The following is a 141,785-nucleotide window of genomic DNA, read 5'->3' on the forward strand; positions in this document are numbered from 1 at the left end:
CAAGTACCGTATGCTAGCACATATACATGGAATCTATAAAAAAAAAAAAGAGAATGGACTTGAGGACACAGGGAGGGGGAAAGGTAAGTTGGGACGAGGTGGGAGAGTGGCATTAACATATATACACTACCAAATGTAAAATGGATAGCTAGTGGAAAGCAGCCACCTAGCACAGGGAGATCAGCTTGGTGCTTTGTGACCACCTAGAGGGGTGGGATAGGGAGAGTGGGAGGGAGACGCAAGAGGGAGGGGATGTGGGATGTGTGTATACATGTAGCTGATTCACTTTGTTATGCAGTGGAGACTGACACAGCAGTGTGGAGCAATTATACTCCAATAAAGATGTTAAAAAAAAAAGAATCCACCTGCCAATGCAGGGGACACGGGTTCAAGCCCTGGTCTGGGAAGATCCCACATGCCGCAGAGCAACTAAGCCCGTGGGCCACAACTACTGAGACTGCGCTCAAGAGCCTGCGTGCCACAACTACTGAAGCCCATGTGCCTAGAGCCTGTGCTCCTCAACAAGAGCAGCCACCGCAATGAGAAGCCCTCGCCGGTTAACCAAGAGTAGCCCCCGCTCGCCACAACTAGAGACAGCCTGCGCGCAGCAACGAAGACCCAATGCAGCCAAAAATAAAAATAAATAAAATAAATAAATTTATTTTTTAAAAAAGGCAATCTTTATCCAAATGAGTGAAAGCCCAGTGAAATAAATTAAAACAAGAAAATTTTACTTACAAGAAATTTATTCTTTGACCTCAACATTGTTTTTTTGTTGTTGTTTTTGCTTGTTCGTTTGTTTTGTTTTGTTTTGTTTTGGCTGCACTGCATGTGGGACCTTAGTTCCCCAACCAGAGATCAAACCCATGCCCCCTGCAGTGGAAGCATGGAGTCTTAACCACTGGACCGCCAGGGAAGTCCCCACACTGGTTTTCAATGTTTAAAAAAGAGTCAGAAAGTTGAAATATTTTGGGATTAAACTATCAAAATCTTTGATGTAAAAATAAAAATTAAAAATGCCTTTTTATCTTCATAAAATGCTTCTGGTTGCAAACAACTAGCAAACTGAAAATGGCTTACTTGAATTGCTTTAATCAGTTTACAACACTGCTATGAAATTTGGCTCAGAGAGGAAGACGTGCCCTCTGCCCTTAGGGGTGTGTGTGCTCCAATAGCAATGGCTTTTCAGTGGTCCTGATACTCAAAATGAGACCAACATGCCAGGTAGGTCCCACCATTGTCAGGGTCTTGAATTTAAATACTTGTTACATACCTCCTGCCTAGCCATAGCGACTTTCCAAAATGGAGTGTCCGCATGAGTTCTGAAAAATTACACCAGACTTTATGAGGTAGCCTGCAAGAGACTTGGTCTCCCCAAACATATCTGAAGATGGATATTTTTTAAATGACTTGACTGGAAAGGGGAGGGATGAAGAGGCAAAACACAAAGGATTTTTAGTGCAATTGTAACAAATGTACTTCTCTACTGGGGGAATGTTAAATGGGGGAAGGGTGTGCATGTGTGGGGGCAGGGGGCATATGGGGATCCGGAACCTTCCTCTCAATTTTGCTGTGAACCTACAACCTTTCACTGAAAAAAAAAAAAATGAAGTCTTTTTGAAAAAAATGACCTGATCTTACCAGTCAGCCCCTGGGGCGGGGGCGGGGGCGGGGGCGGGTTAGAAAGAAACGTTTTACATCATTCTTTCTTTTCCCCCAACGGTGGCAAAGGCCAAAATATCTATGAGAAAGTTGCTTTATTATCCTTCAAAAGTGTTAGGGTGCAGATTTAGTGTTGGTGGAGAGGGTTTCTTAAGATTGTTTTGTTACCGACCCAGATCCTTGGATTTGTTAATCAATAGAAATTGATAAGAGGCCAGATGAGAAATTCGGGTAAGGCTTTATAAGCAAAAGCAAGTAACAGGTTCCCTGGTTCCGTCCCCGAGGTGGGGTGGGCTCGTTCCTTAAGTGGGGTGAGGGTAGGGGCGGGTCTGTAGGTCTGACAGAGGGGAGGCTTAGGTGCTCTGCCCACCCCTTGGTGGTGCCATGTGCAGGAATCATGCACAGCTCCCTGCTTTTGCTCCTGGAGCCTCAGAATTGGCAGTTGGTTTGTGGCCTTTTTGTATCTTACTGTTCATAATTGCCCCCGCTGCATGCATGTTAGTGTCTTTGTATCTTTTGCCCCAGGAGGCATTTGTCCAGGTGCAAGCACTCCAGTAGAGGGTCCCAGGTCCCAGCTTCTCAGTTTGAAAAATAAATGGTGGTAGAGCCTGTAGGTATATTACAATCTGGAGTTTACTGTTTCATGATCTAACCTGACATCATCACTCTTATCTCCACATAGTAAGAACAAGAATTTCAGAGTAGTGTAAATGGTAAAAAAGGTGATAGCATTGGGTTTGCCCCCAGCACTGTAGAAGCATCACATGCTGGTTTACTGTGTGGAAATTCACTTGAATCTTTTGCTAACGCCAATCTACTCCCTAGGGAGTTCCGTGGTGGGCTAGTGGTTAGAACCCCTGGTTGAGAAACTGAGATCCCACAAGCCACGGCACGGCCAAGATTAAAAAAAAAAAAAAAAAAGACCATGAGGTTTCAAATTGTAGGTACTGTCTCAAAACTCAGAACTGGAATCCAGTGACAAGAGCATCTTTCTTAAATAAAAAATAATTTGAAAAGTAATTATAACCTAACACATTAGAAATATGATCTAGGGGGGCTTCCCTGGTGGCACAGAGGTTGAGAATCCGCCTGCCAATGTAGAGGACACGGGTTCGAGCCCTGCTCTGGGAAGATCCCACATGCCGTGGAGCAACTAAGCCCATGTGCCAGAAGTACTGAGCCTGCGCTCTATAGCTCGCGAGCCACAACTACTGAGCCCGCATGCCTAGAGCCCCGTGCTCCGCAACAAGAGAAGCCACCACAATGAGAAGCCCGCGCACAGCAACGAAGAGTAGCCCTACTCGCTGCAACTAGAGAAAGCCCGGGCGCAGCAACAAAGATCCAACACAGCCAAAAATAAATAAATAATAAATAAATTTATTAAAACAAAAAAACAGGGCTTCCCTGGTGGCGCAGCGGTTGAGAATCTGCCTGCCAATGCAGGGCACACGGGTTCGAGCCCTGGTCTGGGAAGATCCCACATGCCGCGGAGCAGCTGGGCCCGTGAGCCACAGTTACTGAGCCTGCGCGTCTGGAGCCTGTGCTCCGCGACAAGAGAGGCCGCGACAGTGAGAGGCCCGCGCACTGCGATGAAGAGTGGCCCCCGCTTGCCGCAACTAGAGAAAGCCCTCGCACAGAAACGAAGACCCAACACAGCCATAAATAAAATAAAAAATAAAAATAAAAAAAAAACACAGCTCTCAACTTTTAGGTTGTGAATATTTTTTTAGTGGACACATGGATCGTGGTGTCCGGCATCATCTGACAGATTTCCACTCAAAGCCTGAGTCACTCCATGCTCCCCTCGATCTCTTTGCTCCAGCCACATTGGGCTTAAATCATCACTTTATCCCTGTCAAAGTGCTGGAAATGACGCTTGTAGAACCAGCTTTTTTTTTGCTGGCAACTGAAAATCTCTTTGCCTCTAAGAGCTGGCATGTGTCCTTTTGGACAGAAAAAATGTGTAGTGGCATTTGTGTTCCAGCCTGCTGTTCTGATCAGATTCCAACATCAAGCTTAACTTTCAAAACTGTGAATAAACTACTATCTGCATAGCTGCATACAACCTGTATCTGTAATTTACCTTGATTCTGATTATTATCAGTTCATAATTCTTCAGCTTATTGTGCAGATTCACGAAACCTATTTCCAATGCACACAGAACAAAGTGAGGAACAAAGAAAAAGAAATTTTGGGGGGCCACGCCTCCCGGCTTACAGGATCTTAGTTCCCCGACCGGGGATTGAACCCAGGATCCCGGCGGTGGAAGCTCGGAGTCTTAACCACTGGACCACCAGGGAATACCCAGGGGAACAAATTTTTAAAACACGAATAAAAATTCTTTTAAATAGATTGGGGTGGTACATGCATAACACTGTTATATCTAGGGCTTAGCAGTGGGTCAGGTGTGTGAGGGTAGTTGTCAAAAGATGCTTTCAGGGCTTCCCTGGTGGCGCAGTGGTTGAGAGCCTGCCTGCCAATGCAGGGGACACGGGTTCGAGCCCTGGTCTGGGAAGATCCCACGTGCCGCGGAGCAACTGGGCCCGTGAGCCACAATTACTGAGCCTGCGCGTCTGGGGCCTGTGCTCTGCAACGAGAGGCCGCGATAGTGAGAGGCCCGCGCATCGCGATGAAGAGTGGCCCCCGCTTGCCGCAGCTGGGGAGAGCCCTCGCACAGAAACGAAGACCCAACACAGCCATAAATAAATAAATAAATAAAAAATAAAGCTCCCTTCCCATTCTTTTTAAAAAAAAAAAAAAAGATGCTTTCACTTTACTTGAAATGTTTTAGTTTTGATAGGAAAGGAAAAATCAGAGTGTGTTACCTTTTAATAAAGGTATGGAAAGAAGGAAGGAAGGAAGGGAAGGAGGAAGGAAGAAAGGGAGAAGGAAAATATGCCAAAATGTTAGCAGAGGTTCTTTTTTTTTTTTTAATTAGTTAATTTAATTTATTTATTTATTATTTTTGGCTGTGTTGGGTCTTCGTTTCTGTGCGAGGGCTTTCTCTAGTTGCGGCGAGCGGGGGCCACTCTTCATTGCGGTGCGCGGGCCTCTCACCGTCGCGGCCTCTCTCTTGTTGCGGAGCACAGGCTCCAGACGCGCAGGCTCAGCAATTGTGGCTCACGGGCCTAGTCGCTCTGCGAGCATGTGGGATCTTCCCAGACCAGGGCTCGAACCCGTGTCCCCTGCATTAGCAGGCAGATTCTCAACCACTGCGCCACCAGGGAAGCCCAACAGAGGTTCATTCTGAGCAATGGGAATATAGGTGACATGTTTTGTTTGTTTGGGATGATGATTTGGATTTTTTAAAAAACTCACCTGAAAATTGTTCATGTCCTGTTCTTTTCGAGCCATGACAGTCTTGGGAAGGAAGATCTGAAGGAAAACAGAAAAGAGTCATGACAAAGCAGAATGTCTTTGGAGCTGCCTGGTCATCCAGTACAGAGAGCCCTACTAGGACCCTTCAGAAAAGCCCTCGCCTGCCCCTGGGTGGTCCCTGTCTGAACAGGTGTTGACCCCACTGGGTGGCATATACATATTGAATTCCCTTGACTCCTCACTATTTATGTATCCCTTGGATCCTGCAATTCTACTTGTAATCATTTGCCTTCAAGTAAATAATTATGAAGTGCAAACTAAAAGATTCAAGAAGTACAAGACATCTCACTATTGGCTTATTTTCTCATCAAACGACTGGAAACAACTTACAGGTACAATAATGAAAGGTTTCTTAAGGAAATTATGGTGCAAGCTCACAATGTGTACAAGGAGGATCATAAGGTCAACTACCTACAGATCCCTTCAGGAATCCCCTCAGCAGTGAAAGCACGGAGTCCTAACTACTGGACCACCAGGGGATTCCCTAATGCATGTGTTTTTAAAAATTCTTTCATAGTAGGCAAAAGTCTTGCAAGATATTTTAAAAATTTTTTTGCTAAAAGACTGACTTTTTTGCTAAAGTAGCTGTGAATGTTATTTCAAAATGTATAAAGAACTAAAACTCTACATTCTTATGCATTTTTTTTAAACAGAAGAGAAGACAAATTCATAATTTTAGGATACAGAGAGTACATGTTATCTATTCATATAAAAAAGGATTTCTCAACCTCAGCACTATTGGCATTTGGATCAGATGTTTATAGCAGTTTTATTCATAACTGGAAAACTTGGAAGCAACCAAGGTGTCCTTCAGTAGGTAAGTGGATAAATAAACTGTGATATATCCAGACAGTGGCATATTATTCAACACTAAAAAGAAATGAGCTATCAAGTCATAAAAAGGCATGGAGGAAAATTAAAGGCATATGACTAAGTGAAAGAAGCCAATCTGAAAAGGCTACCTACTGCATGATTCCAACTATATGACACCCTGGAAAAAAAGCAAAATTATGGGGACAATAAAAAGATTAGTTGCCAGGGGGTTGGGGGAGGGAGAGATAAATAGGCAGAGCACAAGGGATCTTTAGGGCAGTGAAAATACTCTATGATACTCTATTGATGGATATATGTCATTATGCATTCGTCCAAACACAAAGAATGTACAACACCAAGAGTGAAACCTTAGGAAAACTATGGACTTTGGTTGATAATGATTGGTTAATGTATGTTGATGGGGGTGGGGGGCTATACATGGGTGGGACAGGGAGCATGTGGGAAATTTCAGTACTTTCCTCTCAGTTTTATTGTAAAACTAAAACTGCTCTAAAAAAATAAAACCTTTGGGAATTCCCTGGTGGTCCAGTGGTTAGGACTCTGTGCTTCCATTGCAGGGAGCCAGAGTTCAATCCCTGGTGAGGGAACTAAGATTCCACAGGCCTCTCTGCCAAAAAAAAAAGAAAAAGAAATTATCTTAAAAAAACAGAAGACCCTCCTACGCCCCAGAAATTTAAAAACAAAATTATCAAAAACAATCTTGGGTCAAAAAGACAATCAATGACTTAAATGACAAATAATTGTAAAGCAAAGTGCACATAGTATTTTTTAAAGCTTTTCACGTACTGTTTATCTGGAAACTACTGGAGGAGCAAACACACAAAATGAGGCAGTAAACCAAGAGAGAGGATACCAGAAACAAGGGCACTCAACAAGGGGAGACGACACCCCAGTGTGAGGCTGTGAGCAAGCCGTGATAGCAAGGGGTCCACCGGGTCATGGAGGCCTCCAGGGGGAATGTCTCCAGGAAGGCACACAAAGTTGATAGAATAAATATTGAAGAGGGTAAGAGGAACCTAATACATGTGTACAGATAAGATGTTGGTATATACCATAGAGATAAACTGAGAAAAAAGGAAGCAGAAGTTCGACTGCACCTTTGAAATGAGTCTGTACCAAGACCATGAGGCAAAGATGGGCTCAGCTAGAGCACAGAGAAGAAAGCTGAGAACGGAAAATGATAAGGTCAGAATGTAACCATGGTCCCATGATGCCGAGGATTCGAGGCCATTGAAAGTATTGGGGGCGTCTTGGGTGCACCACTTCCTTACATGAAAATTCAAAACTCCAACATACAAATATAAAACGTTTGACTTCTAAGGCAGCGAAAAGAACAGCCTACCTCCAGTGGAATCTGGTATAAACTGTCTAGGCTGATTCCCAGTGCCTATGACCTCTTCTTCTCCTTGGGTGTACTGGAAATGAAAAGACCTGAGTACTTTTGATGGTGTAAATGAACCATCATAATAAATTTAATCAGCCCCACCCACCTCATGCCAACATCTTAATCCAGTCAGGAAACAAAGACAGCACTCATATCCCATCAGAAGTAGCAAGCCCCACCTATTCTAATCTTATCAGACGTCTTCAACTACAATTTCCATAAGATCTCATGAACGCCAATAAAAGCTGCGGGGGCTTCCCTGGTGGCGCAGTGGTGGAGAATCTGCTAATGCAGGGGACACGGGTTCGAGCCCTGGTCTGGGAAGATCCCACATGCCGCGGAGCAACTGGGCCCGTGAGCCACAACTACTGAGCCTGCGCGTCTGGGGCCTGTGCTCCGCAACAAGAGAGGCCGCGATAGTGAGAGGCCCGCGCACCGCGATGAAGAGTGGCCCCCGCTTGCCGCAACTAGAGAAAGCCCTCGCACAGAAACGAAGACCCAACACAGCCAAAAATAAATAAATAAATAAAAAAAAAAAAAAAAAAAAAAGACGGGTGCTCAGCACAAAGTGATTGGATATGTTCATTATTATCTTTACCTTGAGAGTTGCCGTCCCACAGGCAGATTCAGGGGTTTCCCAGCAGATGAGGTGGAGGGGACATTTCACATGCATCTTAATCCTGAAGTATCTAAAACTGATGTTATCCTCTAACTCACAGCCCCAACTTCTCTTCCGTGAGCCTCCTCTCTTACTTGCACTACTTATTCTCCAAATGGATGCCCTTTTAAGCTTAAACAGATCATAAACCGTTCAATGGCCCATCTTTTTCCCTTTCTGTTAAATCTCAAATTCCCACAAAGGGCTACCTCTCCTGCCACCCCACCCGCCCCCACCTTACTTAGCTTTAACCTCCTCACCAACGTCATATCAGACAGTCTTTCTTCTGGTCCTTGGATATTTTCTTTCTTTCCTACCTGAGGACTCTTACCAATATTCATGTTTTCTTTTAGGTGCCTTAGTGTAATATTTTAAGTTTCTTCATTTGGGCCATGTATATTCTCTTGAAATTTATCCTTATAGTTTGGTTCTGTTGTCATTAAGATATAGGTGTACATTATACGTTCTAACTTATTAATGCCATCAAATAAATAGGTACCAGTGTTTTGAGGCGCACATTTATTAAATCAGAAAGACTCTGTTCATGTATTCTTTTTTTTTTTTTTTTAATTTACTTATTTTTGGCTGCGTTGGGTCTTCGTTGCTGCGCGCAGGGACTATTCTTTGTTGTGGTGCGTGGGCTTCTCATTGGGGTGGCTTCTCTTGTTGTGGAGCATGGGCTCTAGGCCCGTGTGCTTCAGTAGTTGTGGTGCACGGGCTTAGTCACTCCGCGGCATGTGGGATCTTCCCAGAGCAGGGCTCGAACCCATGTCCCCTGCATTGGCAGGAGGATTCTCAACCACTGCACCACCAGGGAAGCCCTCTGTTCATGTATTCTTGAATGAAATGGTTACTAAAACGCTTTCCAGATCTGCACTGATCAATAGGATAGCCACTAGCCACATGTAGCTATATAAATTTTAATTAAAAATTAATTGAATTAAAAATTCAGTTCCTGTCACATTAGCACATTTCTAGTGCCCAGAAGTCCATTGTGGCTTTTGGCTACTATATTGTTTTTGATTTTTTTTTTTTGTGGCTACTATATTGGGCATCCTATTTGGCTTCTGGACCCAATTCCAATGTGTGGAGGTTGGGGGGGGGGTTTCCCCTGACACTACCAAGCAATGCTGGGGACACCAGCTGGGTATCCTACAATTCAACCCAATTCTGACTCTTATCTACTTGGAGATAGTATCATATTCCACAGGTTAGGGGCTCAGTCCTAAGACTCTGTTACTGAACTCAGATTCTGCTTCTCGTCACTCAAGAATCCAATACAGAGAGACAAGCATTGAGTAAAAACAAAGATAGCTTTATTGAGGAAGCCGACAATCCTGGGGAGAAGCTAGACTCATGTTCCAAAAAAAACAAATCCCCACTGCTGATCAAGGGCAAGAGGTTTTAAAGGGGAATTTCAGGAATGCACAGGTCTGGGGGGGTGGCTGCGTGAAGAATAGCACAGTCATCTCTGACAATCATCTTGAAATTGTTCACATGGTGCTCTGATCAGCATCATCTTGATTGTTTTAAGTACAGTTAATCTTCAATTCCAGGGTCAGTTTGTTCCCACTTCCTTGAGGTGAGTTCTCAGAATTGTGTAAGATGGGAGAAGCTTATGTTGTGGCTACAGTCTGGTCATCATGTAGTTAACTTCTTCCTTCTGGTGGGGTTTCAGTATCTACAAAACAGCTTAAAGGATATGGCTCAGAATATGATCTATAGCCTTGAGAAGGAACTAAAGATCCTTGACTTTGTTTAATAGCTGAAGTATTATTTCATCTTGTTTGACTGTTTTCCTTCATTTCTGCATTTTTCTCATTTCTCTGATTAAATTTATTCTTCAGCTAAAGTTTTTCTACAGATAAAAAGCAGGCAGAGGATATGGGGGTGGGGGGATCTGTCCTGGGAAATCACCATAAGGTCCTGCTCGGTTACAACTCCTCCGACTTCAGACGCCAATCTCAAGTTCAGGTTGTTAGCTGTACTTCTGACCACCAGGCTATAAATCAGAGTTTCCCACGAACCCCTCTCCTTGGGTCTGATTAATTTGCTACAGTGGCTCACAGAACTCAGGAAACTCACTAGATTACAGATTTATTACAAAAGATATTAAAGGATATGAGTCAACAGCCAGATGGATACATAGGGCAAGGTATGTGAGAAGGGGCTCTGAGCTTCCATGCCCTCTTCAAGTGCATCGCTCTCCTCTCCGCCACGTGTTCACTAACCCAGAAGCTCTGAACCCCATCCTTCTGGGTTTTTATGGAGGCTTCAGTACATCAGCACAGTTGATCAAAGTCACAATACCACATATGTTTTCATGATTTTTACTTGAATCGGTCATTTATTTGTATGACCATAAAAATGGTATTAATAAGTTTATTTTCATTGTCCTAGAGATCTGTTGAACTCTGAATCTAGATTCAGTCACTAGGGCTGTGTGGTACTTTGTATCATCTGCCTCTGAGTCCTGAAGTCCTGTTTACCATCTCCAGAAGGTGAAGAAGAAGGTGAAGGTATGTTTGGAAGGGTATGTTGCTAGGAAGAGAACTGATCTTGAGTCCAGGCTGATGACATCAAATACACTGAATTTGTCTCTCTGTTCACCTTGTTTTGGCTCCAGAGAAATAAAACAGTCACTAGGGAGTGCCACTCTGTAAACCTAAAGAGGAAAGGGAAAGAAAAATCAAAGAAGCCAATTTATACATACAAAAAGGGAGGTCAACCCTTTCCCACCTTTCCAGTCAAATATGGAACCTCCTACCTCTTGGGAAAGCCATGCATTAGCCGGCCCCTGGCAGAACACGTCTGAGGATTCATTCCTCCATTCACTGGGTCACACCTGCCACAAAAGTTTATGGATTGTCTATGTGCCGGGCACTGGGAAAACATCAGTGAACAAAGCTCACATACTAATGGGTTGTCTGGGTTCCAGTTCAGAGCTTGAAAAGTGGGCAGTGGAATTCCTTGGGAGGACCACAGACTTGGGAAAAGCCTTCGGGGGCTGCGACCCATCAAGCCCCTGACTCTCTGGAGGCACACGTGTGGAAACGTCGTCCACCTCCTGAGAGGAAGCTGGAGTTGACTACACCATGTGGAAGGACTGAGCACTCAGGAGACTCCGCTTGTGAGCCAAATTGGGAACAACAGGCTGGTACCTTGAATGGTCCCATCTCAGAGATCTTGTCCCTGGTTTTGTCTTTGGGCTGAAGCTTCTTCAGGTTCTCTTTTTTTCTGGATATGGAGTCTAGATCTTCGGTTTTGAAACCAAATCTAAGTGGGTAAAACAAAGAGATTTAATGAAAACAATTGATGTCATGCAAGCCTCACCATTGCTCTTCTCATAAGGCAAAGGGGAGGAAGAGGGGGCTTCTTTTAGGCCTAATTCCCAAATCATTGACATTCCATATGATGTCTGGGAAAGTCTATCATGTCTCAAGATAAAGCTCAAGATTCTGAATCTTGTACCGAGTCCCTTTATGATCTAGTGATGGGTTTCATATCCTGAAAGTCCCCACGATCCCCTCATTACAAGTATTAGTCTTTCCCTAAAGTGCCATGCCTATATTGCAACTCCTTCCTCTGCCTGGAATTCTCTTTCCACTTCTTTTCTTCCTCTCTAAAACACCTATTTTTATTCCATGATGCAGGATAGAGTAATATCTTCTAGGAAGACATTTTTCTTTTTTCTTTCTTTTCTTTTTTTTTTTTTTGTCTGCACCACGTGGCATGCAGGATCTTAGTTCCCCGACCAGGGATTGAACCTGTGCCCCCTGCAGTGGAAGCACAGACACTTAACCACTGAACCGCCAGGGATGTCCCAAGGAAGACATTTTTCTTTCCATATGATGTAATTAATTGCTACCCCTTGCTTGTGCCCACACACACACACACACACACACCCCTCATGTTTCACAGCTACTACTTTTGGTTTTCAGAGGTTCCAAGTAGAATAAACACAGGTCTATTGTAGGAGCCCCAAAACGAGACTTTAGAAAAGTCACCTAATAGCACTGATCTTTGACCTTCTTCCTGAAGGCATATATTGATACCACTCTACAGATGAATGATTGATTGTTTTGGAAGAGCTGCACCTATGTAGCCCTGGATATAGTTCCTATATCCAAACCAGAAATCCCATTTTCCCATCTGTCCTGCTTATGATATCTATGAGAATTAATCCCTGTTGGAGAAGTCATTCCGAGATGTCTCATTATATATGTTCCTACCAATATCAAATTCCTTATCACTTGCCTGGACTCTTGACTCTGGAACCCCAGTATCTTCAGCAAGTTGCTCTCTGGAATCAATCCCAGGATAAGGGTTTTCCATGAACGCATTCATGAGAGTTTGTAATTGGGAAGAAGTGTAGCTGGTACGACATCGTCTGTCTCTCACACCTGGAGGAGGTGAAAGATTGAAGGCAGAGGAACATTTGAGATCAGTTTACATATTCAAACAAGGAACCCAAACACATCCCACCATCTAACTTGGAACATGTTGCCTCTCCTTGGGAAGGCCTTGTCCCAGCCTATTCAAGATGGAAGGTTCTAGAGGAGAGGCAATATTTGGCTGAGTTGCTGGACTCCAGTGCAAATCAGGTAAGCCTCAGAAGGTCTCTGGACCTTGTGGGGAAGGATTTCCAGGGGCCATGTTGAGCCCTTTGCTACCAAAGACCCTGAACAGGAGGCCCTGAAGGAGAAAACATTCTTTTCCCACTCAGAGCAGTAGTTGGCTTCACTATAAAAAGGCACTTGGGTACCCAAGAGGCTCTGCTTGGTAGCAGGACTGGAGCAGGCTATTTACCTTGAATATTCTCTTCAGGGTAAACTCGGTCTTGTCTTAAGTCTAAGTTCTTCTCAGGTCTTTTCAGGAATCTGTGCCTAGCTCTTCGATTCTGAAACCATGTCTACAAGAGGAAAAGAAAATGAGAGAATTAAGCATGTTTATGTCATCTCAGCCCCATTGCTGCCTTTCTCCAAAGGGAGTGATTCTGGGAATTCCCTGGCAGTCCAGTGGTTAGAACTCTGTGCTTCCACTGCAGGGGGCATGGGTTCAATCCCTGGTTGGGGAACTAAGATCCCATATGCCTCGACATGGCCAAAAAAGAAAAGGGGGGGTGTGAGTGATTCTTATGAGTCCTAAGCTCAGGATTATTATTACTGATCCCTGTCACATTTGACTAAGTCTTAGATCAAGGCATGGCATTTAGCATCTTCATGACCTGGTCCCAACATGACTTGCTATAATAATCTTTTTAAGTTAATAAATAGATGCTGCAATTATTATGTACTTAAGAACCCCCTCCAGCCTAAATCTGCAATGGCACACCAGTCTACTACTCTCTGGTCTATTGTATTTCATTGAAAGGGGAAGGTTAACCCTCACATCACCCACAATTCCTCTGGAATCTTACCATGTCGTCAGACACTTGCCTATCTGTGACCACATCGCTTATAATGACTTACTTGGATTTACACCCTGGAATAAGTGTGCCACCACACCACACACCTCCTCTTTTCTGGAGGTGTACCTACATATTTCTTGCCCACTCCTGGGAGCTCCTTCACCCTCAGTATCCACATTCGTGAAGTGAGATTAAGAGCAACATCCTTGGGAGTTCATTCTGAGTGTCAAGTAGGACATGCCACTCAAAGCCCTTTTCACGGGACTTCCCTGGTGGCACAGTGGTTAGGACTCCACACTCCCAATGCAAGGGGCCCAGGTTCAATCCCTGGTCAGGGAACTAGATCCCCACACGCATGCCGCAACTAAGTGTTCGCACGCCACAACTAAGGAGCCCGCGAGCCACAATTAAGGAGCCCGCCTGCTGCAACTAAGGAGCCCATGTGCCACAACTAAGACCCAGTGCAACCAAATTAATAAATAATAAATATTTTTTTTAAAAAAAGCCCTTGTCACACTGGCACATGATATGTGCTCACTGAATGGTTTCCCCCTCCCTTTCTATTTCTCGTCTTGGAGATACAGAACTTGTAACTTACCTGGATCCTAGACTCTTCAGTGTTGACTTCCAAAGCAAGTCTTTGTTTGGCGGCATAACCCGGGTAAGGTTTTTTGTTGAATGCGTCGATGAGGATTTTCAATTGCTCTTCTGTGAATTTGGTGCGGCTGCGTCTACACTTTGTGGCCACGGCCTCTGTGGAAAGATTAGGAGAGAAGCATTAAATAGGCCATTTTACGTATTCAAACTTCAGGTTCGAGCTTGTCTCTCATCTCCTCTTTTCATTTGGAATCCACGAGAACCCAGGAGGAAAGAACTCTCAATTATAAAGCCCTTAAGCACACAAGGGTGATTCTTGAACTTCTTCAGCTGATCTGAATGCCATGACTAGGGAGTCAAGGTCTTCTGTTTCCAAACAACGTGAAAAATTGATGTGTTCTGTTCATATGGATCAAGAACAATATGAGTCAAGAAAATGCAGGCGAGGGGCTTCCCTGGTGGCTCAGTGGTTAGGAACCCACCTGCCAATGCAGGGGACACAGGTTTGAGCCCTGGTCTGGGAAGATCCCACATGCTGTGGAGCAACTAAGCCCGTGTGCCACAACTACTGAGCCTGCGCTCTAGAGCCCGCGAGCCACAACTACTGAAGCCCGCGTGCCACAACTACTGAAGCCTGCGCGCCTAGAGCCTGTGCTCCACAACAAGAGAAGCCACTGCAATGAGAAGCCTGCACACTGCAACGAAGAGTAGCCCCCGCTCGCCACAACTAGAGAAAGCCCGCGCACAGCAACGAAGACCCAACGCAGCCAAAAATAAAATAATAAATGAATGAATTAATTTAAATAAATAAATAAATGAATGAATATCATTTAACAAATAAAACATAGTATGGGGAGTTCCCATATATTGCACACCCAGTTTCCCCTATTATTTTTTTTAACATTTTTTTTTTTTTTCCTTAACTTTGGGTTTATTTTTTATTTATTTATTTATTTATTTATGGCTGTGTTGGGTCTTCGTTTCTGTGCGAGGGCTTTCTCTAGTTGTGGCAAGTGGGGGCCACTCTTCATCGCAGTGCGCGGGCCTCTCATTATCGCGGCCTCTCTTGTTGCGGAGCACAAGCTCCAGACGCGCAGGCTCAGTAATTGTGGCTCACGGGCCTAGTTGCTCCGCGGCATGTGGGATCTTCCCAGACCAGGGCTCGAACCCGTGTCCTCTGCATTGGCAGGCAGATTCTCAACCACTGCGCCACCAGGGAAGCCCCCAGTTTCCCCTATTATTAACATCTTATATCAGTACTGTACATTTGTCACAACTAATGAATCAATATTGATACATTATTAGTAACTAAAGTCCACACTTAGAATTGGGATAGCTATAGCCTCCAAAATCAATGTGAAAGGGTAGTGTTGGATACAGAAAATGACTTACTATATGAAGAAAAATTAAGTTGGATCACACAATATACAGTATATAAAAATAAATGCCAAAAAGTTAAATACATATGAAAGCTAAAAATAGAAAGATAATGTACAAGAAAACCTATGTTACATTGAGATAGAAAAAGTTATATACTAAGTAAGATACCAAAATGCATAATGGGAAAAATTGCTGGAACTAAAGATATCGTAATTGAAACCTTCAGTTCAAAAAGGTAGAAAACCAGATAAAAGTCAGCAGCTTGCAATGATGGGGGTAAGGTGGGGAGATCAGAACCCTTCTTGAGAGCTGGGTGGAATGTAATTTATTTAAGGTAATCTGTAGGGCAATCAGGGTATGATTGTTTAAATTATGTATAGTAAGTAATTGTAACCCTGCAATCCATTTCTTGCCTACATCTCCATTACATTTTTCAGAATGCTGTTTGTAGTAACAGCTGAAGCAATTGAATAACCATTGCTAGGAGAATGGATAAGTAAAATATGGTATATTCCCGTAATAGAATTTTATGCATAAGACCAAAGTAATGAAGAAAAAATGACAGAGAAATAAGATAGATAGGAAGAGCAAGAAGGCTATAAGTCTGGAGAAGAGGAAACAAAGCAGAAACAGATGAGGTCCTAGACCTCCCAGGCAGGGCAGATTATATAGGACCTCTTCCGACCATGTGCCTTTGACTCTTAGTATGGTGGGAAGTCACCGACGGGTTTGGAGTAGATAAAAGACTTGATCTGAGAGTTTGATAAGATCACACAGGCTACAGGGTTGAGAACATATTAAATCAGGGCCAGGATGGAAGCAGAGAGATCAATTCTTGCAATAATCCAGTGATGAGGGCTTCCCTGGTGGCGCAGTGGTTAAGAATCCGCCTGCCAATGCAGGGGACATGGGTTTGAGCCCTGGTCTGGGAAGATCCCACATGCCGCGGAGAAACTAAGCCCCTGCACCACAACTACTGAGCCTGAGCTCTAGAGCCCACAAGCCACAACTACTGAGCCCACGTGCCACGACTACTGAAGCCCACGTGCCTAGAGCCTGTGCTCCGCAACAAGAGAAGCCACCGCAATGAGAAGCCTGTGCACCGCACCTAAGAGTAGCCCCCACTCGCTGCAACTAGAGAAAGCCCGCGTGCAGCAACAAAGACCCAACGCAGCCGAAAATAAAAAAAAAAAGGTAAATAAAATAAAATAAAATAAAATAAATAGATTTATAAAAAAAATAATCCAGTGACGATGGTGGAAACAGTCCAAGAAATGGTCAGACGATCCCTAAAATATTTCGTTAAAGCCAATAGAATTTTCAGCCTGATTAGATATAGGTTATGAGAGAAAGACAAGGTCAAGGATGTCTCCTAGGTTTTTGGCATGAACAATTGACATTTCTTGTGCAAGGAAAACAGTAGGAGGAAGAGTTTGGGTCTGAACATCGGGAGTTCAGTTTGGGACATGTTGAGTTTGAGATGCCTGTTACAGACGAGTAAGCAGTTAGGTAGACAAAGGTTGAAGTTCAGGAGAAAAGTTCAGTCTGGAGAGAGAAATCAGGAAGCTACTTTGATTCCAAAGACATTCTGGTCTCAGGACTTTTTGATGCCTCCCTTAGTTTCTTTTAGTGTGTCTCTCTCCTTTTTCTTCTTCCCATCTATTTTTTCCTCCCATCTCCCTCCCCTAAACAATAATTTGTATTGTTTAGTTCTTACATGCCTGCATCTTTCTGAAATTCCCAATGCTCAGATGCACAGAAAACAGCATATTTTCATATTGCATGAGAGAAACTGATTTTCCCTTACCCTAGCACAGTTATTTAAAAGTTTGAAAAATGGGACTCCCACAACTTCTAACAAGCCGATTATGTTTTCAGCCCAACCCACCCCACCCCACCCCCAAACCAAGGAAACCACAACTGCAGTCTGATGTGTGAGGAACTTACTGTATGGAGAATTGTCTTCGGCCATCTTGGAAGGGAGTGCCGAAGCCTGGTTCCACCAAAAGAGAGATAAGCAGCCCTGGCGAGGCTGGCTTTATATGATCAGCTGGGATGGCCCCTCCCACTTACTTAAGCATACACCCACTTAATCTAGGAAGGACTAGATAGGATTTTCTTTTCTTCCCTTGATAGAGATTTAATCATTTATACCAACCTCTACACCTGAACAATCACACTTTTGAGTACTATTGCATTTACACGTCTTTTTTTCCAATGTTTATTATATACGTACATATTCTTTTTGAAATTGCTTTTTCATGGTCTTCACTTATCTTTTGAAGTGGTAGCCTTTTCTTATTAAATTAATAACTGGTACCAGGATTAGGGTGAGGCAAGTGAGGCTCTCATTTCCACGGAGCAACGTTTAAGGGAGGTGCTAAAAATTCTGTGATCAAGGTAGATAATACTTGTGGCACTAATGAACCTATCTACAAAACAGAAACAGACTCACAGGCATAGAGAACAGACTTGTGGTTGCCAAGGGGGAGGGGGGTGGGGGAGGGATGGACTGAGTTTGGGGTTGGTAGATGCGAACTATTACATTTAGAATGGATAAACAACAAGGTCCTAATGTGTAGCACAGGGAACTATATTGAATAGCCTGTGTTAAACCATTATGGAAAAGAATATAAAGAAAGGAATGTATTTATGTGTAAAACTGAGACACTTTGTTGTTCAGCAGAGATTGGCCTTGTAAGTCAACTCTACTTCAATTAAAAAAACTAAGTACAAACAAATAAAATCAATTGTATGACAAGAAAAAAGAAAAACAGGAAAAGGAAAAAGCAAAAAAAGATAAATAATATTTGAATGCAATACTTAAAAAAAATTAATTGCAAAAAGCCCATGTTTACAAAATATAAAAATTATAAATAAAAACAGGATCCTATCCTGCACTGGCAGGAATTATGCATGTGAGGGCATACGTGCAATTGCTTTCCTCTGCAATCTTCTCAAGGTCATTGATCAGTCCTGAGGGAAGTTGACAAGATTGTTCAATTGTTTATAGCTGTCTTCCACAGCACTGCAGGATAAAAGAGAAATTTTAATTTATTACCCATATAAGTTTGTGTGATTCAGGAGACGTCAAAGTGTCAGGTGACACTACCAAGGAGGCCCAATACTTTAAGCAGCACCTTTGTTCCACAAGGGCGATGATGCACTTAAGAGATGAAAGCATGACCATGGAAACTAATGTAAAGAAGCTGATGAGAATTCCCTGGCGGTCCAGTGGTTAGGACTCTGCGCTTTCACTGCCAGGGCCTGGGTTTGATCCCTGGTCAGGGAACTAAGATCCTCAGCAAGCCTCAGCGGTGTGGCCAAGGAAAAAAAAAACAAAAACTGAGTCCCTTATAGAGCCACCTAAGCCATCGAGTAAGTAGAGAAAACCACTTAGAGAGCTAAAGAAATCTCCTTGAGAGGTGTAAGCTAATAACTGCTTCTAGGCATGAGCCTCTGCCATGAATATTTTCTCATAAATTTCCTCTTAACTAACTGTCGTTTACAAGTGTGCAGCATTGAGAACCCACTCAGGCACAAACCCCTCCTCGAGATGCCTCCATAAGAATGTAAGCCAATCCCTCATAATAAATCTCTTTCTATCTATATATCTTTCCTGTTTGTTCTGTTTCTCTGAAGACCCCTGATTAACACAGATTTGGGAACCAAGAGTGGTTCTACAGGAAGAGAATTTAAGGATGAGTTTTCTGAATTGGTTCTTGGGTTTCTAGAATTGGCTCTCTAATCACATTAGATTTAAAGATGATGATGGCTCTCTTTCTAGTAGTAAAGAGAGCACTGATAGTAAATACATGGTGTCGGTTGTTTATAGAGATACACAAAATATCTCTGAGGGGATTCAGGATAGAGGAGAACAGGATACTGGCCCTAGATAGTTAGGGTGTATATCAAAGGAATAATTTCAATAAGCCCAGACTCCTGTGTCTTCCCATACGTAGAAATGCACTAAGTTCATTAACTTGAGATGTCTGGTATTTTTTTAAATTGTTTACTTATTTATTTATTTGGCTGCATCGGGTGTTAGTTGCAGCGCTCAGGCTCTTCTCTAGTTGTGGTGAGGGCTCCAGAGCGTGCAGGCTTCGTTGCTCTGCGGCATGTGGGATCTTCCCGAACCAGGGCTCGAACCCGTGTCCCCTGCACTGGCAGGCGGATTCTTAACCACTGTGCCACCAGGGAAGCCCCCCGCTGGTATTCTTTAATTAGCAGTAATCTTTTGAGCTTCAACAGCCTGGATTTTTGTTTTGTTTTGTTTTGTTTTTCGCAAAAAATTCTACATATCCTGTCTCCTCTGTTACCTCTCAGAACAGTACCTCAGCGCTGAGAGGCTGTATCCCTGACATAAGTCCTCAGTAAATTCTCAGAATAAAATACAATTCCCAACTATTTTTTTTAATTTTTGAATTTTATTTTATTTATATTTTTATACAGCAGGTTCTTATTAGTCATCCATTTTATACACATCAGTGTATACATGTCAATCCCAATCGCCCAATTCATCCCACCACCACCCCACCCCCCGCTGCTTTCCCCCCTTGGTGTCCATACGTTTGTTCTCTACATCTGCGTCTCAATTTCTGCCCTGCAAACCGGTTCATCTGTACCATTTTTCTAGGTTCCACATACATGCGTTAATATACGATATTTGTTTTTCTCTTTCTGACTTACTTCATTCGGTATGATAGTCTCTAGATCCATCCACGTCTCTACAAATGACCCAATTTCGTTCCTTTTTATGGCTGAGTAATATTCCATTGTATATATGTACCACATCTTCTTTATCCATTCGTCTGTCAATGGGCATTTAGGTTGCTTTCATGACCTGGCTATTGTAAATAGTGCTGCAATGAACATTGGGGTGCATGTGTCTTTTTGCAATTCCCAACTTTTAAGTTGTACTTTTTTTTTTCAGTCGACAGTTTTGACTACCAATGAAGTGACCCAGAGCAGACATCTTTCCTGGTTCTCAGGTCTCCCCTTCTTGACTGATGAAGCTAAGTTTTGTTGGGTTGTGTTAAACTCCTCTCTGGAGGAGTAGATTATCCTTGAAGCTTAGTTTCAAAAAGAGGTACCTGGGTAATCCTAAGTTGAAAGACTGGGAAGATTTTTGCTCAGTGTAGACGTTGAGTGGGTTATCCTAAGTTGAAAGGCTGGGATGATTTTGTTCAGTTTAGACACTGAGTAGGTTATCTTAAGTTGAAAGGCTGGGAAGAATTTGCTGGAAAGTCTCCCTAACCTAAAATCTAATTCATCATCTCTTTAAGGGTTTATCAAGGAAAAATACAAATCTTAAAAGTCTTTTCCACAAATAATAAGTCCTTAGTCATCTGAGCAAGCAAATTTAACTTATTCCAATTGTTATTTATAAACTAGTAAGTTTACATTGTAATACCTGATTCATAGCTAAGTGTTAAAGTGAAGCTATGAGAACTCTAATTTTGCCTGTTTGTATGTCTGTGTACACATCATACATTTGATATGTCTCTACCTCTGGATAATGTTACCAAAATTAAAATTTTTAAAAAGCTCTATTTGGGCTTCCCTGGTGGCGCAGTGGTTGAGAGTCTGCCTGCCAATGCAGGGGACATGGGTTCGAGCCCTGGTCTGGGAAGATCCCACATGCCACGGAGCAACTAGGCCCGTGAGCCACAACTACTGAGCCTGCGCGTCTGGAGCCTGTGCTCTGCAACAAGAGAGGCCATGATAGTGAGAGGCCCGCGTGCCGCGATGAAGAGTGGCCCCCGCTTGCCACGGCTAGAGAAAGCCCTCGCACAGAAACGAAGACCCAACACAGCCAAAAATAAATAAATTAATTAATTAATTAATTTTTTTAAAAAAAGCTCTATTTAATTGACTTAATGGTAAATGCTTACAAATTCAATATTTCTAAATGTAAAAGAAACTGGCCAGAATAAATTTCAGGTTCGTGTGATCTAGGAAATGTTCAATATTAAATTAATACCTGGTATTAAAGCTAACTTAAGCTTGTTGGTTTAATCAATATAGATGTCTTACTTTTATTGTACCTAGGTTAACTAAAGGTCAATAAGTTCATGTTATTTCTGTTGCAGTTTGTCAGCAAGAAAAAGTTAACTTGGTATGGTGATACTTTCACAAGTTATAAAATAAAGGTAAGTGAGATAAGAGTTTTCAGGTGAACTTTTTAGGAATAATTATGCTTTGGGTATGTCTATCTAAAATAGTTTCTCCAGATTTTTGGTAGCTTGAGTTTTGATATGTTAAGTTAAATGATGGGATTTCAATGAATATCCAGGTCATTTCAAATAAGATAAAATACTGGAACATCAATTGCTAAACAGGTGTAAATTTACCTATTTTTGTCTCCTTACATGAGGGAAACTAAAGATGTTTGAATTTATTAGACATGTCTTGTACCACATTGAGGAAAGAAATTATGCTATGAGAAGATATATTTTCCTAGAGGTTATGGAATAGTCCAATCAAGAAATGCCCCTCAATCAATTCCAAGACTTGAGCCAGTTTATAAGCTCAGAACATCTTGGATGAAGGGGAGGGAGGGTCCCCTTGAGGAAGAACCACAGTACACTACAGAAAATTTATATTGTTACTCTTTCTCCTGGTCTTCTCCAAAGCGACCTTTTACTAGGGTAAATGTCCATTATGGAAAAGGATAGAACCAGACCTTTTAGGGACTACTGGACTCTGGCTGTGAACTGACATTAATTCCAGGAGACCCAAAATGTCCCTAATCTACTAGTTGTGGAGTTCAGGTGATCCAGGGAGTATTATCTCAGCTCCATCTTATAGTGGGGTCCTGTGGTTATTCCCACAGTTCCAGAATGCATAATTAGAATAGACGTACTTAGCAGATGGCAGAATTCCTACATTCCTGACCTGTGGAGGAAGGGCTTTTATGGTGGGAAAGGCCAAGTGGAAGCCATTAGGACTACCTCTACCTAGGAAAATGATTAAAAGACGTACTACTTTCCTGGAGAGATTTCAGAGAATGCCACCATCAAGGACTTGAAAGATACGGGGGTGGTGATTCCCACCACATCCCTATTCAGCTATCCTATTTAACCTGTGAAGAAGACAGATGGATCTTGGAAAATGTCAGTGGATTAGCATAAGCTTCACCAGGTGGTGATTCCAACTGCATCTGCTGTACCAGATATGGTTTCATTGCTTGAACAAATGTACGCATCCCCTCTATGTGGAATCTAAAAAACAAAACAAGGGACTTCCCTGGTGGCGCAGTGGTTGGGAATCTGCCTGCCAATGCAGGGGACACGGGTTCGAGCCTTGGTCCGGGAAGATCCCACATGCTGCAGAGCAAGGAAGCCCGTGAGCCACAACTACTGAACCTGTGCTCTAGAGCCCGCGAACCACAACTACTGAAGCCCGCACGCCTACAGCCCGTGCTCCGCAACAAGAGAAGCCACCGCAATGAGAAGCCCGCGCACCACAACGAAGAGTAGTCCTCGCTCTCTGCAACTAGAGAAAGCCCACACGCAGCAACAAAGACCCAACGCAGCCAAAAATAAATAAATAAATTTATTTTTAAAAAAAAACCAACCAAGTGAACAAACATAACTAAACAGAAACAAAGTCATAGATACAGAGAACAAACACTTGGTTGCCAGACATAGAGGGATGGGGTGGGGGAAATGAGTGAAATAGGTGAGGGAGGTTAGGAGGTATAAACTTCCAGTTACAAAATAAATGAGTCATATCATTTTGGTTTTTTTTTTTTTAATTTATTTTTGGCTGCGTTGGGTCTTCATTGCTCTGCGCGGGCTTTCTCTAGTTGCGGCGAGCAGGGGCTACTCTTCATTTTGGTGTGTGTGCGTCTCATTGAGGTGGCTTCTCTTGTTGGGAGCACGGGCTCTAGGCGCGTGGGCTTCAGTAGTTGTGGCACGCGGGCTCAGTAGTTGTGGCTCGCGGGCTCTAGAGTGCAGGCTCAGTAGTTGTGGCGCACAGGCCTAGTTGCTCTGCGGCATGTGGGATCTTCCCAGACCAGGGCTCAAACCCGTGTCCCCTGCATTGGCAGGTGGATTCTCAACCACTGCGCCACCACGGAAGTCCCATCATTTTGGTTTTGTGCCATAAGCACAAAAAATTTTTTTTTCAGTTCAAAAACTCAATTGCAGTGCTTAAAATTATACACATAATTTTTCAAGATTGTGAACCAGGGTTCCACTATACCTTACTGAAACGTCTACAGTGTGTCTGCTTTGTACCAGACATTGTTTTAAATTTTTGGTATACAGCAGTGAACAAAACAAAGAGCCTTGACCTCATGAACATCAAGAGAGGGAGACAGAAAATAAACAATAATTATAATAAACAAGCAAAGTATATATCAGAAGTTAATCAGTGCTATGACAAAGAAAATGATAAGGAAGAGAACAGTAAGGTGGACGTGGGTGCCAGAGTTGGGGGTATCGGTTTGCAATTTTTATTAGGATAATCAGGGAAGAGCTTATGGAGAAGGTGATACATGACCAAAGTCAATAAGAAGGTGAAAGTGTGAGCCCTGTGGAGATGGGAGGGGACAGGGAATGTCCTGACATAGGATTTAAAGCAAGTGTGTGTCCAGCCAGTGCATGGAGCAGGAAACTAATGTGGAGTAAAGCAGAAAGGTGTAAAAGACTGTGAGGACTTTGACTCTGACTCCGGGACGATGAGGCCATTGCAGTTGGATTTTGTATAGGAGAAGACATACTCCAAACTTATGTTGCGTATTACTTTTCTATTGCTATGTAAAAGCTATCATAAATGTATGGCTTAAAACAACACACACCAATTATTTCACATTTTTAGTGGATTAGGAGTTTGGTCATGGCTTAACTGAGTTGCCTGCCTCAAGATCTTACAAAGTTGTGTTCAAGTTGTCAGTCAGGACTGAAGTCTCAACAGAGACTTGACTGAGGAACAAGATGCTTCAAAACTCATTCAGGTTATTGCTAGAATTTATTTTCTTGTGGTTGTAGGACCGAAGGCTTTAGTTTCTTGTTGTCTGTCGATGAAGGTCACCCTCAGCTTCTAAAAACTGCCTGCAGTTCCTTATTATGTGAGCCTGCCAACATGGTTGCTTGCTTCATCAAGACTGCAAGGGATAGAGAGAATCCAGCAAGATGGGCCTTACCCTGTACACATAATCATGCATAACCTATCACCTTTGGTGTATTCTATACGTCTAGAAGCAAGTTACAGGTCTGGCCCACAATCAAGGAGAGAGGTCATACAGAGGCTAGAACACCAATAGGCAGCAATTATGAGGCCCATACTGGTCATCCTAGAGTCTACCTTCCACACATTTTTAAGAGGCTCACTCAGGTTACTGCAAGAACAGACCGTAGTGGAGTGAGAAGGTGGAGAAAACTCCCACCTCATCTCGCTCTGCCATACCCCACCATACTTTTTGTTTGTAAATGATTTCAAAATTACAGGAAAATTTTAAGAATAGCACAAAGAAACTCTGTATGCCCTTAAAATAGATTTATCAACTAACATTTTGTCACATTTGCTTTATCGTTCTCATTCTCTTTCTCCCTCCCATTATCCATCAATTTATATTTTTCTGAACCTTTTGAGAGCTTTACACTTAATGTCTCTTTCTTCCTAAATATTTGTTTGTATTTTCTGAGAAGAAAGACATTATCTTACACAACCAGAAGAAATTTCCAATATCAGAGAATTTAGCATTAAATCAATAGATACATATGATTCACATTACATTCATCATATGTAATCCACCATATGTAATAGGATCCATCATAACAATGGATCAATACTGGATTTGATCTGATCAGGCAGAAGCATGTCTTCATCTGGAGATTAAGTCTGGTTTTAGGTAGTAGGTATGGGTGCCAAGTTGACAAGGAGTGGAATGTGATGGCTTGTTTTATGTGTAAACTGGACTAGGCTATACTATTCAGTTATTGGATCAAACACTAATCTAGGGTGTTGCTGTGAAGGTATTTTGTAGATGTGCTCAACATCTACAATCAGTTGACTTTAAGCAAAGGATTCTATTTTGATTAAGTGGTTGGGCCTTATCCAATCAGTTGAAAGGCCTTAAGAGGAAAAGTAAGGTTTCCCTGAGGAAGAAGTTCAGCCTCAAGACAGCAGCATTAGTTCTGGCTACAGAGTTTCCAGCCTGTCCTCTACCCTATGGAGTTTGGACTTGCCAGGCCCCACAATTGCATAAGTCAATTCCTTGAAATAAATCTCATAATGTATAATGTATTTTATTTATATATTGCATGCATATATATATATATATATATATACACACATAAATGTTTATAAATAAATAAATGTTTACAAATATGTATATTCTACTAGCTCTCTGCAGAACTGACTCATATCATACACTCTTCATTCCTTTGACCTAATTAACATCTTGTCACTATACTTCTCTCTCATCTTAAAAAAAATTAAATCCCTTAAAGGCATTTTCTGCACTCTCTGATTCCATTTCTCAATGTGTATGCACACTCAAATCATGAAAAGTGCATTTTACTCTTTCAGCTCCACAGTTATGAAAAAAAATCATCAATGGTGACTTCTAAGATTCCCTAATATATCTCTGGGTGGACATTAGAAGCTCTAACATGAGTTTGTTGGTTTCCTGTCATCAACCACTTAATGAAGTCAGGCTGGTCCAGTGTTCATGCTCTGATCATTTTCTTCTCCAGTCTACACTCATTCTCTTGACAGTCTCATCTAGTCATGACTTGAAGTAACAGTGTAAACTAACAACTCTCAAATTTATATATCCAGGCTTGAACTCTCTCCTAATGTTCAGTCATAGGTTGAAATGATTAAGTGACACATACTCTGTTTTGTGGTCTCATAAACATTTCAAATTGACCATGCTTAAAACTGGAGTCTTGAGTTTCCCTCCAAGTCTCCTCCACATGTGGCTTCCCCATCCCAGGGGATGGAAAATCCATTCTTCAGGTGATCTAGGCCAACTACATATGAAGGAGGCTCTGGGCCAAAGAAGACTCAGGAGGGTGCAGTAGACAAGTGTGCTGTGTATCAAGATGGGACTTCTGGTTTCCTCCTCAGAAGAATTTTTTTTTTTTTTAAATTACAGATTCTATTTTTTTTTTGGCTGTGTTGGGTCTTTGTTTCTGTGCGAGGGCTTTCTCTAGTTGCGGCGAGCGGGGGCCACTCTTCATCGCGGTGCACGGGCCTCTCACTATCGCGGTCTCTCTTGTTGCGGAGCATGGGCTCCAGACACACAGGCTCAGTAGTTGTGGCTCACGGGCCCAGTTGCTCCGCAGCATGTGGGATCTTCCCAGACCAGGGCTCGAACCCGTGTCCCCTGCATTGGCAGGCAGATTCTCAACCACTGCGCCACCAGGGAAGCCCAGAAGAATTTTTAAGCTACCTTTTTTTTTTTAAGGACTTTAAAAAATATTTATTTATTTATTTATTTATTTATTTAATTTTATTTTGGCTGCGCCAGGTCTTAGTTGCGGCGTGTGGACTCTTAGTTGCAGCATGCATGCAAGATCTAGTTCCCTGACCAGGGACTGAACCCCGGCCCCCTGCATTGGGAGCACGGAGTCTTACCCACTGGGTAAGTGGGTCCAGTCTTACTCACTGGACCACCAGGGAAGTCCCTAAGCTACTTTTTAAAAATCTGTTCCCCTAGAATGCTACCAAATCAAACTCGGGTTCATTCACTCCATGCACAGCAAAGCCAATCTACTGACACTGGGTTGTGGTGAAGGAAAGTACAGCGTTTATTGCAGGGTGCCAAGCAAGGAGAACAGGCAGTTCATGCTCAAAAGACCTGAACACCCTAATGGCTTCAGGAAAGAGTTTTTAAAGACTGTTAGGGGAGAGGGTCCTAGGATGCAAGATCAGCTCATGGACAATTTTCTGATCGGTTGGTGGTGAGGTAGCAGGGTGGTGATTCAGGAATCTCACCATCAGTCTTCTGATTCCAACCAGCCTGGCTTCTGATGTGTTTGAGGTCAGCAGTTTCCACCTGGTGGGAGTCTGGGTTCTGTAAAAACAGCTTAAGAACATGCATCAGACATTGTTAACTGTTTTCCTTAAGGAGAACTATGGTCTTGTGACCCCATCCCACAGGTTGACTTATTGCTTTAGTTATTATACCCTTTCCTCCTTGAATGTCTCTTCTTTGTTCCCATTGCTGCCCCTTAAATGATAGACTGTTTGAGCCCACTCTTTGGAACTGAGGGAGGCCTAGTCCGCTAAAGTTTTTTCCACAGACAAGAAGTGGGGGATGCAGAGAGGCTTGGGGGTGGGTGGGAGGAGTCTCCACAGGGTCCTGCTAGGTTTCAAGAAGAGGCTCTTGGGGATTCCCTGGCAGTCCAGTGGTTAGGACTCCGTGCTTTCACTTCTGTGGATCCCGGTTGGGTCCCTGTTTGGGGACCTAAAAAAAAGAAGAGGATCTGGGAAGGCGTAAGGGGGGGAAGGGGGGAAATCACTCTGCGGGCTGCAAGCCTACGTCACAGCCCTACACCCTTTGCACCGCCCTGGGCGACTGTCCCAGCATTCCAAGCCTCACTTTCCCTGGGGCACAGCATGGACGCTCTCGCCCCCACTGCCTGGTCCTCCCCACTTGAACCCACTGTTAAGAAACAGGTCTGGGCCGGCGCTCAGTTCCTCCTGTGGCTCTTAGGTGGAGGCAGACCCTCCCCCTCCCCCCTCCCTGCGCCCCACTCCCTCCCCTCCCCCTCCCTGCGCCCCACTCCCTCCCCTCCCCCCTCCGCCCCACTCCCTCCCTCCGCCCCACTCCCTCCCCTCCCCCCTCCCCACTTCCCCCCCTCCCCCCTCCCCACTTCCCCCCCTCCCCACTTCCTCCCCTCCCCCTTCCCCCTCTCTCCCCTCCCCCTCCCTCCGCCCCACTCCCTCCCCTCCCCCCTCCCTCCGCCCCACTCCCTCCCCCCAGTTAAGGCGCGCCTCACGTCTGCGTATCTAGGGGAGACTACATTACCCAGAGGTGTGCATTGTGCGGCTGAGGAGGGCGCTGGCCAATGACGGCCAGTCGTAGGGGCGTTTCCTGCGGCGCACGTACGTGGGCGGGACTTCCGGTTTCTCTCAGAGGACGCCATTTGCCTCAGCGTTTCGCTCCTGGCTGGCTTTTAGGTGCCGAGAGCTGGGCTGCGCGGCTACTTAGGCATTTCGTGGGGACTGAGCAGGGAAGGGGGATGGGACTCCCTTTCGTGCCTTGGAACGGGCCGTGACTCCCTAAACGGGCGTGTGCACTGGTCGCCCGCCGGGCCATGGCCTCTCCGGGCTTTCAGCACCCGCCCTTCGTCCCCGCAGTTCCCGAGGGCGGCTCCCGGTCTGGTGCGCCTTTTTCTCGGAGAGCGGCGGTCAGCCGAGGTCGCCCGGCCAAGGCGGGGCGGAGGCGAGGAGCAGCAGGCCGCCCGGTGCTCGCCTCTCCCAGCGTGGCAGGAACGGAGGGCCCCGTCATGGCGGCGGCGCCGACCCACCAGACACAGGTGAGTGGACGCTGGTTGCGGAGCTGCTTCTCTCCGAGGGCGGAGACGGTTCCGGAAGGAAGGCATCCCCTGGGTTTGTCTTCGCGGTCGTGTGCTCTGGCGTGGGGAGCTGCTTTGCTACTTAATTTATCCTCGGTCCTAAAAGCTGTTGGGTCGCTGACATATGCTCAGTAAGTTGTGGAAAAATGATTGATGCATCCTTCAGGGGCTTCCACCGTAGTAAATCCCGAACTCCGCCATGTGCTGCAGGGATGTACCCTGCCCCCCCCCCCACTCCCGCATTTCTCCAACCGGTGGCCTTGGGAAATGGAGGGAGAGAGACGCTCATGGACAAAGCCAGGGTATATTGGTTGTTTCACAAGGCCCATGAGGGCCTGTGAGGTTGCCATGGTGCCTCCTAGATGCTAAGACGTGTCTTGGGAGGGCGAGGTCCTGTAGTCTGTTGCCGAATGTTCCACTCACCTTCAGCCAGGTCAGACGTTGTGGCCAGTCTCATGGCCAAAGCCCGTGTTATCTTTAGCCATTTGTGCTCTCTGGTCCTGAAGTATTCCTGGCGTAGGGCTGAGTGCTGTCAGGGTTCAGGAAGGAAGCGGCTAATGGTTCATTGTGGAACCTCCCCGGAGTCTGGGAGACCCAGGAGGGTGTGGGGAGCTGGTCCAGGTCCTGCCATTACCCAGGTAGTTCCACCCCTTCAGGGGTCTCTCCAGGGAGGTCAGTGATGAAGGCTCTGCTTCTCTGTGCATGTTCACAGGAATATTTTCAGGTGTGATGTAATGGACTTAACAGCAAAAATTGGTGTAAATGCTACACAATCTCGTCATTAGGTATTCACTTTGATGATGGAAGCGTGTCGGGTTACTTTATTAGACCCTGTATTAGGGTAAGCTGTGTTAAAATCTTGCCCCTCGTTTGTAAGACACAAGACTCTTGGTGGATTGGTGGAGCTCCCTTAGTCTCGGGTCATCGGCTGGCACGGAGATGTTTACGTCAGGGGCTGTGGGACAATTAATGAAAATCCCCAAGCACACCGAACATTGAATAATTTCTGTCTAAATCTCACAACTGTTATTGGTGAAGTGGGAACTATTGTTGTATTGATCCAGAAACCAAGGCTCGGAGAGATGAAGTGATGTCTCCAAGGTAACACAGCTGGTAAGTGTCGGGTTTCAAGAGTTTGGATGTAAACAAGAGAGTGACGAAAGAACTGGGGACTGTTAGTCGCTTTCACCAGGATGTGAAGCCCTCAGCATGGGGCAGGCAGCTAGCAGGACCAGGGAGGCTCAGGTACTGTTGTTGTGACCGTTATTGATACTGTTATTGTCATTACTTACTCATGCCTCTGAGGTCCTACAGCTCCTCCTGTCTGCATCTGACGGCCCACACGTTACTTCCATTGTCTCGTGTGACTTTGCAGTGGCTCCCGCATAGGAGACTTCTTCCTTACACTACTGTATTATGTCCAAAACGTTGTCCACTTCAGCCCAGCCTAGAGCTTGGCCCTCAGGAGGTGCTAAGTTGTTAGGGTCTTGATCTCTGTGCACCTTTAACAGCCTTCCAGAAACAAGCTCCGATCCCATCCAACAGCCCCAGGGTCAACACTACTACCTCTATTTGACAGGTGTCTGTGACTTTCGATGATGTGGCTGTGACTTTTACCCGGGAGGAGTGGAGGCAGCTGGACCCGGCTCAGAGGACCCTGTACCAGGAGGTGATGCTGGAAAACTGCAGGCTCTTGGTGTCTCTGGGTAAGGCCTTGCCACTCTGCCATGCAGAGGACCTGCCATCTCCTTGGCAGACATGCTCTGGTTCCATGCCCGGCTGATCGAGCAGCTTACTCTCTCTCTTCCCTACAGTTTAAGTCATTTTTGAGATTCATCTTTTCCTGCCTGCTATCTCTGTGTTTCTTTGAGCAAGAAACAGTTCCCCTTTGGCTCCCAGAAGGTGGTGGAAGGAAATGGGGGTGTTCTGCAGAACCCAAAGGCAGAATTTCCAGTTGGGCCACATGGGACTGAAATAAGGACTGGGAACCACCAGGATTATGCCCTGACTTCTGGATCTCTTGTCTTGACTTCTCTCTCTGGCTTTGTTTACGTCTCTGTCTTTTCAGAATGGCTTTTGTGTCTCAGCAAGTTTGTGGCAGGAGTGGCCACCCCAGTCCCTGCTCTCTGTAGCCCCCAGATGCCTTGTTTTTACTTCTTTGCCTACTTAACATTGTTTCTTTTTCTTTCTCTACTGCTGGGCTCTAGGGGGTTGTCCCTGAGGCAGGAGTGGCCACCTGAGCCTCTACCCCAGTGCCCAGCACAGACTGGCCTCTGTCTGAGGTTCTTATTTCACATTCCAGACCGGGAGCTGACTGGGTGGGGCTGGTTGGCTCAAGTGTCCCCTGCAAGCCAGTCCACAGGGCTGTGAGTGATGGGAGGGTCTCCAGGAAGAGGGTGAGGCAGGTGGGGCCTCGGGAGGTCTTTGCCTTCAGTGCCAGCAGGTATTGTTGTAAACCACAGGATCTCGGTTATGGGGCTTTTCTGTTCTCCTGTGCCTTCATGATCGTCTCTTGTTCCCTGAGTCCTGGCCAAGATCCTCTGCTAGTCCAAGAGAGAGAAGCTGAGAGAGTAGTGCTTCTCAGTACTTGGCGGTTTTGTCCCCAGGAGACACTTGGAAGTCTGCAGCCACGTGTGACTGTCACACCTGGGGTGTGGGTGGTCCCGGCATCTAGCAGGCTAGAGTCCAGAGATGCTGCTTAGTACCTGAGGCTGGACAAGACAGCCCCATTCAACACAGGATGATCCCGCCCACAAGGGCAGGAGAGCCAAGGTGGAGAAACAGCAGCCTGAGGATAATCACCTTAGACCTCTCAGTTTGAGGGAAAGGAGAGCTGTAAATCCAGGGCTTAGGGTAAGACATGCCTGTTTTTAGAGAATTGGGATTGTATTCTGTGTTTATGAGAAGAGGGTACACAAAATTAGGAAACGTTTGACATATTTAGATATTTTATAACAAAATTTTAAAAATAAAAAGGTCCACTATCTGGCCCTGCTGACCCTTCACTCACCTCCGCACACTTTGCCTGAGCTCAGAATGCTGTGGTCATGCCAGGATCTTGCTATTTCCTGTGCACGTACTCAACATACTTGCCTCGGGCCTCTACAGTTGCTGTTCTCTGTGCCTGGTGGGTGTGCTTGGGCATTTTGGCTTTTCTTCTTTTTTCTTTCTTTTTTTCTGAATTTTTAAATTTAATTCTATATATTTATTTATGCAGTAGGTTCTTATTAGTTATCCGTTTTATACACATTAGTGTGTATATGTCAATCCCAATCTCCCAATTCATCACACCACCACCACCGCCCCCCCCACTGCTTTCCCCCCTTGGTGTCCATACGTTTGCTCTCTACATCTGTGTCTCAATTTCTGCCCTGCAAACCGGTTCATCTGTACCATTTTTCTAGGTTCCACATATATGCGTTAATATACGATATTTGTTTTTCTCTTTCTGACTTACTTCATTCGGTATGACAGTCTTCAGATCCATCCATTTCTCTACAAATGACCCAATTTCGTTCCTTTTTATGGCTGAGTACTATTCCATTGTATATATGTACCACATCTTCTTTATCCATTAGTCTGTCGATGGGCATTTAGGTTGCTTCCATGACCTGGCTATTGTAAATAGTGCTGCAGTGAATATTGGGGTGCATGTGTCTTTCTGAATTATGGTTTTCTCTGGGTATATGCCCAGTAGTGGGATTGTTGGGTCATAGGGTAATTCTGTTTTTAGTTTTTTAAGGAACCTCCATACTCTTCTCCATAGTGGCTGTATCAATTTACATTCCCACCAACAGTGCAAGAGGGTTCCCTTTTCTCCACACCCTCTCCAGCACTTGTCGTTTGTAGATTTTCTTATGATGAGCATTCTAACTGGTGTGAGGTGATACCTCCTTGTAGTTTTGATTTGCATTTCTCTAATAATTAGTGAAGTTGAGTAGCTTTTCATGTGCTTCTTGGCCATTTGTATGTCTTCTTTGGAGAAATGTCTGTTTAGGTCTTCTGCCCATTTTTTGATTGCGTTGTTTGTTTTTTAATATTGAGCTGCATGAACCGTTTATATATTTTGGAGATTAATCCTTTGTCCGTTGATTTGTTTGCAAGTATTTTCTCCCATTCTGAGGGTTGTCTTTTTGTCTTGTTTGTAGTTGCGTTTGCTTTGCAAAAGCTTTTAAGTTTCATTAGGTCCCATTTGTTTATTTTTGTTTTTATTTCCATTACTCTAGAAGGTGGATCAAAAAGATCTTGCTGTGATTTATGTCAAAGAGTGTTCTTCGTATGTTTTCCTCTAAGAGTTTTATAGTGTCTGGTCTTACATTTAGGTCTCTAATCCATTTTGAGTTTATTTTTGTGTGTGGTGTTAGGGAGTGTTCTAACTTCATTCTTTTACATGTAGCTGTCCAGTTTTCCCAGCACCATTTATTGAAGACTCTGTCTTTTCTCCATTGTATATCCTTGCCTCCTTTGTCATAGATTAGTTGACCATAGGTGGGTATATATCTGGGCTTTCTATCCTGTTCCATTGATCTATTCTGTTTTTGTGCCAGTACCATATTGTCTTGGTTACTGTAGCTTTGTAGTATAGTCTGAAGTCCAGTATAGTCTGGAGTCTGATTCCTCCAGCTCCGTTTTTTTCCCTCAAGACTGCTTTGGCTATTCAGGGTCTTTTGTGTCTCCATACAAATTTTAAGATTTTTTTTGTTCTAGTTCTGTAAAAAATGCCATTGGTAATTTGATAGGGATTGCAATTTTTTTTAATTAATTTATTTATTTATGACTGTGTCAGGTCTTCTTCGTTGCTGCGCGCGGGCTTTCTCTAGTTGCGATGAGCGGGGGCTGCTCTTCATTGCCGTGCACAGGCTTCTGACTGCTGTGGCTTCTCTTGTTGCAGAGCACAGGCTCTAGGCACGTGGACTTTAGTAGCTGTGGCTCGTGGACTGTAGAGCACAGGCTCAGTAGTTGTGGTGCACAGGCTTAGTTTCTCTGTGGCATGTGGGATCTTCCCAGACCAGGGCTCGAACCTGTGTCCCCTGCATTGGCAGGCGGATTCTTAACCACTGTGCCACCAGGGAAGTCCCAGGGATTGCATTTAATCTGTAGATTGCTTTGGGTAGTATAGTCATTTTTACAATATTGATTTTTCCAATCCAAGAACATGGTATATCTCTGCATCTGTTTGTATAATCTTTAATTACTTTCATCAGTGTCTTACAGTTTTTTGCATATAGGTCTTTTGTCTCCCTAGGTAGGTTTATTCCTAGGTATTTTATTCTTTTTGTTGCAGTGGTAAATGGGAGTGTTCCCTTAATTTCTCTTTCAGATTTTTCATCATTAATGTATAGGAATGCAAGAGTTTTCTGTGCATTAATTTTTTTTTAATTAATTAATTAATTTATGGCTGTGTTGGGTCTTTGTTTCTGTGCGAGGGCTTTCTCTAGTTGTGGCAAGTGGAGGCCACTCTTCATCACGGTGCGCGGGCCTCTCACTATCGCGGCCTCTCTTGTTGCGGAGCACAGGCTCCAGACGCGCAGGCTCAGTAATTGTGGCTCACGGGCCCAGCTGCTCTGCGGCATGTGGGATCTTCCCAGACCAGGGCTCGAACCCGTGTCCCCTGCATTAGCAGGCAGATTCTCAACCACTGCGCCACCAGGGAAGCCCTGTGCATTAATTTTGTATCCTGCAACTTTACCAAATTCATTGATTAGCTCTGGTGGCATCTTTAGGATTCTCTGTGTATAGTATCATGTTATCTGCAGACAGTGACAGTTTTACTTCTTTTTTTCCAATTTGTATTCCTTTTATTTCTTTTTCTTCTCTGATTGCCGTGGGTAGGACTTTCAAAATTATATTGAATAATAGTGGCAAGAGTGGACATCCTTGTCTTGTTTCTGATCTTAGAGGAAATGCTTTCAGTTTTTCACTGTTGAGAATAATGTTTGCTGTGGGTTTGTTGTATATGGATTTTATTGAGGTAGATTCCCTCTATACCCACTTTCTGGAGAGTTTTTATCATAAATGGGTGTTGAATTTTGTCAGAAGCTTTTTTTGCATCTGTTGAGATGATCATACGGTTTTTATTGTTCAATTGTTAACATGGTGTATCACATTGATTGTTTTGCATATGTTGAAGAATCTTTGCATCCCTGGGATAAATCCCACTTGATCATGGTGTATGATCCTTTTACTGTATTGTTGGATTTTGTTTGCTAGTATTTTGTTGAGGATTTTTGCATCTATATTCATCAGTGATACTGGTCTGTAATTTTCTTTTTTTGTGGTATTTTTGTCTGGTTTTGGTATCAGGGTGATGGTGGCCTCATAGAATGAGTTTGGTAGTGGTCCTTCCTCTGCAATTTTTTGGAAGAGTTTGAGAAGGATGGGTGTTAGCTCTTCTCTAAATGTTTGACAGAATTCACCTGTGAAGCCATGCGGTCCTGGACTTTTGTTTGTTGGAAGATTTTTTTTTTTAATTTAATTAATTAATTAATTAATTTATGGCTGTGTTGGGTCTTCGTTTCTGTGCGAGGGCTTTCTCCAGTTGAGGTAAGCGGGGGCCACTCTTCATCGCGGTGCGCGGGCGTCTCACTATCACGGCCTCTCGTTGCGGAGCACAGGCTCCAGACGCGCAGGCTCAGTAGTTGTGGCTCACGGGCCTAGTTGCTCCGCGGCATGTGGGATCTTCCCAGACCAGGGCTCAAACGCGTGTCCCCTGCATTGGCAGGCGGACTCTTAACCACTGCACCACCAGGGAAGCCCGAAAACCATTTTGAGAATGAAAAAGAAGAACATAAGTAGAGATATAGGAAGTCCTTGCAGGCAAGCTCATAACTAAGTTTCCCATTTATGTAGTATTAGCCAAGAAAATCGATATGTAATTTGGGGAGTGTCTAAGAGGATCTTTCAGGAGTTATAAGGTGTGCTAAAAGTATGGCTTTGTACGTATACATGTGTGTGCATGTTAGTGTGGTATTTGTAAAAAAATAAACAAACATGGGACTTCCCTGGTGGCGCAGTGGTTAAGAATCTGCCTGCCAGTGCAGGGGACACCGGTTCGAGCCTGGTCTGGGAAGATCCCACATGCTGAGGAGCAGCTAAGCCCGTGCGCCACAACTACTGAGCCTGTGAGCCACAACTACTGAAACATGCGTGCCTAGCGCCCGTGCTCTGCAACAAGAGAAGCCACCACAATGAGAAGCCCGCGCACCGCAACGGAAAGTAGCCCCCACTCGCTGCAACTAGAGAAAGCCCATGCGCAATGAAGACCCAACGCAGCCAAAAATAAATAAATTAATTAAAAAAACAAACAAACAAAATCCTTTTTCCTCATAACACTTGTGATATCAAACGTCTGGGTTTTCCATACCAGGCAATTCCGACCCTAACTACCTGGAGTTGGCACAGACTCCACAGGTTAATAAGGATCCAGTCCCATAAGACAGCCCCTCCATCCCCCACCCACCCACTTCAGATGTCAGTCGCAAGTCCTCACAACCTGTTCTGACCAACCAGCTATAGATTGGAGATTTCCCTTTTGGCAGATTGAGGCATATACTAGGATCACAGACAGCAGCTCAGGAACATGATAGAGTCCCTAATAGAAGAAAGCAAAAAGGTCCCAGGTCTGATTTCTGTCTTAGGAGAGGAAGTCCATGGGTATCTGCTGGGGTGAAGGTTTTCGTGTCCCCAGGTGAAGTCATCTTCATCAGTGAGGTCTTGGTCTGGGACGTGGGGCAGGGTATCCTTTGCAAGTGGGTACGCACTTGACTTGATGTGGGCCTCAGTATTTGCCGTGTTTGGTGGAAACAGTGGCTTCCTCAGAGGGTTCAGGCCTCTGAGTTATAAACCAATGAAAGTACCCAGACCAATTATAGTAAGAGCAACAGTTACCGGAATGGCATATGGCTGTTCTTGAAGGTTTGGTTTGTTTGTTTTGTTTTGTTTGAAGTTCAGGGTAAATGGATCCCATATCAGGTGACCAGCTGCCTGGCCTGTGGGGCAGTCTGTGGTTAATGGGTGCCGGGAGCATGTGCTCCCTCCTTCTGGTCTCCAGCCTCATGGGATGATGGGAAGCTCTGTGTGTAACTGCAGGGGAGACAGTGTGAATGGCCTCCTGTAGAACGAGTCTTTGTGTACATAGAGGTGAGGCACATTCCCTTCCAGAGTAGGAAAGGGCAGTGGGACATTTTTAAAGGTATGTGATTCAGGGAGCCTTGAATTAAGGCTAAGGGGTGAGATAGAGGCCCATTGAGGGGTTGGTTTGTCAGACTGGAGTTTGAAAAGGAGCTGTTTAAGGAAATCGTTATGTTTTTCAGTTAAACCAGCTATTTGGGGCCTATTGGGGCCGTGAAGCTCTATTGACTACCTCTCTCCAGAGCCCAGCATTGTGTAATTTGAGAAGTGAAATGTGTATCTTGGTTATTGTCAGTAATGTCTGTAATTGCAAAAGGAGTAAGGAGCTTCCTGGCGAGGCCTAGCGTTGTGGCCTTTATAAATGTAAGGACATGTGATTTTGACTTATTTTTGGGGTGTTCGTGAGACAGTTTCTTTATCCTGAAGGAGGCAGTTTTTAAGCAATGGCCTAACAGTTTATAATGAATGTGAAGAGGAGGTCGTTTGTTGATCAGGGCATCTAGTGCTAAGATGACCTCCTGAATAGGCCAAGAAATGTTTCTTTGGTCCCATTTTTTATTTGGACGTTCTGGCTGCGGGATAGAAAGCGGCAGCATTCTGCTGAGCTCCGCCATGTGCTGTGGGTGTAAGAGACACAGACCCCCGCAGCTGTGCACTCACTTAATCCCAAGGTGCCCCCCGGGTAGCCAAGGGCTGTGGGGAGGGGTGCCCTCCTCCGGCACCACGGCATCTGGCAAGGACCCACCTTGTCCTACAAGAGGAATATGTCAGAGGGCCCCGGTTGGGTTCCATCCTGTCCTGGGGCCTCAGAAGCTGTGCTGAACTTGTGATGTGCTGTTGCCATGATCCAAAGCTTGGTGGGCAACTGGGTGTGGCGGTCAGTGGCTCGGGGTCTGCAACAGCCTTCATTATCTGGAGAGCCTTGTGTATCGTTAGTTGTTGTTTTAGTAGCACATAGTACCAGGCTGAGGGGGCAGTCTGTTACATCAGAAGCCCTTGGGCATCTTGTGGCCCCGGTAGGTGATTCAGAAACTCGAGGAAGTGTGAGAAGAGGTTGTCAAAGCCTCTTTGGTGAAGGAGTCTCTGAGGACACTGATGGGACTGGCTATTTAACAGTATTTTGAGCAGATTTTAGAGCTTTTGTTGGAGGGAGTCCCATTTAAGGTGGGCTGATTTGCAAGTATCAGCATCAGGGAGAGTAAATAAAATTTATAAATGAGGAATATGTGGCCACCAGACCCAAAGTAATACTAAATAGTATTTTAATCTAAAACTAGTCCCCAAAGGATTAAAAGGTGTTGGACTCACTGTCACAAGTGTGTCAAATGAATCTCCTTAGATGAGGTTGTCATTGATGTAACATCGCCTGTGCTCCTGGAGAGAGGTGGGTGGGTGCAGCTTAGGTCTTGGCTGCAAAGGGTGTGGGTGTTGGCAGAGCTGCTGAGCCACCCCACGGGGCAGCCTGGGAGAGGAGTCCTATTTGCCTTCAGAGCGAAGGCAAACCGTGGTTGAGAGGCTGTCAGAATACACACCAGCAGAACACGTTAGCCAGATCTGTAATTGAAGAGTAATTACCAGGTTCTAATAATATTGGGTGTTGGGTGTGTGGATCTTGTTAGTCAGCTCAGGCTGCCATTGCTGTGTGGTTAAACAGCAGCTTTATTTTCGCACAGTTCTGGAGGCTGGAAGTCCCAGTTCAGTTGCTGATAAGGATCTCTTGCTGGCCACCTTCTTGCTGTGTCCTTACCTGACTTTTCATCTGGCTTGGAGAGGCCTTCTCTTCCTCTTAAAAGGATACCGGTCCTACCAGATCAGGGCCCCACCCCGTGACCTCATTTAACCTTAACTACCTCCTTAAAGGCCCTAAGTCCATATAGGATCACACTGGTGATTAGGGTTTAACACATGCAGTTTAGGGAGACGCGATTCAGTCAGTAACAGGGACCCTAACAGATGGGACCACGGCATATAAGATTGCAGTAACTCACAGTGAGGTGCCCTGTGTTTTTTTAGGTTTAAGAACACGCACAGCTGGGCTGTCACGTGGAGAAGCAGTGGGGATCATCACCCCTTGATTAATTAGGTCTTATATAAAAGTTTTACTCCCCAAAGACCCCTTTTCAACTTACATTGGGCTGAATAATTATTTTAACTCGGGTCTGTAGGGTCCCATTTTATCAAACCAATTAATTTGTAAGTGCCAAAAATTTATTTTAATTGTGTATTGTGTCAGAGCATCTATGCCCAATATGGGATACTTTATTTAGGACAGTGGGTACTAGGGCTATAGGAAATTCAGGCAAAGCGACAGTCAAAGTGAGATATACCTATTTTTTCTCTTTAATATTTAGGTACTTTTTACAGTGGTGGAGTAGAGTGTTTCAATTTAGTGAGATCCCCAGGTATAACTATGATTCGAGCCCCAGTATTAAATTCATGAAGTTTTGTCAGTTGGTGCATTTTAGCAAATTCTAAAGATAATTTAGAACCTGTGTTGTGGAGTCAGACAAACCAATCAGTGCCCTGTTTTGTTTTGGTGATAAAATTTTTTTTAATATATAAATTTTGTTATGGCATATGTAATTATTATATAATAATTTATTATATAAATTTTAGTGTATCAATTTTGGATTTCCAATTGGGTCAGAGAGACAGAGTTCTAACTTAGTTATACATTGTATGTTATTTAAACTTTTATTCTCCCTGTTATCTAGTGTTTTTTGTTGTTGTTACTGCTTTTAAATCAATAAGTAGTCTAGAACCAGTATTATGTTTGCTAGACCTGGCATTTGCTTGGTATGTAAGGTTAATAGTGTGCACCCCTCCCCTTCTTTCTTCCTTTTGAGCTTTTCAGCCATTTAAAGCCCTGGTTTTTAGTTTTAGTTTGTCTCCTGCTGAGGAGAGGAAAGAGGGGAGGGGCCTGGGGCCTCCAAGATGCAGCCTCTCCCCTGGATGGCCCTGGTCCACAGCATAACGAGCCCCTTCCTCCCCACTCATTTTTTTTCTGCCTCCAAACAAAATCTTTTTTTTTTTTTTTTTTTTTTTGGGTAGGGGGGAGGGGTCACCTTTCTGCTCCCCCCCCCCACCATTTTTCTTTCTTTTACTTGGGTATTTACCTGGTAGGCTCTTAGCAGTCCCAAGTGGCAACCACTGTGAGTGGCAGCCTGCCTTTCTAGGGAGGGGCTGGGGCTCATGCCTCAGGACAGCAGTGGTGGTGGCAGTGTCCTGACAGGGTGACAGTTTGGCGTCGAGGAAGAGCTCTCCACGTGCTGGTCTGCAGCAGCACTCACGAGTGCCGGACACACTGGCCAGGCTTACACAATCTGGAGTAGGTTGAGAAACATCCTCAGGTGTCTCAGAGGGCAGCAAGAACAATATTCCTTATTCCTTTGTTTCTCCCCCCATTATGCGTTGAACTACTAGTCTCCAGAGATGGGATCTCTTATCCGCTACGTGGTTGGGGCAAACTGCAACAACAGTAAGGCAAGCAGCCGTGGCAAGGTTTGCCTGTGAAGCAGTCTAAGCCTCTTTTGTGCCATGGCATGTGTGAGGGGGGTGCCCTATGCCACTCGGATCCCTGTATTGCTCCAGGGACCAGTGCCTGGACTCTGGCCAGGTGTGCCCTCAGAGGGCAGGCAGTGCCGTCAGTCTCTCACAGGGTGGTGGGCAACTCAGTTGAGCGGCCCCCCACGGACTTCAGTGTTGTTGGCTCAGTTGATCACACTTGAATCCCAACCGTCTATGGGGGGGCCTCGGTGTTAGGCAGTAGCCAGTTACCTGGTTGCCCTGGGGTCACCAGCCCAGAAACTTGGTGTGTTGACCATGGCGAGACAGACTAAGTGCTCCGTCTCTTCCCAGATCAGGTGGCAGCTAGGGACTCACAGCCCTTGTGGACCTAGACAGGAGGAGCGCTCTTCAGAATTTTGCTTGGTATCTAAAAAAAGACTTAGATCAATGGAAACATACCTTACTTTGACTGAAAAGAGTCAATATTTTAAATATGTGAGTTCTTTAAATTATTCCATCCATTTTAAACAACATAATGCATTTAAATTACTTGGTACAGTCCCTGGGATATGGTTACACTCTATAAACGTTAACTTTTCAATTATTATTAAGGTTTAAAAGTTCATAGTGACGTGGTGGATTGGTTAAGCACCTGGACTCAGCCACTGTTCAGCAGAGTCTTCTCAGGGAATGACATTTGAGCTGAGACCCAAAGAGAGGTAGCTGGAAGGAGCAAGGTGGGGAGAGAACAGCCTTGCAGGGAGAAGGGCCAGCATGTGCAAAGGCCCTGAGGTCGCAGGGAGCGTAACTCCTGACAGCTGAAGGGAGGTCTCGTCGCTGTCGCTGAGCCCCCTGCTGGGCACGGAGCACACAGGAGAGCACATTGCTTAGTGATGACTGATGAACCCTGGACCTGCCAGAGAAGGTGTCGGTGAGTCCTCGCACCTCTGCCATCGACTTCCTGCCGAGTCCGTGTGTCTTTCCCCTGCATCTGTGTTTGGCTGCATGTGACAGACCGGCTCAGTCTTCACCCTGGAGGAAATTTATTACCTCACCAGTACGAAGCTCAGAGGTGGGGCTGGCTACCGGGTTGGTGGGTGCCAGCCCAGTTGTCTGCTTCTCTCTGGTCGAGGGCCTCGGGCAGGTTCCCTCACAGGCGACCCAGGCTGCTGCAGGACTCCAGCACTGGCCGGTCCCCTCACTCAGCCATCCTGGACTAGAGCTCCCTCCCCCAGAGGGCTGGTGTAGGTCACCTGCAAGTTGGTGGAAACCAGAGCTTTCAGCCCTCCCCTGATGCCAGAATCTGGGGTGGTTTTTTTCAATCTGTAGGTATCCGGGCCTCATCTGCAGAGATTTGGTTTTTTCTTTTTTTTTTTTTAAATAAATAAATTTATTTATTTTTAGCTTCGTTGGGTCGTTGTTGCTCGCAGGCTTTTTTTTAGTTGCAGCGAGTGGGGGCTACTCTTCGTTGTGGTGCGCAGGCTTCTCACTGCGGTGGCTTCTCTTGTTGCGGAGCATGGGCTCTAGGTGTGTGGGCTTCAGTAGTTGTGGCACACGGGCTCAGTAGTTGTGGTGCATGGGCTTAGTTGCTCTGCGGCATGTGGGATCTTCCCAGACCAGGGCTTGAGCCTGTGTCCCCTGCATTGGCAGGCAGATTCTTAACCACTGTGCCACCAGGGAAGTCCCTATTTGGTTTCGGTTGGATGTGAACCAGACATCTCAGGAGGTTTTAATGCACAGGTGGTTGAAATTCACTTGGGTTAATTAGTAAACACCTTCTGGAAGGGGGGGGTCATATTCTCTGTGTCTCTTGGCTGCAACTGAATGGAGTTGGAACTCTGTGCAATGGAGGTCAAAGGGAATAGGTGTTGTCTACACAACCAGTACTACAGTCTAAAGTCTTTGGATCCCAACATTGGTGTTTGGTTTTTTTTTTTAATTTATTTATTTTATTTTTGGCTTCAATGGGTCTTCGTTGTTGCATGCGGGCTTTTCTCTGGTTGCGGCGAGCGGGGGCTACTCTTCGTTGTGGTGTCCAGGCTTCTCATTGTGGGCTTCTCTTGTTGGGAGCATGGGTTCTAGGCGCGTGGGCTTCAGTAGTTGCAGCACATGGGCTCAGTAGTTGTGGTGCAGGGGCTTAGTTGCCCCGCGGCATGTGGGATCTTCCCGGACCAGGGCTTGAACCCGTGTCTCCTGCATTGACAGGTGGATTTTTAACCACTGTGCCACCAGGGAAGCCCGCAACATTGGTGTTTTTGACCTTGGTTTCCAGGTTACAGGTCAGGATTTCTGTGGATGGAATCAGCTTCATTCTGAGGTCTTGTCCCCATCTTGAAGTCCCACACTAGATCGAGAGGTTTTCTTTGTTTTCACAGAAATCCTAGTGTCTTCTTCCTTTCTCCATGAACAGGGTGTCCTGTTCCCAGACTTGAGCTGATCTTCCAGCTGGAACAGGGGCAGAAGCTGTGGACGGTGAAGGAAGACCTCTCCCGCAGCACCTGTCCAGGTAGGAGCCAAGGTGTGGGCAGCTGGGAGACCCTGCAGGGGGAGGCCGCTGGCCCTGGTTCCTTGGGGAAGCGTCTTGTTCGGGCCTCTGTGGTGGTCTGGAGGCCACGGAGCCCTTTGACCCCAGGTCCCTCTGTCCTCCTGGAGGATAGAGGTGCATGAGCTGAGATGTGTCTTGGGCTCCAGCTGCCTGGGCTTCAAGCCTGGGTGCCGACCGATCACCAGCTCTGTGGCCCTAGTGAACTTTGGGATCTCGTTGTGTCTTTGTATATATAAGTTTGACCAAGTTAAATCTTAGCTGCCATGTCAGACAGACTCCAGCATCTTGGTGCTCAGCATATGGAAGCACTTGTTCTTTTTTTGTATTTCTTTCTTTCTTTCTTTCTTTTGCCACGCCTCGCAGCATGCAGGATCTTAGTTCCCCGACCAGGGGTCGAACCTGTGACCCCTGCAGTGGAAGCTCGGAGTCTTAACCACTGGACCGCCAGGGATGTCCCTGGAAGCACTATTTCCGAGTCACACCCGGTCCGTGTGACTGTGCAGCACACAGCTGTTCAGGGACCCGGGTCCGCTCTGCCGTCAGCATGTGGCTTGAAGGTTGTCCTGACCTCCTGCAGCTGGCAGAGGAGAGTGAGAGGGCCAGGAAGATGCCACCCCGACTCCCACAAACACCAGCCCCCCGCTTCCGCCGACAGGCACTAGGCACTTGGCCACACTCGGGGGACGGGGCTGGGAGATGGGGCTGAGCCGTGTGTCCAAGGAGAAGAGCAGATGGTTTGGCGAGTGTGGTCTGCTGCGCTCGGTCTGTTCCTGATAGTTGCTCCGTCCCCGGGTTGTTGGGGACGTGGTCACATAACGCGTTAAAGCATAAAACCGCTTAGCACGGCGTCTGCGCCGCAGTCAGTGGCTCGTGGGAAGTAAGCCGTTGGTGTCGTTCATGTCCCTGTATTGTAGTGAGTAATGCATCTCACGTTTCCCTCTGACCTCTGAGGAAAAGGGCCTTCCTTCCTCTCCCAGCTCCTCTCCAGCTCTCCTCTGCCTCCCCTTTCCCACCCTGTCTGTCCAGACACTCAAGAAGCCTTCCCTTGTTGCATGTCTCCCTACTCCTCCTGTTTGGTAAAACCTGACGGTGACATTTGTCCTGTTGTGCCCCACATCTGGGCTGCTGAGGGCACTGGGGCCGCCGTGTGTGGTGATGGGGCCCCTGCAGAGTCGTGCTCTTTCCCTCCTAGTCCCTCGGGCGGCCCCACCAGCCTGCGAGTGTCTGTGTGCAGCCTGTCGACAGCCCCTCAGAGGGGCAGTTCCGAGCCTCTGCCCTCTGCTCTCTGCCCTTCTCCACCTGAATATCTCAGAGGCACCCAGTCAACATGGCTGGCGAGGAACCCGTCACGATGCTCACTCCTTCCCCTCCCAAGTTAGAGTGCATGGTCCTGCCGTCCAAGCAGGTTGGAGACTGGATACAGCCCCAGAGACTTCCTCACCCCTCCACCTCCATTGGCCCCTACATCCGGCCATCCTCATAGTGACCACCTCCCCAGCACAGATGTCTCAGCTTGTGACCCCTCATGTGTCAGCAAGTTTTCATGTTAAAAATCTACCCCCTTGTCTTGCTTGGTCCTCTACCCTTCCACACTCATTCAGACTCTCAGTCTATAGTTTTCCTTTCACCTAGTGGAAGAGATCTTGGCCCAGGCCATGGCCAGTTGTTGAACCATAGTCTAGAGTACACCTTTTAGGGAAATTATTTCTTCACTTCCTTTTTGCTTGTTTAGCAATTTCATCCTTGCTCTGCTCAAGGTAAAAATGTGCCCAAGTTTCTTACACTTGAAGCAAATAAAAAATGCTCCTGTTTCATATTGTATTCATCCACTCTCTGAGGCATTTAATTTTTTACATTTTTTCACCCTCACAAACAGTGCTGCCAAGAACATTCATATGTATTGGTCATCTTGCACATTATTAGGTTTGTCTTTTGTTATTTCTCGGAGTAAAATTGTTGGATTATAGGTTATGCAAATTTTCAAGTTTAGGTGATAATGTTTTCTAAAAGGGATGTACCTATTTATAATTCTCCAGATTCCACCAGTTATGTCCTGTTCAGTCCTTGATGCTGTAAGGCTCCTCAATTTTTGCTTAACAGACTGACACAAAATTGTATCTTAGGTGAGCTTGCTTTGCATTTCCCTCGTTCACAAGCTTTAGCACCTTATCGTGTGATTATAGGCCCATTTGTACAATTGAACCCTTGTATCTGCAGGTTCTGCCTCTGCAGATTCAACCGAGCACAGATTGAAAACATCGGGGGGAAGAGAAAATACCAGAAAGTTCAAAAAAACAAAACTTGAATTTGGGGCTTCCCTGGTGGCGCAGTGGTTAAGAATCTGCCTGCCAATGTAGGGGACATGGGTTCGAGCCCTGGTCCGGGAAAATCCCACATGCCACCGAGTAACTAAGCCCGTGCGCCACAACTACTGAGCCTGCGCTCTAGAGTCTGTGAGCCACAACTACTGAGCCCGCGTGCCACAACTACTGAAGCCCGTGCGCCTAGAGCCTGTGCTCTGCAACAAGAGAAGCCACCGCAGTGAGAAGCCTGCACACCGTACCTAGAGAAAGCCCATGTGCAGCAACAAAGGCCCAATGCAGCCAAAAAAATAAATTAAAAAAAAAACAAAACTTGAATTTGCCTTGTGCTGGCAACTATTTATTGATATATAGCATTTACATTGTATTAGATATTATAAGCAATCTAGAGATGATTTAAGGTACATAGGAGGATGTGTGTAGGTTATATGCAAATACTCCACCATTTTATATAAAGGACTTGAGCATCTGTAGATTTTAGTATTGAGCAGGGGGTTTCTGGAACCAGTTTATCTGCTGTGGATACTGAGAAACAACTGTATTTTCTTCTTTGAAATGTCATTTCATGGAAAATGCCTGTGTTTCTGTTACCTTGTTTCCCTTTTGTTTGTAGGGATTTTTTTTGTACATTCCTGATACTTTTATCAGTTATAGATGCTGCTCTATCCCCAATATCAAAAAGATATTCTTGTTTTATTCGAAGATGTTCTAAGCTTGGCACTTGACATTTAACTCTTTTTGGTCTGAGGTAGAATTTGAGTATAGTGTGAGATAGGAATACAGTTGTTTTCTTTTTACTTTAAAAAATTTTTTTTATGATCCTTTTAATGTGTTGTTGGATTCTGTTTGCTAGTATTTTGTTGAGGGTTTTTGCATCTATATTCATCAGTGATACTGGTCTGTAATTTTCTTTTTTTGTAGTATCTTTGTCTGGTTTTGGTATCAGGGTGATGGTGGCCTCGTAGAATGAGTTTGGGAGTGTTCCTTCCTCTGCAATTTTTTGGAAGAGTTTGAGAAGGATAGATGTTAGTTATTTTCTAAATGTTTGATAGAATTCACCTGTAAAGCCATGTGGTCCTGGACTTTTGTTTGTTGGAAGATTTTTAATCACAGTTTCAATTTCATTACTTGTGATTGGTCTGTTCATATTTTCTATTTCTTCCTGGTTCAGTCTTGGAAGGTTATAACTTTCTAAGAGTTTGTCCATTTCTTCCAGGTTGTCCATTTTATTGGCATACAGTTGCATGTAGGTAGTCTCTTAGGATGCTTTGTATTTCTGCGGTGTCTGTTTTAACTTCTCCTTTTTCATTTCTAATTTTATTGATTTGAGTCCTCTCCCTCTTTTTGATGAGTCTGGCTAATGGCTTATCAATTTTGTTTATCTTCTCAAAGAACCAGCTTTTAGTTTCATTGATCTTTGCTATTGTTTTCTTTGTTTCTGTTTCATTTATTTTTGATCTTTATGATTTCTTTCCTTCTGCAAACTTTGGGTTTTGTTTGTTCTTTCTCTAGTTCCTTTAGGTGTAAGGTTAGATTGTTTATTTGAGATTTTTCTTGTTTCTTGAGGTAGGCTTGTATTGCTATAAACTTCCCTCTTAGAACTGCTTTTGCTGCATCCCATAGGTTTTGGATTGTTGTGTTTTCATTGTCATTTGTCTCTAGGTATTTTTTGATTTCCTCTTTGATTTTTTCAGTGATCTCTTGGTTATCTAGTAACATACTGTTTAGCCTCCATGTGTTTGTGTTTTTTACATTTTTTTCTCTGTAGTTGATTTCTAATCTCATAGCATTGTGGTCAGAAAAGATGCTTGAAATGATTTCAGTTTTCTTGAATTTACCGAGGCTTGATTTGTGACCCAAGATGTGATCTATCCTGGAGAATGTTCCATGTGCACTTGAGAAGAAAGTGTAATCTGCTATTTTTGGATGGAATGTCCTGTAAATATCAATTAAATCTGTCTGGTCTGTTGTATCATTTAAAGCTTGTGTTTCCTTATTAATTTTCTGTTTGGATGATCTGTCCATTGGTGTAAGTGAGGTGTTAAAGTCCCCCACTATTATTGTGTTACTGTCAATTTCCTCTATTATTTGCCTTATGTATTGAGGTGCTCTTATGTTGGGTGCATATATATTCATGATAGTTATTTCTTCTTCTTGGATTGATCCCTGGATCATTATGTAGTGTCCTTCCTTGTCTCTTGTAACATTCTTTATTTTAAAGTCTATTTTATCTGATATGAGTGTTGCTACTCCAGCTGTCTTTTGATTTCCATTTGCATGGAATATCTTTTTCCATCCCCTCACTTTCAATCTGCATGTGTCCTTAGGTGTGAAGTGGGTCTCTTGTAGACAGCATATATACGGGTCTTGTTTTTGTATCCATCCAGCAAGCCTGTGTCTTTTGGTTGGAGCATTTAATCCATTCATGTTTAAGGTAATTATCAATATGTATGTTCCTATTACCATTTTCTTTTTTTTTTTCAAATTAATTAATTTATTTTATTTATTTATTTTTGGCTGTGTTGGGTCTTCGTTTCTGTGCGAGGGCTTTCTCTCGTTGTGGCAAGCGGGAGCCACTCTTCATCGCAGTGTGTGGGCCTTTCACTGTCGCGGCCTCTCGTTGCGGGGCACAGGCTCCAGATGCACAGGCTCAGTAGTTGTGGCTCACGGGCCTAGTTGCTCCGCGGCATGTGGGATCTTCCCAGACCAGGTCTCAAACGCGTGTCCCCTGCATTGGCAGGCAGATTCTCAACCACTGCGCCACCAGGGAAGCCCTATTACCGTTTTCTTAATTGTTTTGGGTTTGTTTTTGTAGGTCCTTTTCTTCTCTTGTGTTTCCCGCTTAGAGAAGTTCCTTTAGCATTTGTTGTAGAGCTGGTTTGGTGGTGCTGAATTCTCTTACCTTTTGCTTGTCTGTAAAACTTTTGATTTCTCCATCGAATCTGAGTGAGATCCTTGCCGGGTAGAGTAATCTTGGTTGTAGGTTCTTCCCTTTCATCACTTTAAGTATATCATTCCACTCCCTTCTGGCTTGTAGAGTTTCTGCTGAGAAATCAGCTGTTAACCTTATGGGAGTTCCCTTGTATGTTATTTGTCGTTTTTCCCTTGCTGCTTTCAATAATTTTTCTTTGTCTTTAATTTTTGCCAATTTGATTACTATGTCTCTTGGCGTGTTTCTCCTTGGCTTTATCCTGTGTGGGACTCTCTGCACTTCCTGGGCTTGGGTGGCTATTTCCTTTCCCATGTTAGGGAAGTTTTCGACTATAATCTCTTGAGATATTTTCTCGGGTCTATTCTCTCTCTCGTCTCCTTCTGGGACCGCTATAATGCAAATGTTGTTGTGTTTAGTGTTGTCCCAGAGGTCTCTTAGGCTGTCTTCATTTCTTTTCATTCTACACTTGATCTTAGCCAAAAGGCCGAGAAGCGATCATTTCTTTTCATTCTTTTTCCTTTATTCTGTTCTGCAGCAGTGAATTCCACCATTCTGTCTTCCAGGTCACTTACCTGTTCTTCTGCCTCAGTTATTCTGCTGTTGATTCCTTCTAGTGTAGTTTTCATTTCAGTTATTGTATTGTTCATCTCTGTTTGTTTGTTCTTTAATTCTCTAGGTCTTTCTTAAACATTTCTTGCATCTTTTCGATCTTTGCCTCCATTCTTTTTCCAAGGTCCTGGATTATCTTCACTGTCAGTATTCTGAATTCTTTTTCTGGAAGGTTGCCTGTCTCCACTTCATTTTGTTGTTTTTCTGGGGTTTTATCTTGTTCCTTCATCTGGTACATAGCCCTCTGCCTTTTCATCTTGTCTATCTTTCTGTGAATGTGGTTTTTGTTCCACAGGTTGCAGGATTGTAGTTCTTGCTTCTGCTGTCTGCCCTCTGGTGGATGAGGCTATCTAAGAGGCTTGTCTAATTTATTTTTGTTTATTTTATTTTTTTGGCTGTGTTGGGTCTTCGTTGCTGCGTGCGGGTTTTCTCTAGTTGTGGCGAGCAGAGGCTGCTCTTCGTTGTGGTGTGCAGGCTTCTCATTGCAGTGGCTTCTCTTGTTGCGGAGCACAGGCTCTAGATGCACGGGCTTCAGTTGTTGCAGTACGTGGGCTTCAGTAATTGCAGCACGCGGGCTCAGTAGTTGTGGCGCATGGACTTAGTTGCTCCGTGGCATGTGGGATCTTCCTGGACCAGGGCTTGAACCCTTGTCCCCCGCACTGGCAGGCAGATTCTTAACCACTGCACCATGAGGGAAGCCCGGAATACAGTATTTTTATTCCCAGCATGTCTCCCATTTTTCTCGCTCCATTTACTTTATTTACTTATTTTTTTTAATAAGTTTATTTATTTATTTTTGGCTGCACATGGGCTTTCTCTAGTTGTGGCGAGTGGCGGGGCTACTCTTTGTTGCAGTGTGCGGGTTTCTCATTGCGGTGGCTTCTCGTTGCAGAGCGCGGGCTCTAGGCACACGGGCTTCAGTAGTTGCGGCACACGGGCTCAGTAGTTGTGGCGCACGGGCTTAGTTGCTCCACAGCACGTGGGATTTTCCTGGACCAGGGATCGAACCCATGTCCCCTGCATTCACAGGTGGATTCTTAACCACTGTGCCACCAGGAAAGTCCTCTGTATAAGTTTTTTTTTTGTTTTTTTTTAAATGAAAGCATCTCTAATCTTTTTTTTTTTTAATTTATTTATTTTTTTATTTTATGGCTTTGTTAGGTCTTCGTTTCTGTGCGAGGGCTTTCTCTAGCTGTGGCAGGCGGGGGCCACTCTTCGTCGCGGTGCGCGGGCTTCTCACTATCGCGGCCTCTCCTGCTGCAGAGCACAGGCTCCAGACGCGCAGGCTCAGTAATTGTGGCTCACGGGCCCAGTCGCTCCACGGCACGTGGGATCCTCCCAGACCAGGGCCCGAACCCGTGTCCCCCGCATTGGCAGGCAGACTCTCAACCACTGCGCCACCAGGGAAGCCCCTCTGTATAAGTTTTAAGTCATACAGCCTGATGGTTTGATTTACACATATTGTGAAATGATTACCACAGTAGGTTCAGCTGACACCCATATAGATAGAATAAAAAATAAAGAAGAAAAGACAAAAAGAAAAAAATTTTCTCCCTGTGTTGAGGATTCTTAGGATTACTGTCTTAACAGTGCTTCTTTATAGCATACAGCAGTGTTAGCTACAGTTATCGGGTTGTGCACTGCATCCCTAGGACTTGTTTATCTTACAACTGGAATTTTGTACCTTTTGACCATCTTTCTCCAATTTCACCTCCCCCCACATTAAATTCTTCATTGGTATAGCTTCTCTTTAATGTCTTCAAATAAACTATTAATTAACATTTTCTCCATCTAGATCATGTGTATTTTGCTAGTCTTTTCGCCACACTGTTTGGGCATAACAGACCCAATGTGTCCATCTCAGTCCTGCTCACCTCCTGCCTTATGAGCCCTGTCCTGGGAGTCCTCACTGTAACCCAAGTCAAAACCATGGGAATCAGCTTCCCTGGATTCTTGTCAATACCATCCTCATGGTCTGGGGGACCTTTGTACATTCTGTGTCCTAAAGCTATAGTGTCTTTCCCACCTCCTCTCTGTGACAACGCCAGTGGTGCCAGTAGGACTCCCCCTGGTCTCTTCCTGCACACAGTTAGCCAAACTCAAGGTTAGAAATACAGAACTCCAGGACTGCCAAGTCTGCCCAGGTCTTGTGAACCATCTGCATGTCGAGGGGTTTCCCAGTCCACCCTCAGGTTCAGTGATTTGCTAGGAAGACTCACAAAACTCCCTAAAACCTGTTATGCTCACAAATCATGTTTGTTACAGGGAAAAGATACAGATTAGAAGAGGAGCCGGAGGTGTTCCAGACACGAAGCTTCCGTGTCTTCAGCGTCTCGTTACCTCCTGGAATTGATATTTGGCAGTATGTGCACGGAGTGTTACCAACCCAGGAAACTCACCAGAGCCTCGGTATCCAGATTTTTATTGAGTCTTAATTATAGAAGCATGATTGATTGAGTCATTGTACATGGGACTCAGTCTCCACCCTTCTTCCCTTTCCAGAGATCCAGCTGATAACTCGTGGTTCAAAGCCCCAGCTTTGGTCTTTCTGCTGTGGCCAGACCTTACCCAGACCTAATGTCATCTCTTTAGCATAAACTATCTAGGGGCCCATAGTGAGTCATCTGTTGTCATAAAGTATCATGTACATCCCTAGGGACTCACCATGAACAACAAAGACACACCTGTCTCTCTGGAGATACCCAGTTTACAGGTTACTTCCTTAGAGCTGGGGCAAGGACAATACTTCTCTTTGGAGATAGTTGAATTTGCGTTAATACACTTCCTGTCTTTTACCAGGGCTGCATTAGATGCCTTTTCCTAGTGTTCTTTTTTTTTTTTTTGGCCGTGCCACTTGGCTTGCGGGATTGTAGTTCCCCTACCAGGGATTGAACCTGGGCCTGGCAGTGAAAGCACGGAGTCCTAACCACTGTACCATTATGGAATTCCCTTTTCCTAGTGTTCTTACAGCAACATGGGATGTCTTCGATTAAAGGAAACTGAAAGCCCACAGAGGCATTATTACTCTGTCCAGCCAAGCCTGTGAAATTGTGGTGTTATGTCCATTGCAGACTCTCTTACTGGGTCTGGCTTTCAAGGTGTCGGCAGTCTAATGACCAAGAAAGAAAGAAGTTACAATCTTGAGATTCAGAGGTAGCAAAACAGACACAGAGGCACAGTTTTCATCTTTATCTTTATCACTGAAATGCTAATTTTGTTTCTTCCTTGTTGGTATTACTAATGGGCCTTGTTTATTGGCTTTCTTTCAGTTGACAAAGGAAAACCCAAGACCACAGAACCTACCACTTGTGAGCCAACCCTCTTTGAGGGAGCCTCTATCCAGGAACTAATACAAGGAGGCCCAGTGGACTCCCAGTTGGGACAAACCAAGGATCAGGATGGGCCGTTAGAAATGCAGGAAGGACACTTGGGACCAGGGATGGACCCCCAGAGGGAGAAGCTTCCTGAGAAAATGAGTCCTGAACATGGCAGCTTGGGGACAGCTGGTGGTGTGTGTTCAAGAATTGTAGAGGAGCTGGTCCCTCCAGGAGGTGCTGTCCATGACCATGACTCATGTGGATCTGGTAATGATCCCATTATTCAGGAAGAGGAAAGTATCTTTAAATGCAACGAATGTGGGAAAGTTTTTAACAAGAAACACCTTCTTGCTGGACATGAAAAGATTCACTCTGGCGTGAAGCCCTATGAATGCACAGAGTGTGGGAAAACCTTTATTAAGAGCACACACCTCCTCCAGCACCACATGATCCACACCGGGGAGAGGCCCTATGAGTGCACAGAGTGCGGGAAGGCCTTCAACCGCAGGTCATACCTTACACAACACCAGCGGATTCACACTGGGGAGAAGCCTTACAAGTGCAGTGAATGTGGAAAGGCCTTCACCCACCGCTCCAATTTTGTCTTACATAAGAGGAGACACACTGGGGAAAAACCCTTCGTGTGCAAAGAATGTGGGCAAGTCTTCCGACATAGGCCAGGATTCCTTCGACATCACATCATCCACAGTGGTGAGAATCCGTATGAGTGCTTTGAATGTGGCAAGGTCTTTAAACACAAGTCATACCTCGTGTGGCACCAGCAGACTCACACTGGGGAGAAGCCCTATGAGTGCAGTGAATGTGGGAAAGCCTTCTGTGAGAGCGCAGCCCTCATTCACCACTACGTCATCCACACTGGGGAGAAGCCCTTTGAATGCCTCGAGTGCGGGAAGGCCTTCAACCACAGATCATACCTCAAGAGGCACCAGCGGATTCACACTGGGGAGAAGCCTTTTGTGTGCACTGAATGTGGAAGGGCCTTCACCCACTGCTCCACTTTTATCTTGCATAAACGGGCCCACACTGGAGAGAAACCTTTTGAGTGCAAAGAATGTGGGAAAGCCTTTAGCACTAGGAAAGACCTCATTCGGCACTTCAGCATCCACACTGGGGAGAAGCCCTTTGAGTGCACGGAGTGTGGGAAGGCCTTCAACCGCAGGTCAGGCCTCACCAGGCACCAGCGGATTCACAGTGGAGAGAAGCCCTATGAATGCTTGGAGTGTGGGAAGTCCTTTTGCTGGAGCACAAACCTCATTCGACATGCCATCATCCACACCGGAGAGAAGCCTTATAAGTGCAGTGAATGTGGAAAGGCCTTTAGTCGTAGCTCATCCCTCACTCAGCATCAAAGAATTCATACTGGGAGAAACCCTGTCAGTGTGACAGATGTGGGAAGAACCTTCACCAGTGGGCAAACCTCAGTCACCCTCCGAGAACTCCTGTTGGGGAAAGACTTTTTGAATGTAAACACCGAGGAAAATCTTTTGCAGGAGAAAACACCTACCATGACATCTGATCGTACATACCAAAGAGAAACCCCACAAGTATCTTCTCTGTGAGAAAACCTGTCACGGATCATCAGTAGTTGTGTAAAGACGCATTGTAGAAATTGACCCAGCCTAGAGCCTTACTCTACATCTGAGAGTTCATCTGTGAGGGAGAGACCAGTGTTTATTGTGCACTAAGGAAAACTTTAGCTACGTTTTTCCCTTAGTTTACACTGCAGTGTTATCTCAGGAATTTTTATAAAAAGAAGGTGGAAACTTAGATGAAAAAATGAAATGCAAACACAGTTTCTTTGCGACTTCTCTGTCAAGGTTATGGCACTTTGTCATGGATCCCTTAGTTTACTTGGGGTGAGGGGAATGTTATTGCACAGGCAAAGGGCCTTGACCCTTTATGTGTCTTATATATACATTCATTGCTGTCCAGTATTGGGAGAGTTAGACACTTGAGGACAGGTATTTAAGTAGATAAAGATACACATATGACACACGGGCACGTTTTATTGCACCAGTTAAGACTGTTTCAGGCTTTGGTTTTTTAAAAAAACAAATGGTTCTTTTGGTGGTTTTGAACACCAGACATTCAGACTTTTTATTGATTCGATCTGTGTACTTAATTTCTGTAGCTATACGGTAAATCTTAAAATTGGGTAAAGTGAATACTTTCTTTTATTATTTAAATTAACTCAGCTTTCCTAGTTCCTTGGACTTTCCATGTAAATCTTAGGATGCAAAAAAACCTTGCTCATGTATTTATAGAAATTGATTTAAACCTGTAGAGCAGTTTGTTTAAAAGCAACACCATGAACACAGTACATGGTATGGCATTTCATGTATCTAAGTAATTCTTGATATTTCATTACCATTTTATAATATTGAACAATATAGGTTCTGTACATTTTTGTTAGGATTTATGTCTAGGTTGTTGGTTTGTTGTTTTTTTTTTTAGTGATTTGTAAATGGCTTTTTTTTTTTTTTGGCCTCAAGGCTTGTGGGATCTTAGTTCTCCCACCAAGGATCAAACCCAGGCCCCCTACAGTGAGAAAACGAGGAGTCCTAACCACTGGACTGCCAGGGAATTCCCTATTGGCATTGTTTTAAACTTTCATTTCCACATGATCTTTAGTAGTATACAGAAAGATAATTGTTCTGGGGCGTGGTATTTTAGTATCTTGCAGCCTTGGCTGAACTCAGTTATTTCTAGACATTTCTTTGGGTAGAATCCTTTGTATTTTCTGCATAGAACTGTCAACTGCAAATAGTTTTTTGTTTTTTTTTAATTTTTAATTAATTAATTTATTTATTTTTGGCTGTGTTGGGTCTTTGTTTCTGTGCGAGGGCTTTCTCCAGTTGCGGCGAGCGGGGGCCACTCTTCATCGCGGTGCGCGGGCCTCTCGTTGCGGAGCACAGGCTCCAGACGCGCAGGCTCAGTAGTTGTGGCTCACAGGCCCAATTGCTCCGTGGCATGTGGGATCTTCCCGGACCAGGGCTCGAACCCGCGTCCCCTGCATCGGCAGGCAGACTCTGAACCACTGCGCCACCAGGGAAGCCCCTGCAAATAGTTTTCTTTCTTCCTATTTGTATACGTATTATTTCCTTTTCTTATGCACTTAGCTAGGACTCCCAGTATGATGTTGAGTAAGAGTAGTAAGAGAGGACATCCTTGACTGGTTTCTGATATTAGGGGGAAAATGGTCAGTTTTTCATCAAGTACAATGTTAGTTGTAAGTTTTTTTTTTCCATAGAGTTTTCCTGTCAAGTCTAGAAAGTTTCCCTCTGTTAATTTGCTGAGATTTTTGTTGTTACGAATGAGTGTTAGATTTTGTCAGATGCTTTAGCGCCATCAGTTAATGTGATCATCTGGTTTTTCTTCTTTAGCCTATTGGTATAGTGTATTACATTGAGTTTTGAATATTGAACCAGCCTTGCATCTTTTTTTGGAATAAACCCCACTTGGTTGTGGAGTATAAATTTTTTAATATATATTAAAACATTCCATTTGATTATATTTTTTTGAGCAGGTTTTCCTATAATCTCTTGGTTGATGATATGTAGTCGTCATTCTTTGTTTGCTTGTTTTTAACTACTGTCATTGTCTGGTTTTGGTGTTGAGGTGATAGTGGCTTCCCAAGTTCTATTTTTTAGGAAGACAGTGTGTAATTGATTTTTTTTTTTAATGTGTAGAGCTTGACCTTTTATTTTATAGCTTATTTATTTATTTATTTATTTTTGGCTGTGTTGGGTCTTCGTTTCGTGCGAGGGCTTTCTCTAGTTGCGGCAAGCGGGGGCCACTCTTCATCGTGGTGCGCGGGCCTTTCACTATCATGGCCCCTCCCGTTGTGGGGCACAGGCTCCAGACGCGCAGGCTCAGTAGTTGTGGCTCACGGGCCCAGTTGCTCCGCGGCATGTGGGATCTTCCCAGACCAGGGCTTGAACCCATGTCCCCTGCATTGGCAGGCAGATTCTCAACCACTGCGCCACCAGGGAATCCCCTGTGTAATTGTTTTTAATTGTTGTTTTAATGTTTCATGACATCTTCCAGTGAACCATTTGAGCCCGGAGATTTTCTGGATACTTTTTAGTTACATATTATTTTATTTGATAAGTATGGAACTATTCAGAGTATCTGTTTTCATATTGGATAATTTGGATAGTTGGTCCTCTTCAAGGAAATGTTTCATTTCATCTAACTTTTCTTATTTGGAGACTTGTTGGGAGTATTCTCTTATTATCTTTTTAATGGCAACAGGGTCTGTACTTACATCCCATTTTATTCCTGATTTTGGAAATATGTCACCTCTCTTTTTAATCATTGTCAGTCTTAGACATTTACCAGTTTTACTGATCATTTTGAAGAACCAGCACTTTATTGATTTTTCTCTATTGCCTTTCTGGGTGTTTTTTTGTTTGTTTGGTTTTTTTTTTGGTCGCACCATGCAGCATGTAGGATCTTAGTTCCCCGACCAGGGATTGAACCTTTGCCCCCTGCATTGAGAGCACAGAGTCTTAACCACTGGCCTGCCAGGGAACTCCCTTTACCTTTCTGTTCTTAATTTCACTGATTTTGGATCTTTATGATATCGTATCTTCTACTTTGCTTTGGTTGTATTTTGCTCTTTTTATTTTTTGAGGGGTGCTGAGATTATTGATCTGAAACTTTTTTTTTCTTTTCTAACGGATCATTAAGTATTATAAAGTTCCTTCAACACTGTTCCAGCTTTATCCCACAAGTTTTCATTACAATTTATTCAGTTCTAAATATCTCTTGATTCCCTTAGAGACTTCCTCTGTCACCCATGTATTATTTAGAAGTATATTGTTTCATTTCCTACTGTTTGGAGCATTTTCTGGTATCTTTTTGTTACTGATTTCTTATTTGTTTCATGTTGGGTTTGACTTTAAATTTGTTGAAGTTTGTTTTATGACCCAGGGTGTGGTATATCTTGTTCTGTAAGGCTTCTCGAAACGAATGTGTATTCTGCCGTCACTGGGTGAACTTTCTATAAATGTCTGCACAATCCCCTTGGTTGGGGTTATTGCTCAGATATTTTACATCCTTCCTGACTTTCTGTGTAGTATTTCTCAGTTGCAGAGAGAGGGATGATGAAGTCCTGAAGTATAATTGAGAAATTGTCTATTCCTTACAAGTTCTGTAAGTTTCTGCTTCATGTATTTCAAAGTTCTGTTGTTTGGTGCATACACATATAGGATTGCTATGTCATCTTGGTGTATTGACCCTTTAATCATAATAAAAGGGTTCATTTTCTTGCCTTTGAAGCGTACTTTATCTGATATTAGTGTAGTCACTACTGCATTCTTTTATTAATGTTTGTAGTTTATATTTTTCCATAATTTTATTTTTAACATTATCTACATCATTATATTTGAAGTAAGTTTCTTGTGACAGCATGTAGTTTGGGTCATACTTTTTTTTTTTTAATCCATTTTGCCACTTTTAATTCGTAGGTTTCGATCATCTAAATTTAAAATAATTATTGATATGTTAGAGCTTAACTGTACCATTTTATTAATCTTTTTTTTGTGTTCCCTTTGTATCATTCCTCTTGTTTTCCAGTTTTTATTATTTGGGTTCCCCCCACCCCGTTTCCTGTGGGTTATTTTAACATTTTTTAGAATTCTATTTGATACATCTGTAATGTTTTTGAGTATGTATCTTAATTTTCTTTACGTATTATGTATGCATAACTTACCACAGACTGTTACCAGCATCTTAGCACTTTGATGTATAGAAACCTTGATTCCATTAGGTTCACCTACATTCCCTGCTCTTAATATAATTGTTGTATTTTCTCGTTGTATACTGAGAACTATATTGGATATTGTAATTTTTGCCTCAACTAAGTGTTGTTTTTTTTTTCCCCCACAAAATTCATGAGAAGCATAGTCTGTTTACCTCTACTTTTACCATTCCATTGTTGTTTCTCCATTCTTGAAGTCCCACGTCTTCTGTTAACATTTCCATTCTGTTTGGCAAATTTCCTGTGGCCTTTTTTCTAGGGTATGTCTGCTGTTAACAGATGTTTTTTCTTTCTTCATCTAAAAATGTCTTTATGTTCACTTCATTCCTGAAGGATATTTTTGTGGGACATAAGACTTGGGGTCCACAGTTCTTTTAGGACAAAAGAAAACATGTCTGTTTTTTCTTCTGTCCATCTCCTTTTGTCCAGCATGGTTTCAGATGAGAAACCTGCCTTTCAACCTATTGTTCCTCTATTTGAAAGGCATCCTTTCTGTCAAGTGCTTTCAAAGTGTTTTTTATTATAATATTCAGCAGTTTATGATGTGTCCTGGCATAGAATTTTTAGGGTTTATCCTGTTTGGTGTTTTCTCAGCTTTTTGAATCATGTGGTGTATGCCCTTTGCCAAATTTGGGAGATTTTTAGTTATTTTTCAAGTATTTTTTCAACCCCACGCTTTTTCTCCTCTCAGGGACTCCAGTAACGTGAATGATAATTCTCACATTCTTGTTCCATAGGACCCTCAGGCTCCCATCTTTTTGTTTCCACCTGTCTGTTTTTCTCTGTTCCTCACATTGATTAATTTCCATTGATGTCTCTTTGAGCTCACTGGTTTCTTTCTGTCTCGTATATAATCTACTATTGAGCTCACCCAGTGAGTTTTCATTTTGGTTTTTGAATTTTCCAGTTGTTTGATTTCCATTTGGTTCTTTTATACATCTTCTGTATTTTTGCCTAACTTATAATGCCAAAGAAGGACTCTGAGAAAACAGGCCAAACTGTATAGTCCAAAGTCATGGTTCTCTGGTGGTTTATCTTGATGTTGGGATAGAAATCCTAAATTAACTGGAGAAATGAAAAGCCTGGTATCCACAAGAATTTCTGAGAACAGATCTTACAACTGAGACCTGTAGATTGTTCAGAGTTGTGTTTAAGGTGCCTGGATTCTCCGTGAATCCTACTGTCTTCTGCCTTGTTGCCCAAGCCAGACACACTTTGCAGCCATTTTTTCATCATCACCCACATCCAGCCACTGTCCCATTCTGTTCTGTTTTTCCTAGTAGCCACTCAGTATATGTGTGTGCTAGTGAATGGCTACATGCAGCAGGGAATTTATAATGTTTGGCTCCCTCACAGTGTTTACACGAAGCTGTGTATATAGTTGGCACCGTATAGAACATATGTTGACCTTGAAGAAAATCTACACAAGCTTTTATGGCCAGATCGTAGTCATAATGAATGATTGTTTTGGATCATCAAAGACCACCCTCAGTTTCAGTGATTTGCTGACTCACAGTACTCAGCATATTGTTACACTCAACAGCTGTGCTTTATTACACCAAAACGGTGCAAAGCAAACTCAGCCAAGGGAAAAGGCACAAGGACTGAAGTCCAGAGGAAACCAGGGACAATCTGCAATGGTCCTGTCTCAGGGAAGTCACACAGGATGGGCCTAATTTAAGCTCCATCAAGGAGTTAACAGCAATAGATTGAAATGTCTACTGGGGAAGCTACTTACAGACCCAGTGCCCAGGGTTTCTTGGGGACACTCTAGCACATACCAAATTCTAGACCTCTAGAAGGATAGAAAGATCTTCGGCATTAAGCCACACAGTTAAACAAAAAAACTTGGGCACACTGAGCCACTTGTCATTTGTGGGAATAATGGGAAATCTCCCGAAATCTAAGGTCCCAAACCCCAGCCCTTGCAGAGGTGAACCTTGCAAGCTCAAGAGAATAGCAGTCTCAGGCCTGCTGTGTTATGTCTTCATAGTGACTTAAATGGTACTAAGATGCTGATTAATTCAGACTTCTGTAACAAACATTAAGCAAATACAGTTTCCTACAACAAAAAGTGAGTCATAACTCTGAGGTGAAATTGTTAAAAAAAAAAAAAAAAATCAGCCAAAGTAGAACTTAAACTAGCCAGGATTTAATTTAGTGATGACAAAGTACAGAGGCAGTATGGTGACAACGGACCTTATCTCTTCCCAATATTAATACATGTATGTATATGTGTGTGTATGTATGTACACCACTTGAGGCCATATATATGTATATAAATGTGTATAGACCTAATATATATGTATTTCTGTGTGTATATATATACAGATACATGGCTTCAAGTGGTCTGACTTGCAAATACACCCACTGCTTGCTTACCCTTATCTATAAAGATGTAAATGCCAGATCAACGTTGTGTGTCCCTATAGCACGTAAGTCAACAATTTCTTGTCTCTTTGTTCCTGCTATTGATGCTGTTTGCCTCTGTCTTCAACAAAGAAATAAGGAATATGTGCATCATTCAATGCACCTGACAAGATTTAATTAAAGACTTCGTTTCAGGCTTAGTCGCGTTCATGATCTATGTGTGAGTTTCACTTGGAGAGAGTGGGAGCTGGTGGCTCCAGCGGGGAGGGCCCTTGCTGGAGACATGGTGCTGGACCCCTACAGGAATCTGGTCTCTGGGAGTATGTGCCTCTCCCCTTTGTACTCACACTCTGGCCTGCAGATGACCTTTCCTGTCTCAGTTGTGGGATGGGGTGGGGGTGGAGGGATGGGGTGGGGGTGGGGAGCGGCTCTGGAGTGCTCAATGACGTCATCCTTAAGAGTTTAGGGTTAAAGATTTGTAATCTGCTCACAGGTAGGTTACACAGCTCACAGTTAAAGGTCTAAATGGTAAATGGGCAACTTTGCCTCCCTCAGAGCAGTGTCAGTGCCATGGGCCCTGTGGTCTGACTTCCTGTTCGTACTTCCTGACCTGGTTCTTACCTGCTGGAAGACTTTTTAGAAAATTCCTGGCCACTCTCCTCCTTCCCTTTGTTTTGGATATCCATGTGTTAAAGTATGTGTTTTTATTCTGAAGTTCTAACATTTGGGACCTTGCTGATCCTGTAGAGACTGCCTCCTAGAGCTAGCTGATTCCTCCAGATAATTTTCCCCACTGGGTGTGCCTTTCAAATGCAAACCAGCCATTCCAGAGCCCAGACCCCACAACTACTGCCTTTATCAAGTTCTCATGCTTCAAGACCCTTCCCTAGATCCCAGGAAACTAAGGACAGCCCCTGCACTCTGAACTGTGCTGAAATTATCCCAACTAGCTAATCCTAAACCTACTTAGCCTGCTGGCTTCACCTGGCCCACTGCTCCCAGTGAAAATGACAACACAGTCTTTGCCTACACTTCCGCCTCCATCCTTTTGCCTCTGACTCCACTCTAGTGCGTCCCCATGTGACCCTGTGGAGCATGGCGTGACCTCATCTTACAGAACTGTATTTCTTCAACGGCAATCATCTGTTGGCCTCATATCAGGATACTAAATCCTACATTTTAAAACAATGCCTGAAAGCATTAACGAGAGGATAAATACTACGAATATAACAAAGCAAATCAGGCATTTCCAGAAACCAGGGTGTCAGTGCACCCAGCCAGATGCAATCTTTAAATTGGAACGGTGTGGAGTGTCATGGACAGAGGAAAGAACAATGCCAAGGAGAGGCTGTCCAGGTGAGCAAGTAGAAAGCAGGTATTCGACAGGCCAAGGTGTTAGTAAGATGCCACTTACCTCCCCCCCGGTGTTTGTCTTTTAGAAAGATGGTTCCAGATTCCCTTCTCAAAGTCACACACTTCAGACAATGACCAAGCGTGACTAACTGGGGGCCACAAATTCATTAATGACAAATTCAGATAGTCTCCCTGTATGATTTCTCCAACTTTCTGAGACGTGAAGGAAGAAACGCCTTTCTGTGTACTGTCTCCCGAGTCCTGCTACGCCATTTGTTTTCTTGATCACCTTCTGGTTAACAGGCATCCTCATCACTTTCCTCCCTTGTCCCTTATGGCATCTGTAGCCACGTCATCTTTCAACCTCTCTGCTTATTATTGCTCATTCTAGTTCCATTTCATGCTCTTGATTTTAGGTATAAATCTTCGTACACATTTGATGTGCTCTCTTCTCACTTTCTCTCTCCTTGAAACCTGGAATCACACTTAAGCAATCGTCAACATTTTCCCCATCATAGAGTCTGCCCAACGTTTGTCGTGCCTGTGATCTCAGCTGCCTAAAGCCTGTTTCTCATCTGCCTGTTCTTTTGTCCTTCACCCTTTCTGATTTGTCCTCACACATTGCCTTGAGTGTCAGGCACCACTCTCTGTCCCACATCTCACTTCTTTATTCCTCCCTCTCCCTTTAACTGAGGAGTCCCCTTGGACCTATTTTCCTTTCCTTGCGATTATTGCACTTCACCATTACCTCTTCCTCTATTTTCCTCCACTTCCCAAGCCTCCCTACCTTGTGAACCTCCTTGCTACAGTCCCACCCTCTACACCACTCTGGCCAAGGTCGGTGGTGACTCCCATGTTTATAAAATTCAAGCCCTTGTCTTTCTTGAGACTGAACTTGACCCCGTTGACCACTCCATTCTTGAAATACTCTTTTTCTTTGGTTCTGTAACATCACTCTCCTGGGTTTCTCTCTCCCTCTTTTTTTCTAACTTGCTAACTCATCCACTTCTAGTCACCCATTCAGTTTTGAAATTTCTAAATACTTTTCACAGGCCTTTTTCTCACTCTGTGGTCTTTCATCTGCACCCTTGGCTTCAGTTATCTTCTTTACTTTGAACAAATTGAAATTTATTTTCCCAGTCCTGACTTATTGGCGCTCTAGACCTGAACCCCTGATTGTCTTCTTATTGTCCCCACTTGGATGTTTCAAAGATGTCTCATTCTCCACTTGACTTTTTAAAGATTCCTAAAATGGCTCCCACTTCTCCCTGATTCTGATCCACTTTTATTTTAAAGAATGAGATAAGGCCATGTCTTTATTTTTTTAAATTTTTTGTCAAATATTAAGTTTTTAAATTTATTTTTATTTTTGGCTGCGTTGGGTCTTTGTTGCTGCGCGTGGGCTTTCTCTAGTTGCAGCGAGCGGGGGCTACTCTTTGTTGCGGTGCGCGGGCTTCTCATTGCGGTGGCTTCTCTTGCTGTGGAGCACGGGCTCTAGGCATGCGGGCTTCAGTAGTTGTGGCTCGCGGGCTCTAGAGCGCAGGCTCAGTAGTTGTGGCACACGGGCTTAGTTGCTCGGTGGCATGTGGGATCTTCCCGGACCAGGGCTCGAACCCGTGTCCCCTGCATTGGCAGGCGGATTCTTAACCACTGCGTCACCAGGGAAGCCCCTGATCCACTTTTAGTCTTGCCTCTACACTACATAGCACTGTTTGGTTACCGAGGATAGAAATCCCAGGGGACTTCCCTGGCGGGCCAGTGGTTAAGACTCCAGGTTTCCACTGCAGAGGGCACAGGTTTGATCCCTGGTTGAGGAACTAAGATTCCACATGCCATGCAGCACGGCCAAAAAAAAAAAACTCCCTTACTCAGCCTGGTTACCTCTGTTTCCTCATCTCCTACATGCAAAGTTGCCAGTTTTGCCTCTTTAATGCCTCTCAAGTCTATCCTCTTCTCTGTAATCCACCACTTCCTTCCTAGAGCATAATACCATCATCTATCACCTCTAATTCTGTTTAGTAATTAGGTCTTGTTTTACCCATGTTTCCTCTCCAATCCATTCTCCACAGTGAAACCAGAGATGCAACTCAGATTAGATGATGCATCTCACTCCCTGCTACCTTCCCAACACACACACTCTTAAAGTGTTTCATGACTTCCCTTAACTCTTGGGATAAAAACCAAATCCTTAACAGAGCCCGTCCATGGGGCCTTACCTGGTAAGGGATGTGCCTAATTTACTGCCTTTTCTCTTGCACGTGTCTGACTGCTCTTCTCTCTTCACTTCCTGTTTCCGTTTCTTTTCATTTCCCCACCTGCTGTAGGGCTCTTCCTTACCCACTTTGGCTAGTGAGTGAGTGCTTATCCTTCACATCTCACCTCAAATAGCACTTCCCTTAGGGAAGCCTTTACCAGAATACCCATCTAGGTCATAACTTTTCTCTTTCAGGGAAACTTTCATGGTTCTTCGCTGCCCAAGACCACCTTCAGGCTTGGTGGTTTGCTAAGAGAATTCACTAGACTCAGAAGAGCTGTGATACTCATGATGACAGTTTATTACAACAAAAAGACACAGACCGAGATCACCAAAGGGAAAAGGCACGTGTAATAAAGTCCGGGAGAAACCAAGCACCCCTTCCAGGTGATCCCTCCCTGTGCAGTTCACAGGGACTCAACTTTTCAGCAAAGATGTGTGACAACATGTTCAGTTATCGCCAACAAGGGAAGGTCACCCAAGCTTCAGAGTCCACAGATTCCTTTACTGAGGCTCGCAGCGCCTAAGTGACCTACCATGGATACTCAGGATCCGCAGAAGGCAAAGATGCAGTGCTGCCTCAGGCAATACAAAGCCCACCCTTCATCATGAGTCACATTGTTAGCATAAATTATCTGGTCATAATAATACAGTGGGACCTACAGGTGTAAGCATAAAAATCACTCTCACTAGTCAAGATATTCCAAGGACTCAGAAGTGGTCTTCCTGGAGCTGGTCAAGGGCAAGTCCTTATTTTTTTCTTTCTTTTTGCCACACTGCACGGCTTGTGGGATCTTAGTTCCCCAGCCAGGGATTGAACCCAGGCCCTCAGCAATGAAAGCGCAGAGTCCTAACCACTGGACCACCAGGGAAGTCCCCCACAGGTACATTTTAGAACACGTTCAGGTGCATATTAGAACCTCATTACTATGGCTGACAAAGTTCTACACAATTTGCCTCCCTTTATCTCTCCAACTTACCTCGTACCACTCTAACCCCTGAAGATGCAGCTCTAAGCCACACTAGCCTTGCTTTTCCACAAACACCCCAATACACTCCGAACCCAGGAATGTCTTTCTCAAAGACCTAGGAATCCATCTCTTTGAAATGAAGACATCAAAGGAGATAGCATCCCTACATCCCAGCTTCTGTGGGAGGGTAGGAGCCTAACTTTGACAGGCACCTTGCTCCAAGTAGCAAAACTTCCCCTGTCATAAAGAATTGAGAAGTTAGTTTTCCCTTCTAGAAAGCCAATGTAACAGCAGATAGTCACCCCAATTACCAGGTAAATTTAGGATGAACTATGTGTAACAAATGGTGCTGTCAGTACTTGAGAACTAATTATTGTTTGTTTGAAAATGTATGTAATGTGTTGTGTCTGTTTGGCTATATGAAAGGGTGAGTTTTATTCTTTGCAATCTCTTAGCAACTGTGCTGTGCATCACATTCTGGTTTAATGCTTATACAATATTAAACTATTTTATTTCTCTACTATCTTTTTGGAGAGGTTTTTCTGGGTTGGGAGGAGATTTTTTCCTTTTTAAATTTCCCCACCAATTCACCCTATTACCTGTCTAAAAGAATTCAATTGCAAATGTTTTTGAAATTTCTGTGTATGCCAAACAAATAAATATGGGGGATGATTTTACTATTTGAGACCCAAAATGCAAACTGATTACTGGGTCCAACAAATACACTTGACCCTTGAACAACAGGGGTTGAACTGCCTAGGTCCACTTAAGGCAGGGTTTTTTCAATAGTAAATGCTATAACACTGCACCACTTGGGGTTGGTTGAACCCCTCCCTGGATGCAGACCCGCAGATATGGAGGAATCTCAAATACTGATAAGACAGGCTGGGACGTGGGACCCTTTGCTGCAGTGCTTGCACCTGGACAAACATCTCCTCCAGTAACAAAATACAATGAAACTATAAGGGACTAAAAATAACTGCATGCATGTGCAACTGGGGCAAATTATGAGCAACAAGATACAAAAAGACCAAAAACCCAACTGCCACTTCTGAGGAGCTGGGAACAGAAGCAGGGTACCAGGAGCAAAAACAGGGTACTGGGAGCAAAACCAGGGTACTGTGCATGCCCCCTGCACACAGCACCACCAAGGGGGTGGGCAGATTACCTAAGCCACCCCTCCAGCCCCACCCCTGGGCTCACCGCGTTTAAGGGCCCAGCCTGCCCCCCTTCAGGGAGCGAGCCAGGGAACCTGCTACTTGTTTTCTCCCTCCTGCTGCAGGAGTCCCAATAAATCCTTACCTGAATTTCTCCTCAGGCCTCTTATCAATTTCTATTGATTAGGGAGTCCAAAAACCCTGGTGCTAACACTGAGGGCCAACCATAAGTTATATGTTGAAGGTCAGCGCCCTTAAATACCACTCCCCCGCCCAGCCCCCTTGTTCAAGGATCAGCTGTGCTGTAGTAAGTACATGAGACAGGAGGGCTGAATGCAGCTGTGGTCCGTGCCCCCACTCCAAGTGGCCCGGGCAGTCCTGGGCTGGGGGAGGCAGGTGTATTGGGGGACAGAGGCACAAATTTCGGGGATCTCCACAGTGGTGACCCTCACATAAGCGAGTGACTGAGGAGGACCCTGGGGAGCGGCCTGAACAGGGCACGCCCTTCAAGCTGGGGCCAGTTGGGCTGCACGTGGTTCTGGAGTTTAACAACTGCACAACGTACCCCGGCAGCTTCCTGCGGTTGGTTTATATTCAGTCACCCCTGCGTCACGTCACTGAGTTCGTTAAAGCAGTCACTGAGTCACGGATTTATATGTTTGCTCATTCATTCAGGCTTTTTGCATTACAGGCTCTCCTCACCCCTCCACCCTCTCTCCCCTTCCGGTTTCTGGCGCTCCCTCCTCTCGTGTCTTTCTGCCCCGGCTCCCGCCTTCCTGTCTCCGCGCCCTGCCCTCTCATTGGCCCAGCGCCTTCAGTCCCGCCCCCCAACCACGGGCGGAAGCTCTCATTCCTGTCTCTTCTATTGGGCACGCTGCCTAAGCCTCAGACATTTCAACCAGTGGGAGTCAACCAGGAACTACCCGCTCAGCCAATGGGGCCAGAGCACTTAGTATAAAGGGCCTGGCCCGCGTTGTCCAGGATCTTCTCTAATTCAGTAGTGGATCAGGGCGCAAGTGAGCCTCAGCGGAACCCGCAGGCGGTGTCCGCCCAGTGACTGCCCCGAGGCTGCGTGGGAGCAGGTCGGGACTGGAAGAGCCCCAGCCTGAGGGCTACCTCCTTCCTGGACACCCAGCTCCGCAGGGCTCAGGAAGGCGTCCTCCTCACCACCATCTCGTCTAGTGAGCCACCCGAAAGCTGTGATGAAGTCGGGCAGTGTTCAGCCCGCAGGTGAAAGGGATAAGTACCAGGACCAGAGAAAGAGGGTTTAGAAGAAAGGCCTGGTGTCAGTTGTTGGGGGTGGGTGTGCACAGAAGAAAGTATTGACGTCTCTTTTCTTTTTTCAGTAGCTGTAGCAGGTCAAACGATGCCCAGCATCCCAACCATGTGAGCGCCTTTGTTTTGTATCTGAAAAAGGAAGGGGAGTGGGACCGAGGGATGAAGAGCAAGCTCCACGTGTGAAGGTTGCCTCGTGGGACTGACAGTTATTGACCAAACACCCTGACAGGGCCCTTGAGAAGGGAAAGGGGCCCAGGGAGGGTAAAGTGAAAGAGGAAGGCGAGCATGAAGTTTCCCTGACTCTCCACCCACCTCCGAAACGGAGGCTCTTTTCCTTCTCTCCTATCAGGCGGCGCCTCACAATTGATGATTTTGAAATCGGGCGTCCTCTCGGCAAGGGAAAATTTGGGAATGTGTACCTGGCTCGGCTCAAGGAAAGCCATTTCATTGTGGCCCTGAAAGTCCTCTTCAAGTCCCAGATAGAGAAGGAAGGACTGGAACACCAGCTGCGCAGAGAAATTGAAATCCAGGCACATCTACAGTAAGGACAGTCTCTGTATGAGATTCCTGTTACCGGTTCTTTTTTTCTCTTGTTCCTGTTTCCTCTTCCATCTCCGACATCTGAACTCAGCATTTCCCCCAATACTACCCCCAAATAGGCCCTTTGCTTTCACCTCGAAGATTTTTTTTTTTAACCTCCTTATTGGAGTATAATTGCTTTACGAAGATTTTTTTTCTCTGCAGTTCATTCCAGTTACACCATGTAAAGCTCCCTGTGTCAGACATCAGAATCTTGATGCCTGTTTCATTTTCCCCTCACAAACTTCCAGATCATGCTGTTACTATTCTGGTCCCAGCACAATTTGCCCCTTGTGTGACCAGTCACTTGTAATAGCATCATGAATTGGGCCTCAGGGAGGAGTCTTGACACGTCCTCCTTCTGTTGCGCAGACACCCCAATATCCTACGCCTGTACAACTACTTCCATGATGCACGCCGGATGTACCTGATTCTAGAATATGCTCCAAGGGGTGAGCTCTACAAGGAGCTGCAAAAGAGCCACACATTAGACGAACAGCGTACAGCCACGGTGAGGTGGGAGGCTGAGGGCTCGGGTTCATGAGTTTACTATGGGCTGATGGGGGTCACTGCTTGTGGCGGTCATGAATATCCAGATTGCTTTTTTATTTCTGAATTTCAATCTATAAATTTTATATAATGACTCTTATATCCTACAACTTCACATTTGGATACCCTAATTACCCCCAGAATATTAATAAATTGTGTGTGTAAGTTTGGATTCTTTGGTTGTAAGCAACAGAATCTAAGTGCACTACCTTATGGAAAGAAACATGAAAGGCTCTACGGGAGTTCACTGAATAAATGACTGGAACTGACCTAGAAATAGGAAGCAAGAGATTTTGGGGGGGCTCCAGATGGGAAATCACAGCAATAATCATCCCATGGCCAGCTCCATTTCCAGACTACTTTTTCTTTGCTCACACAGGTAATGGAGGAGTTGGCAGATGCTCTGACCTACTGCCATGAAAAGAAGGTGATTCATAGGGATATTAAGCCGGAGAACCTGCTGCTGGGGTTCAGGGGTGAGGTGAAGATTGCAGACTTTGGCTGGTCTGTGCACACCCCCTCTCTAAGGTAGGTCAGGTGGTGGCACCCTGGGTGCCAGTTAAGAATGATCCAGTTTGATTTATTTCACACGTAAGATCCAGATACAAGCCTAGGTTTGTATTTAAATACTACCTTTTTTCAAATGCCTATATTTAATGTGTATTTGTAGACTGAAAGAATGTGGTTCAACCATTTAACAGAGATTAAATCTCTGTTAACATATAACTTTACCAATAACTTTCCATGTAAATAAATTACGAACCATTGCTCCATAATTCCAGGAATTTTACTGTATGAATAAACCATAATTAATTTACTTCGTCCCTCTTGTTGTACCATCAGTTTGTTCCAAATCTTCCTTGTGAAAATTTCCTGGATCGTGAGCTAAATAATTGTATGCAGAATTCTAAAATATGGAGGGACTTCCCTGGTGGTCCAGTGGTTAAGACTCTGTGCTTCGACTGCAGGGGGCACGGGTTTGATCCCTGGTTGGGGAACTAAGATCCGGCATGACGTGCAGCACCTCCAAAAAAAAAAAAAAGTTCTAAAATACGGAGTTGGTGGATCCCAGTACTTGCCTTCTTCAAACCTTGATCTGTATTAAAATTTGGTGTTTCCAAATTCCTGTGCCTGGGAGAGGGCTGCCAGGACTTCCTAGGGTCTCCTGTCTCATTGAAAGCTGGGGAAGGAGTTTCCCTTGTACTGATCCTCTGCTTAGTGCTCCTTTCTCTGCCCTCTAGGAGAAGGACAATGTGTGGGACACTGGACTACTTGCCCCCAGAAATGATTGAGGGGAGAACATACAATGAGAAGGTGGATCTATGGTGCATTGGGGTGCTCTGCTACGAGCTGCTGGTGGGAAATCCGCCCTTTGAGAGCCCCTCCCATAATGAGACCTACAGACGCATCCTCAAGGTGGGAAGGCCACACTCTGGGCATTCATGCGGGAGCTAGTCAGTAGGGGCTGGTGGGCCTGCGGAGCCCAGGGCACACACAAAGCTTGTCTGCTAAGATCCCGAACAGTGCCTTGAATGGACCAAGGAAATTAACCATACTTCCCTTTCTTCTCTGGCCTCATCAGGTAGATGTAAGGTTTCCCCCATCAATGCCTTTGGGGGCTCAGGACTTGATCTCCAAGCTTCTCAGATACCAGCCCTCGGAGCGGTTGCCCTTGGTCCAGATCTTGGAGCACCCATGGGTCCGGGCCCACTCTCGGAGGGTGCTGCCCCCATCTGCTCAAATGGTTTCCTGAGCCCTGTATACCCCTAATCCTTTGTGATTGCTCATGGAGCACCCCTGGCTCTGGTATCTACTGTCTTTTGTTTCTTCTCTTTTAAGATGCATCTTGCTAATTAATAAAAGCTGAATCATTTTGTACCAGGTCTTTATAGTTGCATGAGTTGGTGTGTGATTGAGTAGAATCTTTATTTTATTTATTTATTTATTTATTTATTTATTTATTTATTTATGTTTGGTCACACCACACAGCATGCGGGATCTTAGTTCCCCGACGAGGGATTGAACCCACGCCCCCTGCAGTGGCAGCACAGAGTCTTACCAGGGAAGTCCCTAGAATCTTTATTTCTTGTAGAAACTGTTTCCCATGCGAGCAGCCCAAAATGATGCCCTTCCTGGGCCGCAGGTATTGTGACTTAACGACTCTTCTTGAAAACAAGTTACTACTTTATGCAAATAACCACCCTGGTGGTGCATAACCTACCACCTATCCCAGTGGCTCCTAGACTCAACTCACTTTCCCCATGTTTTCAGGAGTATGTCATTTGTAAAACAGGACACTAATCAGTCCAGAGGTCCATTCTCTTTATACTGACATCCAACATGGTGCCATCTTCAAGATAGAATGTTTCACTGCACATCAATGCCATCCAATTCTCAAATGAATTCACTAGCACTTACGCGGTGTTGTCATATTATTGCGTCAGGATAAATCATCCCTGATAATAAATGTATCTTCAACCTCTTCTGAAATCATGTGCTCTGCTTGCAGCAATTTTGGGAGTTTTCTTCCAACATTCCCCTACATCCTTCTGTTGCAGTTTTATGTGGCAGCTGCTCCCTTCATTTACAATAAGCTTGACTGCACCAGAGTAAACATCCAGACTACTCAGCGAGGAGCTCAAACATGTTTTCTGATCATTTCGGGCATCTTTTTCACCACTGTGTCTCCTGACTAAAAACACTCCATATAGAGTTTACCCTGTTAATGTTACTTCCACCACCATATTCTATACATTCTCCTCAATGTGAAATGTCCAGCAGATGCAGGACCACATTCCTATATGACCAGAACCACTAAGTAAATACAAGCTATTCAGCCACTCTACTCTCAGATGAACAGCCCTACCATTGCAGATCTATCATTTAAATGCTCCAAGGGAATTCCCTGGCGGGCCAGTGGTTGAAACTCCGCGCTTTCACTGTGTGCAGCCAAAAAAAAAAAAAATGCTCCAGGACATTGGCTCATAGTTTTTTCACCTGCACCTTCAGTGCTCCTTGGTTCCCCCAAGTTGTGTCCCCTGTGAAGAGGCGGGTCTGATTCGAGGCTCTGGGTCTCCTAAGTCTTTTTTTATTTGCCGTGCCTTGCAGCTTGTGGGATATTAATTCCCCCACCAGGGATCGAACCCAGGTCCCGGGCAGTGGAAGCGCGGAGTCCTAGTCACTGGACCGCCAGGGAAGTACCCCTGGGCCTCCTAAGTCGTTTACATGGAGGAATACCGGCTCTGGAACGCGCTCCGCGGCCGGTTATTTGTTAAGAAAAAACTACATTACCCAGAAGGCTGTGCACCGCGCGCTGTGGTAGGCGCTGGACCAATGACGGCCCAGGGCGGGGGCATTTCCTGCGCAGGGGCGGGACTTCCGACCCCATTGGCTGCAGATGTCATTTGCGCGCGACTGCTCCGTCCACGCCAGCTGTGGGGAGGGGATAGCTGTTCTGTGGCCGCTTCTAGTGTGGCTCTTCGCAAATGAGCAGAAAGGAGGCTAGGGCTCCCCTCCGCGCATTTGAGCGAGCGGTGGGCCTCCGCGCGATCGGCCACCCAGCCCAGGGCAGGGAACGGGTGGCGGTCGGCTGAGCCCGCGGTACCCGCCTCTGTCGCCGCCTCTCCGGGCCCCGCTCTCTCCTCAGGGTCCCATGATGGCGGCAGCGTGGATGGACCCGACGCGGGTGAGTGGACCATGTTTCTGGCCTTGCTGCTTCTCTGCTGGTTCGGAGAGGGCTCCTGAGCAGGGTGGAAGTCAAGAGAGGCGCTAGATTACTCTTTGCCGTTGTGTTTGTGTACGACCAGTGGAGCTGGCTCGTCACTGACTTTATCTCCAGTCTTAGAACATGCGAGACTGAATATACAAATGGAAAATAGACCGCGTATAAAAATAGAACTTTGACAAACAACCTGCCCCGGAATCCAGTCCCTTATCTACAATCAACAACCCAGGAGTCCAGCCCGGTCTAAGTCAGACTTGCCAGAAGCCAGATTCCTATCTCTAGAGACAGTCCAGGAAGAGAAACAGTGACTTCTGTAACATCGGCCCCAAATGGCCAGGACTTGATTAATAATTGACCCTTTCCCTAATCCTTGTCCCCACTTCCAACTTAAAACCAACCAGAGAAAGCCATCCATATGTGCGCCCTTAAACAATCATAGAGGATGCTGTAGGATTACCTGCCGGAGAGTTTTAATTAATTAAACGTATATCATCTGGTAGTCAATGTTGAAGCCCTAGTTAATTTTTCTATCCTTATCTACCTGCCCAAAATGTGCCCAGTAATATGAATTTTTCCAGTACCAGAAATGAGTAATATTGCAGGGTTCCTATGTATGAACCAGTCAATTTATTAGGAATTTCCAGGTCTTTAATTGAAATATTAACTCAAGAAAGCTAATAGGATGAAGCTAGAAAGCAGAGAGATGTGAGCACTGAACGTGCAGGTGAAAAACCATGAGGCGATGACTTGGAGCATTTAAATGATAGATCTGCATTGGTGGGACTGTTCATCTGAGAGTGGAGTGGCTGGATTTTTTATATTTACTTAGTGGTTCTGGTCACATAGGGATGTGGTCCTGCATCTGCTGGACATTTCGCATTGAGGAGAATGTATAGAATATGGTGGTGGAAGTAACATTAACAAGGAAAACTCTATATGGAGTGTGTTTAGTCAGGAGATACTGGTGAAAACGATGGCTTAAGAGCTAAGGACTTAGTTGCTTTTAGACATAACATAAAGCACTCAGCCTGGGGACCAGCAGGTAGTAGGACCAGTGAAGCTCAGGTACTGCTGTTGTTAATGTTATTGATATTATTATTATCATCACTTACTCAATCCTCTGACATCCTAGCGTCCTTTCTGTCTGCATCGCACAGTTCCAATGTCATTTCCATTGACTTGTGTCATTTTCCAATGGCTCCTGCATAGGAGGCTCCCCTCTCTTACACTATAGGCATACCTCGCTTTATTGTGCTTCATAGATACTGTGTTTTTATGGATTGAAGTTTTGTGGCAACCCTGCGTCCAGCAAGCGTTTCATCATTCACTTACCTCGTGTCTCTGTGTCACATTTTGGTAGTTCTCACAATAGTTCAGACTCTCCACCCGCAAAAAGATTACAGCTCATTGAAGGCTCAAGATGATGGGTAGCATTTTTTAGCAATAAAGTACTTTTTAAAAAAATTTTTTTCCTTCTTGCTTTTCAGTTTATTCCTTTTTTAAAATTTTATTTTTATTGGAGTATAGTTGCTTTACAATATTGTGTTACTTTATACTGTACAGCAAAGTGATTCAGCTATATGTATACATATATCCCCTTTTTTTTGGATTTCCTTCTCATTTAGGTCACCACAGAGCATTGGGTAGAGTTCCCTGTGCTATACAGTAGGTGGCAATAAAGTACTTTTTTTTTTTTTATTTTTAATTTTTTGGCTGCGTTGGGTCTTCGTTGCTGCGCACGGGCTTTCTCTAGTCGCGGCGAGCGGGGGCTACTCTTCGGTGCAGTGCGCGGGCTCCTCATTGCGGTGGCTTCTCTTGTTGCGGAGCACGGGCTCTAGGCGCGCAGGCTTCAGTAGTTGTGGCTCGCAGGCTCTAGAGCGCAGGCTCAGTAGTTGTGGCGCACGGGCTTAGTTGCTCCGCGGCATGTGGGGTCTTCCCAGACCAGGGATCAAACCTGCGTCCCCTGCTTTGGCAGGTGGATTCTTAACCACTGCGCCACCAGGCAAGTCCCTAAAGTAATTTTTAATTAAGGTGTCTACATTATTTTTTTAGACGTAATGCTATGGCCCACTTAATAGACTGCAGTATAGTGTAAACATAACTTTTATATGCTCCTGGAGACCAAAAAAATCATGTGACTGGCTTTATTGGAGTAGTCTGGAACCAAACCCCCAATATCTCCAAAGTATGGCTGTATCGTATTATGTCCAAAGCATTGTCCACCTCCCCTTCAGCCCAGTGCAGAGGAAGTGCCCAGTGATTAGGACCTTGATCTTGCTGCACCTTTACCAGCGATGCAGAGACAGGCTCTGATCCCATCCAACCATCCCAAGGCTAATGCTACTATCTCTGTTTGACATTCCAGGTGTCTGTGACCTTCGATGATGTGGCCGTGACTTTTACCCGGGAGGAGTGGGGGCAGCTGGACCCGGCTCAGAGGACCCTGTACCAGGAGGTGATGCTAGAAAACTGCGGGCTCCTGGTGTCTCTGGGTAAGGCCTTGCCACTCTGCCATGCAGAGGACCTGCCATCTCCTTTATCCCAAACTCTGGCTCCGTCTTGGCTGGTCAAGAAGGCCTCAGGAGCCCTCCCTCCCCCTTCCTCACAGCTTCAGTCATGTTTGAGATTCATCTCTCCCTGCCTGCTATCCCTGTGTCTCTTTGAATAAAGTTCCTTTTTGGCTCCTAGAAAATGATGGAAGGAAACAGGGGTGTTTTGCAGAACCCAAAGGCAGAATTTCTTGTTGGGCCGTATGATGGACTGATGTAGGAACTGGGAACCACCAGGATTATGCCCTGACTTCTGGATCTCCTGTCCTGGTTTTCCCTCTGGCTTTGTTCACGTCCCTGTCTTTTCCAAATGGCTTTTGCGCCTCAGCAAGTTTGTGACAGGAGTGGCCACCCCAGTCCCTGCTCTCTGTGGCCCCCAGATACCTTGTTTCTACTTCTTTGCATACTTAACATTGTTTCTTTTTCTTTCTCTACTGCTGGGCTCTAGGGGGTTGTCCCTGAGGCAGGAGTGGCCACCTGAGCCTCTACCCCAGTGCCCAGCACAGACTGGCCTCTGTCTGAGGTTCTTATTTCACATTCCAGACCGGGAGCTGACTGGGTGGGGCTGGTTGGCTCAAGTGTCCCCTGCAAGCCAGTCCACAGGGCTGTGAGTGATGGGAGGGTCTCCAGGAAGAGGGTGAGGCAGGTGGGGCCTCGGGAGGTCTTTGCCTTCAGTGCCAACAGGTATTGTTGTAAACCACAGGATCTCGGTTATGGGGCTTTTCTGTTCTCCTGTGCCTTCATGATCGTTTCTCGTTCCCTGAGTCCTGGCCAAGATCCTCTGCTAGTCCAAGAAAGAGAAGCTGAGAGAGTAGTGCTTCTCAGTACTTGGCGGTTTTGTCCCCAGGAGACACTTGGAAGTCTGCAGCCACGTGTGACTGTCACACCTGGGGTGTGGGTGGTCCCGGCATCTAGCAGGCTAGAGTCCAGAGATGCTGCTTAGTACCTGAGGCTGGACAAGACAGCCCCATTCAACACAGGATGATCCCGCCCACAAGGGCAAGAGAGCCAAGGTGGAGAAACAGCAGCCTGAGGATAATCACCTTAGACCTCTCAGTTTGAGGGAAAGGAGAGCTGTAAATCCAGGGCTTAGGGTAAGACATGCCTGTTTTTAGAGAATTGGGATTGTATTCTGTGTTACACAAAATTAGGAAACGTTTGACATATTTAGATATTTTATAACAAAATTTTAAAAATAAAAAGGTCCACTATCTGGCCCTGCTGACCCTTCACTCTCCTCCCCACGCTTTCCCCGAGCTCGGTCTGCTCTGATCACGCTGGTGTCTTGCTGTTTCCTGTGCACATACTCAGCATACTTGCCTCGGGCCTCTGCAGTTGCTCTTCTCTGTGCCTGGTGGGTGTGGGTGTGGCTGTGCTTGGGCCTCTCACGTGGCTGCCCCTTCTCAGCACAGTCACCACCTCCTCACCAGCTGTTTCCTGGTCACGAAATCTCTTGGAGGCCCCTCCCCTGTCACAGTCGCTTTTTCCCGTCACCCTGTTTATATCCTTGTAAGCCAGTGGTTCTCATCCAAGGATGATGTTGTCCCCCAGGGGACGCATGACAACGTCTGGAGACATTTGGGTTGTCCCAACTGGGATGTAGATGCTACAAGCATCTGTTGAGTGGAGACCTGGAATGCTTCTACACATCCTTATGCTGCACAGGACATACACACTCCCTCCCCTTCTCCTCAACAAAGAATTTCCTGGATCTGAATGTCAGTTGAACAGAGGCTGAGAGACCCTGTTTCTGAAGGCTCACGGACACTTCACCAGGGGCACTGAGAGACACCCTGAGGAAGCCATTCCTTTATTCTGTGTCTTTCCTGCCTCCTGATTATGTAGTGAAAATCTGGGTTCAGTACTGAACACCTCCCCCCACCCCCACGATTGCTAATTTCCCGTTTTCAGCAGAGGGAGCCCCGTGCCTGAGCAGCAACGTGAGCTCACTGGCCTTAACCTCACCCTTTGGATTTTACTGCTGCCTTTTCAGGTTGACCTGCCATCGACTCAAGTGACTCTGGGTTTCTGTTTCCCATTCACCAGAGCTAAACAGGATTCCCTTTTTGAACGCCTGTAAGAAAAATAAAAAGTGGGTCACTTTTAAGAAAAATGTTAATGTTAATACTAGTCACAGCTCACTCTGGTCATTGGAGGACTGACTGCATATCAGGCCTGTTCCAGGCACTGTTCTATTAGTGCCTGCATATCAGGCCTGTTCCAGGCACCCATTGGATTCTCATGCTCTCCTGGTCCTTAGCGAAGTCAGGAAAACTCAGCTACTGCACTGAGTCTCATACAGCTGAACTTACACAGTCAAGAACATACACCTTCATTGATGAAGCTGTCCTCTGTGGGTTTATTTTAAGCAACAGTCCTTTTATGAAATATTGATGAAAGTAGATGTTATTTGATGTTTCTATAAATGTCCAATGTGACCATACACCACTGTGTAGGAGTCTCAATTTTATTATTTTCTAGTAGTTCATGAAACGCTGAAGTCTAGAGTCCCTGAGTCTGCCCCTGCCCCGGCCCCTGTTCCCAGCAGGTGAGTCTTCGTGCTCACATCCCTGCCTCACAGCTGCCCTGCACTTGGTCTCAGGACGCTGGCCCCACTTAGGGGTGTTTGCTGTCCTCCTTAGTGTAGTGCCGGGGAGCCCAGGGCCCGGAGCCAGACCCTTATGTTCAGTCCCCACTCTGCTCCTTAAAACCTTGTGGTCCTGGGCAAATTACTGAAGCTGTCTGTGCCTGGGGGTGCTCGTGGGTAAAATGGGGTAAGATGGTATCTACTTGCCGGGGCCGTAGCAAGGGTACATGGCTAACTTATGGGAAGGGGTCAGAACTGTGCCTCGTGTGACCAGGTTACGTGCAGGTTAGCAGTTGAGAAGCTCGCTGCCGCCACTACCGTTGTTACTCCTCAGGAGTCTCATCATCCCCGTGCCTGGATCCAGCACCTTCTGGAACAGTGTTGTGTAGCTTTGTGGTAAAACAGCACACAGAGCAGAGATGGCCAGACCTGGGCTCCATATTGGCTCAGCCATTCACCAATTCTGGCCTCTTTGGCAAATCACATTATCTGCCTGAGCGTTGGTTTCTGTATGGTTTTTTTTTTTTTTTTTTAAAGATCTATTTATTTTATTGATTGATTGATTGCTATGTTGGGTCTTTGTTTCTGTGCGAGGGCTTTCTCTAGTTGCGGCAAGCGGGGGCCACTCTTCATCGCGGTGCGCGGGCCTCTCACTATCGCGGCCTCTCTTGTTGCGGAGCACAGGCTCCAGACGCGCAGGCTCAGTAGTTGTGGCTCACGGGCCCAGTTGCTCCGCGGCATGTGGGATCTTCCCAGACCAGGGCTCGAACCCGTGTCCCCTGCATCGGCAGGCAGATTCTCAACCACTGCGCCACCAGGGAAGCCCTCTGTATGGTTTTTATCTATAAAATAGGGCTACTCACAGACATAGAACACAAACTTATGGTAACCAAAGTTGGGGGGTGGGGTGTGAGGGATAAATTAGGAGTTTGGGATCAACAGATACACACTACCATATATAAAATAGATAAACAACAAGGTTCTACCGTATAGCACAAGGAACTATATATATTCAATATGTTATAATAACCTATAATGGAAAAGAATCTGAAAAAGAATATGTATATGTATGTGTGTGTGTGTATATATAAATATATATACACACACATGTATATACATATATATAACTGAATCACTTTGCTGTACACCTGAAACTAATGTGACGTTGTAAATGAACTATAATTCTTTAAAAAATGGTGCTGATCACAATATGTACTTGCTGGGAATGCTGTGAGGAAGTCCTAGGATAGAATCCTCTGTGGCCTATAGGAAGAACAATACAAAACTTTGCTTGGGTTCTAAAAAAAGAACTAGATCAATGAAGACACATAACTTGTTTTGAATGAAGAGTCAATTTTCTTTTTTTTTTTTGGCTGCACCATGCAGCTTGCGGGATCTTAGTTCCCCAGCAGGGATTGAACCCATTGCCCCCTGCAGTGGAAGCACAGAGTCCTAATCACAGGACCGCCAGGGAATTCCCAAGAGTCAATATTTTAAATATGTTGTTTAAATTACTCCATAAATTTATTTCAATTTTGAAATGATGTAATGCATTTAAGTTGCTTGAACACAGTCCTTTTACTACGATTATACACTATATGTTAGTTTTTGACTTAGGAATAAAAACTCCATGGCAGTGTGGCATGTCTTTGGTTTCCAGGTCACAATTCAGCATTTTGTGTATGCATGGGAGCAGCTTCATTCTGAGGGCTTGTCCACATCCTGAAGTCCCACACTAGATCGAGAGGTTTTCTTTGTTTTCACAGAAATCCTAGTGTCTTCTTCCTTTCTCCATGAACAGGGTGTCCTGTTCCCAGACCTGAGCTGATCTACCAGCTGGAGCAGGGGCAGGAGCTGTGGACGGTGAAGGAAGACCTCTCCCGCAGCACCTGTCCAGGTAGGAGCCAAGGTGTGGGCAGCTGGGAGACCCTGCAGGGGGAGGCCGCTGGCCCTGGTTCCTTGGGGAAGCGTCTTGTTCGGGCCTCTGTGGTGGTCTGGAGGCCACGGAACCCTTTGACCCCAGGTCCCTCTGTCCTCCTGGAGGATAGAGGTGCATGAGCTGAGATGTGTCTTGGGCTCCAGCTGCCTGGGCTTCAAGCCTGGGTGCCGACCGATCACCAGCTCTGTGGCCCTAGTGAACTTTGGGATCTCGTTGTGTCTTTGTATATATAAGTTTGACCAAGTTAAATCTTAGCTGCCATGTCAGACAGACTCTAGTATCTTGGTGCTCAGCATATGGAAGCACTTGTTCTTTTTTTGTATTTCTTTCTTTCTTTCTTTCTTTTGCCACGCCTAGCAGCATGCAGGATCTTAGTTCCCCGACCAGGGGTCGAACCTGTGACCCCTGCAGTGGAAGCTCGGAGTCTTAACCACTGGACCGCCAGGGATGTCCCTGGAAGCACTATTTCCGAGTCACACCCGGTCCGTGTGACTGTGCAGCACACAGCTGTTCAGGGACCCGGGTCCGCTCTGCCGTCAGCATGTGGCTTGAAGGTTGTCCTGACCTCCTGCAGCTGGCAGAGGAGAGTGAGAGGGCCAGGAAGATGCCACCCCGACTCCCACAAACACCAGCCCCCCGCTTCCGCCGACAGGCACTAGGCACTTGGCCACACTCGGGGGACGGGGCTGGGAGATGGGGCTGAGCCGTGTGTCCAAGGAGAAGAGCAGATGGTTTGGCGAGTGTGGTCTGCTGCGCTCGGTCTGTTCCTGATAGTTGCTCCGTCCCCGGGTTGTTGGGGACGTGGTCACATAACGCGTTAAAGCATAAAACCGCTTAGCACGGCGTCTGCGCCGCAGTCAGTGGCTCGTGGGAAGTAAGCCGTTGGTGTCGTTCATGTCCCTGTATTGTAGTGAGTAATGCATCTCACGTTTCCCTCTGACCTCTGAGGAAAAGGGCCTTCCTTCCTCTCCCAGCTCCTCTCCAGCTCTCCTCTGCCTCCCCTTTCCCACCCTGTCTGTCCAGACACTCAAGAAGCCTTCCCTTGTTGCATGTCTCCCCACTCCTCCTGTTTGGTAAAACTTGACGGTGACATTTGTCCTGCTGTGCCCCACATCTGGGCTGCTGAGGGCACTGGGGCCGCCGTGTGTGGTGATGGGGCCCCTGCAGAGTCGTGCTCTTTCCCTCCTAGTCCCTCGGGCGGCCCCACCAGCCTGCGAGTGTCTGTGTGCAGCCCGTCGACAGCCCCTCAGAGGGGCAGTTCCGAGCCTCTGCCCTCTGCTCTCTGCCCTTCTCCACCTGAATATCTCAGAGGCACCCAGTCAACATGGCTGGCGAGGAACCTGTCACGATGCTCACTCCTTCTCCTCCCAAGTTAGAGTGCATGGTCCTGCCGTCCAAGCAGGTTGGAGACTGGATACAGCCCCAGAGACTTCCTCACCCTTCCACCTCCATCGGCCCCTACATCTGGCCACCTCCCACATCCCGTCCATTTTACATCGTGTACATCTCCTGAATCTGTCACTTCTACCACCTCCCATCAGATCTGTCCCTGCATTCTGAGTCCAAGCTCTCATCATCTTTTCCTTGCGGGATGCTAGTAGTTCCCCTAACTGGTCTCTACATCTGCCTTATGCCTCTGGTCAGCTCTGTGTCCTGCATGAGCTACCCCAGGTGTAGCCACAGATGTCTCAGCCTGTGACCACTAACGTGTCAGCAAGTTTTCATGTTGAAAGTAAAGTCTGCATCCTCACATTGCTTGATCTTCAGCCCTTCCACACTCATTTGGACTCTCATATCTGTAGCTTCTCTTTTCACCTAGTTGAAGAGGTCTTGCCCCTGGGCGTGGCCAGTTCCGACATCAGAATCTAGAAAATAGCTTTTCATGAAAGTGCCTTCATCACTTATATTCTGCTTGTTTTATAACTTTATCCTTTTCTCTGCTCAAAGTAAAAATATGCTGAAGTTCCTTACAGTGAAGAAAATAAATTAAAAATGTTCCTGTCTCACACTGTATTCATCCATTGTCTGTAGCATTTAATTGTTCACATTTTTCACTCTCACAGTGCTGCCAAGAACATTTGTATATATTGGTCATCATGTTATCTTTTTTTGTGGGTGTGGTAAAATGCAGATAGTGTAAAATTTGTCATCTTAGCCATTTTAAAGTATACATTGAGTGGTATTAAATAGAGTCATAATGTCGTGTAGCCATCACCACCAGCCTTCTCTATAACTCTTCATCATTTGAAGCTCTGTACCCATTATACAATAACCCCCCTATGTCCCTACCATGCCCTGCCCCTGGCAACCACAATCTTTCTGTGTCTGTGATTTTTGACTACTCTAAGTACCTCATATAAATGGAGTCACACACTATTTTGTTTGTGTGACTGGCTTATTTCACTCAACATAACGTCCTCAAGGTTTATCCATGTTGTAGCATGTGTTAAAATGTCATTCCCTTTTAAGGCTCAGTAATATTCTTGTTTGTGTGTGTGTGTGTCACATTTTGCTTATCCATTCATCCCTTGGTAGAAACTTGGGTTGCTTCCATGTTTGAGCTATTGTGAATGACGCTGCTGTGAACATGGGTGTAGAAATGTCTTTGAGACCATGATTTCAATTCTTTTGGGCATATAACAAGAAATGAAATTACTGGATCATGTAGTATCAATATTTCCTTTTTTAATTTTTTGAGGAACTGCCATACTGTTTTCCACAGTCTGTGCCAATTTGCATTCCTACCAACAGTGCACAAGAGTTTCAGTTTCTCCACATCTTCACCAACATTTGTTATTCTCTGTTTTTTCCGCTAGTAGCTGTCCTAATGGTTGTGAGATGGTATCTCATGATAGTTTTGATTTTCATTTCCCTAATGATTAGTGATGTTGAACATCTTTTCTTGTGCTTATTAGCCATTTGTATATCTTTGAAGAAATGTCTATTCAAGTCCTTTGCCCATTTTTGTATCAGGCTATTTTTTAATTTGTTTTGTTAAGTTTGAGTTCTCTGTATATTCTGGTTATTAATCCCTTTTCAGATATATGATTTGCAAATATTTTGTCACATTCTTTGGATTATCTTTTTACTCCATTGATAGTGTCTTGATGCACAAATTTTCCTAATTTTCATGAACTACGATTTTTCTATTTTTTCTTTTGTTGCCTGTGCCTTTGGTGTCATATCTGAGAAATTTTTGCCAAATCCAGTGCCATGCCACATTTGCCCTATGTTTTCTTCTCTCCATTTTTTTTTTAATATAAATTTATTTATTTTATTTTTGGCTGCGTTGGGTCTTTGTTGCTGTGCATAGGCTTTTCTCTAGTTGCGGTGAGCGGGGGCTACCCCTCGTTGCGGAGCACGGGCTCTAGGCATGCGGGCTCAGTAGTTATGTCTCACGGGCTCTAGAGCGCAGGCTCAGCAGTTGTGGCGCATGGGCCCAGCCGCTCCGCAGCATGTGGGATCACCCCGGACCAGGGCTCGAACCTGTGTCCCCTGCACTGGCAGGCGGACTCCCAACCACTGCGCCACCAGGGAAGTCCCTTCTCTCCATTTTGAGTTAATTTTTGTATATGATGTTAGATAAGGGTCCAATTTCATTCTTTTGCATGTAGGTATTCAGTTTTCCCGGCACCATTTGTTGTAAACACTATCCTTTCCCCCGTTGAATGGTTTTGGCACCCTTGTCAAAAATCATTTCATGATATATGTGAGGGTTTATTTTTGGGCTCTCGATTCTATTCCCTTGGTCTGTTTGTCTGATTTTATGCCAGTAGCACACTGTGTTTGATCATTGTAGTTTTGTAGTAAGTTTTGAAATCGGGAATTTTCTGTTCTTCAGCTTTGTTCTTCTTTTTCAAGAGTGTTTTGGCTATTCAGGGTCTCTTCAGGTGCACTATAGATTTTAGAGTGGAATTTTTTATTTCTGCAAAAAAAATTGCTGGAGGACTTCCCTGGCGGTCCAGTGGTTAAGACTCTGGGCTTCCAATGCAGGGGGCGCGGGTTTGATCCCCAGTCGTCGGGGAACTAAGATCCCCCATGCCATGCAGCACAGCCAAAAGATTAAAAAAAAAAATGTTGTTGGGATTTTGATAGGGATTGCATTGAATCTGTAGATCACTTTGGGTAGTATTGATATCTTAACAATATCAGGTTTCCAAATTGGGAACATGGTATGTGTTTCCGTTTATTTACATCATCTTTAACTCTTCTAGCAATGTTTTGTAGTTTTCATTGTGCAGGTGTTTCACTTCGTTGATTAATTCCTAAGTATTTTATTCTTTCTCATGCTATTGTAAATAGAACTGTTTTGTAATTTCATTTTCAGATTGTTCATTATTCATGCATATAAATGCAACTGATTTCTGTGTGTTGACTTTGTATCCTGCTACTTTGCTGAACTCACTTATTCAGCAGTTATTTTGTGACGTTTTTGTGGTTTTTACATGTAATAAACTACCATCTGCAAGCAAAGATAATTTTACCTCTTCCTTTCCAATTTGGATGCTTTTGATTTCTCTTTCTTGCCAATTGCTCTGTCTAGAACTTCCAGTATTATGTTGAATAGAAGTGGTGAAAATGGATGTCCTTAACTTGTTCCGGATCTTAGAGGAAAAGCTTTCAGACTTTCATCATTAAGTATGATGTTTGGGGCTTCCCTGGTGGCGCAGTGGTTGAGAATCTGCCTGCCAATGCAGGGGACACGGGTTCGAGCCCTGGTCTGGGAGGATCCCACATGCCGCGGAGCAACTAGGCCCGTGAGCCACAACTACTGAGCCTGCGCGTCTGGAGCCTGTGCTCCGCAACAAGAGAGGCCGCGATAGTGAGAGGCCCGCGCACCGCGATGAAGAGTGGCCCCCGCTTGCCGCAACTAGAGAAAGCCCTCGCACAGAAACGAAGACCCATCACAGCCATAAATAAATAAATAAATAAATTAAAAAAAAAAAAGTATGATGTTTGTTGTGGTTTATCATATATGGCTTTTATTATGTTCAGGTAGTTTCTTTCTATTCCTAGTTTGTGGGGTTTTTTTTTTATCATGAATTTTGTCAAAGGCTTTTACTGCATCATTTGAGATGATTATGTGGGCTTTTTCCTTCATTCTGTTAATGTGATGTGTTACGCTGATCAATTTTCATATGTTGAACTGTCCTTACGTTACAGGAATAAACTGCATTTGGTCATGGTGTATATTCCTTTCGATGTGTTGCTGACTTCGTTTTGCTAATATTTTGTTCAGGATTTTTGCATCAGTGTTCATAAAGGATATTGCTCTGTAGTTTTCTTGTAGTGTACTTGGCTTTGCTATTAGGGTAATGCTTGTCTCAGAATGAGTTTAAAAGTGTTTTGTCCACTTTAGTTTTCTGGAAGAGTTTGAGGATTGGTCTTAGTTCTTCTTAAAAAATGTTTGGTTAGAATTCACCAGTGAAGCCATCAAGTCCAAGATTTTTCTTTGTTGGGAGATTTTGATTACTAATTCAATTCCTTTCTAGTTATAGGTCTATTCAGATTTTCTATTTCTCCATGATTTAGTCTTCACAGGTTTTGTGTTTCTAGGAATATGTTCATTTCACCTAGGTTTTCCAATTTGTTGGTGTATAGTTCTTCACAGTATTCTCTTATACTTTGTTTTGATTTCTATAGAATCAAAAGTAATATCCCCACTTTCATCTCGGATTTTAGTATTTTGAATCTTTTTTTTTTCTTGGTTCATCTAGCTAAAGGTTTGTCAATTTTGTTGATCTTTTCAAATAACTAGCTTTTTGTTTCATGGATTTTTCTCTATTTTTTTATTTTCTGTACTATTTACCTTTTTAAAAATATTTATTTATTTGTTTGTTTGTTTATTTAACTGTTTGGCCACGGAATGCAGGATCTTAGTTCCCTGACCAGGGATCAAACCCGTGCCCACTGCATTGGGGGCGCAGAGTCTTAACCACTGGACTGCCAGGGAAGTCCCCTGTATTATTTATCTTTAATCTTTCGTATTCCCTACTGCTAGGTATGGGTTTAGTTTGCTTTTCTTTTCCTACTTAATTATGTTGTTAGGTTGTTGATTTGAGGTCTTTTTTTTTTACTGGAAGAATCTATAGCTACAACTCTCCCTCTTAACACTGCTTTCACTGCATCCTGTAAGTTTTGGTATGTTAAGTTTTTGTTTTCATTAGATACAAATCATACTTTGTATGATATCTTTTTAAATCTGTTGAGACTTCATTTGTGGCCTAACCTATGGTCTGCCCTGGAAAATGTCCCGTGTACACTTGAGAAGAATGTGTATGCTATTGTTGTTGGGTAAAATGTTCTGTATGTATCTGTTAGATCTAGTTGGTTTATTATGTTATTTAAGTCCTCTACTTATCTTTTGTCTGGTTGTTCTCTCCATTATTGAGAATGGGACGTTGAAGTCTCCATCTGTTGTTGTAGTGCTCTTTCTCCCTTCCATTCTGTCATTCTTTGCTTCATGTATTTTGATCTTCTGTCATTATGTAAATGTTTACAATTGTAATATCTTCTTGCTGTATTATACCTTTTATTTATATAATGTCCTTCATTGTCACTTGTAATCTTTTTTGATTTAAAGCCTATTTTGTCTGATTTTAATATAGAAACCTCTGCTCTCTTTTCGTTAGTATTTGCATGGAATATCTTTTTCCATCCTCTGACTTTCAATCTGTTTATGTCTTTGGATCTAAAGTGAGTCTCTTGTGGAAAGCATAGAGTTGGATCATGGGGGTTTTTTTTTAAAAAAAAAAAATTTATTTATTTATTTATTTTTGGCTGCGTGGGGTCTTAGTTGTGGCACGTGGGATCTTTTGCTGCAGCACATGGGCTCTTTGTTGCAATGCATGGGCTTCTCTCTAGTTGTGGTACATGGGTTCCAGAGCTCGCGGGCTCAGTAGTTGTAGCACATGGGCTCTGTAGTTGAGCGCGTGGGCTGTGTAGTTGCGGCATGTGGGCTCTCTAGTTCTGGCGTGCAGGCTCAGTAGTTGTGGTGCCAGGGCTTAGTTGCCCCAAGGCATGTGGGATCTTAGTTCCCCGACCAAGGATCGAACCCGTGTCGCCTGCATTGGAAGGCAGATTCTTAACCACTGGATCACCAGGGAAGTCTCTGGATCATGTGTTTTTATCAATTCTGCTAATCTCTGTCTTTTAATTGAAGAGTTTAATCCATTTACATTTAAAGTAATTGCTGATATGGAGAGACTTCTGTCATTTTGATATTTGATTTCTATATGCATTATAGCTTTTTTCTTTCTCATTTTCTGTATTATAGTCTTGTGTTTAGTTGATATTTTGTAGTGAAACATTTAAATTCCTTTTTCATTTCCTTTTGCGTATATTCTATAGCTATTTGTGGTTACCATGAAATGACATCTAACATATTAAAGTTTTAACACTAATTTGATTTTATACCAGCTTAATTTCAGTAACAAACAAACAAAAATCCTTAACAGCTCTGTCATCTCTCCTTTCAATTGTTCATGTCACAAAGTTACATCTTTATATATTGTATGCCTAGAAACTTAAACTACTAATTCTTTTAAATGCATTAGTCTCTTAAATTATGTAGGAAGCTACACATGGAGTTATAAACTAAAGTTACAATAATAGTAGCCTTTAGATTAACAATTTTAAAAAGTCTTCTAAATCATGTAAAAACAAAAAGTGGAGTTACACGGGACTTCCCTGGTGGCACAGTGGTTAAGAATCCGCCTGCCAATGCAGGGGACACGGGTTCGAGCCCTGGTCTGGGAGGATCCCACATGCTGCGGAGCCACTAAGCCCGTGCACCATAACTACTGAGCCCGTGTGCCACAACTACTGAAGCCTGCGTACCTAGAGCTCGTGCTCCACAACAAGAGGAGCCACTAAAATGAGAAGCCCGTGCACCGCAACAAAGAGTAGTCCCCCCTCGCCACAACTAGAGAAAGCCCGTGTGCAGCAACAAAGACCCAACACAGCCATAAATATATATATATATATAAAAAGTGGAGTTACAAAGTAATACTAGCTTTTATAATTGCCCATGTATTTACCTTTATCAAGATCTCTATTTCTTGGTATAGCTTGGAATTACTGTCTAGTGTCCTTACATTTCACCCTGGAAGAATTTTCCCTTAAGAATTTCTTACAGAGCAGATCTAGTGGTAACAAACTCCTTTAGCTTTCATATATGGGAATGTCTTAATTTCTTCCTCACTTTTTTTTTTTGGCCGTGCTGAGCTGCATGTGAGATCTTAGTTCCCTGACAAGGGATCAAACCTGCACCCCCTGCCTTGGAAGCATGGAGTCTTAACCACTTGACCACCAGGGAAGTCCCTCTTCCTCCCTCTTGAAGGACAGTTTTGCCAGATACAGGATTCTTACTTGACACTTTTTGTTTGTTTGTTTTACACTTGAATATATTGAACCACTGCTTTCTGGCCTCCCAAGTTTCTGATGAGAAATCTGCTGATAATCTTATTGAGTGCCCCTTGTATGTAACAAGTTGCTTCATACTTGGTATACTCTCTCTATCTTTGGCTTTCAAAAATTTGATTGTAATTTTCTCAGTGTGAGTCTCTTTATTTTTCTTGGAATTCATTGAGCTTCTTGGATGTTTCATCAAATTTGGGAAGTTTTCCGCTATTTCTTCAAATATTCTCTCTGACCCTTTCTCTCTCCTCTTTCTGGGACTTCCCTAATGAGTATGTTGATTCATTGGGTGTATCACAGGTCCCTTAGGCTCTACTCACTGTTTTTCAATCTTTTCTTTCTTTCTGTTTCTCAGACTCAGTATTTTCCATTGTCCTATCTTCAAGTTTGCAGATTATTTCTTCTTCCTGCTCAAATTTTTCTTTGAATCCCTCTAGTGAGTTCTTCATTTGTTACTGAACTTGTTGCTCCTGAATTTCTTTTTCATTTCTTTTCTTTTTTTTTTGTTTGCCACGCCACATGGCTTGCGGGATCTTAGTTCCCTGACCAGGGATCAAACCTGGGCCCCCTGCAGTGAGAGCATGGAGTCCTAACCACTGGACCACCAGGGAATTCCCTCTTTTTCATTTCTTTTTAGGTTTTCTTTTTTTGTATTGATGGTTCCATTTTGTTTTTACCTAGTTTTCTTGACTTTCTCTGTATCTTCCTTTAGCTCCTTGAGCTTTTTAAAATGGTTGTTGTAAAGTCTTTGTCCAATAGGTTTGCATCAGATGTTTTTTAGGAACAGATTTTGGAGAGGTTCCAAACATAAGCTACTATGTCCTCAGACTCATTAGCCTCCTGGCATTGATGTATGGCAATATATGCATGAAATATTGCCAACCTAAGAATTTCACCGAGTCTCATTACATAAGCACAACTGATTAAATCAGTGCCTGTATGACTCAGTTTCCTGCCCTCCTTCTGTTTCTGGAGGTCTAGTTGTTATCTTATGCCTTAAAACCCCAACCTTCTGATCACATAGTTGGTCTTTCAGGCTTTGCACTGAGTCATCTCTTCACCATGAACTCTCTGTGAGCCCAGATGAGTTACTTATTTGCGTAACTATCCAGTCTGGAATTGACTGTGTCTTTTTCCAGCACCCTGTCCCATCACCCAGCTAGTTCTCTGGGTCTCCCTTTCAAGGTGTCAACAGTCCAAGGATCAGGAAAGAAAGAAATTGTTATCCTGGGATTCAGAGGTCGGGAAACATGGCAGACACAGAGACACTATTTTCATCTTCGTTTTTTTCACTGAAATGTTGATTTTCTTTCTTCCATGTTGGCATTATTAACAGGTCTTTTTGTGTATTGAATTTCTTTCAGGTGACAAAGGAAAGCCTAAGACCACAGAACCTACCACTTGTGAGCCAGCCCTGTCTGAGGGAGTCTCACTCCAGCAACAACTAATACAAAGAGTTTCAGAGGACTCCCATTTGGGCCAAATCAACGATAAGGAACGGTCATTGGAAATGCAAGAAGGACACTTGAGACCAGAGATAGAACCCCAGAAGGGGAAGCTCCCTGGGAAACCAAGCTCTGAATGTGGCAGCTTAGGGACACCTGGTGGTGTGTGTTCAAGGATTGTAGAGGAGCCGGTCCCTCCAGGAGGTGCTGTCCATGACCATGACTCATGTGGATCTGGTAATGATCTCATGATTCAGGAAGAGGAAAGTATCTTTAAATGCAACGAATGTGGGAAAATTTTTAATAAGAAACGCCTCCTTGCTCGACATGAGAGGATTCACTCTGGAGTGAAGCCCTATGAATGCACAGAGTGTGGGAAAACCTTTAGTAAGAGCACTTATCTCCTTCAACACCACATGGTCCACACCGGGGAGAAGCCCTATAAGTGCATGGAGTGTGGCAAGGCCTTCAACCGCAAGTCACACCTTACACAACACCAGCGGATTCACAGTGGAGAAAAGCCTTATAAATGCAATGAATGTGGAAAGGCCTTCACCCACCGCTCCACTTTTGTTTTGCATAACAGGAGCCACACTGGAGAAAAACCCTTTGTGTGCAAAGAATGTGGGAAAGCCTTCCGAGATAGGCCAGGTTTCATTCGACACTACATCATCCACAGTGGTGAGAATCCGTATGAGTGCTTTGAATGTGGCAAGGTCTTTAAACACAGGTCATACCTCATGTGGCACCAGCAGACTCACACTGGGGAGAAGCCCTATGAATGCAGTGAATGTGGGAAAGCCTTCTGTGAGAGCGCAGCCCTCATTCACCACTATGTCATCCACACTGGGGAGAAGCCCTTTGAGTGCCTCGAGTGCGGGAAGGCCTTCAACCACAGGTCATACCTCAAGAGGCACCAGCGGATTCACACTGGGGAGAAGCCCTATGTGTGCACTGAATGTGGAAAGGCCTTCACCCACTGCTCCACTTTTATCTTGCATAAACGGGCCCACACTGGAGAGAAACCTTTTGAGTGCAAAGAATGTGGGAAAGCCTTTAGCAATCGGGCAGACCTCATTCGGCACTTCAGCATCCACACTGGAGAGAAGCCCTACGAGTGCATGGAGTGTGGGAAGGCCTTCAACCGCAGGTCAGGCCTCACCAGGCACCAGCGGATTCACAGTGGAGAGAAGCCCTATGAATGCCTCGAGTGTGGGAAAACCTTCTGCTGGAGCACAAACCTCATTCGACACTCCATCATCCACACTGGAGAGAAGCCCTATGAGTGCAGTGAGTGTGGAAAGGCTTTCAGTCGCAGCTCATCCCTCACTCAGCATCAGAGGGTTCATACTGGGAGAAACCCTGTCAGTGTGACAGATGTGGGAAGAACCTTCACAAGTGGGCAATCCTCAGTCAATCTTCAAGAACTCCTATTGGGGAAAGACTTTTTGCATGTAACGACTGAGGAAAATCTTTTGCCAGAGGAAACATCTTACTCAGAATCTGATCATTCATACCAAAGAGAAACCCCACAATTTTCTTCCCTGTGAGAATACCTATTGCAGGATATCAGTTGTCATCTAAAGAGTCATATTGGAAATTGACCCAACCTAGAGCCTTATTCTACATCTGAGAATTCATCAAGGAGAGAGACCCAGTGGTTATTATGCACTTAGGAAAACCTTCAGCTACATCTTTCTTCTTAGTTTACACTTCAGTGTTATCTCAGGAATTTTTTTAAAGAAGAAGGGAGAGACTTAAAATAGAAAATGAACTATAAAATGTTTCTTTCAGACTTCCTTGCCAAGCTATGGCACTTTGTCATTGATTCCTTAGTTAATTGGCAGGAGGATAGTTTTGTTTCCATGGTAAAGAACCTAGACTCTATGTGTCTTGTATATACATTCATTGCTATCCAGTTTAAAGAGAGTTAGACAGGTCTGAAAACTTTCATTGAACATCTCCTTTGGTCTAAAACATTGTCTCTATTCTTAAGGACCTTAATTTTTTGGTTTGAGCCATCAAATACCTTTATATTTAAGGAGATAAGAATACACATATGAATGGGCACGTTCTGTTGCACCATTTTAGACTATTTAGGCTTTGATTCTTTAAAGACAAACCTTTTCTTCATGTGGTTTTAAAGACCTAATACTCAGACTTCTTCTTGGTCCCGTACTATTATTGGTTTACTAATTGCTCTAGTTATGTGGTAAATCTTTTAACCGGGTAAAGTGAGTCCTCTGTCTTCAGTCTTCTTATTTGAAACTGATTAACACTCCTCGTTACTTTGAATTTCCATGTAAAGTTTTGGATAAGCTTGTCTGTTTTTACCAGAAAAAAACTGTATTGAATTTTGATAGAAATTGAGTTAAATTGGCAGATTTATTTGTTGAGAGTTGGCATCTTTGCTGTTTTGAGTCTTCCAATCCATGAAAACATTATGTCTGTACATTTATTTGATATGGCTTGATTTACTTCATTACTATTTTATAAGTCTCAGTAATAGGTCCTGTACAATTTTTATAAGATTTATATATAGGTGTTTTTTTTTGAGTAATTATAAATGGCATTGATTTTTAAACTTTCAATTTCCATACAGTCTTTGGTAGTATACAGAAATATGTATATTTTTCATGTTATTTTGGTATCCTGCAACCTTGCTGTTTCTTTTGATAGAATGCTTGGGATTTTCTACATAGAAGTATCATCTGCAATTAGAGACAGTTTTACTTCTTCCCATCTGTATACCTGTTATTTCCTTTTCTTGTCCTACTGCACTAGCTAAGATTTCCAATATGACATTAAATACTAGTAGTGAGAAAACATGTTCTTGCCTGGGTCCTGATATTAGGGGAAAAACATTCAGATTTTCATCATTAACTATGGTGTTAGTTGTAAGGTTTTCTTCATAGAGTTTTCTTTATCAAGTTTAGAAAGTTTCCCATATTCCTAATTTACTGAGTTTTTTTGTTATTGTGAATGAGTGTTGAACTTTGTCAAATGCTTTTTTTGTAATCAGTTGATAGAATCCTGTGTTTTTTCTTCTGTAGCCTGTTGATATGATGTATTACATTCATTTGAGATTTGAATGTTGAACCAGCCTTGTATCCTTGCAATAAGCCCCACTTGGTCATGGAGTATAATTATTTTTATATATTATATTACAGTATTAAATATGCTAGTATTTTGTTGAGGAAGTTTCCTCTAATTTCATGAGTGACAATGATAGGTAGTTTTCTTTCTATATATATATTTTTTTCTATTGTCATTGTCTGGTTTTGGTGTCTAGGTGATTCTGGCCTCCTAACATGTGTTAACAGGTGTTCTATTATTCGGAAGACAGTGTGTTGTATAGAATTGGTTTTATTTGTTCTTTTAATGTTTGGTAGCATTCTCCAGTGAACCATTTAGTCCTGGAGATTTTTCTTTTGGATGCTTTTTAATTATGTATTTATTTTATTTAATATGTATAGAACTATTCAGAGTATCTATTTCATATTGGATAAGTTTTTATAGTTTATCTTTTTCTAGGAATTGTCTCATTTCATCTAAATTTTCTTATTTGTTTAAAGTATTCCTTTATTATCCTTTTGACGGCAGCAGAATCTGTACTTATAACCCCTGTTTTATTCCTATTATTGGAAATGTGTTAACTCTCTTTTATCTTTGTCAATCTTCTTAGACATTTATCAATTTTTTTATTTCAAGGAACCAGCGCTTTATATCATTTTTTCCTCTATCTTTTCCTAATTTCACTGAATTATTTTTTTTTTTCTGGTCTTTATTATATCCTTTCTTCTACTTGCTTTGATAGTATTTTCCTTTGCAGTTTCTTGAGGTGGGTGCTTAGGTTATTGATTTGAAGGTTTTTTTTTTTTCTCTTTACTAATGTAAGCATTAAGTTCTATAAATTTCCCTCACAGTACTGTTTTAGCTTCTTGTCTTACGTTCTAATTACATTTCATTCAGTTCTAAATATTCCTTTATTCGAGACTGTCTAACCCATGGGTTATTTAGAAGTATGTTGTTCAATTTTCCAGTGTTTGGAGTATTTTGTGCTTTCTTCTAATTTCTTTTACGTTTGATTTGGCTATTTAAATTTTTTGAGGTTTGTTTTATGACCCAGGATATTTGATGAATGTTCAGTAAGGCTGCTTGAAAAGAGTGTGTATCCTACTGTCATTGGGTGGAGTTTGTATATGTATGTACCAGATACTGTTCGTTGATGGTGTTTTTCAGATTTTCTATATCTGCTGATTTCCTGCCTCGTATTTTTATCAACAGCTGAGAAAGGGGTGTTGAAGTCCTGCAGTTTAATTCTAGAATTGTCTCTTCCTCCTTTAAGTTCTATCAATGTTCACTTCATGTATTTCAAAGCTCTGTTGTTTGGTGCATACACATTTAGGATTGCTATGTCATCTTGGTGTAATAACCCTTTTATCATTATGCTTTCTTTTTGCTCCTCTAAAATTTTTTGCTTTGAAGTATACTTTATGTGATATTAATATAGCCACTATTGAGTTTTTTGGTAAATGTTTGCATGGTTTATATTTTTCCGTAATTTTATTTTCAACCTTATCTATATTGTTACATTTGAAGTAATGTAATATGTGAATATTGTGAATAGCATATACTTGGCTCATTTTCTTATATCCATCTTACTGATTTCTGTTTTAAAATTGGTATATTTAGGCCATTTAAGTTTAAAATAATTATTGATATTTTTAGGGCTTACAACTACCATTTTATGATGTTTTTGTTGCTCTGTTGTTGTTTGGTTTTGAGGGGGTACTTTTTGTTTTTTGTTTTGCCTTCTTGTGGGTAACTTTAATGTTAGGAGCTCCACTTGATATATCTGTGATGTTTTTGAGTATATCTCTTGTATTTTAGTGGTTACTCTAGGTATTGTATTGTACATACATAACTTATCACAGCCTACGGTATCAACACTTTAGCACTTTGACACGTAGAAACCGTACTTCCATTGGGTACCTTTACATTCCCCATTCTTTTAATATAATTGTCTTAAGTATTTCCTTTTCATATACTGAACACCATATTGGATGATGTTCTTTTTGCTTCAACTGTCAAACAATTTTTACAAAACTCAGAAGAAGCACAGTCTGTTTACTTCTACTTTTACTCATTACATTGTTTTTTCTTCCTTCTTGAAATCTCAAGTTTCTTCCATTAACAGTTTCTTTTTAAATTTTTTGCCCCACAAACATCTATAGCCTGTCTTTTGTTGCAGATTTTCTGGTAACAAATGTTTTTGTTTTCCTTCATCTAAAAATGTCTTTATGTTTCCTTCATTCCCAAAGGATATTTTTGTGGGATACAGGATTCAGGGTCAGCAGTTCTTTTCTTTTAGTACTTGAAAGGCAAGTAAGTCATTTCCTTCTGTCTTCCATATGGGAAATCTGATCTGTTTCAGTTGAGAAATCTGCTGCCATTTGACTCATTATTTCCCTATCTGTAGTGTATCCTTTATGTCAAGTGCTTTGAAAGTGTTTTTTCCTTGTATATAGAGTTCAGAAGTTTGATTATGATGTAACCTGCCATAAAATTTGGGGGGCTTATCCTGTTCGGTGTTTGCTCAGCTTTTCAAATTTTGTGGTGTATGCCATTTGGCAAATTTGGGAAATTTTTAGTTATTCTTCCAATAGTTTTTTCAGCCCTTTGTTCTCTTGTTCTTGTTCCATAGGATTCTCAGGCTCCCATCTTTTTGTTTCCCCCAGTCTGTTTTTCTCTGTTGCTCACGTTGATTAATTTCCATTGATTTCTCTTTGAGCTCACTGATTCCTTCTTTCTCATATATAATCTACTATTGAGCTCATCCAGTGAATTTTCGTTTTGGTTTTTGAATTTTTCAATTGTCTGATTTCCGTTTGGTTCTTTTACACATCTTCTATTTCTTTGCCTAGTTTATGATGCCAAAGAAGGACTCTGAGAAAACAAGCAAAACTGTGTAGTCCAAAGTCAGTGGTTCTCTGGTGGTTTATCTTGATACTGGAATAGAAATCCTAAAGTATCTGGAGGAATGGAAGACCTGCCGTCTTCTGTGTTGTTATCCACAAATATTTCTCAAGAAAATAAAACTGGGCAATCTGCAGATTGTTCAGAGTTGTGTTCTCCAGGGAAGATTTGTGTGTAAAATTTCCGAGCTCTCTAAGGCTTGTTATAGCCTCAAAGGAGAATGGGCTACTCCTCTTCCAGGTTCAGTCTTCCTCTTTGTTGTTGAACACATTCTCCCATATTCCCCAACTTGTATAGGGCCTGTGTCTTTCTTTTGTGCCTCTACTTCTTGGTCTTTAACTTCTCCCTCTGAATCCCCTTCTGTCTTCACAATCTATACCTGTGTTCCTCACCCCCAGGCACTTTCTGCCCTACATGCGCATTGAGCTCTGCCCTTCTCTTTTCTCTCACAGATACACCCTGTGTGACTGTTCTGTCCACTGCCTGTCCTCACCCCCTCATGTCCCTTTCGCTCCACTGACAACTAAAGAATGACCTCCACCACGGTTGCCTGACAAGCAGGTCTCACAAAGTTCCCTTTTGTCCTCTCTCCTCCTGCCCTCCCACCACTGTTGGACTGCTGCCCACCTCTCTGACTTGAAGGTCCTTTCCTGGTTTCTGTGAGTTCTTACCCTTCTTCAGAGAGTCTGTGTCTTCAGCCCATGTATTAAACAGTGTGCTTCCCAGGGTCCATCCAAGGCCATTGCTGTCTCACTTGTGATGTGTTCCATGAGTGAGTTAATTCCCACTCAATGCATTTTATACTCAGTGATCTACAGAGTTCCCCCAAATCTGTGTCTCCAGGTTGAATGTTTCTCATGTCTGTTACCCTCTGTTCATACTTCCACACCTTCCGTGTATTCATATACACTGAGTTTATGCATGTGTCATTTGGCCAAGACCATCACCATGAGGATGCACCCATAATAATTCTAAGAGCAAGCAAACATGTGGTATTACTGTATATCAGCCATTGTTTTGAATGTTTAAACACATCAACTCTTAACCTTTGCAACAAGTCTATGTGGTAGGTAATATTATCCTCATTTTACAAATCAGAAAACTGAGGAACAGAAAGATTAAGGAGTTTGCCCAAAATTGTACAGTTGTTACAAAGTATGAGATTAGGGATTGGAGGCCATTTAGGCTGGCTGCAGAGTCCATGCCCTTATCACTTTCCTAGATTCCTTCTTGTAGTATGAATCTTTGTTTTCCTGGTCACTATTCATTTTTACTAAAATGGATCAAATAATACTCATTTGATCTTTCTCATTTTATAGTACATCTTGGCCATCCTTTCAGTTTGAGTGAGAAACCAAACTCAGTCTTCAATGGTTGCATCATCGCTTGTAACTTTGTAGGAAATATAGATAATCTCTGAGTTTAAGGAAGCAGGGAAGTAGAAAAGGGCTAAGGTTGGCATTTGGTTTTAGACATTGTGTTTGAGGTGCCTGAAAAAACAGTCTCAGTGAATTCCACTATCTTCTGTCTTGTTGACCAAGCCAGACACCTCACAGCCATTTTTCTTTCATCATCCTCACATCCAGCCACTGTCTGATTCTGTTCATTTTACGTTTTTATTTTCCTCAGTAGACAGTATATGTGTGTGTTAGTGAATGGCCACACACAGTAGTGTATTTTTATGTTTGCCTCCCTCACAGTGTTTACACAAAACTGTGTGTGTAGTTGGCACAGTATATGACATATGTTGACCACAAAGAGAAACTATATGGGCTTTTATGGACAGATCTATAAGACTTTAAAAGTCATAATGAATGACTGTGTTGAAAGTCCTCAAGACTACCCAGGTTTATGACTTACTAGCAAGCATCAAAGGACTCAGCATATTATACTCAACATCGATGGTTTATGACAGCACAAGAATACAAAGCAATCTCAGCCAAGGGAAAAGATACAAGGACTGGAGTCCAGAGGAAGCCAGGGACAAGCTTTAGGAATTCTGAGTGCTTAATTTAAGTTCTGTCAATGAATTATGACTGCATGTGTGAAATGTCTACTAGGGAAACTTATTAGAACCTCAGCGCCTATGATTTTTATTGGGCACTCTGTCTAGAGCATAACAAAATTCTAGACCTCCAGAAGCATAGCAGGTTAGCAGCATAAGCCACCTTGTTTACACAAACAATAGGTGCACTGAGCCATTCATCATTTCTGGGAATGATAGGAAGCCTCCCGAAATCTAAGGCCCCAAACTTTAGCCAGGGGCAAACTTTGAAGCTCAAAGGATAGCATGCTATATTAACTCTTCTTCACAGTGACTTAAATGATACCTAAATGTTGAGGAAGTTCAAATTTCTTTAACAAATATTAAATACAGTTTGCTACAACAAGAAATAAGTCATAGCTTTGAGGTGAAGGCTTATATACATGTAAATCACTGTAACGAAAACAATCAGTTATGTCAGAGTGGAAATTCTTACATAGTGGTCAAGATTTAATTTAGTGATGACAAAATATAGAGAATGTCTGGTGAGAAAGAATCTTGCCTCTCAATAAATCTGTGTCTATTTAGATATGTCGTCAGTGGTTTGACTTGCAAATATTCCCTTTATTTGTTTGGTTTGTTTTTTTTTTTTTTTTTTGGCTGTGTTGGGTCTTCGTTTCCGTGCAAGGGCTTTCTCTAGTTGCGGCAAGCGGGGGCCACTCTTCATCGCGATGCGTGGGCCTCTCACTATCGTGGCCTCTCTTGTTGCGGAGCACAGGCTCCAGACGCGCAGGCTCAGTAGTTGTGGCTCACGGGCCCAGCTGCTCCACAGCATGTGGGATCTTCCCAGACCAGGGCTCGAACCCGTGTCCCCTGCATTGGCAGGCAGATTCTCAACTGCTGCGCCACCAGGGAAGCCCCCCTTTATTTGTTTTTATTTGTACAAAGATGTAACGACCAGGTCAATGCTGTGTATTTCCATTGCACATATGTCAACAGTTTCTCATTTACTTTTTGTTCCCACTGTTGAAACTTGTAGCCTTTGACTTCAACAAAGAGAAAATTAAAGAACATGGGGTCATAATAATTCCTACATCATTAAATGTGCATAACTGGAGATTAAAGGGTGTGTTGTTGCAGGCTTAGTCAAGTTCATGGACCTGTCTGTGAGTTTTACTGAGATGGTGTGGGAGCATTTGGTCCAGCTGGGAGGGCCCTCTACAGAGACGTGATGCTGGAGATCTGTAGGAATCTGGTCTCTGGGAGTATTTGCCTCTCCCCTTTGTACTCATACTCTGGCCCGCAGACTGCCTTTCCTGTCTTAGTTGTCGGATGCTGAGGTGCCTCTGGAATGCTCAAAGACGTCATCCTTGAGTTTTGAGGGTTAAAGATTTGTAATCTGTTCACAGGTATGTTACACACCTGACAATTGAATGGTCTAAGCTAAATTGTAAATGGGCACTATCTTCCCTTCCTTGGAGCAGTGTCAAGAGCATGGACCCTCTAGTCAGACCACCTGGTTACACTTCCTAGCCTTGTTCTAACCAGCTGGATGACTTGGAGGGAATTTCTGTCTGCTGTGATTTTTAATTTGGAGATCCGTGTATTAAGCATATATTTTTTGTTGTTGTGCCCCACGCCCCTTTTTAGTCTTTTTTTTCTCTTTTTTTTTTTTATAAATTTATTTATTTATTTTTGGCTGCTTTGGGTCCTCATTGCTGCACGTGGGCTTTCTCTCTAGTTGCGGCGAGCGGGGGCTACTCTTCGTTGAGGTGCACGGGCTTCTCATTGCGGTGGCTTCTCTGTTGCAGAGCACGGGCTCTAGGCACACGGGCTTCAGTAGTTGTGGCACTCGGGCTCAGTAGTTGCAGCACGCGGGCTCTACAGTGCAAGCTCAGTAGTTGTGGCGCATGGGCTTAGTTGCTCCGCGGCATGTTGGATCTTCCCGGACCAGGGCTCGAACCCGTGTCCCCTGCATTGGCAGGCGGATTCTTAACCACTGCGCCATCAGGGAAGCCCCAAATGGGCCATTTTTATGCCACTTCCAAAGAACAGGGTGTCAGTGCATCAAGCCAGATGTGATCTTTAAGTTGCAACAAGGTAGAGAGTCATGGACAGAGCAAGGAGCAGTTCCAAGGAGGGGCTGTCCAGGTGAGCAAGTAGAAAGCAGGTATTCAAGGGATGATGGTGTTAGTAAGATCCCAGTTATCTCCCGTGGGATTGGTATTTTAGAGAGATTGTTCCACATGCCCTTCTCATAGACCCACACCTCTGAAAATGGTGAAGGACAACTAATTGAGGTCCCCAAATACACAGCGTGGCTTGTGGGCTCTTAGTTTCCCAACCAGGGATTGAACCTGGGCCCTCGGCAGTGAGATCATGGAGTCCTAACCACTGGACTGCCAGGAAATTCCCGAGACTGCCCCTTTCAGGACTAGCCAATTCTTAGAGGTAACAAACTACTCTTAGGGGCTATTTCTTTCATGTGTAAATTAAATAACCCAAAGCCCCTAATTGGAACCCCTCCTCTTTCTGACTCTTACACTTAGGAGACTATATTTCTCATCATCTAAGGGCCTGTGCCGGGCAAATGTCAGCCCGTATGCTCCAAAGCCTGTTGACAGTATTCAAACCAGCCAATACCAAACTGTTTATCCTACCCTGCCTTGTCTTTCCTGTTGAAAACACAATAAAAGCTCTGGACCATGCTTTCTTCACCTCTCTTACCTCCTGACCCATCCTGGTCTTCCCCTCGTGGCCCTTTGTGATGTGCCCTGTCTCCTGTTTCTAGGAATGTGTGAGCATAAACGTCTTCCTTCATGACAATCATTCCCATTTCTGTGTATATTAACATACGAAATTAAACAATTCCTGGGTATATTCTAGAACACACAGGGAACATATTACGACTTCTTTACAGTGGCCTACAGGGCTCTACACAGTGAGCTTTAAAGTGACACTAGGGATGAACAGGAAGGAGCAGGTGACAGAATTCCAGGGTCAGGACCCATTTTTCACATTCCTTGCCAGAAAATATCTGGGAGTCTGGGAGTCTTTTTCCACCGATAGAGACCATTCATGGTGTTTGAGGAGAGAGTCCAGAAATACTGCTTTCACTGATGCTCTGAGGCAAATTGCTCCACACACCTGGTTGTTTGCAGGGGAAAAATACTACGTTACCCAGAAGGCTGAGCGCCGCGTGTTAGCGCCGATGCTGGGCCAGTGACGGCCCAGGACGGGGGGCGGTTTCCTGCGGCCCGCGCCGGCGGGGGCGGGACCTCCAACCATTTGGAGAGCTGCGTCATCTGTCTGCGCCGGCTGGGTCCTCCGGGGCTGTGGGGCCTGTGGCGATGGGCCGGGTGCGTCTCCCAGCCCCGAGCTGGGCAGGCCAGTGAGGAGGGTGTGTCTTACCTCTGCGTCGGTGTACGAGCCCGACACCCGCCCCGGGTCCTCCGTAACGGGAGTGTCCCGTGAGCGCCCGCCGGGGCCCCGACCCCGTCCCCGCAGCTCTGACGCGACGGCCTGGGCCTCGTGCGCATTTTGCGCCGGGGAAACTGAGGCTCGGAGTGCGACCGTCGGCCGAGGTGAACCCCCCCCCAACCCCCTCACCCCCCCCCCCGCTCTGGGCAGGAGGCGGGCGGCTGAATCCTGGAGCCGCCTCTCCGGCCCCGCTCTCTCCTCAGGGTCCCGTGATGGCGGCGGCGTGGTTGGACCCGGCGCGGGTGAGTGGACCATATTGCTGGCATTGTTGCTTCTCCGCTGGTTCGGAGAGGGCTCCTGGGCAGGCTGGAGGCTAAGTAAGCCATTGGGTTTCTCTCTGTCCTCTTCGTTTACTTACAACAAGTGGCGCTGACTCGTTATTTTATCCGCGGCCGTACCACAGTTTTGGGTCTCCGACAGGTGTTTCATCAGTGCGTGAAGGATGAATGATGCTTCCTTCCTTCCCGTCACACTTAAAATTCTAGAATTCCAGCTTCCCCATCCTCCCGGCCGACCTCCTCTGACCTTCCGTTCTTTCCTGGCTCTCTGTTCTGCAGACACACCAACCTGACCATAAGTTCTCTGTCCCCGCGCCCCGCCCCCAATCTTTATATTTGCACTGGCCTTTGCCTGGAGTACTGTTCCTGTATCTTTTTTTTTTGGCCGTGCTGCAGGGCTTGGGGGATCTTAGTTCCCCAACCAGGGATCGAACCTGCGCCCCCAGCAGTGGAAGCATGGAGCCCTAACCACTGGACCGCCAGGGAAGTCCCACTGTTCCCATATCTTTGCAGGACTTCCCTCTCACATCCTTCTGGCCTCTGCGCAGATGTCTCCTATTTGGAGAGGCCTTTTCTAGCAGTTAGCTTAAAATGGCCCCTTCCTGTTGCCTGTGTTCTGGCATTTTTGTGTAGGGAACCTGGCAAAATTCCTGGTTGAATTTGTCCAGGATGCTGTGGGAGCAAAGAGAAAACAATGAGAAAAGAACCATAATAGCCGGCCGGCCTCCATTGAGTCCTTGCTGTTAGCAGGTAGATAGGCATAATATATCACCTCATGTAATCCTCACTTTTTCAGAGCTAAGTTCTGTTATTGTCACTGTTTTGTACAAGAACAACTTGAGACTCAGAGAAGTTCAGTTTCCTGCCCAAGTTCACTGCAGTTCTTAAGTAGCAGAAACTAACAACCAGTATGTCGCCACCACAGCCTCCTCTTCTCTACGAACAGTGGAGAGGGATGCCTGGAGGTGACACCTAAAGTAAACTTTGCAAGCCATGCAGGCTTCCTTCCAGTAGGCAGTCTTGGCATGAACCAGGGACATGGCATTTCAGCAGGCGGAAGAGTGTGGACCAAAAAAAAGGTATATTGGTTGTTTAAGGAACCCCCAGAGGGTCTTTGCGATTGCCAGAATCCTCCCCACTCCCCCATCTGCTGAGACATGTCCTGGGAGGGCCAGACGGTGTGGCCGTTGGCTGAATGTTCCATCCTGCTCAGCCAGGACAGACATCACGGCCAGTCAAAGGCTGTTGTTCTCCTGGCTACAGCCTCCAGTGCCCTCAGCAATTCCTATTCCTTGGTCCCTGGAGTATTCTTTCCTCCGGGATACATGCTGTCAGGTCTCAGGTAGAAAAAAGAAGTGATGGCTCGTTGTGGATTCTCCCTGGGGGTCTCCAAGGTTCACTTGGCAGCAGGAGCTGGTCCAGGCCCTGCCACTTCCCAAGCAGGTACCACCACCTCAGGTGACTCTCCTGCGAGGTGGGTGATGATGAATCTGCTCCTCTGCCCACGTCTGCAGAATTATTTTCAGCGGTGGCTGAAATGAATATAACTGGGAAATTTATTTAAAATGCTTCACATCTTCATTAACTGTGGTTTTACTTTGCCAGTGGGTCATGGTTATGCTGTTAGACCTCAGACCAGAGGAACCTGCTTTTAAATCCTGCCTCTGATCACAACACATGTAAACTTTGGGTGGACTGGTGGAGCTCCCTGGGCCTCAGGTCTCCTGACTGACATGAAGATGATAACGGCATTGACCTCACCGGCTGTGGCCAGTCACCCAGTGTTTCTTTTTTCTTTAATTCTCATAACTATTATTGCTCAGTGAGAATCATTGTATTGATTCAGAAATCAACGTTCAGAGAAATTAAGCGAGGCCCCCAAGTTCACACAGCAGGCAAGTGCTGACTTTAGGACTTCGGATTCAAACCTCAGGAGTGGGTGGGACTTAAGAGCTGGGGACTCTGAGACACTTTAACAAGACATGTCAATGCCTCAGCACGAGGCAGGCACACAGTGAGGACCAGTGAGTCTGGGGTGCTGTTGCTGTAATTATTATTGGTATTGTTTTTGCTGTCATTGTTATTCTTTCCCATTTGTCTGACATCTCAGCACCCTCACCATTCCGTGCCTCACAGTCTGTGCGGGAGGCTCCTGACCTGGTGTCATCATTCTCCATCGGCTCCTGCCTAGGAGGCTTCTATCGGCTACGCTGCTGCGATCAGTCTAGAGCAGTGTCTGCCTCCTGGAGTCCAGCACAGAGCTCAGCCTTCAGGGGCTGTTTGGTCTCTGCACCTTTGCCATGGAGAGAGATGGGCTCTGATTCCATCAATAGCCGCAAGACCAACACAACTGCCTCTGCTTGACTTTCCAGATGCTTGTTACTTATGAGGATGTGGCCGTGACTTTTACCCAGGAGGAGTGGGGGCAGCTGGACCCCGCCCAGAGGACCCTGTACCAGGAGGTGATGCTGGAGACCTGCGGGCTCCTGGTCTCTCTGGGTAAGGCCTTCCCAACTTCCCCATGTGGGACCTGTCACTTGCTTCATTCCACCCTCTGGCTCCAGGCCTGGTGGTTGAGAAGCCCTCTGTAGCCCATCTACCCTCCTCCCCACAGCTTCAGTTATTTTCTGGACTCACTCTTGCTGCCTGGTCTCCTTGTATCTCACTTAGGGAGGGTTGGACAAGAAACACAGTTTGCCTTTGGTCACAGCCAAAGGAGAAGGATGTGTTGGGAGGAAATGGGGGTGTCTCACAGAACCCAAAGGTAGGAATTCCTGCCGGGCTCCTTGAGGGACTGATACAGCGACTTAGAGAAGCATGATTATGCCCTGGCTTCTGGGTCTCTTGTTCTGCCTTCTCTCGTGGGCCTGCTCATGTCACTTTGTTTTCACAGTGGTTTTTTCTGCTGCAGCTATTTTGCAGAAGGAGGTAGTCACCAAGTCCTTGCTCTCTGAGGCCCACTCCCTCCTCATCTCTGTTTCTTGCTGTATGTTTATTTTGTTTCTCTGTTCATGCTCTACTCATTTAATTCTCCCAGCACGCTGTCCTCAGCAAGTAAGGAAAATAAGGCCGTTGTTGAGTCCCTCCTAAAGCTTAATCCATTCAACTTAAAAGGCACATCTTGGTTGTCAACAGCTCTCCTTTGCATTTTTTGTCCGTCCTTTTGTGAAATGTTGATAAGAATAAATGATATATGATGTTCGTGCAAATGTCTCTATTTGACCAAATCACTGTGTGGGATTCTGAACCCAAGTTTTTATTTTTAGTAGTTCATGAAATGCTGAATTCTGGCGTCTCCACGTCTGCTCCTTTCTCTGGCCCTGTTTCCTGAGAATTGACTCCTCTGCTCATGTCCCCCTCTCACCACCACAGCCCACTTGGTCTGAGGCTGCTGACTCCCACGGGGAAGCGTTTGCTGCTTCCTTCTTCCTGTAGCACTTGGGAGACCAGGGTCTGGTGCTAGACCCCTGGTGTCTAATCCCTGCTCTGCTGCTGATGGGCTGTGTGTTCCTGGGCAGGTTACTGAACGCTTCTGTGTGTCAGTTATCTCATGGGTAGTATCTCATGAAGTAATACAGTACCTACTTCACACGTCTGTCGTGAGGGTGAATGGCTCAGAACAGTGCGTGGTGATGCCTGGCTGTGTGCAGGGTTAGCAGTTGTGACCCCTGCTACTGTCACTACTGTTAATGATATCATCGTCGTCCTTGTTGTCATCGTCATCACCCTGCACTTGGACTCAGCATTTTCTGGAACAGTGTTGTGTAGCTTTGTAGTTAAATACAGATGCCAGATGCCAGAGATGACTAGACTTTGGTTTTCATCTTGGCTCAGCCATTCACCATGTCCGTGGTTTCAGCAAATCATTTTATCTGCCTGAGCCTCTGTTTCTTCATCTGTAAAATGGTGCTTATTGTAGTATGTACTTTATGTGGGTGCTATAAGGAAATCCTAAAATAGAATTTTTCATGCAAGGCCCACAGGAAGGTCAGTATAACGCTTTGCTTACGACCTAAAAAAGACTTAGATCCATGAAGACATTTACCTTGTTCCTGAGTGAAAAGACTCAATATTTTAAATATGTATGTCATTTCATTTCTAAATTAGTTCATAAACTTAATTCAGTTTTTTTTTAATGCATTTAAATTGCTTGGCACAGTCCTTGGAATATGGTTACACCTATAAATAGTTATTGTTTTTTTAAGACTTGTCTTTTTTGAGCAGTTTTAGGTTCACAGCAAAATTGAGAGGTAAGTATAGAGATTTCCCATACACCCCCTCCCCCCACACAAGCATACCCTCCCTCGTTCTCAATATTCTCACCAGAATGGTACATTTGTTATAGTTGATGCATCTACACTGACACATCATAATCACCCAAAGTCCATAGTTGACATTAGGGTTCACTCTTGGTGTTGTACATTCCATGGGTTTGGACAAATGTATAATGACGTGTATCCATCATAGTATCATACAAAATTTTTTTGTTGCCCTAAGAGTCCTCTCTATTCATCCCTGCCCCCTCACCAACCACTGATCTTTTTTACTGTCTCCATTTGTGTTTTCCAGAATGTCAGATAGCTGGAATCATAGAGTATGTAACCTTTTTAGATTGGCTTCTTTCACTTAGTAATATGCATTTGTTTCTCGTTTCATGGTTTGATAACATGTTTCTTTTTAGTGCTGAATAATATTTTACTGTCTAATAATATTTTACTGTCATTTACCATGCTTTATCCATTTACCCACTGAAGAACATCTCGGTTGCTTCCAAGTTTTGGCAATTGTGAATAAAGCTGCTGTAAACATCCATGTGCAGGTTTTTATGTGGACATAAGTTTTCAGCACCTTTGGGTAAATAGCGAGAACTGTGGTTGATGGATCCTATGGTGAAGGTATATTTAGTTTTTTAAGAACCCACCAAACTGTCTTCAAAATGGTGGTATCATTTTGCGTTCCCACCAGCATTGAATGAGAGTTCCTGCTGCTCCGCATCCTTGCTAGCATTTGGTGTTGTCAGTGTTCCACGTTTTCACCTTCCTTCCTTCCTATTTATTTATGGCCGCTTTGAGTCTTCGTTGCTGTGTGTGGGCTGTCTCTAGTTGCAGCGAGCAAGGGCTACTCTTTGTTGCAGTGCGTGGGTTACTCTTCGTTGTGGTGTGGGGGCTTCTTGTTGCGGTGGCCTCTCCTGTTGCGGAGCACGGGCTCTAGGCCCGCAGGCTTCAGTCGCTGTGACACTCAGGCTCAGTGGTTGTGGCATGCGGGCTCTAGAATGCAGGCTCAGTAGTTGTGGCTCACGGGCTTAGTTGCTCTGCGGCATGTGGGATCTTCCCAGACCAGGGCTCGAACCCATGTCCCCTGCATTGGCAGGTGGATTCTTCACCATTGCGCCACCAGGGAAGTCCCTTGACCATTCTAATAGGTGTGTAGTGGTATCTTGTTTTAATTTGCATTTCCCTGATGATAATATATTCTGTGGAGCATCTTTTCATATGCTTATTTGCTGTGTGTATATTGTCTTTGGTGAGATGTGTTTTAAGGTCCTTGTTCTTGTCTTTGGTGAGGTGTCTGTTAAGGTATTTGGCTCATTTTAAAATTGGGTCATTTTTGTTTTCTTACTTTCTAATTTTAAGAGATATTTGTGTATTTTGGATAACTGTCCTTTATCAGATATGTCTTTTGCAAATATTTTCTCCTACTGTGTGGCTTGTCTTCTCATTCTTTTTTTTTTTTTAATTTATTTTATTTTGTTTGTCTGTGTTGGGTCTTCGTTGCCGCGTGCGAGCTTTCTCTAGCTGCGGTGAGCGGGGGCTACTCTTTGTTGTGGTGCGCGGGCTTCCCATTGCGGTGGCTTCTCTTTGTTGTGGAGCACGGGCTGTAGGTGCGCGGGCTTCAGTAGTTGTGGCACTCAGGCTCAGTAATTGTGGCTCGCGGGCTCTAGAGTGCAGGCTCAGTAGTTGTGGCGCACGTGCTTAGTTGCTCCGCGGCATGTGGAATCTTCCCGGACCAGGGCTCAAACCCTCGTCCCCTGCATTGGCAGGCGGATTCTTATCCACTGCGCCACCAGGGAAGTCCTGTCTTCTCATTCTTTTGGCAGAGCAGAAGTTTTTAATTTTTATGAAGTCCAGCTTATCAATCATTTCTTTCATGGATTATGCCTTTGGTGTTGTATCTAGAAAGTTATCACATACCCATAGTCATCTAGGTTTTCTCCTATAATATCTTCTAGGAATTTTATGGTTTTGTGTTTTACATTTAGATCTGTGATCCATTTTGAGTAAATTTTTGTGAAGGATATAAGGTCTGTCTAGGTAATTGTTTTTATATGTGGATGTCCTGTTCCAGCACCATTTGTTAAAAACACTAGCTTTGCTAACTATTGTATTGCTTTTGCATCTTTGTCAAAGATTAGTTGACTGTATTATGTGGGTCTATTTCTGGGCTTTCAATTCTGTTCCATTGATCTTTCACCAACATCACACTGCCTTCATTACTGTAACTTTATTGTAAGTCTTGAGGTTGGGTAGCTTCAGTCCTCCCACTTTGTTCTTCTTCAATATTGTGTTGGCTGTTTTGGGTCTTTTGCCACTCCATATAAACTTAATCAGTTTTGGATATCCACAAAATGATTTGCTGGGATTTTGATTGGTATTGCATTGAATCTATAGATCAAATTGGGAAGAACTGACATCTTGACAGTACTGAGTCTTCTTATTCATGAACATAAAATCTCTCTCCATTTATTTTGTTCTTTGATTTCATTCATCAGAGTTTTGTGGAGTTCCTCATATAAATCTTGTACATATTTTCTTAGATTTATACCTAAGTATTTCATTTTGTAGGAGTGCTAATGTAAATGATAATGTGCCAAAGGGCAACTAATCTAAGTCTGCTTTCAAATAACACTATATCACTTCACTGGTAACATGAGACCTTATAACAAAATAATCTTAATTCTGTCCTCCCATCCTTCATATCATTGCTGCCATTTGTTTCACTATATAAGTGCATATATAATGGGCACATATATTTTATACATATATAAAAATAAGCGTTTATATGTATGTATGTATATATGTAAGTGTGTGTAAGCTATGTACATAATCATAATTGAATACATTATTACTATTACTATTCTGAACAGACTGTTACTTGTTAGATTGGTTAAGACAACTAAAAGTTTTAACTTTACTTTCTTTTATTCCTTTTGCAGTATTTCTCCTTTCTGTATTTAGATCTGAGTTTCTGACCTATATCATTTTCCTTCTCTCTACAGAAGTTATTTTAACATTTCTTGTAAGATAGGTCTACTGGCAACAGATTCCCTCAATTTTTGTTTCTTTGAGAAATTCTTTATTTCTCTTTCAGTTTTGAAGGATAATTTCACAGGGTATGGAATTCAAGATTGGTGAGGTTTTTCTCTGAACACTTTAAATCTTTCCACTCTCTTCTTATGTGATTTCTGAGCAGAAATCATATGTAATTCTTGTCTTTGTTCCTGTATAGGTAAGATGTTTTGTTTTGTTTTGACCTCCGGCTTCTTTCTGGATTTTTTCTTTATCTTCAAGTTTCTGTAGTTTTTAAATGGTATGCCTAGGTGTGGTTGTTTGGTTTTTTTTTGCTGGGGGACAGGGGTGGAGGTAGTGAGCATTTATCATGCTTGGTGTTCTCTTGGCTTCCTGGATCTGTGGTTTGGTGTTAGACATTAATTTTGGGAAATTCCCAGTCATTATTGTTTCATGTATTTCTTCTGTTTCGTTTTCTCATTTTTTCTCCTTTTTAAATTTGCATTACTTGTATATTACACCTTTTATAGTTCTATGGTCCTTGGATATTCTGTTTTTTTCAGTCTTTGTCCTCTTTGCTTTTCAGTTTTGAAGGTTTCTATTGATATATCCTCAAACTCAGAGATTCTTTCTTTAGCCGTGTCCAGTCTACTGATAAGTCCACCAGAAGCATTCTTCAGTGTTATTTGATCTGTAGCATTTTTTTTTTGGTTCTTAATTAGGATTTCCTTCTATCTGCTTACATTACCCATCTGTTTTTGCACGCTGTCTACTTTTGTTCATTAAAGCCCTTCGCATATTAATCAGTGTCATTTAAAATCCCTGATCTGATAATTCCAGCATCCCTGACATGTCAGGTTCTGATGCTTGCTCTGTCTCTTCAAATTGTGTTCTTTGACTTTTAGCGTGACTCATAATTTTTTTTGATAGCTGCATATGATACACTGGGCAGAAGTAACTGCTGTAAATAGGCCTTTAGAAATGTGGTGGGCGGGACTTCCCTGGTGGTGCAGTGGTTAAGAATCCGCCTGCCAATGCAGGGGACACGGGTTCGAGCCCTGGTCTGGGAAGATCCCACATGCCACGGAGCAACTAAGCCCATGCGCCACAACTACTGAGCCTGTGCTCTAGAGCCCACGAGCCACAACTACTGAGCCCGTGTGCCACAACTACTGAGCTTGTGCTCTAGAACCTGCAAGCCACAACTACTGAAGCCTGTGCACCTAGAGCCCATGCTCCACAACAAGAGAAGCCACCGCAATGAGAAGCCTGCGCACCGCAACAAAGAGTAGCCCCCGCTCACCACAACTAGAGAAAGCCCATGCGCAGCAACAAAGACCCAATGTAGCCAAAAATAAAATAAATTAAAAAAAAAAAAAAGAAAGAAATGTAGTGGCAGGGCAGGAGGGAAAGAGTGTTCTATAGTTCTATGATTTGGTCTCAGTCTTTTAGTGGGCCTGTCCCTCTGGACTGTGAATGTCACAAGTGTTTATCTCCTCCACTAAGGTAGGACAGGATGGCCAAAGTTGACTGGAGTTGGGTATTTCCCTTCTTCCAGGCCATTTAGGCTCTGATAAAACCCCAGCAGTTTAGGCTCTGGTTAACTAGTTTCTTCTGAGGACAGGTCTGGTTAAAGACAGAGTGCTCTGGTATGTTTCAGAATTTGTTCTTTTTCCTTCCCCCCTGCCAGAAGCCCAAGGGGATTTTTCTCTTCTATTTTTTGTGGGAACTTGGTTGAGCTTCTGGAGAGAAATCTCATAATACTGTGAGGGCCTGCCTGTGACTGCGTCCCCCGGAGTTTTTTTTTAATTTTTATTTATTTATTTATTTATTTATGGCTGTGTTGGGTCTTCGTTTCTGTGCGAGGGCTTTCTCTAGTTGTGGCAAGTGGGGGCCACTCTTCATCGCGGTGCACGGGCCTCTCAGTATCGCGGCCTCTCGTTGCGGAGCACAGGCTCCAGATGCACAGGCGCAGTAACTGTGGCACACGGGCCTAGTCGCTCCGCGGCATGTGGGATCTTCCCAGACCAGGTCTCAAACCCGTGTCCCCTGCATTGGCAGGCAGATTCTCAACCACTGCACCACCAGGGAAGCCCCCCTGGAGTTTTTTTTACTCTCAGAGTTGTCTGCACTGAACCTCCACCAATCCATTCATTACCGTTCAGGTTTCCTATCCTGGCGCTGGTTCCTGTGGCAGTTTCTGCTCATGAGTCTCTGCTCTTGTAAGCTGTGACTGACTGTATTCCCTGTGTCTCCAATCCTGGGGATAGCAGTTTACCTTGTTTCCTCCCCTCTGTTATTGATCCAAGACGAGTTGTTGATTTTTCAGTCTGTTCAGCTTGCCACTTGTTGTTAGGATGGAGTGGCGACTTGGAAGCTCCTTACAGGCAGAACTGAAAACAGGAAGTCGACTAAGTATTAGTTTTGACTTAACTGTTAGGATTTAAAAATTGCATGGCAACATGGCAGATTGATGAAGCACCTGGGCTCAGGAGCCACAGTTCAGTGAAATCTTCTCAGGAAGTGACATTTGAGCTGAGACCCAAAGAATTAGAGTAATCTAGAACGAGCAAAGTAGGGAAAAAAGCAGCCTTCCCGTTAGAAGGGACAGCACGTGCAAAGGCCCTGCAGTTGCAGGGAGCGTGACTCCTGACAGCTGAAGAAAGACTCCTTCACTTTCCACTGCCCTGTCCCTGAGCCCCGTGCTGAGCATGTAGCAGACAGGAGTGAACATTTGCTTAGTGATGACTAACGAATCCTGAGCTTTGGTCCAGGATCTGCAGATGCGCTTTCTGTGCGGGTCCTGGTACCTCTGCCATTGATTTATCTACATTCTTTACCCCCACAGTGGTTGATATATGTTTGGGTATACATGACAGACCAGCTCAAACAGTCTACACCCTGAAGGAAATTTATTATCTAAGAAGCAGCTCAGAGGTGATGCTGGCTTCCAGGTTGGGGGTGCCAACCCAGATGTCTGTTTCTTTGCTTCATTGGTTCTGATGCTCAGGCTGGTTCCCTCACAGGAGTTGCAAGATGCTTCTGGATGGCAGGAGCTGCGGGGGCGTCACTCAGCCCTTCCTGAAATAAAGCTTTCTTTTTACTCAGAGCGGCTGTCGTAGGTCACCTGCCTACCTCAGATACCGATGATGCCATTTGTGGGATGATGGAGACCAGGGCTTCTTAGCCTGCCAGGTTGGCTACTGTCGCCTGGGGAGCGTTTAAAATCTGATGCCCAGGCCCTTCCCAGAGATTTTGTTTGAACTGCTGTGTGGTGGTTGCTGGGCACCCCAGGTGTTGCTGATGCACAGGAGGTTGAGGTCCCTGACTTGAATGAATTAGAAAACGTCTTCAGGAGGTACGTCTGAACGGTGCTGGGTTCTGTGGGATGGAGATCAAAGGGAGTTGGTGCTGTCTATGCAGCCAGCACTAATGTCTACAGTCTTCGGGGACAAAGGATGGTGTTTTTACAGTTTGTTTCCCAGTTGCAGCATTTTGTTTGCATGGATGGGAGCAGCTGCATTCCGAGGTCTCTTCCAAATCCTGCAGTCCCAGTCTGGGTTGAGAGGTTTCTTTCTTCTCACCAAAATCCCCATGTTCTCTTTTTTTCTCTGTGAACAGGGTGTCCTTTGCCCAAGCCAGAGCTGATCCACCCACTGGAGCACAACCCAGAGTTACAGACGTCGAAGAGAGGCCTCTCCCCAAGCTCCTGCCCAGGTGAGTGCCAACAGCTGGCCAAGCGGGCATCACAGCAGGTTGCAGACAGCAAGAGGACCATTAACTATAAAATTTGTGAGAATATTCTTGTCGTGGCCTCTCTGGAGGCGTGGGGTCTGTGGAACCTTTTAACCTGTGGTCCCTCTGCCCCGTAACACTCTCCACTGCCCCTGGGGAGGCGCGGGGCGTGGGGTCTGTGGAACCTTTTAACCTGTGGTCCCTCTGCCCCGTAACACTCTCCACTGCCCCTGGGGAGGCGCAGGGCGTGGGGTCTGTGGAACCTTTTAACCTGTGGTCCCTCTGCCCCGTAACACTCTCCACTGCCCCTGGGGAGGCGCGGGGCGTGGGGTCTGTGGAACCTTTTAACCTGTGGTCCCTCTGCCCCGTAACACTCTCCACTGCCCCTGGGGAGGCGCGGGGCGTGGGGTCTGTGGACCCTTTTAACCTGTGGTCCCTCTGCCCCGTAACACTCTCCACTGCCCCTGGGGAGGCGCGGGGCGTGGGGTCTGTGGACCCTTTTAACCTGTGGTCCCTCTGCCCCGTAACACTCTCCACTGCCCCTGGGGAGGCGCGGGGCGCATCAGGTAAGCTCAGGCCCTCGGCTCCACGTACTTGGGCTTCAAAACGAGGCGTGACACACCACACAGCCTTGCGGCCCTGGGGACGTTCCATGATCCCGTTGTGCCTTTGTATGTAAGTTTGGCCAAGGTAAATCTAGCTGTTCTAACAGGTGTATTCCAAAATCTCCATGGCTCAGCACACGAAAAGTGTTTTTCTTGAACCAAGGGCGATGTGGATCAGTAGGGAGCTCTGACCACACAGTTATTCAGGGACTCAGCTACCTTCTGTCATCAGTGTGAGACCTTCAGGGTTCCTGGCATCCTCCAGCTGGCAGAGGGAAAACAGAGAAGGGAAAATGTCACACCCACTTCCAACACATTGTTTCCACTCACATTCCACTGACAAGATACTCGACTTTGTCATTTGGTGCCTGGGGCTGGGAAATGAGGCTGAGTGTTTTCAAGGAAAGGAATGAAATGGTTTGATCAGTGAGGTCAGTTACACTCAGTCTGTTCCTGAGAAATTGTAGTCATAATCGTTTCTGTCTCGTTGGGTGGTTGGAGGATGTAATAGATTATGTATGAAACTGCTTCGCACTGGGCCTGACCCATAGTGAGTGGCTCAGCAAAAGTAAGCTATTAGTATTATTCACATCGTGGGATTAGTGCTAGTGAGTAATGATAGTATCTCACATTTCCTTCTGAACTGCAAGTAAACAGGGCCTTTCCAGCTATGCTCTGTATCTCACCCTTTCCCACCTTCCCCATCCACCCACACTCTGAGTGTCAGACACCCAGAAGCACTCCCCTGCCCTAGTTTTCCTATCCCTCCTGTTTGCTTAAACCTCAAGGCACCTCATGCTCAACATGCCTAAGAGGGGGCTTTTGACCTTGCCCGTTTCTCCCACTTCCCGTGCATGTTAGAAGGCTGGGTGCAGCCTCAGACAACTCCTCAACACCCCCATCTCCACCAAGCCCTCCAAATGCTGTCTGTTTTGCATGCACGCTTCCTGAGTCTGTCACCTCCACCACCAGTACAAGATGCCCCCCCCCACACCCTCAGTCCAGGTTTTCAGCTTTTGCCTGGGTGATGCCAGCACACTCCTGGCTGGTCTCCCCACATCTCCTCTGTGCCTCTAGTCAGCCCTGTCTCCCATGGTGGCCCCCGCAGCCACCAAGATCTTGTTTCCAACCTTCAGCACTCCCCCAGCCACTGAGCCCTCAGCACGTTTTCATGTCGAAGGTAGAGCCTGTGGGCCTTCCCTGGCGGTCCAGTGGTTGGGACTTCGTCTACCAATGCAGAGGGTGCAGGTTCGATCCCTGGTCGGGGAGCTAAGATCCTGCATGCCTCGCAGCCAAAAAACCAAAACATAAAGCAGAAGCGATATTGTAACACATTCAGTGAAGACTTTAAAAATGGTCCACATCAAAAAAAATCTTAAAAAAGAAAAAAAGAAAATAGAGCCTATATCCTTGTGTTGCTTGATCCTTAAACCCTTCCACATTCATCTAAATCTCTCATATGTGTAGCTTCCTTCCTCACCTCCCTAGAGGAGATGTCCCCCCTGACCAAGGCCAATTCATGTACCAGAGTCTAGGCCAAACCTTTTCAGGGAACTGCTGCTTCTCACCTTTTCTGCCTCTTTTGTAACATAAAGATATGCTCAGTTGCCTCACACTCGGGGAAAGTAAATAGAAAATGCTTCTGCCTCTCTAATGGCTTCACACTGACATTGACTCTACTTTCCCTGTAAAATCCATCTTTTTGGAGAAGCTGTCTCATTCTTGCAGGAGATGTCTACGCTTGAGTTCCGTCCATCTCATTTACTAAAATTTTCTTGCACTTTTTGAATGAGGTGTAACTCACACCCTGTGTTGTGTAAAAATCTTAAGAGGTTAATAGCTTCATGAATGCTTGTGTATGTTTAACCCACGTAAGCACCACCTCAGTCAATATGTAGAATATTTCCAGCATCTCATTGGGATCTCATGCCCTCGATAGCCCCTTGTGCTCGGTAACCCCTATTTAGACTGTCGGCATCGATTAGTTTGGACTGTTGAACCCCATAGCATGCTCTTTGTCATATATGTCTTCTTTTGATCATCATGTCTGAGATTCTTTTCATGTGGTTGCCTGTGGTTAGAATTTGTTTACTCTTAATATGGTGTAATATCTCATTGCGTGAAAAATTGCCCTTCATTGATCCATCCCCTTCCTGATGGGCACTCCTGTTGTTTTCAGCTTAATGCTGCTGAGAATATTCATGTTATGTTTTTTGGTGCATGTAAGCACTGATTTCCATTAGGAATACATTCTGGTATGTGAGCAGGTCAGGTCATGGAGTAGCTGTATGTTCAGCTTTGATAGAAACTGCCAGACAGTTCTGCAGAGTGTCCGCCCCCTTTAACATCCCCACCATTCATCTGTGAAAGACTCCATCTTTCTCTATCCTTGGCAGCTCTTGGTAATGTTCCCTTTGCTCCTTGAGGTCTGGGGGAGGTTCCTTTGCACCACAGCACTGAAACTCTTCCTTACACGGTCACTGCTTTGCTCCTAATCTTCAAATACAGCACAACCATAAACGATCATGAGCGATGGGCCACAATTTACTGAACACACCTGGCACTGTGCCCAGTGCTTTAGAGACATTTTCTCATTTAGCCTTCACAGCAGCCTATGAGGCAGAAAATGAAAGCCTTTCAGTTTTTCAGACAAGGAAGCTTAGACAGGAAACAGCTAAGAATTTGTCCAACATTAGCTGGCTGGGTACAGGCAGAATTTGAGTCGAGTTGTTCTGCTCCAGAGCCAGCACTCTTGACTGCCACGCCATATGAGCTCAGGACGCAGCACAGACTTTTCAGACTGTGTCGTGTTTGAGCGTTTGACCCTCTTGGATTCTTTGCCCCTCTTCTCACTGGACCTTCATTCTCCCTCTCTGATCATCACTTGAATGTTGGCTCATGGGGCATCTCATGGCTCATTCTCTTTACTCTTAAATGCTCTCCAAGGTTAATCCACACATTCTCATTCTCACACTTCCAATTTACATGCTGCCTAGTTAGGTCCCAGGTGTACATTATTGGACTAACCCATAATAAAAAATTAAAGCTAATTGATTGACTTTTTGCCCTGTGTCTGGCACCCTGCTGAACATGGTATATGCAGTGTTTCACTTCATCCTCATAGCAGTCCTACAAGGTGGGCTCTAGTTTTAGCTTTATTTTTCAGAAGAGGAAAATGAAGGCCTATGGAATTTTGAGTGCCTTACCAGACGCCACAAAGCTAATATTGCGTTCTTTTGGAATTTGGGCCTAGGGTTTTTGTGGTCAGAGACCATGTTCTTAACCATAATACTCATGTGACCTCTAACTTTTGTTTAGTGGACCTCAGGTACAGGTTTCAGTTAATCATAAACCTTGGTTTTATGGGGACATTGTCATCACTGATTCATCAGTGACCTTGATTAATTGATGTATTAATTAAATTATTTGCTCATTTGTTTCTTTTTGAAAATAATATTCTTAACATCACCAAACTCCAGAATGAGAACATTACTCATACCCTCCTGTCTTAGTCTGGCTGCTGTAACAAGAATGCCACGGAGTGGGCAACTTAAGTAACAAACGTTTATTTCTCACAGTTCGGGAGTCTGGGAAATCCAGGATCAAGGTGCTGGCAGATCTGGCGTCTGTTGAGGGCCTGCTCCTTGGTGTGCAGATGGCAGCCTTCTCATTCTGTCCTCACATGGCAGAGAAAAGAAGCAAGCTCCTTAGTATCTTTTCTGGTAAGGACACTAATCCCATCTTGGGAGCTCCACTCTCACCAACCTTATCCTCTCATGCACGGCAGTTCCCTGATTCTGGAAGACTCTGTGCCTTTGTTCGTTCTATTTCCAAAGGCTGAAAGGGCCTTCCCATTTTCTCTATACGTCAGTAGGTCTGGCCGCATCTGGGAAGCCTGCATGACCTCTTCCTGTCTCCCACCTACTGCACTAGGTGCCCCTTTGCTGGCTTCCTGTAGCACCTTGAGATGTTCTGGCTTCGAGCAAACTCACCACATGCAGTGTCATCATTCCTCTGTCTACCTGCCCCTCGTCTCCAGACATTCTGTCCCATGCCCATGCTGTCCCTTTGGGTTTTCCCTCTAAAATTTTCAAGAATCTAAGAACCAAAAAGAAAGAAATTGCACACCTGGGTTTCAGAGATTTGAAAACGCAGCAGGTACAGAGCCACTATTTTCATCTTCTTCTCACTGACATGGTGATTTAGTTTCTTCTATGTTGCCATCACTTATATGCCTTTTTGTGTATTGTATTCCCTTCAGGTGACAACACAAAACCTGACACCACAGAGCCTACCCCTTCTCACCTGGCCTTGTCTGAGGAAGTCTCATCCCAGGAACAACTGACTCAGCGAGCTTCAGGGGACTCCCTGTTGGGACAAACCAAGGATCAGGATGGGCCACTGGAAATGCATGAAGGCCACTTGAGACCAGGGATGGACCCCCAGAGGGAGAAGCTCTCTGGGCAAATGAGCCCTGAACATGGTGGTTTAGGGACACATGATGGTCTTCACTCAAGGATTGTTCAGCAGCGAGTCTTTCCAGGAGATATTCTTTATGAATGTGACTCACATGGACCAGTGAAAGGACCCTTGATACATGAAGGGAAACACCTCTATAAGTGTGAGGAATGCGGGAAAGTTTTTAACAAGAATTGCTTCCTTGTTCGACATGAGCAGATTCACTCTGGCGTGAAGCCCTATGAATGCACAGAGTGTGGGAAAACCTTTATTAAGAGCACACACCTCCTCCAGCACCACATGATCCACACCGGGGAGAGGCCCTATGAGTGCACAGAGTGCGGGAAGGCCTTCAACCGCAGGTCACACCTCACAAGGCACCAGCGGATTCACACTGGAGAGAAGCCTTACAAGTGCAGTGAGTGTGGAAAGGCCTTCACCCACCGCTCCAATTTAGTCTTACATAACAGAAGCCACACTGGTGAAAAACCCTTTGTGTGCAAAGAATGTGGGAAAGCCTTTCGAGATAAGACAGGTTTCCTTCGACACTACATCATCCACACGGGAGAGAAGCCCTTTGAGTGTGTGGAGTGTGGGAAATCCTTCAACCGCAGATCACATCTCACCTGGCACCAGCAGATTCATAGTGGAGTGAGACCCTTTGAATGCAACGAATGTGGGAAAGGCTTTTGTGACAGCACAGACCTCATCCAACACTATGTCATCCACACCGGAGAGAAGCCATACAAGTGCCTTGAGTGCGGGAAGGCCTTCTATCGCAGGTCACACCTCAAGCAGCACCAGCGGAGTCACACCGGGGAGAAGCCCTATGTGTGCGGTGAATGTGGAAAGGCCTTTACCCACTGCTCCACTTTTATCTTACATAAAAGAACCCACACTGGAGAAAAACCCTATGAATGCAAAGAATGTGGGAAAGCCTTTAGCAATCGGTCAGACCTCATTCGACACTTCAGCATCCACACTGAAGAGAAGCCTTATGAGTGCATAGAGTGTGGGAAAGCCTTTAACCGTAGGTCATACCTCACCAGACACCAGCGGATTCACAGTGGAGAGAAGCCCTATGAATGCATGGAATGTGGCAAAGCCTTTTGCCAAAGGGCAAACCTCATTCGACATGCCATCATCCACACTGGAGAGAAGCCCTATGTGTGCACTGAATGCGGAAAGGCCTTTACCTACTGCTATACTTTTATCTTGCATAAAAGGGCCCATATTGGAGAAAAACCTTTTGAGTGCAAAGAATGTGGGAAAGCTTTTAGCACTAGGAAAGACCTCATTCGACACATCAGCATCCATGCTGGAGAGAAGCCCTACGAGTGCATGGAGTGTGGGAAGGCCTTTAACCGCAGGTCAGGCCTCACCAGGCACCAGCGGATTCACAGTGGAGAGAAGCCCTATGAATGCATGGAGTGTGGGAAAACCTTCTGCTGGAGCACAAGCCTCATTCGACATTCTGTCATCCACACTGGAGAGAAGCCCTATGAGTGCAGTGAGTGTGGAAAGGCCTTCAGTCGCAGCTCATCCCTCACTCAGCATCAGAGGGTTCATACTGGGAGAAACCCTGTCAGTGTGACAGATGTGGGAAGAACCTTCACAAGTGGGCAATCCTCAGTCAGTCTTAAAGAACTCCTATTGGGGAAAGACTTTTTGCATGTAACGACTGAGGAAAATCTTTTGCCAGAGGAAACATCTTATTCAGAATCTGATCATTCATACCAAAGAGAAACCTCTCACTTTTCTTCCCCATGAGAAAAGCTATTGCAGGATATCAGTTGTCATCTAAAGAGTCATGTTAGAAATGGCCTAAGCCTAGAAACTTATTCTGTATCTGAAAATTCACACAGGAGAGTGATCCAATCTTTATTGTGCACTTAGCAAAACCCTCAGCCACATCTTTCTCCTTAGTTTACACTACAAAATTATCTCAGGGATATTTAAACAAAAGAGGAGGAGACGAGAAAAGACAGAAATGCAAACACAGCTTTCAGATTTCCGTGATGAGCCTGTGGCAATTTGTCATCCCTTCCTTAGTTTATTTGGGTAAGGGGAGTGTTGTTGCAGAGATCAGAGGGCCTTGTTCCTTTTATTTGTCTTTAATATACATGCACTGCTGTCCAATGTCAGGAGAGTTAAGAGAGTTGAGGGTATGTCTGAAAACATTTACTGAAAGCCAACTTTGTTCTACAACATTGTCTCTATCCTTGAGTAGCATATGTCTTTATGAGAAATATGAAGGCTTGACTTATGAAATACTTTCATATTTAAGAAGATAAAGATGTATGTATGAATGGGCCCATTTTACTGCATATTTAAGACTGATTTTTTGAAAACATACTGTGTCATGTGTCTTTAACCACCTAACACTCATACTTAATCTACTTGTTTATTTTTTCTTTTTTTTTTCTGTGGGGTGACGATGACAGTGTAGCTGTGTGACCTTCCCAGATGAATCCCAGTTCTTCCCTCTGATTCCTCCTCAGAGAGGCTTCTTCAGGTCCACCTCAGTGACTTTCTAGAGGTCGAATTAGAGCCAGAACAAAATAAAACACATAGCTAAATTAAGCTAAAGGATAACGATACATGCAGAGAGGTAATCTCATTTTTAATCTTACAAAAGATTGTGTGAAGAGTCACTGTCAAGTAAAGTGACTAGAATTTTAACAGATGAAATGAGCACGTGTGGGTGCAGGTACATGTGTGTTCCACAGTTGTTGCCATTGGCGTAGTCCCAGTATAATGACTAATGACTAGTATCATTTGTCAGGGTATTTTGAAATTCCTTCTTTGGAGTTTTGGTTTATTTTTTGTTTTTTGGTTTTTTTTTTGAGCAACATGTGATAGTATTCCTTCATGTTAAGAAATATACTGTACAGAAAGACATAAAAATAATCATGTATTCACTCTGAACCCTCCTCAGGGCCTTTCAAATGACCGCATGTCTAGTTTTGTATTCCCATTGTAGGCCAAGTCATTTTTGTTACGTTAATCCATGGCATTATTGTGAAGGCCCCTTCTTACTGCTTTTCATGTCTTGTCTAAGAAGTCTTCAGCAAGCTCTAGGTCCTGAATATTTTCTCCTAAAAGTCTTATAGTTTTACCTTTTATATTTAAATCTCTAGTCCATGTTGAGTTAATTTTTGTATTACCATGTGAAGTTTAGGTTGTGTTTTTTTGCCTCAGGATGTTTAGTTGTTCTGGTACCATTTGTGGAAAAGACTGTCCTGCCTCTATTGAGGTGAACTTAAAAAATCAGTTGGGCATATTCATTTTGGTCTATTTCTGAGTTCTTTATATTATTCTGTTGATCTGGGTATTTAAACCTCTGCTAATACCACATTATCTTGAATACTGTAGCTATCATTAAATCTTAAAATTGGGTAAAGTGATTCCATCTTCTTTATTGTTTTCAAAAATTGATTTAGTTTTCCATGTCAATTTTTCTTTTGGTTTTCTATATAAATTTTATCATGTGCTTGTCTATATTTTAAAAACATCTTGTGGGATTTTTTATAGATGTTACATTAATCTGTGGATCATTTTGGTGAGATTTGGCATCTTTATTATGTTGAGTCTTCCATTCCATGAACGTGGTATGTCTCTCCATTTATTTAGGTTCTCTGATTTATTTCATTAGTGTTTTATAATTTTCACCTTACAGATCCTGAACATATTTTGTTAGATCTTTATCCATGCACCTTTTCTTGGAGTCATTATATGTGGTATTGAGTTTTTAATTTCAGTTTGCTCGTTATCATTACTGTTATAGGGAAATATAATTAATTTTTATATGTTGACCTTGTATCCTGTACCCTTGCTGGACTCAGTTATTAGTTCTAGCAGGTTTTTTTTTTTTTTTTGGTAGATTCATCAGGATTTTCTTCAAAAGCAATGTTATCAGTGAATAGTGAACATCTTACTTCTTCCTTATGTGTATCCGTTTTATTTCCTTATCCTGTCTTTGTTCTACTAGCTAGAATTTCCTGTACAATGTTGAATAGAAATGGTGAAAGAGCACACACTTGTTTTTTTAATAAATTTATATATTTTTGGCTGCATTGGGTCTTCATTGCTGCACGCAGGCGTCTCCCTAGTTCTGGCGAGGGGGGGCTACTCTTCGTTGCAGTACACGGGCTTCTCATTGTAGTGGCTTCTCTTGTTGTGGAGCACTGGCTCTAGGCATGCGGGTTTCAGTAGCTGTGGCACACGGGCTCAGTAGTTGTGGCTCACAGGCTCTAGAGCACAGGCTCAGTAGTTGTGGCACATGGGCTTAGTTGCTCTGTGGCATGTGGGATCTTCCCAGACCAGGGCTCGAACCCATGTCTCCTGCATTAGCAGGTGGATTCTTAACTAGTGTGCCACCAGGGAAGCCCACTTGTTATGTTCTTAATGTTAAGGGGAAAGCGTTCAGTGTTGCTTGACCATTAAATAAGATGATAATGTGGGTTTTTATATAGATGTTTTTTATCTAGTTTGGAAGGTTTCCCTTCTCATTTGCTAAGAGCTTTCATTATGAATAGGTGTTGAATTTTGTCAGATGACTTTTCTACTTCAGTTGATGTGATCATATGACTTTTCTTCTGTAGCCTGTTGATATGATGGATTGTCTGACTGGATTTGAATGTTGAACCAGCCTTGCATTTCTGCAAAGTAATCCCTGCAGTCATGGAATATGGAATATAATGATATATGTGTGTGTGTGTGTGTGTGTGTATATACATACATTTCTTTTGCCAGTGTTTTGTTGAGAAATTTTATGTGTAAAATCATGAGCATATTGGTCTATATTTTATTTATTTATTTTTGTACTGTTATTGGTATCTGAGTAATACTGGCCTCCCAAAATGAACTAAGAAGTGTTCCCCCACCCCCACTCCATCCCCCCCAACTTGGATGAGATTTTGTAGAATTGGTTTTATTTCTTCTCTAAATGTTTGGTAGAATTCTCTGGTGAAAACATTTGGGCCTGGAGATTCCTTTTAATGTAATTTATTAATTGCATCTCATGAGAATATGTAGGGATGTCATTAGTTCTCAAACATTGTAAAGTGAAGTCTCAAGTTGAATATCCTATAATAATTTAAGAAGATTATGCTTTAAATAATAGGGCTTGAACACTTTAAAGGACCATGGAGACCCCTTCAATTTAATGATTAGAAAACTGAGGTGCAGAGAAGTCAGGTGACCAGCCCAAGCCCATATTCTCAAGATAAGGGCAGATCCCATCTATTTCTCCTAACTTACTGGACTGCTGCCCATTATACTGCTTATAAAAGCCCTATCAAATTGGCATTGGGGATGTCATTATTTTCAAAAAACATGTTCTCCAGTTTTGATTATCTTTGCTTCCTTCAGGCATGGGTTATTTCGTATTTTGTAACTTAATTTCCAAGCACATCTTTAAATGTTTTCATTCACATCTTCTGTTACTAATCTCTGTCCTGTTTTATTTCATTCTCTGTTTCGTTTCATTCTATGCAAGTTGAAGGGTTTTTTTTTATGGTCCTATATCTTTAAATGTTTTCAATCACATCTTCTGTTTCTAATCTCTGTCCTGTTTTATTTCAGTCTCTGTTTTATTACAGTCTCTGTTTTATTACATTCTATGCAAATTAGAGATTTTTTTTTTTATGGTCCTATATATATTGTCAGTTTTATATATATTCAGTTTGTGCTAAAAAGCAAACATCCTGCGTTTGGTGTATGCAGTTCTATATGTATCTGTTAGGTCAGATTTATTCATCTTGGTATATGAACCTAATAGAACCTAACCAATGTTATTCCTGCCTTATAAAAATTAATTACTGAGATAATATTAAAATATTCTAATTTGTTTATAGATTTAACTCTTTATTCTTATAGTAAAATTGTTTTATGTAAATTGAATTGATGTTTAAAATTGTATACAAATTTTAAAGTATAATATGTCTTCCTGCTATTTTCTTCCTTATATCTATTTTTCAGATACAAATACACATTTTTGTGTTTTTGCTTAATAATTATAAGGTATATATTTTCCAAATTTTTATTTGCTTTATTCCGGTAACATATCTTCGAACTATGACTTATAAACTGAATATTGCTGGATATTTTTCAACCCACTGAAAACTACTGACTACTAATTCAAACATTTATTCCATATACATTTCCTGTGTGATGCATCTTCCTGTTGTGTGCTTATCTTTACTTCAGTTCTGTGTCTTATATACATTCTTTTAAAAATTTGTGTAGATTATTTATATTCTAAACTTCGCTTTTAGTTGGGAATGTATATGCTCCTATTTTATTAATGTTTAAGCTAAAAATTATAATGTCTTTAACACAAAAAAGTATAGAGTTAATACCATTACCCTCCTTTTGCACAATGTAAGGGATATTATTGAGGATTGCATGGTAGTTTTATTGTTCTCAACAAGGAGATGTTTTTTCATGTTTTACACAGATAATGAATCAATTGTATTGATTCACAGGTGCATCCTTCTCTTGGATCTTCATTCCTTCTGTCACTGCAGACTTTTCACCTGGGATCACCTTCCTCTGGCCTTAAATGTAACCTTAGGATTCATTTTGTGTGGGTTAGTTTTCTATTATGTTTCTCATATATCGTGCTCTGTTTTGAAAAACACTTTTGTTGAGTATAGAAATCTATGTTGGCGGTTATTTCTTCAGCACCTTCACATGTCCTTCCACTATGTCCCTGACCCCACTATATGTTAGGTGTGAGTGGAGACGATTTATTTTGTGTTGATAGTTTCCTGGTGTTAAGGAACAGTACTTGAACCTGATACAAAGAACAACACATCCTAGAAATTGTAATGGTTAGATGGGCTCAGTAATTAGATGGGGTTTTGAGTTGTTGGAATAATAAAAGGATGATAGTGTAGAATGCATTGGAGAAATAATATGTATCTGGTGACCAGGTTGATGGATTGTGACATAAACTGACTAGATGATTAACAACCCCATTTTCTCTTTCTGGATGCCTGGGAGGACAGTGTGTCTCCGCTTTCTTTACAGTTAACTTTGGGACCATGTGAATGAGATGTGGCCAGTTGAATACAGGCAGAATTGATTGTGAATGTGTGTCTTAACTGTTCTTGCATTTGTGCACCATTCTGGGAATCTCCTCAGTGGTTCTAGATTTCACACCTCCCCAGGATTTAGTGCTCCCTTGCGTGCTGTAGGTTCAGGAGATGGGTTGATGGTGTTTTGATGAGGACAGGACCTGATGACCTGAAAAGCCTCTAAGCTTCAGGCTGGGCCATCTCCTGATAACATATTTGTACCTGGGTCTACCTGTCCTGAAGGTCAAGGGGAGGACAGGAGGGGGAGAGGGAGGCCCCAGTTACTGTGAACTAGATGACATGTCATCTTATGTCACAAACATGAAACCATATCAGCTCCACTTTCCACTTAGACCTGAGGGCAGTTAGTCCTGATGTTCTGAAGATCTGAATCATGTGGCCTTATTTGTAATGATGCAACTCTTTGGGCATCATGCCTACCTGTAGTTTAAGAAGCCCTCCTGGACTTCCCTGGTGGTCCAGTGGTTAGGACTCTGCGCTTCCAGTGCAGAGGGCTCGGGTTCAATCCTTGGTCGGGCAACTAAGATCCTGCATGGCACTCGGCATAGCCAAAAAAAACAAAAAACAAAAAACAAACCTTCCTGCGGTGCTCTTTAAGAAATAATTAAATATGCCAAGTAGTACATACAAATGTATGCTTTTATGTAAAGCGTTTAATCAATACCTATGAGGCTACTTGCCAAGTCAAGGAATCATTGCTTTTTCACAAATAACGCCAAGGATCCTGCAAAGAGGTATCCCTGACTTATCCTCCCAAGCCCTGTACGTGAAAGCATTGTGATGTTAATGCTAATAACAGTAATAAAAATCGTTCTTATTTACTGAGCATGAACTATGAGATAGGCACTTTTTATGTAAATAACCACGAGGGACTTAGTATTTCCCATTCTAGTCACAGTAGAGCCATGGTTCTTAAACCTGAATGAGCGGTACCAGGATTCCTTAAAGCAGAGAGTGCTGAGCCCCGTCCCCAGGGTTTCTGATTCTCTAGGTCTGGGTGAGGCCCCAGAGCTTGCATTGCCAACAGGTTCCCAGGTCCTGCGGTGGCACGATTAGGGAGGGCGGGGCATTTCCCCCAGGCCTACGGAAATCTGGGCACTTTTCTTTAAAAGGAAGCGAAGCCCCGCCCCGTATTAGGATTCCTGGAGCTAAATTATTTCCCAGTCTCTTCCCGCGGTGCCGCTGGGCCGTCGCCATGGAGAAGGGAAATGGCGCACGCGCGTGGGCACAGGCTGGGCGTTAACTACGTTACCCAAAAGCGGATGCCACCGGCGCTGTCGCCCCCAGAGCTGCCGCCCCCAGCGCTGGGCCAATCACGACCCAAGAGGGGGGCGTTTCCTGTGGCTTCGGGGCGGGACTTCCGGCCTCGCCGCAGGAGAACATCCGTCCGTGAGCTGGTGCTGGTTGGACGGCGACCACGTGGACTCGAGCGTTGCACTGGGGCCGCATCTCTAGGGCCGGACGGGGAAGGAGAGCGAGGTGTCGGGGACTATCTCCGCACCTTGTCCGAGCCGTGACGCCCCCAGCCCCGGCTCCTTCACCGTGACACTGTGTCGCCGTCCGTGGGACAGACGACTTCGCGCCTCGTGTTTGCCAGGCCCTACGGGACCTCACGTTTTCCCGGGTCTTCTCATGCGCTCCGTTGACAGGGCCCCCGAAGGCGGCGGCCTGGGCCTTTCGAGCGTTTGACATTTCATAGCGAGGTTCGGAGTGCGACACGCAGCCCGAGGTGACCCCGCCCAGGTCTCCCGCCTCTCAGGGCCCCATTCAGCCCACTGGGTCCCTTGGCGGTGGCAGGTGCGGCAGCACTGATGAATCCGGCGCAGGTGAGTGGAGGGTCACCCAGGGCCACACCCTCATTGTCCCCGCCCCTTGCGATAGCTGATGGTGGTGTCCTGGCACTCTGCCTTTCCTTCTCCCCGTTCTTGGTCTTGGAGTCTCTGGAGGGAGTCACTTGTGGCGCAGGGTACTGAATTCAGGCCAAGGATTATATGCATAGGTTCCTGTACTGGCAACCAAGGGAGTAAATATCAGAACGGTGTCCTAGTGCATGTGCAAATACTTGATGAGACTGAGTTGGGAGTGATCAGGGAACAGAGCAGCCGGGCAGAAGTCAGGCCTGGAATGGCAGCCTGAGAAGCTAGACCTCCCTTCTGAAAGTTTGGACAGAAGGTGGAGGTGATTTAACACATAATTCATTGGAAAGCTTTCCTCTGGCTGCACAGTGGAGACTGTGGAAGTGAGGGAGGAGGCAGGGAGACCGAGGAGGAGGGTGAACGGACAGCCTTAAGGCCCAAGTCCTGGGAGCTTGTGGGGGAAGGCTGAGCCTAAGTGTAGTTGTGCCTCGGGGGTAGGCTCTGGATGACACCAGGAGGACTGGCTGCCAGGAGAGTGTTTGAGGCCTGTCATGCCATACTCAGCTGAGAGAGTATTTTGTCTGCCCACGTGCCTGGTTTTGCTCTGGGCTGGACACAGTAATCAGAGGGACATGAGGAGAGAGCAGGCACTAGTGGTGCCAAGTCTGGTATCGCCTCTGATCTGGGAGGCCGGGGAGGAGAGGGACGGGGTGGGGGGATTAGGTGAGTGGGTAGACTGAGGAGTCCTGTTGTCCGTGAGCTCAACTGTCCCCATCGTGGCAGGGCTGTGTGACCTTCGAGGATGTGTTCGTGTACTTCTCCCGGGAGGAGTGGGAGCTCCTTGAGGAAGCTCAGAGACTCCTGTACCGTGATGTGATGCTGGAGAACTTTGCACTTGTGTCATCACTGGGTAAGTCTCTGTTTTAGTTATGTGTTGCTACATGGCAAATTACTCCAAAGCTTAGTGCATTGGAAAGACAAACGTTTATCTCACAGTTGGTTTTGGTCAGGAATCAGGCATATCCTGCTTGGGTACCCCTAGCTCAGGGTCTTTCATGACCTTACTGGCAAGCTGCCCAGGGCTGCCATCTGATCTGAAAGCTCAACTGGTTAGACTAGTCATTTCCTTGTTGGCTGTTGGCCAGGGCCCTCCCACAGTTTCTTGCCATGTTGTCTTCTCCATAAGCAGGTCACAACAAGGCAGCTGATAAACAAGATAATGAGCAAGAAACAGCATCCAAGATAGAAACTGGTATTTTTATCACCTAATCTCGCAAGTGCCATCTCATCGTTTTTGCCATATTCTATTCATTAGAAAGTAATTTTTAGGTCCAGCCAACACTCAGCAGGAGGGAGTTAACAAGGACATGATTCCCAGTTTCCTGGGCTGGCTTTTGTTTTTCTCAAGGGGCAGTTCTCTCTGTCTCACAGTTCTGTCGTGGCACGGCTTCTTTCCTTGGTTCCCTGGGGTAAGTAGTGTGAGTATCAGGGCTGGGCGATGTGCACCACCGCCTCCTCGCCCAGAGCAGCCCCAACCTGTACTGCCCCAAAGCTTTGAGATGAAGAATTGGGGGTGAGAAGTCTTGCAGTCTGCCCCTCTGCCCCAGAGATTCCAGATGGCCTGGCCGGTCCTTGGCTAGGTGTCTGTCCAAATCCCTGGCCCAGGTTCTGCCTCCTTCCTCTAATTTTCCAGGATCTGACATGGAATTGCAGGCACTGATATGGTTACTCCTTGTGGTGAACACTGAGCTCTTCCTGTAAGCCCTCTTCCAAGATTCTTTTTTTAATATTTAATTATCTTCTCTGTGGAGAGTGTCTCCCTGGGTCAGTGCTGGCCACTCACCAGCTCTTCCTTCCCATTAGGACTTGCGGTTTCCAGGTCTCATGGAGCCACCCAGCTGGAGCCGGAGGGGAGCCCAGGGTGCCTGAGAAGGTAGACGCGGCTCCAGTCACAGCAGAGAAGACCTGGAGGAGGCCTAGGCCTGGTGAGCGGAAGGTGCGGGAATCAGGGCTGGCTTCACTTTATTTTATTATTTATTTATTTATTTATATTTTTATAAATTTATTTATTTAATTTATTTATTTTTGGCTGTGTTGGGTCTTCGTTGCTGCGGCGAGCAGGGGCTACTCTTCGTTGCGGTGCACGGGCTTCTCCTTGCAGTGGCTTCTCTTGCTGTGGAGCACGGACTTCAGTAGTTGCAGCACGTGGGCTCAGTAGCTGTGGCTCGCGGGCTCTAGAGCACAGGCTCAGTTGTGGTGCACAGGCTTAGTTGCTCCGCGGCATGTGGGATCTTCCCGGACCAGGGCTCAAACCTGTGTCCCCTGCATTGGCAGGCGGATTCTTAACCACTGCGCCACCAGGGAAGCCCAGGGCTGGCTTCACTTTATACCAGCACTTTGTGCCGCGTCTACTAGTGTTTAGGTGGCAACACCAGTGGCGAACCTTATCCCACTTTTCCTTCCCCAATTTTGATGCCTTGCTCATTTGTCACTTTTACTCTGACCTTGGGTACCTGTTAGTCCCACCCCCCTTTCTAGTCGCACATCTTATCTGCTCTGCTCTTGCTGCTCCATGCGGCACTCTACCGCACTGGGTGTCTTTTAACGTGTCACGAGATGTGTACGTACCCTTAAATTTTCCTTGAACACTAAATGTTCTGTCTGGCCAGATTTTTCTGGTCCTGGCTAGACCCTTTTTCATAGCACTCACCTGTCACAAGGAACCAGGAGCCTTGCTGGGAGACCATTGGCAAGGTGTGATTCAGAGAGCATGCCTCTCCTGCTCACACTGTACCCCATCCTGGTATCCTCTCCTGCAAGGTTTCCTTCATTCTTTAAGCTTTAGAGGACCACAGCACACAGTAGCCCTTCCTCATCCTGATTCTGGGTCCCCTGTGATGCCCATAGTCCCATAGACTAGTTGCCAGTTATATCTGACACACATTTGTTACTGGATGCCACTTGCCACCGGCTGAACATGCACTTCACCGGCTTTCATCGTCCTGCAGGTTGCTGGCATGGAGCGGGGGGTGTGGCTGCCCCTTCCGAGCAGGCAGTTTCCGCGAGAGTGTCACACACGAGAACTCCCAAGGCAGATCCTTCCACCCAGAAGGCTCACCCCTGTGACATGTGTGACCCAGTCTTGAGAGACATTTTTGCACCTGGCTGAGCCACAGGGAACACCATCTGGGCAGCACTCATACTTCCAACATGTGAATCATGGAGGAGAGACTTATGGTGTAGTTTAAACCTTGACTGGATGCAGAAGCGGCGGAGTGGAGTCTTCAGAAGGGAAAATCCAGGCCTCGTTTGTGAAGCGCTGCAGATCCAGTGTGTCAGAGAAGGCCTTCACTTGCAGGGAGGGTCGGAAGAACTTCTTGGCCACCTCTGGACTTGGCCAGCACCTGGCCCCTCACAGTGGGGCGAAGCCACACTGGAGTGCTGGGAGGTTATTCTCTGCTGTCCTCACTAATAGACCCTTTTGGGTATCGGATTCCCGTTAGGCCAGAAAGCACAACCTCAGGCCATAAAGCTTCTTAGCTGCCCTCGTGGAGGGAATGTTGCTCCAGGGTCATTTGACTCTTGGACCCTCTGTTGGGGGCAAACCAGGAAACAATGAGGGCCATTAGAAATGCAGGAAGAACCCAGGGACAGTTTCCCACAAGGAGAATTTCCTCCGGAGGATGAGCTCTGAACACAATGGTGTGAGGACAGATGATAATCTGCACTCAGGAGTTTTACTAGAGCAATCCTCCGGGAGATGCATGTCATGAACAGAACTCACATGGACCAGGTAAAGCTTCCATGATCTACGCAGGGAGGAATCTCTGCAAGTGGAAGAAATGTGGGAAAGGGTTTAACAAACGTTGACGTGCCTTTCTCAAGAGGGCAGACCTCGGTCAACTCATGAGGATTTATGCTTAGCAGAACCACGTGAGTGCTTCCACTGTGGGAAGGCCTTCAACTGCAGGTCAGAGCTCATGCAGTACAGCAGATTCACACTGAGGAGAAGCCTTATGAATGCAAAGAATGTGGGAACGTCTCTTGTGTCAGGTCTGTTTTTGTCCCAAATAATATTTCCCACTCCAGAGAAAGTCACTTCGAGTGCAAAGTATGTGGGTAAACCTTTTTCTACAGCTGTTTTTTTCACTCATCACGTGAGGGTTCTCACAGGAGAGGATCCCTGAGTGCAATGAATGTGGAAAGGCCTTCATTCACCCTTTTCTATCTGGCCTAATAGGATCCACAATGGACAAAAACCCTTTGAGTGTAAGAACATCAGAGAGCCTTTCACGACAGCTCTTCCCTGACTCAACACATGAAGCATCACACTGAGGAGAAACCCCGTGAATATAGTGAATGTGGACAGTCCTTCAGCCTTCGTTCATCCCTCACCAAGCCTCGAAGTATTCATACTGGGGAGAAACCATATGAGCGTAAGAGACGGGGGAAAGCCTTTCACAAGTGGACTTATTGTGATATCAGAGAACTCATACTGGGGAAAGACCTTTCGAATGTAACTCCTAAGGAAAATCATCTGACCAGAGGAAACGTCTTACTCTGAGAAATTATACCAAAGAGAAACCGTGTTAAGTGTCATTGCTGTGAGAAAATCTTCTGAGGCCAATCATCACTTATTGTCATCTAAAGAGTCATACTGGAAATGGACCCATCCTAGGACTTTGCACCTGAGAATTTATAAAGGAGAGAGAACCAGTGACTATTGTGCAATTTCAAAAATCTTCAGCTATAGCTCTACCCTTAGTATACACTGAAAAAGCAACCACAGGAATATTTAAAAGACAAAAACAAGGGAGGAAGAAGAAAAGAAGTAGATGTAACAGGAAAAGAAATGTATTTATGACTTCTTTCCAGTTTTCCTGACAAACTTGTGACAATTTATTGGTTGTTTTTTGTTGTTGTTATTGGGTGGCAGGGGAGGAGCAGTGTTTGAGAGGTAAACACCTGAATTACTACATATGCAGTCTTCTGCCATGCCGAGCTGGAGAGCTGGACACTTGAGAACAGCCCTGCAAATATTTATTTGTTACAAAATATTGTTTTATGTGAAGCCTTGAATTATGAAGCATTTAAAACTTAAAAGAAATTAGGATACTAAGAATGTTGTTTAAAATGAGATCTAAGGAGATAAGGACACACTTATGAATGGGTACATTTTACTGTACCGCTTAAAACCATTTAAAGCTTCATTTTTATTTTTTTATTTATTCATTGATTAATTATTGAGGTATAATTGACATATAACGGTGTGTAAGTTTAAGAATGTACAACATATTTATTCGATACATTTATATTGCAGTATGATTGCCATTTTAGCCTTAGCCTCTGTTGTGCCACAGAAGTATCATTTCTTCTAGTGGTGGGAACAAATAAGATCTTGTCTCTTGGCAAGTTTAATGTTTATAATGCTGTTTTGTTGTCTGTAATCCCTGTACTTTATATTACATCTCCAGGAATTATTAGTTGTAAGTAGGTACCCTTAAACATCATCATCTCTCCCATCCCCTCACCCACCCCCAGCCTTTGGTAACCATCATTCTACTGTTTTCCAGTTCAGTTTTTGGCTTTGTTTTGTTTTTTTAGATTCCACATATAAGGGATATTGTACGGTATTTGTCTTTCTCTGTCTGACATACCTCACTTAGCATAACATCCTCAAGGTCCATCTGTGTTGTTGAAAATGGCAGAATTTCCTTTTTTCTCAAGGCAGAGTAGTAGTATTCCACTGTAGGTATATATACATTTTTATCCATTCATCCATTGATGGACACTTAGGTTGTTTCCATATCCTGGCTATTGTGAACTACAATAAACATGGAAGTGCATATATCTCTTTAAAAACCTGTTTTTATTTCCTTTGGAGTTTGGAGTTGGGATTGATTGGGCTTGCAGCCTGTCTCCACCATGCCTATCCCCAACCACATGACCTTGGTCATGTCACTTATCCTTGGGGTTCAGTGTTCTTGTGTGTAAAATGGGAAGATGGACATTGAACTAAAGCTTAGGAAGCAAACTAGAAAGAAGGAAGAGCTTGATGTGGAGACCCCTGAATGATGCAGGACCCCCAGGCAGGGTCGGAGTTGGAGAAGAACATCTCCAGCAAAGGTAATAGCAGGTGTCAAGACAGACTGACAAGAGCATTGTCTGGTGCAGGAACCAGTTGACAGTCACCGTGGCTGTAGAGGGGAGAGGGGTGGGCAGTGAGAGCAGGTCAGGGTGAGATGAGGAGTTGGGTTTTGTACTCGTGCAGTTTGAGATGTGTATCAGACATCTAAGAGGAAAGGTTGATCTAGTTGGATGTGCAGTCTGGAGTTCGGGGGTCATTCGGGTCTGCAGGTATGTGGTGCTAGTACGTCCAGCACCAGGAACGTGTCGGACACCTGTGGTGGAGCAGTGAGGTTTACTGGTGTGCTGCAGTGTGGGTTACCACACTGTGGGAAATGTGGGGCCCTCAGTACAAAGATGTTAGGACCTTTTCTAGGCTCTGGGCTTGTGTTCAGTGATTTGGAGAAGAGTTTAAGGAAATGGAGCTTTGGTCTGAACTGGATGCTGTCAGGAAACGGGGTTGGTTTTATGATCAGATATCCTGAAATTTGTTATTTACAAGGCAGGGGAAGGCAGCGGCACTAAAGCAGCAGCTAGTGGAAGATGGAGCTGTCACTCATGTTACCCAGGAGAGGGGTCTATCTGGTTGTTTGCACAGGACTCTGGTTGTCTGTGCTCAGATATGATCATAGGGTAGTTTTGTCATTGTTTCATTTCATCATGGTCACTGAGTGGCCCTGACTGAGGTTGGTGTTCTGTGAACTTGTTTATATTGTAAAAAATAGTAAATAAAAACCTAGGTTAAATAGAGTCAGGAGGGAATTCCCTGGCGGTCCAGTGGTTAAGACTCGGCACTTTCACTGCCAGGGCCCGGGTTCCATCCCTGGTCTGGGAACTAAGATTCCACAAGCCATGTGGCACAGCCCAAAAAAATAAAATAATAAAATAAAACATTAAAAAAAAAATAGAGTCAGGAGACCAGCAGGGGAAATTCTCACACCCTGCAACTGACAGCAGAGCTCAACAGGAAGAAGAAAGACTCCTCCTCTTTCTTGGCAAGGACTCAGCCAGTGAAAAGCCCTCGACTCTTTCTTTACTACAGCCCTCCTAATTTACTTTTTCCCTCTATAAAAGTGTTCTCCTACCTTTGCTGTGCAGGTCCTTGCCTGGTGGCTCGCCATGGTTGCAGACTCCGAGTTACAATTCTCAGCTGACCCTGAGTAAGCCCATCTTTGCTGGAGCAATAGATGGCAGTCTTTCTTTTAGGTGAACAATATTCAACAGGAGAAACTCAGAGTTCAGAGGTGAGTGCCAGACCAGCAGCCTGGCCCCCAGGATCCCCCTGAACTCTGCTTTCCCCCTTCCAGTCATAACCCCTTCCATGGCATATAATTTAAACCTGTAATACAGATCAGCACCACACACAGAGTTCTAGGCAGAGGGAACATCCTGTGCAGTGATGGGGGTGTTGAAAGTTCAATGTAGGGAACTCTGAGGCCAGGGCCTGGGGACTGGTCAGAGAGGCCTCTCAGAGCAGGTGAATTCTGAGTTGGGACAAGCTGAGGGCACAGATATCCCAGCAGACACCCTGTTCCAGGAGTGCCCAGCTGCTTGCAGAGCCTGAGTGGCACTAAGAGGTCCCCTTATGGTGACTGGGCTAGGGCAGAGCAAGGGACATGGGGTCAGCATAGGCACCCAGAGGGAGGCACACGCAGGGCACACCCAGACACGCCGTGGGACATGTATAGACCAGGAGTGGACTCTACAGCACCATCACACATAGGACTCCCCAAAAATGAATTGGCAGATGTGCACACTCAGACACGTACGTGGGACACAAAATCCTATGCAGATGCACACACAAATTCCCACCAGGACACAAACAGAATAGAGAGGATATATTTATATTAACTAAAGACACACACATGAAAGCAGACACAGACATAGAAAGGCACCCAGACACGTGTGCACACAAGTCCCGTACATACCAAGAACAGTGCTCACAGGGACATGCATGGGCAAAAGGCAGATGCACCCATTGGCACAAACATGTACGTGCAGACACAGGGGCACAAGCATGCAGAAAGATTATGGAGACACAGAGAAAGAAACTCCTGGACACACAGAAAGACTACACAGGAGAACACAGGGACAGCGGAAACAGGTACATTGAGAGAGGGCCACATGTACAGAGCCAAAGGTAGACACCTTTGCACAGCCACGTTGACAGATGCAGATGTACAAATGGTCATACATGTATAGGTATAGCCATCCAGAGAGAGACACACAAGAGCTCACTCGGTCACATACACACACAATTACACAGGCATTCCCAAATGCAGATAAGCAGATCTGTACACATAGGAATGTGATAATAAATGTTTAACACCTGCTCTTGAGAAGAAAGTGCACACAGATTACATAAGTTCATTCCAAACTTTACTGATATAAAGGATGCGTAGCACACAATTTACAAATGATGATAATATATCCAACAGTCTCTATTGTAAATTCCACATGCCAATTAATTCTCACAGTGCTTTCATTAATTTCAGTTTTAACTCTTATGTGTCAAGATTACCATTAAATTTCAACATATGTATATATTATAACCAAGCAACTCCAATTCCAAGCGTATACCCATTAGAAATTAGGGCATTTTTTTTCTCCAAAATATATATACATGAAGGTTTATAACAACTTTATTGATAACAGCCAAGAGGTTGAAACTCACTCAACCATAAATGGGAACATGCTTAAACAAATTATGATCTGGTCACATGAATGAGGGTGTAAGAGTGTAGAATGTAGAAGATGAATAAAAAATGGGTGTCTGGTGATCAAATCAATGGATTGTGCTAGAAACTGGCTAGTTGTTCACCAATACTGTTTTCTCCTTCTGGGCACCTAAGAGAACAGTCATGTCCCAGCTTCCCTTACTTAATTTGGGACCATGCAAATAAATTTTGGCCAATGGAAATGGGCAGGAGTGATTGTGAATAATGTGTCTTCAGTTTATCTTCTCATTTATGCTCCTTCCTGGGGTTGCCTCTTTGGGCCTCACTGTTTCCAGTTTTCACACCTCCCCACGAATTATTGCTCCTTTGGGAGCTGAAGAGAAGGAGGACCAGACCTGGTGACCTTGAGCCACTAGATATCAGACTGGACCATGTCATGATCATACATTTGTACCTGGGTCTGCCTGCCCTGAGAGTTAGAGGGGAAGGCAGGAGGAGTTTGAGTCTTTGTTCTTGTGAATTAGACATGAACTATGATGTCATCTTGTGAAGTATACCATGATATGAAACTGTGTTAACCCACTGCCCACTTAAGCCTAAGAGCAATTAGTCTTGATAGTTCTACGTTTTGAATCATATGGTCTGTAAAAATGCATCCCTTTGACAACAGACTTACTTGTAGTTTTTGAAAATTTCCTTCATCTAATGTTTAAAAAAAAAAAGAATGAACCTACAGGTATACAGGTGTGCTCTATGCAAAATTTTTACCATTATCTATAACGCTACTTGCTGACTCAGGGAGTGATTGTATTTTCTATTTTAAAAAACGTGATCAGTGATTCTGCAAAGAGGGGCCTCTGACATACTCCTATAGCTGTATATGTGAGAACCTTGTGGAGATGATGAATAATAACAATAATAGCTTGTGTGTATTTAGCACCAGGCCTTGTGCTAAGCATGTTTCATCTCACTTCCCATGAGGTAGGTTGTAGTATTTTCCCATTTTAGTTGTCGTACTTTGGGGGAGGGAGGTGGTCATGACTTTTAATAAGAGCTCCCACCTCTGGGGGGTTTCTGTGTCGGAAGGTGTAGGTTGGATCCGAGAACTTGCATTTTCAGTTAAGTTCACAAGTGCTGCTGACCCAATTTTGGGTGGCAAGGAATAGGAGGGCCATATGTTACTACCCGAAGACCGCAGGAGAGAGGGATATTAATTGTTCAATTTTTTTTTTTGGCCGGCCCGCGCGGCTTGCGGGATCTTAGTTTCCCCGACCAGGGGTCAAACCCGCGCCCCCCTAACTGGAAGCGTGGAGTCCTAACCACTGGACCGCCAGGGAATTCCCTTCATCGTTCAATTTAAATCTCAGTCCCCAAAACTCAAGAGAGGTGAAGCAGTTCTCCCAGCATGAAAGAATGCTCCACCTGCTGGAGACGGCGGAGGACGCGGCGTTGTCACAGGTGACCACGGGAATCTGGGCGCGTCGCCTTTAAGAGGAGCTCTGGCCCTCCGCGACCAAATTTCTCCCCGACCTTCCTCCCTCCACCTGCCTCCGCACCGCTGTCGGGGAGAGCCGGAAAAGGGACCCTTACCTGGTTGGATGGAGGACACAAACTCCTTTACCCAGAAGTCTGTGCCCGGCGCATCCGTGCTGCGCCAATGACAGTCCGGTAGATGGGCGTTTCCTGCCGCCCTTGCCGGCAGGGGCGGGACTTCCGGCGTCGCGGCCGTGACGTCTTCTGCTTGCGCCAGGGCTGTCTAGAGTGGCTGCGGAGGTTGGGAGGCCTGGCTGGGGTCCGCCTTCCGTGCGGCTCTTCGGAAGCGAACAGGGAAGGACAGTAGAAAGGATAGGACCTCCCTCCGCGTCGTTGTTAGGATCCATGGTCCCCGTCGTGGGACGGGCCGCCTTGCGCGGAGGTGTCAGCCGGGGCTGCGCTCTTCCCGAGGCTGCGCTCTTCCCGAGGCCTTCGCACCCGCCCTCCGTCCTCGTCCGCTTCCGGAGGCGGCACCCTGAGCCTGAGCGCCTTTTTACAAGGGGGAGCCTGGGGCTCGGAGTGCGACAGTCGTCCCGAGGCCACTCCTCCCAGTGTGGGGTGGGGGTTCGGCTGCTCCCGCAGAGCCCGCTCCAGTCGCCAGCTTCTCGACCCGATTCTGCTCAGAGGATCCCATGGCGGCCGCGGCGTTTATGGACCGGGCTCAGGTGAGTGGAGGGTCCCTCGAGCCCTCACCGCTTCAGGTGTAGGGGATGGTGTGTTCTAGGGCTTTCAGCACTTCGCCTTCATCGCTCCCTTCTCTTGAGTATAAAGGCGGTGAAGGGCGGTCCTTGACGGTGGATATGTGGCGAGGTTCCCATTCCCAGTGTTGATGGGGTGAGGCGTGAAATGGTTTCCAAGGCCCAGGAGCCAACTGGTACAAACACTTGGAAGTGAGAATGAATGTGGAATGTTCAGGAAACCGCAGATCTCTGTTATGTTTGGTGAGAATAGAGAGCAGGCAGTCAGGGATCAGGCCTGGAATGGCAGCCTGAGGAACTGGGCCTCTTTTCTGATGGTGGCGGGAGCCATGGAAGGTTTGTAACAGAGAAGGGAGGTGATCTGACATCGGTGTTAACAGGCTTTCTCTTGTAGCAGAGCGGAAGGATTGGAGAAGCCTGAGGGTGGGCAGGGAGACCAGGATGGAGTCTACTGCAATAGTCCAGGTGAGTGTTGATGGTGGGTGGACCAGAGTGGTGGCAGTGGGGGTTAGAGAGGTGTATGGATTTTGTATATGTTTTTAAACTAGGGTCGTTGGAGATTTTCTGATTAGACATAGTGAGATTCTGGGACTCTTCACCTGTCCGTCCCCCTGCACTTGAGTCTGGGGCCCGTAAAGGAGGGGTCCTTTCTAGCCCAGTATCCTGAATCTAAGCCAACAGTTATATGAAGAGGTTCCTGCTTCTGGTAGCTAATGGGATGAGGACTGCAAGGGTGTATTAGACCCAGGAACAGCATGTGTAAATGCTTGGAGGTAAGATTGAGTTGGGAGTCCTCAAGGAACCACAGGTTTTCATTATGTCTGTTGGGAAAAGGGCCAGGAGTCAGACAAGAATGGCAGGCTGAGGAGCTGGGCTTCTATTCTGAGGGTGTTGAAAGACATTGAAGATTTGGAGCAGAAGAGACATGCTCTGAATTGGATCTTAACAGGCTCCCTCTGGCTGCTGTCTAATTGAGAATGGAGTGTGGGCATGAGGGAGGAGCTTACTGCAATAGTCCACATAAGTGTTGATTGTGGCAAAGAAAGTGGAAACTGGGCCCTGAGGACTTGGCATCTTGCTCAGGCACCTGGGTGGCAGTGGTGCCTGTCATAAAGACATGAGTACTTCCTGGATACTGTATGCAGAGTGGCTTCAGGAGTGGGGGTTGCCTTGGAGGTGCATATGGTGTGGGTCAGAAGGTTGTCAGTGTTAATGGAGTGTGGTCCCAGATATGAGGAAAGTGTGGTTCAGAGTGATACATGTTGGGAGGAGTGTGACCTGATGGCCTTAAAGTTGTTTCTGGGAGGCATGTTCTTGAGGATGCCAGCAGGAGAGTGTTTGGTGCCCTTCATGCAAGACACATAGCTTATATAATATATTTCTGCCGACCTGCCTGGTTCTGCTCTGGGCTGCACACAGTGATCAGAGGGACAGGAGAGAGCAGGCAATAGTGGTGTCAAGGCCTAGTATCGCCTCTGAATTGGGAGTCTGGGGAGGACCAGGGGGTGGGTAGGTTAATGGGTAGACTGGGGAGTCCTGTTGTCTGTGGGCTCAATTGTCCCCATCGCGGCAGGGCTGTGTGACCTTCGAGGATGTGTTCGTGTACTTCTCCCGGGAGGAGTGGGAGCTCCTTGAGGAAGCTCAGAGACTCCTGTACCGTGATGTGATGCTGGAGAACTTTGCACTTGTGGCCTCGTTGGGTAAGTCCCTGTTTCAGTTATCTATTGGTACATGGCAAATTACTCCAAAAGTTAGTGACTTAAAACAATTAAAATGCGTTATATAAGTTTCAGTGCATCAGGAACCTCGCTCGTCACAGCTTACCTGGGTGCTTTTGGCTCAGGGTCTCTCATGAGGTTTCAGTCAAGCTGTCAGCCAAACCTGTGTTCTCATCTGAAGGCCATTCTCGGGAAGAATCCACTTACAAACTCACTCATGTTTTGTGTTTCCAAGATGTAGTTTCTTGCGGCTTGTTGACCTGTGAGCGTTAGTTCCTCACTGGCTGTTGGTCAGAGGCCTCCCTCGGTTCCTTGTCATGGTGGCCTTTCTGTAGTGCACCTCATAACGTGGAAGGTGCCTTCTCTGAGCAAGGGAGCAAGCGAGAATGTCCAGGATGATAGCTGGTCTTTTTCTAACCTGACCTGGAGAAAATGATCTCATCATGTTTGCCCTATTCTGTTCCTTAGAAATGGGTCAATCAGTCCCGCCTACGGTCAAGGGAAGCGGCCTACACAGGCGGGAATACTGGGAGGTAGGCATTCTTGGGGGCCATCAGAGAAGCTGCCTTCCACAGGCCCCCATGCCCGCTCCAGTGTCCTTGGGGTTTGCTTTTTCCCCACTTCCCTTGGGGCAGCTCTTTCAGTCCAGCCAGATCAGTGACTCTTCTCCTTCCTTTCTTTGGTTCCCAGAGTAGGCGCTGTGGGTGCCGAGGCTGGGCCGTGTGTGGTGTCCCCTCCCTCGCTGAGCAGTCCCAACACCTCTGCCCAAAGCCTTTCAGGATCGGGTTAGGAGTTCAGGGCTCTTTCAGTCTGCTTCACAGATTCTGCCTGGCTTGGGCACTTCCAGATCCATGATGCCTCTGTGTCCATGTTCTGCCCCCATCCTCTGGCTGAGATTTCCTGGGGCATGACTATGCCAGGAATTGTAGGTACTGACATGGTCACTGCTTGTGGCAGACACAGGGATGTCCCGCCAAATCCTCCTTCAGGTTTTTTTCTCTCTCCTTTTTTAAAAACATTTTCTCTTCTTTTCTGTGGAATGGGTCTATCTGGACCACCCATCTGCCCTATGATTTCTTTACAACTTCCATCTTCCTGATCCCATGTAGTTGCCCAGGTGGAGAGGGACAGGAAGCCTCGGGTGCCTGACAGGGAGCCCTGACTCCAGCCACAGTGAGAGAGGCCAGAGAGGGCCTGGCCCTGCCGCTGGGAGCTGAAAGAGAGCCATCTTAGGGCTGGGTTCACATCATACCGTCAACCTGCTTTGTGTTCAGCAGTGTTTTCTTGCCAAGGCACATAGCAGTACCTCACTTCTTCCTTTCCTTCCCCATTCTTGGAACTTGACGTTTCTCTTCTGTCTTCCATCCCTTGGCTGTTTCCCCACCTCTCTGGCCTCCATGTCTCTCACTCATTCTCCTCTTCTCCGTCCGCAGTGCTCTGCAACATTGGCTACTATAATGTGTCATGAGTTGTGCACATATCCGTACGTAGTCCTTAAGAACCAGCTACTTACTTGCAATCAGATTTTCCTGGGCCTGGACACAGCTTTCTGCACAGAGCTCACCTGACACAAGCAGCCGAGGCCCTGCTGAAACGCTTTTGTAGAGGAGTGAATTGGAGACCTCGCCTCTACTTCCAGTACTGTCCAACATCATTGTGTCTTTACCCATCATTAGAGTTCCTTCGTACTGTGACCTTTAGAGGCCCAAGACCGACAGTGGGCCCTTCCTGATCCTGGCTCCCTCATCCTGCCAAAAGCCAGTGGACTCATTCATTGGTGTGTCACACATACATATGTGATGGAGTTGCTGCTTCTCACCAAAGTCAACATGTACTTCACTAGCATTTCTTTGCTTTCAGGTTGTTGGTGTGAAGCAGACAATGAGGAGGCCCCTTCTGAGCAGAGCGTTTTTGTAGAAGGAGTGTCAGAGGTCAGGACTCCTGAGTCATGTCCATTTATCCAGAAAGCCCAGCCGTGTGAGATATGTGACCCACTCTTGAAAGACATTTTGCACCTGGCTGAACACCAGGGATCATGCCTTGCACAGAAACGGTACACATGTGACCCCCGTGGGCGAGGATTCCTGTTCAGTGAAAACTTTTATCAGCACCAGAAGCAATATAGTGGGAAGAATCCTGTCAGAAGAGGTGATGATGGGGCCTCACTTGTGAAGAGCTGTGCTGTCCACATGTTAGGGAGACCTTTTACTTGCAGGGAGGAAGGGATGGACTTGCCGGATAGCTCTGGCCTGTTGCAGTACCAGAGCACTTACAATGGAATGAGTCCATGCAGAAGGGCTGAGTTCATGGAGCCTTTTCCACAAAGCTCCAGACTCGGGCGACACCAGGGAGACCATGATGAACTGATGCTTCTCAACTGCAGTGACAATGGGAAAGCCTTCCTGAACACCTTCACTCTCCTTGACAACCAGATAACTCAGGCTGAATTGCAGGCTTTTAGGTGCCTATCATGTGGAAATCTGTCCAAGGAGAAATCAGTTCTTATTCATCACACAAAAATTCATGGTGTAGAAACATCACATGTGTGTATGGAATGTGGAAAGGCCTTCATTCACCTGTCTCACCTAAAAACCCACCAGAAATTTCACAATGGAAAAAGACAATATACATGCAGTGAATGTGGGAAGGCCTTCAGCCGCAAAGACACGCTTGTACAGCACCAGAGAGTCCACACTGGAGAAAGGTCTTATGACTGCAGCGAATGTGGAAAAGCCTACAGCAGAAGCTCCCACCTTATTCAGCACCAGAGAATTCACACCGGAGAAAGGCCTTATAAGTGCAGTGAATGTGGAAAAGCCTTTAGCCGTAAAGACACACTTGTTCAGCACCAGAGATTTCATACTGGAGAAAGGCCTTATGAGTGCAGTGAATGTGGGAAATTCTTTAGCCAAAGCTCTCACCTTATTGAGCACTGGAGAATTCACACTGGGGCAAGGCCTTACGAGTGCATAGAATGTGGAAAATTCTTTAGCCATAACTCCAGCCTCATTAAACATAGGAGAGTCCACACAGGAGCAAGGTCTTATGTGTGTGGCAAATGTGGGAAGGCTTTTGGCTGCAAAGACACACTTGTTCAGCACCAGATAA

At 44.8% G+C, this 141,785-nt stretch overlaps 5 protein-coding genes across 10 annotated transcripts in view; 4 read left to right on the top strand and 1 right to left on the bottom strand.

The window, feature by feature from the left end:
• Positions 1-11,093: 11,093 nt before the first annotated feature.
• On the bottom strand, positions 11,094-17,275 carry DUXA (double homeobox A). The gene is made up of 5 exons (XM_061172543.1): positions 17,251-17,275; positions 13,925-14,079; positions 12,726-12,828; positions 12,174-12,319; positions 11,094-11,192 (listed from the first exon to the last, which is right to left on the bottom strand). Exons 1-5 carry the CDS (start codon positions 17,273-17,275, stop codon positions 11,094-11,096), a joined length of 528 nt encoding a protein of 175 aa, XP_061028526.1.
• An 11,155-nt stretch (positions 17,276-28,430) lies between these two features.
• On the top strand, positions 28,431-54,269 carry LOC133079054 (zinc finger protein 264-like). Of its 3 annotated transcripts, XM_061174326.1 has the most exons (5): positions 28,431-28,802; positions 30,421-30,547; positions 42,889-42,984; positions 51,151-51,294; positions 52,155-54,269. In XM_061174326.1, the coding sequence occupies exons 1-5, from the start codon at positions 28,581-28,583 to the stop codon at positions 53,780-53,782; spliced, it is 2,217 nt and encodes a 738-aa protein (XP_061030309.1). In that variant the 5' UTR covers positions 28,431-28,580; the 3' UTR covers positions 53,783-54,269. The 3 variants fall into 3 exon arrangements, with proteins under 3 accessions (XP_061030309.1, XP_061030310.1, XP_061030311.1); XM_061174327.1 differs by lacking the exon at positions 42,889-42,984; XM_061174328.1 differs by lacking the exons at positions 42,889-42,984; positions 51,151-51,294.
• Positions 54,270-67,043: 12,774 nt separating this feature from the next.
• AURKC (aurora kinase C) lies at positions 67,044-70,381 on the top strand. Of its 3 annotated transcripts, none has more exons than XR_009698022.1 (7): positions 67,044-67,322; positions 67,439-67,478; positions 67,720-67,911; positions 68,322-68,460; positions 68,878-69,026; positions 69,740-70,080; positions 70,123-70,192. XR_009698022.1 is itself a non-coding variant. In XM_061174330.1 (7 exons), exons 1-7 carry the CDS (start codon positions 67,295-67,297, stop codon positions 70,249-70,251), a joined length of 894 nt encoding a protein of 297 aa, XP_061030313.1. In that variant the 5' UTR covers positions 67,044-67,294; the 3' UTR covers positions 70,252-70,381. The 3 variants fall into 3 exon arrangements, 2 of the variants coding, with proteins under 2 accessions (XP_061030313.1, XP_061030314.1); XM_061174330.1 differs by having other exon boundaries at positions 69,740-69,914; positions 70,081-70,381; XM_061174331.1 differs by having other exon boundaries at positions 67,442-67,478; positions 69,740-69,914; positions 70,081-70,381.
• Positions 70,382-71,944: 1,563 nt separating this feature from the next.
• On the top strand, positions 71,945-118,930 carry LOC133079052 (zinc finger protein 264-like). Of its 2 annotated transcripts, XM_061174325.1 has the most exons (6): positions 71,945-72,183; positions 74,588-74,714; positions 79,160-79,255; positions 89,080-90,503; positions 117,185-117,201; positions 117,286-118,930. In XM_061174325.1, exons 1-6 carry the CDS (start codon positions 72,151-72,153, stop codon positions 118,733-118,735), a joined length of 3,147 nt encoding a protein of 1,048 aa, XP_061030308.1. In that variant the 5' UTR covers positions 71,945-72,150; the 3' UTR covers positions 118,736-118,930. The 2 variants fall into 2 exon arrangements, with proteins under 2 accessions (XP_061030308.1, XP_061030307.1); XM_061174324.1 differs by lacking the exons at positions 71,945-72,183; positions 74,588-74,714; positions 79,160-79,255; positions 89,080-90,503 and adding exons at positions 100,434-100,707; positions 103,254-103,380; positions 111,789-111,884; positions 116,086-116,229 and having other exon boundaries at positions 116,769-118,930.
• Positions 118,931-136,501: 17,571 nt separating this feature from the next.
• The window catches only part of ZNF304 (zinc finger protein 304), a 5,936-nt gene continuing 652 nt past the window's right edge, over positions 136,502-141,785 (top strand). Inside the window, exons 1-3 of the mRNA XM_061174329.1 lie at positions 136,502-136,926; positions 138,533-138,659; positions 140,538-141,785. The exon at positions 140,538-141,785 is cut by the window's right edge and continues 652 nt beyond it. Coding sequence (XP_061030312.1) covers positions 136,894-136,926; positions 138,533-138,659; positions 140,538-141,785 — 1,408 coding nt within the window. The 5' untranslated portion in view covers positions 136,502-136,893. The remainder of the gene's footprint in view (positions 136,927-138,532; positions 138,660-140,537) is intronic.

The sequence above is a fragment of the Eubalaena glacialis genome, chromosome 18, assembly GCF_028564815.1.
Source record: "Eubalaena glacialis isolate mEubGla1 chromosome 18, mEubGla1.1.hap2.+ XY, whole genome shotgun sequence".
Taxonomy (NCBI): Eukaryota; Metazoa; Chordata; class Mammalia; order Artiodactyla; family Balaenidae; genus Eubalaena; species Eubalaena glacialis.

Excerpts from the sequence above, each read along its gene's own strand:
- LOC133079052 (XM_061174325.1), top strand. The coding sequence starts at position 72,151 with ATGATGGCGGCAGCGTGGATGGACCCGACGCGG. Across the intron at positions 72,184-74,587 it reads CGTGGATGGACCCGACGCGG|GTGTCTGTGACCTTCGATGA; the intron begins GTGAGTGGACCA and ends TTGACATTCCAG. Across the intron at positions 74,715-79,159 it reads CGGGCTCCTGGTGTCTCTGG|GGTGTCCTGTTCCCAGACCT; the intron begins GTAAGGCCTTGC and ends CTCCATGAACAG.
- DUXA (XM_061172543.1), bottom strand. The coding sequence starts at position 17,275 with ATGGCCGAAGACAATTCTCCATACA. Across the intron at positions 12,320-12,725 it reads CCCTGAAGAGAATATTCAAG|GTGTGAGAGACAGACGATGT; the intron begins GTAAATAGCCTG and ends CACCTCCTCCAG. Across the intron at positions 11,193-12,173 it reads TTCCAGAGTCAAGAGTCCAG|ATTTGGTTTCAAAACCGAAG; the intron begins GCAAGTGATAAG and ends TTACCCACTTAG.
- LOC133079054 (XM_061174326.1), top strand. The coding sequence starts at position 28,581 with ATGGCCTCTCCGGGCTTTCAGCACCCGCCCTTCGTCCCCGCAGTTCCC. Across the intron at positions 28,803-30,420 it reads CGCCGACCCACCAGACACAG|GTGTCTGTGACTTTCGATGA; the intron begins GTGAGTGGACGC and ends TCTATTTGACAG. Across the intron at positions 42,985-51,150 it reads CTCCCGCAGCACCTGTCCAG|GGAAAAGATACAGATTAGAA; the intron begins GTAGGAGCCAAG and ends TGTTTGTTACAG.
- AURKC (XM_061174330.1), top strand. The coding sequence starts at position 67,295 with ATGAAGTCGGGCAGTGTTCAGCCCGCAG. Across the intron at positions 69,027-69,739 it reads GTGCACACCCCCTCTCTAAG|GAGAAGGACAATGTGTGGGA; the intron begins GTAGGTCAGGTG and ends TCTGCCCTCTAG. Across the intron at positions 69,915-70,080 it reads CCTACAGACGCATCCTCAAG|GTAGATGTAAGGTTTCCCCC; the intron begins GTGGGAAGGCCA and ends TGGCCTCATCAG.